The sequence below is a fragment of the Nannobrachium achirus genome (genome assembly GCF_963921795.1).
Source record: "Nannobrachium achirus genome assembly, chromosome: 18".
In the NCBI taxonomy this organism is placed as follows: Eukaryota; Metazoa; Chordata; class Actinopteri; order Myctophiformes; family Myctophidae; genus Nannobrachium; species Nannobrachium achirus.
In genome coordinates, this window is record NC_137825.1 from 51,066,658 (window position 1) to 51,193,370 (window position 126,713).

At 41.3% G+C, this 126,713-nt stretch overlaps 1 protein-coding gene across 1 annotated transcript; it reads left to right on the forward strand.

The window, feature by feature from the left end:
- Positions 1-44,639: 44,639 nt before the first annotated feature.
- Positions 44,640-106,009, forward strand: LOC308303176 (uncharacterized protein; the record flags this gene model as incomplete). The annotated part of the gene is made up of 7 exons (XM_080747500.1): positions 44,640-44,746; positions 46,063-46,129; positions 46,301-46,366; positions 46,618-46,734; positions 47,022-47,136; positions 47,229-47,359; positions 105,869-106,009. The coding sequence occupies 7 exons, from the start codon at positions 44,640-44,642 to the stop codon at positions 106,007-106,009; spliced, it is 744 nt and encodes a 247-aa protein (XP_080603626.1).
- Positions 106,010-126,713: the final 20,704 nt, after the last annotated feature.

Genomic DNA, 126,713 nt, shown 5'->3' on the forward strand with positions numbered 1-126,713 from the left:
ACAAGTGGGGATTTAGGATTTCCTCCTCTAAAACCCAATTCATGGTGTTTGGATTTAAGAGGAAAATTCCGGCCTCAAACCTGATTATGAATGGACAACCCTTAGAGATGGTAAAGGTCTTTAAGTTTCTGGGAATGTGGATGGACGAAAAACTGACTTGGAAATCTCATATAGAGAAAGTACAGTGCAAGTGTGAGAAAATCAATAACATCCTCCGTAGTCTAGCTGGAAGTGATTGGGGGGCTGAAAGAGAGACCTTGCACATGATCTATCAAGCCATGATAAGATCCACTTTAGATTATGGTAGTATAGTGTTTGGGGCAGCTGCAAAGTCACATCTTTGCAAACTAGACCTAGTGCAGTCAAAAGCACTGAGAGTCTGCAGTGGAGCTTTTAAAACTACCCCCATTCCGGCCTTGCTGGTTGAAATGGGGGAGGCACCGTTAAGCAACAGAAGAAACAAACTGGGACTACATTACTGGGCCAAGCTAAGCGGCTTTCAGTACAGCTCTGCAGCTAAATGTATTTTGGAGGAGAGTTGGGAGTTTGTGGGGAAGAAGGAAAACGTTCCTTTTTTCCACCACATTAAGCAGCTTGCCACTATAGTATTGGGCTAAGGCAACATAATATTATATGGTCTGTGTTTTCTCCTGTTCCTTTTTGGTTCCTCCCTCAGCTCGAAGTAGATCTGTCCTTGTTGGACCGGGAAGAGCTTACAAGCGACTATGTGCATAATTACCTAGATAAATTTAAAGATGAATATGTGCGAATATTCACTGACGGGTCTAAGGACCCAGTCTCTGGGAAGACAGGGTTTGGGATGTATGTTGAGGGGCATCAGATCCAGCAGAGCATCCGCATAACCGACAATATGTCTGTGTTTTCAGCTGAATTACTAGCAATCCTTTGGGCCATGTGGTGGATAGAGGAGGTCAAACCTGTTAATAGCATTATATGTTCAGATTCAGTGGCTGCTCTGGGTTGCTTTGAAAGGTGGGGAGTCAAAGGCCCGCTCTGACCTAATCTGGGAAATAGTGTGCTGCATGTACAGGATGGAGAAAACTGGTTGCCAGGTTGACCTTGTGTGGGTACCTGGGCACTCCGGGGTCAAAGGGAATGAAATAGCGGATGGTGTGGCCAAAGAAGCTTTAAAAAGAGAAAGTATTGATCTGAAGGTCCGGCTTGGGAAGTTTGAATGCTTCAGCATTTGTAAAGAACAGTTAGAGGCTCAGTGGCAAAAGGAGTGGGCAGAAGAGGAAAGGGGAAGGCTATATTTCACTGTGAAGCCGTCTGTTAAAAAAAGGGGGTGGACTATGCATTCGGAGAGGAGGGATAACGTCGTCATGTCCAGGCTGAGACTTGGGCACTGTGGTCTAGCCAGCTGCCTATATGTCATAGGCAAGCATCCAGATGGGCTCTGTGAGTGTGGACAGCAGGAGACTGTGGGACATGTCTTGTTCTCATGTGAGAAGTATGCAAGTGAGAGACAGCAGCTGTTTGAGGAATTGTCAGACCAGGGTCTCAACGTCTTTTCCTATACTTTGATGGTTTTCTCAACCAAATGGTAGATCACATTTTAAGTCCATATTTCTCGTTGAAAACAATGGTGAAATGAACTCAACCTCATTCAGCCATCTCTACCATTTGGTTGAGGTGCTTGATGGCCAATAATATCCACCTGAGGGTGCAGTGACTTCACACACCATGCTTTCCAAGTCATGTGACACAGAGGAAATCTGACACAAGAAAAACACTCCTGACAGATGAGCTCTCTCCTGCAGGAATTTCAAAGCTAGGATGATTCTTTTTACATATTATCATCTCAGATATGTTACTGAACATGCATATGTAACAAAGTGCAAAAAGAATAAATGTAATAATGGTCAAATAATTTTTTGAAAACATGCTTTACCAAACGGTAGATGTGTCCGTTGATGGTAAAGGTAGTGCAAGTAAAACTAAAGTATTAAAAACATACTATTTACTATGAATAATTACAACTTCTACTAATTCATTGTTGTTATTATGTTCTTTCATTATAATATATCCTGAAATAGTTCTATAAGTAAGATTTTATTCTTGTTTAAAAAATATGCTCTACCAAACAGTTGAGATGTCTGTTAGTGGTAAAAGAGTAGTGTCCAATCAACCTACACAGTACACCTGTTCACCTATTCAACCCTAATTATCAAAGTTCAACATATTATCTAAAGTTCATCATCTGATATTTGTTTTGTCACTAATATGTCAAGAAAATGAAACAATATTTTTGAATTTGCCATTATCCAATCTTCAGATATATGCCCCCAAAATACATGAAAATTAGGCATTTTTGCGCATATAATGCATAATTTGCATATTTAAAAATAAAGTTTCAGAAAACTTGTAATACATTTTTTGTTTGTTTTAATTAAGTAATCAACTGGAGAAGTTTCATTGTTCTAGCTATCAGTTAAAGTTTTTTCTATCAAATGCACCCTTAACTCTTCCCACGCTTTGAACGTTCACGTTCGCCCGATTGCGCAAGACCTTACCGCCAATACGGCGCTCGTTCGGTTCGTTCGTCTGATGACTGTAAGCTGATGAGGGGTCGCGCGGCCGTCTACTGTAAACACATTTTCCGCGGTGATGGTGTAAAAAATCCATTATGCGTTAGATCAACGGAGAACAATTCACTTCCTTGTTGATTTCCTCTGGCTGTAAGGCTCTGGGGCCAGTGACTGGTCTTCTTCTTCTTCAACACATAACAGGCAAATTCACATTCATTCTCGCATGACGCCGCCCTCTGCTGCCTGGCAGACCAAAGTGCACTATTGCACAACCAAAAAAAATAAAAAAAAATAAATAAATGTCTGTCTGTCTATCTACTATAACGTCGCAAAGGTAAGCCGCTTTTTGATGGCGCCAGACCCAATAAATAAATAAATGATCTGGCAGTAGGAGAGTTAACATTAACGTACATCTCTACCGTTTGGTAGAGGCTTATATTTTAAAAACTGGTGGGTGGATTGTAAAAAAAACAATTGATTGTGGTTATTAATGCCTAAAGGGAATAGAAAATGCAAAGAAATAATTTTTTGACTGCTTCTTTCTTGGTGCGAACTTCAAAGGGTTAAATCTGTTTTTAATCCAAATGTGAAATCTCAGAAAATTGAGAGAGCAGTGTAGCGGACCCAGCTGGCCATAAAAAGAGGTGAAGCTCGACTGATGAGTTGACCATTTTATTTCTGTACTCAACGTGAAAACTGGAGACAAAACAAATACAATCAATAATCCATAAAGACATTACACTGCATCAATAGTTTAAATACAATCCCATGGCTACATAACTTAATATCATGCATAAACCACATTAGAAGACATGAAAACCTCAAACAATAAAGCCAACAATAAGATGAAAAATAAACCGTGAACAATACAACAAGTTTGACAAACAATAAAATAAGTCACCTTGTTCCCCTTCCAGCTGGGCGCTGAATTCCTTTAACATGACATGTCCATTTGTTCCAACTGAAAGAATACAAAACCTATTAAAACCATATTCCATCAAACCAACACTGCATTGTAGATGGCGTCTAAATGATCAACAAAACTCACAAAGTCCGTCCTTCGTTTACACCGTCCGGTCCGTGGTCCCTTCTTTAACCCTCCGGCCGGTCCGTGCCCATGTCAAACATTGTCTGTTCCGTCCTTCTTCGCTCCTCTACCACTGAGCCCATTTTATAGCTTTTGTCAAATGTCACCAGGTGAGCGTGATCCCACTAATCAGTACACAATGAGGCTGGTGAGTTCCTGTAGACAGGAAGCCCTTCAAAATAAGCCTCAGGAGGCCTGACATTTTGACAGGAAATTCTTCAAATTAAAAGTCTGTAAAAATACCACTACGGGTCCGTTACAAGCAGTCATTAGATTTCTCCACTCCACTGACGTGTATTCAAAAGTGTAGGACAAAAAAGTAAAACCTCGCCTGTGGAGGACAGCATTAAGCCCGTATCAGAGTGTACGGTGGAGAGCTCTCCACCGCAAATTTTAGGTGGAAAGCGTTCCACCGCAAGTCAGAAAATAAGTGCAGGACATCATAGTCACGGGGCCCACGGTGAAGTCCTCCCCCGCCTCCCTCTGGTTCAGACGCAAACTCCGTTCAGGTCGACCAATCAGTGAACGGGGTGTAGAGCCTGTCTGTCTGATAGTAAAAACAGAGAGATGTGTTGGGACTCGCGGTGTAAAGCTCTCCACCGCGAGGAATGACGTAACGTTGTAGTTTCATGACTCAAAAAGACTCGAAAAGACTACACCGCGGTGTAAAGCCTTCCACCGCCCAGGCGACTATGATGTCGGCTTTACACATACTAGTGTACAGCCTGACGGAAATAAAAAGAAGATGAAGAAGAAGAAGAAGAGATGACGTCACAAACAAGTATGGACGCCGTAAACATCCGCAGATAAATAGCTTTATCTCGGTATTTATCTCCAGATCGCGGCGATCATTGAGAAACGCTTTTTTTCACCGGGCCCTATGCGATCGAGGGACGTTCGCGGTAGCCTAACAATTATGTTTCTTTTCTGAGGACGAGGACGTGAGAAAGTGTGTGATCTTTCACAACATGGACACGCGTGGCTTCCGTTGGTCTTCAAAATAAGGTGAAAAAAATAATAAAACCCTGGCGGTAAATGTGTTGTTTAATGCTTGCACATAGCCTAGATATCAGTTGCTCGATCTGTGCTCATGTTTAACCCTGTAAAAGCCACATACGGTATATGGATGAAAAAAGCTGACATTAGGCCTATGACATGTATCACCTTTTAGATGTTTTTGCAGAAGGCTTAGTATTTTCCAGTAGAAACAATTTGAATACAAATAAATTCCAATCCTTCCACACCATTCACCCAATACTGTTGTGGGCTGTTTACTTATCATACTAAAAGGAATACTATGCAAGTTGTTATACTAACCCAATCAGGAGACTGAACTCATTACAGGATAAACAATCACAATGGAAGTGATGAAACAGTGAGGGAAATGAACAGAAAACATTGGTAACTGGGACAATTCATCAAATTGATGGTATTTGTTTCTATTGCCTGATTTAATTAAATTGTGTACCCACCTGGAAAGGCTGGAACTATAGTTTATGTTTATTTAAGAGTTGGGGTGATGGGGAGACTCCTGGCCAATTGTGGCCATGTTACTGAACAAGCAATATAGCAATGGTTACTATTAGAATACAGGAGTTTAACCTTTTAACAAAAGTTAAGATTGTTTATAGACCTTATATTAAACATAATTTAAAATGGTTTCAAGACAGCATAAAAGGCATGTTATTAAATCACCAGACTGTGTTCTGAAATGTGTCCAAATAGTTGATCTATTATGTTAATGTTCATGTCAGCTCAGGGCTATTGGAATAATCTTGGCTTCCCCCCACTTTCTTTGCTCTGAGTCTGCTCTGATTGAAGGAATTCAAAGTGCATCAAACCCCTCCTCGGGTATAAGTACCAGATAATGTTGTTTGTGCTTTCAGCAATTTTTTCAGCAAAAGACAGTGAATAATTTCCAAGGACTTGACTTGAGGAACAACTGAACAAGAAGGTACTGGAATATACCTGCTTATTGACACCGCAGCCATCTTGGATCACATGACCACATGGGGTGGCAGCCTGCATTACAAACCATTGTAAACAATAGAGCGATGGTCCCAAAATATGAGTTCTGTACAACCAATTAGCCAGTAGCTATGCCCCTCCCAAAAAGCTTTTGTCCAATGCTAGCTTAGAATAACTTCCTGCTTGCCAAGCCTTGGCAACAGCCTTGGCAAGCTGCCGGTTGCTAAGCTAGCATTGGACAAAAGCTTTTAGGGGAGGGGCATAGCTACTGGCTAATTTCTTTTGACCAAATTGACAACTGGGCAGATTAGAATAACTTCAACATCCCTAAAAAGATGAAATAGAAGGGCTACAGTATTGGATTGATTACATCCACGGTATTGATATTCAAGTTGGGTTGCAACCTTAATGTGTATACAGACTTGCTATCTGTGCAGTGCTTGCTCCGCCATCGTATTAACTATTTGTTGTTAGATTGTTCCTGATGAATATGCAAAAATCACGATACAGTAATATGATGTCAGAGCAAGCACTAGTCTTCACAGATACTGTAACAAGTCTTTGTACAGAGTAACATTGCAACCTAACTGCCATGAATATTGCGAATGTACCCTTCTATATAATCCTTTTGGGGATGTTGATGTTGTCTGTCATCTGCCCATTTTGTCGATTTGGTCAAAATAAATTATTGAACAGAACTCATATTTCTGGACTTTCGCTCCATTGTTTACAATGGTTTGTAATGCAGGCTGCCACCCCATGTGATCATGTGATTTAAGATGTGATGTGAATAAGGTCTATTGCAGCGGTCTTCAACAGGGGGTCCGGGACCCCTAGGGGGTCCTCAGAGTTACTACAGGGGGTCCTCCAAATCTTTGTCTGATAGAAACCTTTTTTCCTCCTTTTTTATATTAACCACTTGAACCCTAGCGTCCATATTTGGAGAACTTGAGCCGAAAATAGCAGATCTACAAGCTCACCACGCCGTTGTGAGCTTGTAGATCGGCTATTTCGGCAAAGAGCTATGGTGTAGTGTGGAAAAAGAGCAGATAAGTACAGAGTGAAAGGTCAAGTTTATCAAGTATTGACGGTTCAATTGGTTAAATATCTGAAATCACAAATCAACACAAATCCAAAATACACTGACGATTGTGCTGTCAAACGATGAAACTATATGGAATCTATGAACAGGTTGTGGGGGGGGGGGGTCCCTGCTTCATCTCTCTCCCAACTAAGGGGTCCTTGGCCTGAAAACGATGAAGACCCCTGGTCTATTGTGTGATTGAGACTTTACCACAGTAATGGTCAATGAATTATATTGTTTACTATAGCTCCTTTCGGAACCTCTCCCTCCGCTATACAGATCAGAGATGACGTTCCTGCCCATTACAAGCCCACGTGAGTATTTTCCGGCGTTGGTTCGGCAGGTTTTTGGGTGTTAATCCAAGCGATGTGTTGAAACAATACTTTTAAATTACTCGTTTTGTCAGCCAGTTCCATGTTTTTCCCAGTGAAATGTCACGGAAGCAGTAATGCACACGTGACTCGCCATTAATCTGTGTTGAAGCCACCAAGCAGTCGGGGAGAGAAACTGTCCACAGGCTGACAAAAACATGGACTGGCTGACAAAACAATCGATTTAAAAGTATTGTTTAAACACATAGCTTGGATCAACCCCCCCATTACTAAAGTAGACATGTGAGAGACGGGTATAGGACCTTTACTTTTTGGATACGATGTTTGGTGAAGGCAAGAATGGTCAGAGGGAGAGGTTCCGAAAGGAGCTACATACAGTTTGTTTGATAGAAACTACTAACCTTGAGGAAGACTGTCTTTATTAGAGATTAGATTTGCACAGCCTCTAATGTGTCCGCCTTGTGTTTAATACCAAGCCATTACAGATGAACCAACAGGGGGAAGTTGAGCAGTCCTGTAGAGAACCCAAAAGGAGGAAGATTGAGCACCAGGTTTGTTGTGTTGGTGTTATTGCATTTTATAATTATTTATTAGTGTAAGATTGCCAGAGCGGCCAAGGCTCCAAAAAACAGTCAAGATGGTCTGTGAGGGTTTTTATTTCTCCACAACTCCCTTCAGTGCCGGTTTACAGGTATTCAGGTAGCCAAAATGATACTGATCAACATACAAAAATATAGTAATACAATACTTAGGCCAACTAACTAACAAAACCCAACTGGGATAAAGCTCTCTTCCAGATACACCTTGATCGCTGCAAGGCCTGGTAGCTTCCCCTCAGGGATGTTCTCTTGTTGTTGCCCACTTCCAACTAACTCCTGTCTGTTCCTGTGGCCTCCATTAAATAAGAGTGGACTGTACCACAGGACACAGCACCAATTAGGATTAGCCATACTTCCATATACTTCCATTTACATCCTTCCAACATAACCCATTGCATAAAAGTAACCTATACATACTTAACGATGTGTTACAATTAAACAAATATAATTCGGGTAGAAACTGATTGACAATTTAAACAAACACTACTCTGAAACCCCAGAAACACCCCTCTCCACCAAAGCACTTGGCACGTTCCTATTAGTGAAGGAACAGCCCCCAGCAGTGCAGGAGAGACACAGGAGAATGGCCACACCCCTTATTACCACCACCCCAATCATTCAATAACAGGCAAACATTGAAATGCATTGGATTGCAGTTAAGTGTGTGTACATTGTCCTCACTCATTGTGTGTATACTGTATAGGGCACGGGCTGCCCGTGACAATAAGCATTTGTAATCTATTATCTTTGTCTTTGGTTTTTGTTGAGTTTTTGGTCACAAATAGTTTTTACATTTAATGTAGTAGCCAAGTGTTTGAGGGGTTCTATTAAAATATAACAATTAAACCATCATCTTTTGTGTTAACTACCTTTTATTTTTCCAAAATTCACGTATTCATGCATTGTCTTTTCTGCATGTCATTTTACAGGAGAACATAACAGCGGTAGTGTTGAAGGCCTGTTTTGTCCCTCTGTCACGTCACGTGTAAGGTTTAACAGTGGACTGTTGGACGTAAAGGATGAAATGGTTCCATTGGATATTTCTAAAAAGGTAATTTGATTATAAATTATATCTGTTTGTTGAGGCCCACATTGAACCCTAGCAAAACAACACAGTGTCGATGCATTTTCATGTGTCCAGAGCTTGTAGATCAATTGTTTCTGGTCAATATATTTGAGGTATTGGTAATAAAAGGAGAGGGACGATAATAGTTGGATTAAATCAGTGAAGGAATATTTTGTTGCCTATAATGATGTTTGAAGATTAACAGAAATCTGCTACCTCCAAGAAGACTGTACCACATGTATTTATGGATTTATTTATTTTTTTGTAGGTGGAGTTAAAATCAAGTGTTGTGGCAGTGTCCTCAAAGCCATCACCTGACAGAGATGTGAAACCACTCATAAAGAGAGTCTTTGTATGCCATGCACAATATACACTAAAGGTGAGAGCGAATGATGATCCAAATGTTTGCTTGCGCTCAGAAGAATAGTGTCCTGACTGAATTATCATTTATTGTCCTCCTCCTAGACTGTGTCTGAAGCGGCACCTGAGCATTCATACAGGGGAAAAGCCCTATAGCTGTGAAATCTGTGGCAAGAGCTTTAGTTTTAACAGTACTCTGAAGATGCACATGCGGATTCATACAGGGTGCAGTGCCCAGGTCCAATACCTGGAGCACGGATGCCGATGGCCAGGGTTGATGTAAAAGGCACGTGCAATAAACTGATGTCCATATGATGTTGAGTTAAATAAAGTATATTTATTCTGTAACTTCAGACACCTATACTTCAGTATACAGAAAAGTAAATAAATAAACTTTACACAGTATGGCAATAAGATCAGACCAGCTCTAGAGACACGGTTGAAAACAGTATGCCTCTGCCATCAGCAACATGTACAGTGTACATTTATCTGTACACTGTAGTAACAGCTTGAGTCGAGAGGGTAATTTGAAGCAACACGTATGCTAATTCATACAGGGGAAAACCCTTTAGCTGAACAGTTTGTGACAGCAGCTTTAATTGTATTGGTTACTTTGAAGAAGCACATGAGGATTCAGACAGGGGGGGAAACCTTTAGCTGTGCACATTGTGGCAGCAGCTTTAGTCACAATTGTAATCAGTAGCGGCACATGAGGATCCATACAGGGGAAAAAAACATTTGTCTGTACACTTTGTAGTGACCACTTTAGTCAAGAGGGTAAACTGAAGCGCCACATGAGGATTCATACATAGGGGAATAGCCCTTTAGCTGTACTATGTGTGGCAGCAGCTTTAGTTATTTTACTACTTTGAAGAACAACATGCATGAGAATTAATATACAGGAAAGCAAAAAGATCTGAAGATACACATGCAGATTCAAACGGGGAAACCTGTCTAAATAAAACTTTGAAGCAGCACATGAGGTTCAGTTTAGGGGTGAAGCCTTACAGTAAGCAGAAGTTTAATTGTCTTTTTCTGAACTGAAGTCTGGAAATTTGCATTCCACAAGCAGAACTTTTGGTTCCTTTGATTTTATGCATGAATATCTTTTTTTTAGCCACTGTGAAGGAACCCAGGCAGCACTTCCTTTCTTATGTTTTAAACTGACAAGATAACAATGTCAATGTTTTCCACTTTTTATGATGTAAAAAGTTTTCTTTTTTGCATTATTTTGAAAATAAAAGTTTGGAATCAGGATACTATATCCATTAATGTCTAACCTTTCAGGTCAGCACCTTGAAAGGCTGTATAATTCCTCACGTCACATTGTGTTGTGATAAAAACATGGTCTAACATTGTGACTGGGTGGGAACGGCAATATTTGTTCAATCGGGATATAGGCATTGGAGGTGGTGAACTTAATGAAGAGATTTTCTTTTCCCGTTTTTCTAAAACATCTAGGAGGGTTACAAATGTGGGACATTGTTAGGCTATTTGACCCTTATGTGAGACTTGTATACAATCAGTACTCTGTGCTTGTGTTTAAGCCTGTAAAAAACAAATAGGCTATATGGATGAAAAAACTGCATAGCAGCCTTTCAGATGTTTTTGCAGAAGGCTAAGTATTTTCCAGTTAATTCCAATCCTACCACACCATTCACACAATGCAAAAGAGTCGTCCATCCATTCAGCAATAGGGTTAACAGAAAGGTCGCCCCTTTCAAAGTCATCCCTTTTTTTTAATTGGAAATGTCACCCCAGGGCACGGAATAGTCACCCTAGGGCTGGGAGAAGTCACCCCAGGACCACAGAAAACCCACCCAGGAAAACTCACCCCAGGACCGCGGAAAACTCACCTAGGACTGCAGTTATGCACGTATACTCTCTCTCCCTCTCTGGCTCTCTCATTATGGTTCATGCTCTCTCTCCCCTTCTCTCTCCCCCTCTCTGTCTGCGCTGGGGGGGGGGGGGGGGGGTGTATGTTACTGTTATTATAGCCTATGTCAGGGGTCGGCAGTAGGCGGCCAGCGGGCCAAAACTGTCCCCTTGGAAATGATTTCTGGCCCTTCAGATTATTTTGAGAATTGTTTTTATTTTTCTATTTTTTATTTTTTTAACAATATTGGACTGACAGTCCCAAATATACGCTATCCTATCGTAGCTATAATGTCCAAACAGAGAACGCATTCCCACCTCAGATGCTTATTTAACGTAATCATGCAGAGAGAGAGAGTTGCTGCTGCTGCAGCTATGAGCTTTTACCTGTGGTCAAAGTGCGTGGAAACTAACCTTGGAGGTGCCTAAATGTATTTCCTTTCAAGCAGCCAAAAATGTCACGGCAAACCTGTTGTGGTTCTAAAGGGGCTTTGCATTGATGACAATGATAAGTCCAGGTATATTCCTCTATAAACGCACCATTCGTTTGGATAGTGTTCCTGTGTCATTTCTCTTGCCAAATTGAAGCAGATAAGGTTGATGTTTAGTGTTTTCTAGCTGTCCGCCTGTCTTTCTGCACAAGTAGCCTCGAGCAGCTGCGATCACTTCTCTAAAGACCTATTTGTCGACGTGCAGGGGTGTTGCGCAAAATGCGCACAGTATTCAATCTACCAACTCACAAGGCGTCGTGCTGCACAGCATTGTGAGATGTGCAAAGTGATGTATTATGAATCATTCATGCTTATATCTATATGTATAATGTATGTGATGTGATGTTGTTGCCTACTGGCAGCAGAGAAGATCTATAGATCATATCTATTTTTTTATTTTATTTTTTATCATAGATGCCTATGTCTTGTATAAGGCAGTCTGTCTTTGAGTTCCAGTAACATTGTTTAACTATGAATTTCTCAAATTAGCCTTTAATTATGTTCTGGCCTGCCGGATCATGGCTAAGATCATGTCAAGGACCCCCAAATTGATATGTATGAAATAATCAAAAGTATTCAAAAATATGGTTAAAGAAATAAGTTTGTTTGTTCATTTTGGGGAGCCATGAACTTTAGTTCAAAATGTGGAATTATGAACTATGAATATAGTGAAAATGATAGAAAAATAAAAACAATTCTCAAAATAATCTGAAGGGCCAGAAATAATTTCCAAGGGGCCAGTTTTGGCCCGCGGGCCGCCTATTGCCGATCCCCTAGCCTATGTCATAGGCGCGTTATTTGGAATTGCACACGCGTTCTGGGCGGAGGCGTTGATTATTGTCCACGACACTGCAAGCGGCGCGAAGGCCAGCGGACCTTGGTCCTGCTCTTCGCCCCCGAGCGCCGTGGTGAATGCAATCGTTCTATTTATGCGCACGATAAACGCACCGCGCACCTCTGTGCGGTCCAAGCGGACAAAAAGGAGCGCTCCCTAGCGCCAGTTCAGCCAATCAAAAGCTTCCATGGGCGGGGTTTGCCCAGAACGCGTGTGCAATTCCAAATAACGCGTCATAGGCTATAATGACAGTAACATACCCCCCGCCCCCCCCCCCCCCAGTGCGGACAGAGAGGGGGAGAGAGACACAGCTGCTGTGTGCTGGGAGAGAGAAGCCGCGCCGCGTTCTCTGTTTGAAAGAAAAAATATTATAACCGGTAAGGTCGGGATTTCCTATACTGGGGGATGAGATTTTCCAATTTTTCTTGATTTTCTTGAGGTCGGGGATTCCCTATAGGCCTACTGGGGGTGACACTTCCAATGTTTTAGGTCGTGATTTCTTAGACTGGGGGTCGACACTTCCCGAGTGACTTTTCTGCGATTGAGGGCGACTTGAAAAGAGGGCGACTTATCTGGCTACCGTTAAGAATGAGCCTATTGTAATTAAAGAGGGCAAGCCTTTATTTGACCATAATGAAAGAATTACATTATGTTCTTTCAAATTAACCCAGCTAAGGCCAGCGGGTCATCCCCTTGAAAGGTTGTTCAATTTCTGAAGTCACATTGTCTTTTGATAATAAAATGGTATAGGCCTACCTAGTACCTACGTTGTCATGTTGTGTGACGTGGAGGGGACAGCTGTAGGCCTACACGGAGATATGCAACTTCAATTCCCATGATACTTTGGGAGATGACGTCATAAACAAGTATGGACGCCGCCATTGCTGTAAACATTCGCAGATAAATAGCTTTGTCTCGGAATTTATTCTCCAGATCGCGGCGATCGTCGAGAAACGCTTTTTTTCCACCGGGCCCTATATGTGAAGGATGTTGGCGGTAACACATTTTCTTCTCTGGGTGAAGAAGTAATGACGTGAGAAAGTGCGTGAACTTTTTGGCGGTGAGTACAACCTGAATTAAAAAAGGAAACTGACGGTAAATGTGTTGTTTAATGTTGCTTGTATACAGTTACAGTCTTCCGCAATAGGGTTAAAACACCCTAACCAATTCTGAGCTGTCCTTGGCTTTAACAATGGGATAAGCATCCTTTCATAAACCTGTGTCTTCTAACTGATTAGATACATCGATTTTCAAAACCTGATACCAGAAATGTTTGAAATTGTGTAAACTGAAACTTATGTGTGTGTGTGAGGGATATGTCTTGCTAAAACAGCTCTGTATTACAATAATCAATTACATAGTGTTTGTTCGTTAACTGGGATCAGCTCTGTATCAAACATACTAACCCGGTCAGGAGACTGAACTCATGCAGGATACAGGATAAACAAGCACAATGGAAGTGAGGAAACAGGGAAATTTACAGAAAACATTGGTAACTGGGACAATTGATCAAATTGATGGAGATTCCGTCTCTTTTCTCCGCATTGTGTTAATACCTAGCTATTCCTCTTTACAGATGTACCAACAGGGGGAAGTTGAGCAGTCCTGTAGGGAATCCAAAAGGAGAAAGATTGAGCATCAGGTTTGTTATGTTTGTTTTATTGCAGTTTATTGTTATCTATTATCTGTTCCTTGACCTAGTGGCAGGGCTCCAGACTAACTTTTTCACAGGTACGTGCCACCTACGTTTTCATTAGGTTGCACCACCAGAAATTAGGTAGCACCATATTTTTCTTTGTATAGCGTATTAGCGTGGTATTAACTCATTTGCTGCGATGGCCGTGAATCCCGTAAAAATCCCGCTGTCCGTCCCTGCCACGCCCGTGAATCCCGCCAATGTGCTTTTAAATTATGTAATGCTAAATTAGACTCTCCCACAGCTCCTCAAAAAGTTTTAGCCTTCTATCTTATAAGGAAACCAAAATATCACACATCAAAGTGAGTGTGTTTGAAAACAAGAGTGTAATAAATGTATAAATCTCAATAAAATCAACAGAGAAGGAACAGTGCTGGCAACCGCTGCAGCCTCCAGCACACAGAATGCGTCTTTTTTTTTCCAGGCTCTTTTTTTTTTTTTTTTTTTTTTTTTTTCCCTCACTCCAACATGCATCCATTCACACACACCCCCATTCCAACACCAATGCCCTTGCCCTACAATGGAAGTGTTGCCAGAAGTCAATCTGAATGGCACCATGTAGGAAGCCCCCCAAGCGGAGGCTAGCCAGCCTAGCCTATAGCAACAACTAAACAGTTCAGCTCGATGAGACCGTTCTTCATAAATCAAACAAAATCCCGTGACATTTTCACTTCAAAAGCCATAATCTGCTAATGGCCTCCACAACCCACAGCTTCATAACCCCACACACCACACTATTGTCCAGATTTGCAGCCAACTAGAGAGAGTTGGAAGCATCTCTGCCTCATGACTGCCTGAACCAAAATAAACCATCACAACAAATAGATAACACATCTGCACCTCACCTCACGTCAGCGGGGGTCCCCTCGACTACATCCCGATCACAAGGCACTGCTCGCGGCAGAGTATATGTCCCCCCGTGTCCTGGACTCCTGGTCAAGCAACCATGTCGTGTCCGGAGGCTGATTTGACCACAAACAACATCTCTATTCGCGTCGGTAAAACTTATAAGACATCCTCGTCGAGCGTTAGCCTTGTCTTCTCCGTGTCTGCACGCTAACAGATGGATCCCACCGGGAACAGTGGAGTAAGCAATCGCGACGATTCATTGAAAGTAAGTTGCTTTGTTTTCATCCAAAGTTTCTGTGCTTCCCGTGTCGGTGTCCCGTTCCCTGCACGCAACGTGCAGACTGAAAAGAAAGTGAATATCGATCCATCGTGGCGATCAGCTGCAGCATGTGTATCGCACACAGCATTGTAATGTTGTAATGCGTTCTTCTTGATGTGATCAATAACTCTATGCTTGTGATCCGTTCTAATATCCGGTTATTTACACAATCACATACATAAACGTTTCCGCATCCGGTATAGAAACGGACCTGATCAGCAACTACATATGGCAACTGTACAGGGGCGTCAATTGGGTATGGCAGGGGTATGCAGCTGCCATGCCTTGGCTACAGGGGGAAATAATAAAATGTACTTTTCATTGTGCCTGTTGCTAAGGTATGGCAACATGTCATGTTGCCATACCTTACCTTTTTCTGAACTGACGCCACTGCAACTGCACACTAACGGATCCCAACAGATTCAATTCGGTGGAGCTTTATTGACATGAGAAAACGCAAGTGGTTTGTACTCGCCAAAGCAAGTGTCACAAATAAAATAAAAACATTTGAAAATGGGTAACATAATACAGTTGGAGGGGGTACCATTCCCACCTGCTTAGCAATATATATTTATATATATATATATAGATCTGCTATTATGTACATGTATGTGTATAGCCTACAGTATAGTTAGTGTGAGTGTGTGTGTGTGTGTGTGTGTGTGTGTGTGTGTGTGTGTGTGTGTGTGTGTGTGTGTGTGTGTGTGTGTGTGCGCGTGTGCGTGTGCGTGTGTGTGCATGTGTGTGTGAGGAGGTACTGCAGACCATCGTGGGCCAGTCCAATATAAAAAGCGTATTTCTCTTTGTGTGAAGTAAGACGCCCTAAGGGCAAGATGTGGCCTATTACAGCACTATTACACAATTCCAGTTATACACAATTACACTTATTACACTAGTACACTCATCTGATAAGTGCCTGAAGCCATAAAGACAGATATCAAGTGAGTTATTTCCTTGAAAAGAGAACATTCACAAAAACTTAAATAACTCCTTTTCATTTGATTTTCAAGCTCGGAAAATCAAAAAACAAGGTTTTTGAAATGGCTATAACTATAGAATGGTACATCGTAAATGCAAGATTATATTTTTTTCGTGAAACTACAGCTTGTCCTCTTCCATTTCCAGTAATGTATGACATGGTCGTGCAAACACAGAATTTAGGAAAAATCTAAATATAAAAAAAAATATTCATTATACAAAATGGCAGTAAAGCCATACAGTGCAATGTTAAAATGGCAGCAAATGAGTTAATAGGAAGCCTTATTATGCTGATGACAGTTGTGTTCATTTCCATACCATAAGTTTGCCTTAAAAAGTTGTAGCCTAGTTTTTATGTATTTTTGCTTCAAGTTAATATTTGCAAACTAAAGACATTAATTCAAGAAAGATTTACGAATATCTAGGCTAACAAAGGCAATATAGAACTATGACTTTCAACTTGCACAACGTAGACTAAATGCAATAGGCCTGCTTTCATGCAAGGATGGACAAATAAAATTGTCCTTATGGTTTTGGAGTGAGATACTGGGAAGTAAGCTGAACACACGCTACAACAAAGACAGAAAAGTTTACAGCTGCCGTCCATTTGAGCTAATTGGCTATGAAGGGAGAAGCGCATTTTGGGCACTGAGGAACTTAAAGTTATACTATGTAACTTTTTTTATAAAACAAATCTTAAAATTGGCCTAACTGTTAAATCGCTAAAGTTTTAGAACCCCCACTCTGTTATTTTCAGCTTCTGAAGCCTTCTCTTTATATGTTTTCTATGAGTTGTGAGGGGGGGAGAATTTCCCGGCAAAATGATGTCATCTCCCACATGATACACTACCGGCCAATCACAGCGCCGATCATACACCACCGGCCAATCACAGCGAGTCTTGCTGTCTCTTCAGAAAATAGCTTCCCTTAGCAACTGTGTTTACATTGGTGAAGGAATCTTGCATGCTACTCCCTCAATTCTGGTCTAAAAATGACGGGAGACGGCTCTATGGATTCGTATCCCCGTTCCGGTGGTCCGCGGCGAAAAACGGCCGAAAAAAGCAATACCGCTACTGACCACTAGTTGAGCAGCTTCCACAGTACAGCTTTAACGAGTCACAGCTGTTTCCGCACGTAACAGTAGGTTAATGTAACCAACGGTGGAAACATCCACGAGCGATTGTTAATCAATAGCTAATCTAATAGCAAACAAACAACCTGTGGATTATAGATTGTCCAGTTCGAGATGACAACAGAAAAAGCATGGTTATACAAAGAAAGGTTAGTATTATCTGATATCTATCCAATGTGAGCGAGAGAGAGAGAGAGAGAGAATCTGTGTGTGTGTGACCCACCACCGACTGTGTGTGTAGTGTGTACTGTACTGTGTGTGTATGTGAGTGAAAGAGAGGGAGGGGCGGAGCATAGGCTCTGCAGGCAGGCAGCCAGGGAGAGAGAGAGACAGGGCGAGAGAGAGAGAGAGAGAGGCGTCAAGTGATCCTCGATTGAGGATTTTCTTTTCCCCCCCCCTTTTTTTTCAAGTCGCACTTGAAAAAGTGCGACTTTGCGCTTCTGTAGGTCGACAAGCTTTAAGGAAATTATGATTTCCTTTAGCCAGAAGCACTTGGCACCTGCCCACAGAGCCAAAACTACAGTAACTGGTGTAGTGACCATGGTATTACTAGCCTTAACTGACCAACAAACTGGCCTGACCTGAAACCCACAGAGAATCTGTGTTGTGTTGTCAAGAGGAAGATGACAGACACCAGACTCAACCACACAGATGAGCTTATGGCCTCTATAAAAGCAAACCTGGGCTTCCATAACACCTCAGCAGTACCTCAGGCTGACCACCTTCATGCCACGCCCCACTGATGAAGGAATTTGTTCAAAAGTATTCCATACAAAGTACGTGCATAAACTAACATAACCTTTCAGAACTTTTACATTTCTGTATTATAAATCCTTCTTTTGTGTGGCTGTGTGGAATATTCTAATATTTTGAGATATGGATTTTTGATTTTCATGAGCTGTATGCCATAAACATAAAAATTAAAACAAAAAAAGCTTTTGAATATTTCACTGCATGCACAACGAATCTAAAATATATCAAAGTTAAAAAAAATCTATTATGTTACAGAAGAAAATGAACTTTTAAACAATATTCTACTTTTTTGAGAAGGATCTGTGTGTGTATATATATTTATATATATATATATATATATATATATACACACTTGACTGAAGAGCAAACCGTTGAAGGGAGAACAGAATGTAAAATCAAGGTGGAGCAGAGATATTTATTTTACGAAAATTAGATGTTTGCGCCAGTGTTTGTTTCTTTTAACAAACTGGGATAACCTTCGTATGCTTATGCTTGTGTCGCAACGTGAATATCGATCTGAAAACAAGGTGTTGCGCGTCTGCGAGTCCGCAGCTGGGTGCTATTGGCTCGTGGCTCACTCCTATACCGAGTAATGCGTGTGGCTCGCAGCTGGCTTTGCTGCATGGCTCGCTCTGCATATCCATGGAGAAAGAGAGAGGCAGCCATGTGGCACCTCGCGACAAACTCTCTGGAGAGAAGATTATAATCCTCATCCTGCAAACGTATTCACGTTGATGTTGTGCTTGTGCGCGAATTAAATCCACTGATTTATAACTAGTTTACAGGATGCTGTTAACCGCTGCTTCTGCCTGCTTCGAAAAGCTTCCGCAGTCTGTGAAATGAACGGAGGTGGTAACAACATCAGCACGTCGTTGTCATAGAGATGACAACCCATAATACTCTATGGCCCGGCATCAGCCAATCAGCGTGCCGTTCTCTCTCTCTCGCACTCAGACTTCAGAGCGCATGTAATGAAGTGAATGAATACAGCGAGAAGTGGGAACAAAACAGGGAGATATTTTTCCATGTTTTTTTTTTTTTTTATATTATTCGTCCTGGGTCCGGTCGGCGGTGCCTCGCGGTCTGGACGTGGACAGCGGTCCGCCTATTGAGGACCCCTGGTTTAGGGCTTTACCTTTTAACAAAAGTTGTGATTGTTTTTAGAGATAAAACACAATTTAAAATAGTTTCATGCAAGGATGTAAGGCATGTTATTAAATCACTAGACTGTTTGTACTGAAATGTTTCCAGATAGTTGATGTGCTATGTCAGCCCACGGCTATTGGAAGTATCTTAGCTCCCCCCACTTCCTTTGCTCTGCTCTGATTGGTTGAATTCAAAGTGTGAAAGACCCTCCTAAGGTATAAGTACCATGTGACGTTGTTGTAGTTTATGTTGTTTGTGCTTTCAGCACATTCAGAGACAAGAGAGCGAACCATTTTTCCAAGGATTTGACTTTGAGGAATAACTGAACAAAAATGTAAGAGGTTGCACACTGTAATTGTGTGTTTTTACTGTAGTAATGGGCAACGAGTTGTATTGTTTGATTCGTGCTTCTACCCTTGGAGAAGACTGTCTTATTAGAGATTTGTTTGATTTGTTCTTCTACCCTTGGAGAAGACTGTCTCATTAGAGATTAGATTTGCAGAGCCACTATTTTCTACGCCTTGTGTTTAATACCAAGCAATTTATCATTACAGATGAACCAACAGGGGGAAGTTGAGCAGTCCTGTAGGGAACCCAAAAGGAGGAAGATTGAGCACCAGGTTTGTTATGTTTGTTTTATTAACTAATATACCATGTATTATTTTTTAGTCACACATAATTTTACATTTAATGTAGTAGCCTATGTGTTGATGGCGTATTCCATTCCTCCCCATTTTTAATTGATAACTATTAAAATATAACTATTAAACCATGTTGATGATCATCTTTTGGTGTTTTTTGCCTCTTATGTTTCCACAATTCATATATTGTCTTTTCTGCATGTCATTTTACAGGTGAACGCAACAGTGGTAGTGTTGAAGGCCTGTTTTGTCCCTCTATCACGTGTAAGGTTTAACAGTGGACTGTTGGACGTGAAGGATGTGGAAGGACAAAGACCGCTTATCCACGGTGTGAAATCACCAAAACATTGTCCGTCCACGAAGACTCATAGAGGGGTAAATCCCTTTGTATGTACATTTTGCAGCACAAGCTTTAGTCAAAAATGTCTTCTGAAGCAGCACATGAGGATTCATACGGGGGAAAAGCCCTTTACCTGTACAGTTTGTGGCAACTGCTTTAGTCGAAAGGGTAGTCTGAAACAACACATGCTAATTCATACAGGGGGAAAACCCTATAGCTGTGTAGATTGTGGCAGCAGCTTTAATACAAATTGTGATCTGAAGCGGCACATGAGGATTCATACAGGGGAAAGGCCATTTAGCTGTGCAGATTGTGGCAGCAGCTTTAGTGAAAATAGATATCTGAAGGATACATGAGGATTCATACAGGAGAAAAGCCCTTTAGCTGTACAGTTTGTGGCAACTGCTTTAGTCAAGAGGATAATCTGAAGCGGCACATGCGGATTCATACAGGGGAAAGGCCCTATAGCTGTACACTTTGTGGTAACAGCTTTAGACAAAATAATGATCTGAAAGGGCACATGAGGATTCATACGGGGGAAAAACCCTTCGGCTGTGCACTTTGTGGTAACAGCTTTAGTCAAGAGGGTAATCTGAAGCAACACATGCTCATTCATACAGGGGAGAGACACTTTAGGTGCACAGTTTGTGACAGCAGCTTTAGTGAAAATAGTAATCTGAAGCTGCACATGAGGATTCATACAGGGGAAAAGCCATTTAACTGTACAGTTTGTGGCAACTGCTTTAGTCAAGAGGTTAATATGACGCAGCACGCAAGGATTCATACGGGGGAAAAGCCATTTAGCTGTACTATGTGTGGTAACAGCTTTAGTCACGAAGGTCAACTGAAGCTGCACATGAGGATTCATACAGGGGGGAAGCCCTATAGCTGTACAGTTTGTGGCAACTGCTTTAGTCGAAAGGGTAGTCTGAAACATCACATGCTAATTCATACAGGGGGAAAACCCTATAGCTGTGCAGATTGCGGGAGCAGCTTTAGTGAAAAAGGTAAACTGAAGCGGCACATGAGGATACATACAGGGGAAAAACCTTTCGGCTGTACACTTTGTGGTAACAGCTTTAGTCATGAGGGTAATCTGAAGCAACACGTGAGGAGTCATACAGGGGAAAAGCCCTATAGCTGTACACTATGTGGGAACTGCTTTAGTCAAGAGGGTAGTCTGAAGCGGCACATGCATATTCATACAGGAGAAAAACCCTATAGCTGTTTAGATTGTGGCAGCAGCTTTAGTCAAAATATAGATCTGAAGCGGCACATGAGGATACATACAGGGGAAAAGCCCTTTAGCTGTACAGTTTGTGGCAACAGCTTTCGTACAGAGAGTAGTCTGAAGCGGCACATGAAGATTCATTCAGGGGAATAGCCGTTTAGCTGTACTATGTGTGGCAGCAGCTTTAGTCATTTTACTACTTTGAAGAACCACACACTAAAGGTGGTTGCACACTGCTGCGTTTATCAACCTCACGTTATGTCAGTCACGTTTGCACACTGCCGCCCGTTTCGCGCCCCACTCGGTCCCTTGCTCTCTCTATCTCTCTCTCTCTCCTTGCCCTGAAAAACGCATTTCGCAACGAAAAACGCAGCAGTGTGCAACCACCTTAATTCATACACAGGAAATCTGTACAGAGATTGTGGCAACAGCTTTAAGCAAAAAAGTCTCCTGAAGATGTACATGCAGATTCAAACAGGGGGAAACCCTAGTTGTACACCTTGTTGAAGCTTTCATCTAAATACAATTTAGCAGCACATGAGGGGTCAGTTGCGGGGAAGCCTTACAGTAAGCAGAAGCTTTGTATTTTTCTAAAGTTTGGAAATTTGCAAGAGGAACATTCATTCTAATTACAGTATGACAAGCCACAGATGCCACCGTCTGCCTCACCACAAGCAGAACATTTGGTTCCTTTGCTTCTATGCATAGTTATACCTATTGCTTAGGTATAGGCATGAGGGTTTTGAGCCACTGTGAATGAACCCAGGCAGCACTTCCTTTCTTATGTTTTAAACGGACAAGATAACAATGTCAATGTTTTCCACTTTTAATGAAATTTTTACAAGTTTGCAATATTTATAATGCGTATTAAGTGGAAGTGAGGAAAGTTTTCTTTTGTGCGTTATTTTGAAAATAAAACTTTGGAATCAGGATGTAGTAGCCTATGTGTTGATGTAGTAGCCTATGTGTTGATGCCGTGTTCCATTCCTCCCCTTTTTTAATTGATAACTATTAAAAATATAACTATTAAACCATGTTGATGATCATCTTTTGGTGTTTTTTGCCTTTCATTTTTCCGCAATTCATATATTGTCTTTTCTGCATGTCATTTTACAGGTGAACGCAAAAGCGGTCGTGTTGAAGGCCTGCTTTGTCCCTCTATCACGTGTAAGGTTTAACAGTGGACTGTTGGACGTGAAGGATGTGGAAGGACAAAGACAGACTATGAGCAATAAGCTTTTCCTAGGTGTGAAATCACAAAAACATTGTCCGTCCACAAATACTCAGAGGGGTAAATCCCTTTGTATGTACATTTTGCAGCTCCAGCTTTAGTCAAAAATGTCTTCTGAAGCAACAAATGAGGGTTCATACGGGGGAAAAGCCCTTTAGCTGTACAGTTTGTGGCAACTGCTTTAGTCAAAAGCGTAATCTGAAACGACACATGCTAATTCATACAAGGGGAAAACCCTATAGCTGTGTAGATTGTGGCAGCAGCTTTAATACAAATTGTGATCTGAAGCGGCACACAAGGATTCATACAGGGGAAAGGCCATTTAGCTGTGCAGATTGTGGCAGCACCTTTAGTGAAAATAGTACACTGAAGGTGCACATGAGGATTCATACAGAGGAAGAGCCATTTAGCTGTACAGTTTGTGGCAACAGCTTTAGCCAAGAGGGTAATCTGAAGCAACACATGAGGATTCATACAGGGGAAAAGCCCTATAGCTGTACAGTTTGTGGTAACAGCTTTAAACAAAATAATGATCTGAAAAGGCACATGAGGATTCATACGGGGGAAAAACCCTTTGGCTGTGCACTTTGTGGGAACAGCTTTAGCCAATAGGCTAATCTGAAGCAGCACATGAGGATTCATACAGGGGAAAAGCCTTATAGCTGTGAAATTTGTGGCAACAGCTTTAGTCAAGTGGGTAATCTGAAGCGGCACATGAGGTTTCATACAGGGGAAAAACCCTTCAGCTGTACACATTGTGGTAACAGCTTTAGTGAAGAGGGTAATCTGAAGCGGCACATGAGGATTCATACAGGGGAAAAACCCTTCAGCTGTACACATTGTGTACACAACAGCTTTAGTCAAGAGGGTAATCTGAAACAACACATGCTAATTCATACGGGGGAAACTCCCTTTAGCTGCAAAGTTTGTGACAGCAGCTTTAATTGTAACAGTGATTTGAAGCGGCACATGAGGATTCATACAGGGGAAAAACCCTACAGCTGTACAGTTTGTGGCAACAGCTTTAGTCACACGGGTAGTCTGAAGCAGCATATGAAGATTCATACAGGGGAATAGCCCTTAGTCATTTTACTACGTTGAAGAACCACATGAGAATTCATACACAGGAAATCTGAACAGATTGTGGCAACAGCTTTAAGCAAAAAAGTGTCCTGAAGATGCACATGCAGATTCAAACAGGGGGAAACCCTAGTTGTACACTTTGTTGAATCCTTTGTCTAAATACAATTTAGCAGCACAGTAAGCAGAACATTTGGTTCCTTTACTTCTATGCATAATTATACCTATTGCATATAAGCATGAGGGATTTGAGCCACTGTGAATGAACCCAGGCATCACTTCCTTTCTTATGTGACAAGATAACAATGTCAATGTTTTCCACGTGACGTAACGTTTTCGCTGTCCTCGGTGTCAAACATGTATAAATAAAAAATATATTTGTCAAAAACCTTCTGAATATTGTGCAGGACATTAAGCTTTATGTGAACTTACTCAAGATTAAAACATTTCATTCCTCATTTCTTCAGAATTTTCAACCAAACATGGCAAAACTCATATGGTGTGACTGTCCTGACCTTGTTTCTCAAAGTGGGAACTTGAATAAAACTAAGAAAAATAATTTCTAAAAATCATTTGAAAATGAATTTAGGCAAAAAAAAAATCTATTTGTGAGCCTATATCTTTTCAAAGTCAAAGCATAATGTTTTCAGTCATTTCTGATCAAAAACATTTTGTCCCCCAAACCAAAATCATTTGGTGTGACACTAGTTTGGACAAATTAAACAGGCAATTATTTGGACACCTATTGGCTAGAGAGGTCCTTCTTCTGTAAGGCTATTCAGCACTCCCAGCACAACTGCAAGACAGGTGTCTGAGGTGAGTTATGATTTTAACATTTTCATGAAATGCCATCTTGTTGAAACTTTGACAAACTCACCACTTTGGATGTCTGTTGGTGTGACACCTTTTCATTAAAAAAAGCTTAAGTTATTTGAAGTTTTGGTCATATTTCCATGTAGATCTAGGTTGCTTTGTTATAGCTAGCATGCTGTTAGCATGCTAATGTGTACATAGTAGCCTCAAGGTAAACCTAAATGCAGAAAACGTAATATGGTGTGACACTTAATCATAATGGTGTGACATGTCTGCTTGTCACGCCATATGACTTGATTGTCACACCATATGATTTATACTGTATTTAACTACAGATATAACAATAAATAACAAAGTTCCATGTTTCTTTTGTACATTTAAACATTTGTTTTAAACATTTTTACATAAAATGTAATTTAGCTTCATTCAGTGATACTTCAAATTCATCAGACAGAGCAGAAACCCCTTCACAGAAACCTTAACATATTGTTTCAATCTAAACAATATTTTTTCTTTGTCTTAAACTATACATTCCATTTTCTTTTGTCAGCTGGAAAATGACAAGTGCTGAGAGAACGAGAAAGTACAGGGAGAAACTAAACAATGACCCAGCAAGGAGAGAGGAGCCAAAGGGGCGAGACTGCATTTTCTACGAAGAGCAGGAGGTTGTCTGTGGCATAGCAGAACCGCAACAAGGCAGCCGGTTTGCTACCCTCACCAAATACGACTGGCTGATGTACAATACAGTCTAAATGTATAATCTAATCTGATCTAATACTTTTGTACTTTCACTCACTGGACTGGACAGTGGACAGTGTTAAGGTAGGACCCGAGACAAAACTAGCGAAAATAGCTGATCTACAAGCTCTCAACACGTTGTGCTGCGAGAGCTTGTAGATCAGCTATTTTCGGAGTTGCGCAACCCAGCACTCTTTAGCTAGTGGAGATGTGGTGTAATGTCATGATTCCTAATTACATTTGTTCAACACAAAATGCTGTGTTCAAGTTCAGGAGACTTCGGAAAAAAGCAATTTACCTGAATGCTGAGTTCTGTTTCCACTAATTGGTGTTAATAAAATGTTGCCTTGGCTCCAAGTGTGGCTATGCGCCTTATTGTCTCTTTAGGATCCTTCTGCCGTGGGCCGGCAGAAGACTTAGGTGTGCGTAGCATTCCTGTGCACATCCTCATCATCCATCTACTACTACAATTCTTTCTTATCCCATGTTAAAGCCCTACAATAATATCCTGTTCAGAAATATTAAGGCCATGTTATCCTGGGTAATTGTTTAATCAATCAGTAAAGTTCAGTACTCACTAATAGGTAGGTTAAAACACAGTTTGCTTTGACACATGAAGATATGATCATACGGTGTGACACTAAATCATTTGGTGTGACATTCCAAATAGTGAAAAATCATACCTTTATTAATGATTAAACCAAAAAAATGTTTATGGATTACATAGAGAATATTATCAGGAAGAGTCACAAATATTTGTGTAATTTTAGAGAAAGTTTTGACAGAATACATTTAAAATATGTTGTAAGATCATGAACATGGGCCTCACACAGAGTGTCGATTATGAAAAAAAATATACAGATATAATTAATTTTCAAAAAACTATAGTGGATCACTGGTTAGTTATGATAAAGGACTTTGATAAAGTGAGTAACTTAAGAAATATGTACTCCATTTTCATTTTATGAACAATTATTTTCATGTCACACCATATGACGATTTTAGGCACAAGTACAACAAACTGCTGAATAAAGTCTGATTCCAATAAAATATCTAAAAACAAAATGTATTTCCATGAGGTTGAGAGTGAGTAGAACAAAAGTAAATAACTTTTATGCCTGCAATTTAAAGTTTTTTTAAAAACAATTTTTTTGGGGCGTCACGTCACTGACCCATATGGCATGCTGCATGTCTTTTTTTTTCAACAACTCACTAAATCTATCTGACTGACTGTGGATACATTGTCATACATTTATGTATGGTACATTTTGTTATTATGATGTCTGTAAAAAGACTGGAACACTGTCTGCCACACACTTTATATGTAATTTTGGTTTTTGATATTTATCTAAACAGATGCAGAACACTATGGCCTAGAGTGTTCTGCATATAGAGTCATACACACAGAAAAACACTGGGTTAAAAACAACCCAATTTGGGTTGTTTCCCAACCCAACACTGGTTAAATATTGGACCGACCCATCGCTGGGTTAATTTAACCTAACATGTTGGGTTATTCATATTACCCAATGTGTTGGGTTATTTAAAATGTATTATATTTCCTCATTATTATATATTACTATTATGTTGGTGGTTCCTTTTTTAAATTGAAATTTCATCGGTACAACTGATAGTTGTCAATTTAATTAAATAATCACATTATCACAAAGCATGGGCGAAGCGATTCAGCCTATGCAAATCTTCCCTGTTAAGTTAGAACATGAACTAATTTATTGGCATTGCCAAAATGAGACACTACTTGGAAGAATAGCATGGTCCCAGAGGCTAAACCTTCAAGAGCACTCAAAGGTTCTGCATCTAATTTCAACTTTAGGGGGAGGGAGCTCAACCCTAACCTAGCACCCTAGCACTTTAGCATTATGGTTGAAGCTCAAATACTGACAAATCAAATTCTGACATAATGTCAGTCAGCTTGCCTTGGCAGACACTTAATGGACACATTTAGCATTTTTTGCTCCTGAAAGCTTAAAATGACACTGGAAATGCTTTACCCAGCATGCTTTGCATTGCTATGCAAATGCTTTGCATTGTTATGCAAAGCAATGGTGACCAACGTATTTACCCAACGTGTTGGGTAGTCCAAAATAACTCAACAAATTCTATGGAAATTACAACCCAACAGCTAATAACACCATACCCAACAGAAATAACTCAGCGAATTGGGTTATCAGAATACCCATTTGCATGAAAACAACCCAATTAAATAACCCAATAGGCTTAACCCAGCCAAAACAACCCATCATTTTTTAGTGTGTAGGCTTTGAAAAAGCTACATTTGTGAGCTTGTAGATCGGATTTTTGTAGTGGAGTAGAAGTCCCCCAAATATGCACTGCAAGCTGCATGCATGCTTGCAAGAGTCACATGATAATACCTAACATAACAACTACGATTTAAAAAAAATTATTGACAACAATTAAAATATGTTAGTCCAAGGTCGCAAGACCAACAGTCAGCACCACCAAGCAGTGGTTTGTTGGACTGCAAGGCATTTAAATGCTCCCACTGATTCCCAATGAGGAAGTGACTGTGCAGCTGTCCTAAGGTGGCCTCTAAGGCTCATCTCTGACTGGCTACACTATATTAACTCGTTTAGCTTGGGACCCTGTGGAACCCTGCTGGGGGTCCCTGGTATATATGTACCTGTGCATATATGTGTGGTTCAGGGAGATTATTCAACAAGACGTTTTACCTGTAGAAAGAATTTGAATACAAATGATTTCCAATGCTACCACACCATTCACACAATACTGTTGGGGGCTGTATACTCACTACTTATCATACCAAAAGGAATACATGAAAATGAGTCGTCCATCCATTAGCAATAGGGTTACACACCCTTACCAATTCTCACCTGTCCTTTAGTTATTGTAATTCAAGAGGCCAAGCCTTTTTCGTTGTCAGGGGATGGCCAGCGCTGAAATACTAACCCCCCCACCCACCTACTAATATCCACTGGAATATGAGTAGTGGTGGGCGGGTCCCATGAGTGAGTGGCGGCTGACCTGGACCACTGGGTGTGGAGTGGTCTTGGCCGTCTGTAGTTATAGTTAATCATAGACATGTCATTATGAAACCACATCAATTAATATTTAACAGACATACACTGTTATACATCTACACCTTATGTATCTAATTTGAATTACATTCAATTATTACAGTACATCAGGTTTACCAAGATACCCCATGAGAGGGAAAGAAGCCCAAACTTTACTACAGTACACCAGAAACACTGTATTATACAGCCATTATAGGAAATATCACAAACTCAGATAGGGAAGGGATATGAGCCCAAACTCAAGTAGGTTTTACCAATGTACATCTGAGAGGAACGAAACCTACAAACAGATCACAACCGCACTCTCAAGGTTCAGGTTCAGGTTCAGGTTTATTAGTCACATGCATATCCATACAGGTACAGACACCAGAACGACACCAGAAGAGCTTCCCATAATTCCTGTGAGCTTAGCTTTCTCAGTTACCATCAATAAAGTGAAGGCCGCCAAAGGGGAGGCGAACCTCTAGTCTACTGTTGAGGCTGCTCACTACTTATCATACTCAAAAGTATAAATGCAAATGATTTGGTCCATCCATTCAGCAACAGGGTTACACACCGGAACCCATTCTCACCTGTCCATTAAGAAAGGGAAAAGCATCCTCTAGTCTAAATAAATCATTCCACAACATTCACAACCTGTGTCTTCTAACAGATTAGATAAATACAGAGTTTCAAACCCTGTATATGACAGCATTCAACAGCATTGTGAGCTTGGAGATCAGCTATTTTCAAAGAGCCATTCTAAGATTAAACTGGTTACATTCATGTTGATGCTATATTAACTCATTTAGCTTGGGACCCTGTGGAACCCTGCTGGGGGTCCCTGGTATGTGTATGCATATGTGTGGTTCAGGGAGATTATTCAACAAGACGTTTTACCTGTAGAAACAATTTGAATACAAATGATTTCCAATCCTACAACAATATTCACACAATACTGTTGGGGTTGGGCTGTATACTCACTACTTATCATACTAAAAGGAATACATGCAAATTATTCTTCCATCCATTCAGCAATAGGGTTACACACAATTACCAATTCTCACCTGTCCTTTATTATTGTAATTCAAGGGGCCAAGCCTTTTTCGTTGTCAGGGGATGACCAGCGCTGAAATACTAACCCCCCCACCCACCTACTCATATCCACTGGGATACGAGTAGTGGTGGGCTGGGCGGGTCCCATGAGTGAGTGGCGGCTGACCTGGACCACTGGGTGTGGAGTGGTCTTGGTCGTCTGTAGTTATAGTTAGTCATAGAAATGTAATTATGAAACCACATCAATTAATTTTTAACAGACATACACTGTTATACATCAAGATTTATGTATCTAATTTTAATTACATGCAATTATTACAGACTAGTACATCAGGTTTACCAAGATACCCCTTCTCACCTGTCCATTAACAAAGGGAAAAGCATCCTCTAGTCTAAAAAATCATTCCACAACATTCACAACCTGTGTCTTCTAACAGATTAGATAACTATAGAGTTTCAAACCCTGTATATGACAGCATTCAACAGCATTGTGAGCTTGGAGATCGGCTATTTTCGAAGAGCCATTATAAGATTAAACTGGTTACATTCATGTTGATGCTATATTAACGCATTTAGCTTGGGACCATGTGGAACCCTGCCGGGGGTCCCCGATATGTGTATGTGTGCATGCATGGGTGGTTCAGGCCAGGGAGATAAGTCAACAAGACATTTTACCATTTCAACCAGACCTAACTAACCCCAGCTCTGTATCAAACATACTAACCTAATCAGGAAGCAGAACTCATGCAGGATGGATGAACAGATACAATGTAAGTGATGAAACAGGGAAATTAACAGAAAACATTGGTAACTGGGACAACTGATCAAATTGATGGTGATTAATGGGTTCTATTGCCTGATTTAATTCAAGTATGTACCCTCCTGAAACTATGTAGTTGGAGAGATGATGAGACTCCTGGCTCCCTGTAAAAGTGTTGTAGCAATGTTTAGGGCTGTAACCTTTTAACAAAATGTATGATTGTTTTTAGAGATATAACACAATTTAATGCAAGGATGTAAGTGTAGAGGGTTCAGAAAATGCCTCTATTTATAGTTTTCATTAAAACAGTCACCCCCCATTTTTTAAGTTATCTGAACTATTCTCAACATTATCTGACACTTTACTATGGGATTTCCCATCTTATTAGACTTCCCAGTCAGTAGATGGCGCTCCCGCGCTGCTGTGAATGACCTGAGGAAACAGTATAGTCTTGGCCCCACGCATGCGCAGACAGTAATAAAACGCTGCTGGCCGTGCAAAGCAACACGTTATAACTGCGTCTGTTCCTCGTCATTTACAGGTATTAATTTAACCTTTATAAACATTCCTAAAGATGTTTAAAACTACTGTGAACTGTCAGTGACATGTTTGGTGACGTTTTGAGTGTACACAAAGTGAGTTTGGACCAGTAGTTTTATTGTTTTGTGATTTGTTTGATAATGGCTGCTGCCAGATAGAGTTCTCCACTCTGCTGCCATACAGAGAGCACACGTGGGTCACGTGCACGTGCCAGGGGCGTACCCAGGAATGAGGGTCAGGATAGGCGAAATGCCAGCCAAAATGCCAACGAGGTGCCCCCCCCTATTCCCCCCCCCATCGAGAAGCCCACCCCCCAGGGGAGGGGGGGGGGCGCCCATAAAAAACACATTTTACATTTTAAATACGTTAAAGCGAATAAATAAATAAAAACACTATTCAAGTATATTCAATGTATGGATTTTTATTCTAAAAAAGCACAGCATTACAAACAAGGCAAACAATATGCCCAAATAGTGACACGTTTCAATTTGCAGGGCACACATCCAAAACCTTAAGCAGTGTGTTACATTTGGCTCCCTTGCTTTCTTTGATATCAAGGTGAGTCATAAATAAAGCAAGCTCATGTTCTTTAACTGCAGCAACACCCAAAACACTGCCAGAGACATTGAGAGTTTCTACCATTTCAGTTACATCAGCATCAGCAGCACGGGGAGTTGCTAAGAATACACTAGCAGACGTCATGAAACCATAAGAGCGATCTGGTTTAAAATGATGCGTAAATCCTTTTCACATTGGACTCTTGATTGTTTTCCCAGGGTAGTGGTAATGATACTATTTTTGAATTTAGAGGGAACAAAGCATTTTCGAGCTGTACTAACTGCATATCTATCCCACTTTACAATAGCATGTTCGGCACATAAAGCATTTGTTTCGGTCAGGATGCTTTTATATCCTTTCAAGCTATTTTCATCACACCTAATCGCTGACAGCTGTCTTTTGAGACCATCAATTAAATCTATAGCGTCTGTAGTCTTTTTAGACTGCAGGCCATTGGTTGCTGCATCAGAAATAGAAAACAGGTTTTTAAAGAGAACGAGAAGGAAAACAAACTTCCTTGTTTGTATCCTAGTTAACAATGCATTTGCTTCTTCACATGATGGACCTAGATTCGTGACATAATTACTCAAAAGGTCTAGTATAACGTCATAAAGTTCGTGCACTTTAGTAACAGCATTAGCTCTTGAACTCCACCTTGTGTCACAACCACGTTCAAGTTCAAGGGGTCTCTTGTGTGGATATTTCTCTTTCTGAAGGTCAATAAAAGTAGCATGTCGGCTGCAGCCTGTCATAAAAGCATGCAGTGTATTCCCCGCTGCTGTCGGTGAGTTGCTGCCGCTTGCGCCTGGTTCTGTGTCCGGGAAGCAGGCTGCCTCGGCCCCTGCTGTCGGTGAGTTGCGTGCGGCGGCAGGCAGGTCTTCGGAAGGCGGCGAAGGCGGCTCCAAAGCGGCGGCAGGGAGGTCTTCAGAAGGCGGCTTGCTTTTGCTGGCGGCGGTGAACTGGAGCGTCTTTTCTGGGTGAACTTCTTCTTAGCTGGTGGTCTCATGTTGGAGTTCAGTCAGTAATGAATCAAGGCTAGTCTGAGAGCAACATACAGTAGCCCACCTTTCAGCCAGGTAGAGGTGATAATGGCCCAAAATCCCCTCCCCTGCCCTGTAACACCATTATAACAAAAGACGCGCAGGAACAAAAGGCGAGGAAAAGGCGAACAGAATTCAATTTACATCCCAATGAACTGGCTGGCTGCCTTCCCCAACGAGTGGGCATGGGGGGTTGAGAAACATTCTTTAAATTAGCAGGGCTTTTTGGGTGCTTGGGGGTGCTTTGGGGGCTATATTTATCATTTTCTACAGAATAAATGTAAGGCGACCGCCTTTTCGCCTTAATGAGCGGTCCGCGCCTGGCACGTGCGCGTGTCGATAAGAACGTCGTGTTCTATTTGTTTACACTGTGAATTTGAGCTAATGATATGAATGTAATGAAAGAGTATAGATTTGGGAACTGTATTATTGTTTTGTTTATGGAAGCTGATGACTGTAACTTCAGTATTAAGTTTGTTTATGGGAGGAAGGATTCTCTCTCTCACTCACACACACACACACACACACACACACACACACACACACACACACACACACACACACACACACACACACACACACACACACACACAACCAGCCCAGGTTTATTGTTTTGCACTTTATTTTCGTTTTATGAAGAGAATCTGTATAAGGTTTGGGTTACTGTAATGTTGAGTTATGGTAAACTTAAAGGAGTACTACTTTTTTTGCAAGTGTTGTGTTTTCTGACCAAATGTGAACTAAAAGAGTCTGTTGGACTGTTACACTGTATTTTGATATATGGAAAACCTGAAGTGACATGTTATGGTGATATTGCAGTACAGTATATTGTGATATTGAGAAGATATTGTGATATTGAACTGATGCTGAGATGTTATGATGATATTGTGATTATGGTGATATTATTGAGATTTTGAAATGATTATTGAATATTTTGATACCTGTTTAGTGAGTAATAAAACGCTGCTGGCCGTGCAAAGCAACACGTTATAACTGCGTCTGTTCCTCGTCATTTACAGATACACAGTGCATCTTGCCTGTGCATCGCTTGTACCGTCCCAGATTCCCCTAGGTCTGAGGCCGGTAACAATTGGGGGCTCGTCCGGGATACAGCGCCACCTAGCTGGGAGAGTGAACCGCCACGTAGAGAACCTGTGCCAAAAACTTCAGGGAAGGCTGCAGTGCTGTGCGTCATCCAGAGAGTAGAGGTCACCGGTGCGAAAGATGGCTACCACAACCCCACGAAGGACGCTGATCCACAAGATCCAGAAGAAACTGTTTTCTTTGAGTACCAGCCAACTACAGACTGTCGCCAGCGCGATGGATCAAGGCTCAGAGTTAGACACCGAAGACTTTGCAGCCCTGAGTGAACCAGAACTGGTTGACTTGGTTATCGATTATCTGAGAAGTGAGAAGCTGAAAGCGATGGATGATGAAGGCATGTCTCAACTCCTTCACCTCAACGACATGCTTGATCAGCTGTTACAAGCCCCGGATGGTGAAGCTGTGAAAGGAGCCGACCGTGGAGTTGCCGACGTGGGAGGAGTGGTCAAGGCTGCACCCCTCCAGATGGAAGACTCCGCGACTCGTCATCGGACCAGCTCAACGACGGCACCCATGGACAGTCACCTACTGTCCCCACCAAAGGGAGGAGACATTCCCACACCTCAACCGACCACGGACAGAGACAATGATGCAACAACACCCAGTAACCTCGCCACTACATCGCCAGCCAGACCCAACATCAACAGGGCAGGCCGTGCCAGTCTGTCATCCGGTATTGGTGAGTATTGTGATCTCAAACCTTTTCTCACAGACTTGCAGGTTAATGATGATCTTCTCCTAGAACAGATCGCCAAGTCCACTAGTGAGGAGACAGACAGGTTGAGACGCCTTGGTACAGTGACTAAAGCCCGAACAGTGACTGTGAATGCAGCTCAGACTGACCACACCGACCAGACTAAAGCTCAGACTGAACAGGCTGACCAGACCAGACAGACCAAAGTTGACTCTGAGTTACAGGCTAACCGTGCTGCTATTCTAGAGCTGACTGCACAAGTGACCTCACTGACCAAACACTTTGCCCAGGTTGTCAAGCCCCTAGAACCTGTGACTTCTGTAAGCCCTTGTCCACCCCCCACCCAACCTTCCACTCGACCCCAGACTTCAACAGAGAACAGGGGTAGATGTCATGATTGTGTGGAAAAAAACATAAGGAGCTGCCCTCACTGTTTCGCTTGTGGCCAGGAAGGACATAGAGCAGTTGGCTGTCTGAAAAGAAAGGCATCGGGAAACGAGAGGAGGTCACTGGAATGAGGCTGCCAGTGACCGATGCCAGTAACAAGCCTCCAGTCCAGGTTAACTCACTTGAAGCAGTAAACCCTGTAAAACCAACTAGTCAGTGCCAACCAACACCCAGAAAACGTGTAGCACAGCTAATTGGCAAACGATGTATGGTCTCATGTGCAATCAATGGGGTCCCCCTAGAAATGCTGCTTGACTCAGGGGCACAGGTCACCATGGTGGGGAGGGCGTGGGTAGAGGAAGCGTTGCCCAGTGTCCAAATTCAGCCACTCTCATCCCTATTCCCAGATCAACCCCTCGAAATATCTGCAGCAAATGGCTCGGCGGTTCCCTTTGATGGATGGGCTTATGTTGACTTACAGATATGCAGTGAGAGCCATGGACACGCTGACATACAAGTGCCCATATTGATCAGTCAGAGTTGTGTTAACTGTCCCATTTTAGGTAGCAACGTCATTGCAGAAATGATCAAAGAGAACAAAGAACAGGTGGATATGACTGCCATACTGAAGGAAGCCATGAGTGTCAGTGAAAACACAGTGGAAACCCTGATTTCTGTCCTCCAGATATTGACCCCTGATGAAACCCCTCCCCCGTACACTGTGCGAGTCGGAAAGAAAGGACTGACTATCCCCGCTGGTCAGATCTGTGAGGTGAGGTGTAGAGTCAGAGCATGGCCTCGGGGTGGAACAATGATATTTGAGCCCAGCCCAGAGAACCACTGTCCTGAGGGTTTAGACCCCTTTCCCACTTTAGTAGATGTCCCCACTGGCTCATCAAAAATGGCCAAAATCCCTATTCAGAACTTCACTAAACATGACATTTACCTGTCCCAGAGAACCATATTGGGCACACTCGAAGAAATCACTGAGGCCAAACCCCTTAACCATTCCCCCAACACTCCAAAGCCCCTAAACCGTCCCACTGCTCAAACTTGCTCCGCTCTGACTAGAGAAAAATGGCATCCACCTGTCGAATTGTCACACCTCGAAGAGGATGAACAAAGCATAGCCCGAGACATGTTATATGATGAGTCAGATGTCTTTGCCCGAGATGATGCTGACATAGGGTGCATCCCAAACCTGCAACTCAAAATTCAGCTAAATGATGAGACACCAGTCCAAAAGCGCTACAATGCCATCCCAAAACCCCTGTACCGAGAGGTAAAAGAGTATGTACAGAACCTGCTTGACCATGGCTGGATCAGAAAGTCTACATCACCGTACTCATCTCCTGTGGTCTGTGTCAGGAAAAAAGATAAGAGCTTGCGTCTATGCGTTGACTTCAGGGAGCTAAACCGCAAAACTGTCCCAGACCGCCATCCGCTCCCACGCATTCAAGACCTGCTGGATAACCTGGGGGGCTACTCCTGGTTCTCAATACTCGACCAGGGCTCTGCTTACCATCAGGGCTTTGTCGATGAGAGTTCCAGGCACCTGACCGCATTTAGTACCCCTTGGGGTTTGTATGAATGGCTCCGCCTCCCCTTTGGCCTTACCAACGCACCAGCGGCCTTTCAAAGATGTATGGAGGGTGTCTTTGATGGCATGAGGGACGAATGCTGCTCTCCTTATCTAGATGACGTGCTCTGCTTTTCAAAATCATTCCATGACCACGTGGAGGACGTGAGGCGGGTGCTCCGTCGCCTGCGGCAGCATGGCATCAAGTTACGAGCAAAGAAATGTGAGCTGTTCAGACGGCAAGTGAGGTACATAGGGCGCCTAGTGACAAGTGAAGGTGTCCAGATAGACCCCAAAGACCTGGAAGCGGTGTTGCTGCTAAAGGAGAGAGAGCCAAAGAATGTGGGGGAAGTCAGAGGTCTATTAGGCTTCTTAGGCTATTATAGATCCTTTATACAGGACTTCTCAAGGATTGCACGACCCCTGTTTAAGCTTGCAGAGGGTCCCAGTCTGCCCAACCAAGGAGCAGTTAAAGATAACAACGCTGCAGCCAAACGAAAAGTCACAAAGTCTGGCCAGCTCCCCTCTAGTACACCTGTCCAGTGGACCCCCGAACACAGTGCTGTTGTCTCTCGCCTTGTAGACGTGCTGACCAATCCACCCATTTTAGCCTACCCAGACTTTAATTTGCCCTTTGTGTTAAATACTGACGCATCCAACGAAGGTCTGGGGGCTGTGCTCTATCAACAGCAGGGAGGTAAACTCCGCGTCATAGCTTATGGATCCAGAACACTCACGCCCGCCGAAAAGAATTACCATCTCCATTCTGGCAAGCTCGAGTTTCTGGCATTGAAGTGGGCAATCTGCGATAAGTTCAGGGATTATCTCTACTATGCACCCACATTCACTGTGTACACAGACAATAACCCCCTTACTTATGTTTTAAGCACAGCCAAACTCAACGCCGTCGGACATCGCTGGGTGGGTGAGCTGGCGGATTTCCACTTCACGATAAAATACAGGCCAGGAAAGGCGAATGCTGACGCCGACACACTGTCCCGTTACCCAGTACAGCTGCAGGGTCACGTAGGGGAGTACACTGAAACTCTGCCCCCAGATGTAGTTTCCACCATATGGCAGGGGAACAAAGCTGTGGCTGAGAAGGATGTGCCATGGATGGCTGCACTACAACTCACCTCTGGTGGTGACGATGATCCCCCTGTAACAGTCCCCACCATCACCACAGAGGACATCAGAGCTGCTCAAAAGGAGGACGCATCAATCAATGAGGTGATGACATTGAAGAGGAGGGGATGGAACCCCAATGACAAAGACAAAAGACAAATGGGACAAGAAACAAGGAGACTAGTACATGAATGGAACAGACTCAAACTGGACAAAGGAATTCTGTACAGACAGACAGGAAAATGGAAACAGCTTGTTCTCCCCAGTAAGCTGAAGTCAACTGTGCTCAAACACCTGCATGATGACATGGGTCATGTCGGAGCTGACAAAGTAATCCACTTGGCGAGGCAGAGGTTCTATTGGCCATTCATGCAGCGTGAAATAGAAGACTATGTCATTCGCCAGTGCTCTTGTATCAAGCAGAAAAGACCCACGATCCCAGAAAAAGCGCCCATGGGTTCAATCACAACCAGTGCCCCATTTGAGCTTATTTCTATTGATTATCTCCACCTCGAGCCAAGTAAAGGAGGTTTTGAGTATATCTTAGTCTTGGTAGATCACTTTACACGCTTCGCACAAGCCTACCCAACTAAGAATAAGTCAGGCAAAACCGCAGCTGAGAAAATCTTCAATGATTTTATTCCCCGTTTCTCCTACCCTCAGAAATTACACCATGACCAGGGGCGGGAATTTGAGAATAATCTATTCCAGCGACTCCAGCAGCTGTCTGGCATCTCCCATTCTCGAACTACCCCGTACCACCCCCAGGGGAACCCGGTGGAACGCCTGAATCGAACCCTGTTACAAATGCTCCGCACTCTCCAAGAGGAAAGAAAAGCTGAGTGGAAAGACCATTTGCCCCAAATAGTCCACGCGTACAATTGTACGAGACACGAAGCAACGGGCTATTCGCCATTCTTTCTCCTCTATGGTAGAGCCCCACGTTTGCCCATTGACTTAGTCTTTGGCCTGAAAACTGATGAAGAGGTGTCGAGTCGACAGGAATTTGCACAAAAGTGGGCTTCTCGGATGCAAGAGGCTTACAGGATCGCCTCAGAGAATAGCCAAAAGTGCTCAGCAAAAGGGAAGAAATACTACGACCGTGGTGTTAAAGGCATTGCACTTGAGCCAGGAGATCGCGTGCTTGTCAGGAACCTGTCCGAGAGAGGTGGTCCTGGCAAACTCCGTGCTTACTGGGAGGAGAAAGTTCACAGAGTCATTGAAAGGATTGGAGACGGGCCAGTGTACAAAGTTCAAACTGAAAAGGGAGACCGAACTATCCGTGTGCTGCACCGTAACCTCTTACTCTCTGTAAATGACTTGCCATTCGAAGAAGATGAACAGTCCTGTCATGCACAAAAGAAACAGAAGAAACAGAGAGAAAGACAGGCTGACAGCAGAGAAGCAGCTGAGCAGGATTCTGGTGATTCAGCTGAAGAGGAGGAATATTCGTACAGTCTCAGACGGTTACCTGTGTATACAAGGAGGACAGTCAGGCATCAGGAGCCTCAACCTGAACCACACAGTACTCTCAGAGCTGTAGCACAAGAATTCCAACCTCTAAGACAAGCCCCAGAACCGGGTGACGAGCCTCAGCAAGAGGAAGCTGTTCCTGTTGTCATACCAGCAGCAGCACAAGCACCAAGACCAGCTGATAGACTGCCAGCTGAGAATGTTCAGGAGCAACCTGTAAGGGATGATGATGAGGGTGAAACAGGCCCAGGAGTGCCAGAGGAGATGGTTGAACCTGACGCAGAGCCACAAGATGGAGACGGACTACCTGCAAGGAGGTCCACCAGGACTGTGAGACCCAGAGAAAGATTCACTTATGAACATTTCGGTCAGCCATCATACCAGCCCTGGAGACCTGGAGCAAACGCCATGTTCACGTGTGTGCCTTACCCCATGAACCCTTACCAAGTCCTACCTGAAACCTGCTACTACCCTACCCCGACTGTATGGACTTATTAGATATAGGACAGTAGACTTGCACTTTGGATTTGACAGATACTGACTGACTTGATCAACATTGACTAACCCCTGACCCCGACACAACTTACCAGACACTACACAGACCAGACTGATGACTTTTCCCAGACTATTACCTGACTAGACTGCTTGTTGGGTTTAGTTCTAGATGTCCGGAGACATCTCTTAAAGCAGGGGAGAGTGTAGAGGGTTCAGAAAATGCCTCTATTTATAGTTTTCATTAAAACAGTCACCCCCCATTTTTTAAGTTATCTGAATTATTCTCAACATTATCTGACACTTTACTATGGGATTTCCCATCTTATTAGACTTCCCAGTCAGTAGATGGCGCTCCCGCGCTGCTGTGAATGACCTGAGGAAACAGTATAGTCTTGGCCCCACGCATGCGCAGACAGTAATAAAACGCTGCTGGCCGTGCAAAGCAACACGTTATAACTGCGTCTGTTCCTCGTCATTTACAGATACACAGTGCATCTTGCCTGTGCATCGCTTGTACCGTCCCAGATTCCCCTAGGTCTGAGGCCGGTAACAATTGCTTATAAAGGTTAAATTAATACCTGTAAATGACGAGGAACAGATGCAGTTATAACGTGTTGCTTTGCACGGCCAGCAGCGTTTTATTACTGTCTGCGCATGCGTGGGGCCAAGACTATACTGTTTCCTCAGGTCATTCACAGCAGCGCGGGAGCGCCATCTACTGACTGGGAAGTCTAATAAGATGGGAAATCCCATAGTAAAGTGTCAGATAATGTTGAGAATAGTTCAGATAACTTAAAAAATGGGGGGTGACTGTTTTAATGAAAACTATAAATAGAGGCATTTTCTGAACCCTCTACACTTGTCATTTACAGATACACAGTGCATCTTGCCTGTGCATCGCTTGTACCGTCCCAGATTCCCCTAGGTCTGAGGCCGGTAACATAAGGCATGTTATTAAATAACTAGACTGTTTGTACTGAAATGTTTCCAGATATTTGATGTGCTATGTCAGCCCAGGGCTATTGGAAGTAGCTTAGCTCCCCCCACTTCCTTTGCTCTGATCTGATTGATTGAATTAAAAGTGTGAAAGACCCTCCTCATGTATAAGTACCATGTGCCGTTGTTGTAGTTTATGTTGTTTGTGCTTTCAGCACCTTCAGAGACAAGAGAGAGAACCATTTCCAAGGATTTGACTTTGAGGAACAACTGAACAAGAAGGTAAGAGGATGCACATTGTAATTGTGTGGTTTTACTGTAGTAATGGGAAACGAGTTGTATTGTTTGATACGTTCTTCTACCCTTGGAGAGGACTGTCTTATTAGAGATTAGATTTGAAGAGCCACTATTTTCTACGCCTTGTTTTTAATACCAAGCAATTTATCATTACAGATGAACCAACAGGGGGAAGTTGAGCAGTCCTGCTGGGAACCCAAAAGGAGGAAGATTGAGCACCAGGTTTGTTATGTTTGTTTTATTGCATCTTATAACTAATATACCATTTATTATCTTTGTTGTGTTTGTTGAGTTTTTGATCAGAAATTTAATACATTTAATGTAGTAACCTATGTGTTGATGGCATGTTCCATTCTTCCCCATTCTTAATTGATAACTATAAATTAAACCATGTTGATGATCATCTTTTGTATTTTTTTGCCTTTTATGTTTCCACAATTCATATATTGTCTTTTCTGCATGTAATTTTACAGGTGAACGCAACAGTGGTAGTGTTGAAGGCCTGCTTTGTCCCTCTATCACGTGTAAGGTTTAACAGTGGACTGTTGGATGTAAAGGATGAAATGGTTCCATTGGATATTTATAAAAGGGTAATTTGATTATAAATTATATCAGTTGGTTGAGGACCACATTGAACCCTAGCAAAACAACACAGTGTCGATGCATTTTCATGTGTACAGAGCTTGTAGCTCAATTGTTTTTGGTCAAGAGATTTGAGGTATTTGTGATAAAGGGAGAGGGACAATAATAGTTGGATCAAATCAGTGAAGGAAATACATATTTTGTTGCCTATAATGATGTTTGAAGATTAACAGAAATCTGCTACCTCCAAGAAGACTGTACCACATGTATTTATGGATTTATTTATTTTTTGTAGGTGGAGTTAAAATCAGATGTTGTGCCAGTGTCCTCAAAGCCATCACCTGACAGAGATGTGAAACCACTCATAAAGGAAGAGAGTCTTTGTATGCCGTGCACAAGATACACTAAAGGTGAGAGCGATGATGATCCTAATGCTTGCTTAATGCTTGCGCTCAGAAGAATTGTGTCCTGACTGAATTACCATTTATTTTCCTCCTCCTAGACTGTGTCCCTCTTTGTAAAGAGGAGTCTTCACCAGAACAGAAGGAGTGGGGGTCCAGACTGATCCAGAAGGAACCAGAACCTCCACAGATTAAAGAGGAACAGGAGGAGCTACAATGCCATCCCAAAACCCCTGTACCGAGAGGTAAAAGAGTATGTACAGAACCTGCTTGACCATGGCTGGATCAGAAAGTCTACATCACCGTACTCATCTCCTGTGGTCTGTGTCAGGAAAAAAGATAAGAGCTTGCGTCTATGCGTTGACTTCAGGGAGCTAAACCGCAAAACTGTCCCAGACCGCCATCCGCTCCCACGCATTCAAGACCTGCTGGATAACCTGGGGGGCTACTCCTGGTTCTCAATACTCGACCAGGGCTCTGCTTACCATCAGGGCTTTGTCGATGAGAGTTCCAGGCACCTGACCGCATTTAGTACCCCTTGGGGTTTGTATGAATGGCTCCGCCTCCCCTTTGGCCTTACCAACGCACCAGCGGCCTTTCAAAGATGTATGGAGGGTGTCTTTGATGGCATGAGGGACGAATGCTGCTCTCCTTATCTAGATGACGTGCTCTGCTTTTCAAAATCATTCCATGACCACGTGGAGGACGTGAGGCGGGTGCTCCGTCGCCTGCGGCAGCATGGCATCAAGTTACGAGCAAAGAAATGTGAGCTGTTCAGACGGCAAGTGAGGTACATAGGGCGCCTAGTGACAAGTGAAGGTGTCCAGATAGACCCCAAAGACCTGGAAGCGGTGTTGCTGCTAAAGGAGAGAGAGCCAAAGAATGTGGGGGAAGTCAGAGGTCTATTAGGCTTCTTAGGCTATTATAGATCCTTTATACAGGACTTCTCAAGGATTGCACGACCCCTGTTTAAGCTTGCAGAGGGTCCCAGTCTGCCCAACCAAGGAGCAGTTAAAGATAACAACGCTGCAGCCAAACGAAAAGTCACAAAGTCTGGCCAGCTCCCCTCTAGTACACCTGTCCAGTGGACCCCCGAACACAGTGCTGTTGTCTCTCGCCTTGTAGACGTGCTGACCAATCCACCCATTTTAGCCTACCCAGACTTTAATTTGCCCTTTGTGTTAAATACTGACGCATCCAACGAAGGTCTGGGGGCTGTGCTCTATCAACAGCAGGGAGGTAAACTCCGCGTCATAGCTTATGGATCCAGAACACTCACGCCCGCCGAAAAGAATTACCATCTCCATTCTGGCAAGCTCGAGTTTCTGGCATTGAAGTGGGCAATCTGCGATAAGTTCAGGGATTATCTCTACTATGCACCCACATTCACTGTGTACACAGACAATAACCCCCTTACTTATGTTTTAAGCACAGCCAAACTCAACGCCGTCGGACATCGCTGGGTGGGTGAGCTGGCGGATTTCCACTTCACGATAAAATACAGGCCAGGAAAGGCGAATGCTGACGCCGACACACTGTCCCGTTACCCAGTACAGCTGCAGGGTCACGTAGGGGAGTACACTGAAACTCTGCCCCCAGATGTAGTTTCCACCATATGGCAGGGGAACAAAGCTGTGGCTGAGAAGGATGTGCCATGGATGGCTGCACTACAACTCACCTCTGGTGGTGACGATGATCCCCCTGTAACAGTCCCCACCATCACCACAGAGGACATCAGAGCTGCTCAAAAGGAGGACGCATCAATCAATGAGGTGATGACATTGAAGAGGAGGGGATGGAACCCCAATGACAAAGACAAAAGACAAATGGGACAAGAAACAAGGAGACTAGTACATGAATGGAACAGACTCAAACTGGACAAAGGAATTCTGTACAGACAGACAGGAAAATGGAAACAGCTTGTTCTCCCCAGTAAGCTGAAGTCAACTGTGCTCAAACACCTGCATGATGACATGGGTCATGTCGGAGCTGACAAAGTAATCCACTTGGCGAGGCAGAGGTTCTATTGGCCATTCATGCAGCGTGAAATAGAAGACTATGTCATTCGCCAGTGCTCTTGTATCAAGCAGAAAAGACCCACGATCCCAGAAAAAGCGCCCATGGGTTCAATCACAACCAGTGCCCCATTTGAGCTTATTTCTATTGATTATCTCCACCTCGAGCCAAGTAAAGGAGGTTTTGAGTATATCTTAGTCTTGGTAGATCACTTTACACGCTTCGCACAAGCCTACCCAACTAAGAATAAGTCAGGCAAAACCGCAGCTGAGAAAATCTTCAATGATTTTATTCCCCGTTTCTCCTACCCTCAGAAATTACACCATGACCAGGGGCGGGAATTTGAGAATAATCTATTCCAGCGACTCCAGCAGCTGTCTGGCATCTCCCATTCTCGAACTACCCCGTACCACCCCCAGGGGAACCCGGTGGAACGCCTGAATCGAACCCTGTTACAAATGCTCCGCACTCTCCAAGAGGAAAGAAAAGCTGAGTGGAAAGACCATTTGCCCCAAATAGTCCACGCGTACAATTGTACGAGACACGAAGCAACGGGCTATTCGCCATTCTTTCTCCTCTATGGTAGAGCCCCACGTTTGCCCATTGACTTAGTCTTTGGCCTGAAAACTGATGAAGAGGTGTCGAGTCGACAGGAATTTGCACAAAAGTGGGCTTCTCGGATGCAAGAGGCTTACAGGATCGCCTCAGAGAATAGCCAAAAGTGCTCAGCAAAAGGGAAGAAATACTACGACCGTGGTGTTAAAGGCATTGCACTTGAGCCAGGAGATCGCGTGCTTGTCAGGAACCTGTCCGAGAGAGGTGGTCCTGGCAAACTCCGTGCTTACTGGGAGGAGAAAGTTCACAGAGTCATTGAAAGGATTGGAGACGGGCCAGTGTACAAAGTTCAAACTGAAAAGGGAGACCGAACTATCCGTGTGCTGCACCGTAACCTCTTACTCTCTGTAAATGACTTGCCATTCGAAGAAGATGAACAGTCCTGTCATGCACAAAAGAAACAGAAGAAACAGAGAGAAAGACAGGCTGACAGCAGAGAAGCAGCTGAGCAGGATTCTGGTGATTCAGCTGAAGAGGAGGAATATTCGTACAGTCTCAGACGGTTACCTGTGTATACAAGGAGGACAGTCAGGCATCAGGAGCCTCAACCTGAACCACACAGTACTCTCAGAGCTGTAGCACAAGAATTCCAACCTCTAAGACAAGCCCCAGAACCGGGTGACGAGCCTCAGCAAGAGGAAGCTGTTCCTGTTGTCATACCAGCAGCAGCACAAGCACCAAGACCAGCTGATAGACTGCCAGCTGAGAATGTTCAGGAGCAACCTGTAAGGGATGATGATGAGGGTGAAACAGGCCCAGGAGTGCCAGAGGAGATGGTTGAACCTGACGCAGAGCCACAAGATGGAGACGGACTACCTGCAAGGAGGTCCACCAGGACTGTGAGACCCAGAGAAAGATTCACTTATGAACATTTCGGTCAGCCATCATACCAGCCCTGGAGACCTGGAGCAAACGCCATGTTCACGTGTGTGCCTTACCCCATGAACCCTTACCAAGTCCTACCTGAAACCTGCTACTACCCTACCCCGACTGTATGGACTTATTAGATATAGGACAGTAGACTTGCACTTTGGATTTGACAGATACTGACTGACTTGATCAACATTGACTAACCCCTGACCCCGACACAACTTACCAGACACTACACAGACCAGACTGATGACTTTTCCCAGACTATTACCTGACTAGACTGCTTGTTGGGTTTAGTTCTAGATGTCCGGAGACATCTCTTAAAGCAGGGGAGAGTGTAGAGGGTTCAGAAAATGCCTCTATTTATAGTTTTCATTAAAACAGTCACCCCCCATTTTTTAAGTTATCTGAATTATTCTCAACATTATCTGACACTTTACTATGGGATTTCCCATCTTATTAGACTTCCCAGTCAGTAGATGGCGCTCCCGCGCTGCTGTGAATGACCTGAGGAAACAGTATAGTCTTGGCCCCACGCATGCGCAGACAGTAATAAAACGCTGCTGGCCGTGCAAAGCAACACGTTATAACTGCGTCTGTTCCTCGTCATTTACAGATACACAGTGCATCTTGCCTGTGCATCGCTTGTACCGTCCCAGATTCCCCTAGGTCTGAGGCCGGTAACAATTGCTTATAAAGGTTAAATTAATACCTGTAAATGACGAGGAACAGATGCAGTTATAACGTGTTGCTTTGCACGGCCAGCAGCGTTTTATTACTGTCTGCGCATGCGTGGGGCCAAGACTATACTGTTTCCTCAGGTCATTCACAGCAGCGCGGGAGCGCCATCTACTGACTGGGAAGTCTAATAAGATGGGAAATCCCATAGTAAAGTGTCAGATAATGTTGAGAATAGTTCAGATAACTTAAAAAATGGGGGGTGACTGTTTTAATGAAAACTATAAATAGAGGCATTTTCTGAACCCTCTACACTTGTCATTTACAGATACACAGTGCATCTTGCCTGTGCATCGCTTGTACCGTCCCAGATTCCCCTAGGTCTGAGGCCGGTAACATAAGGCATGTTATTAAATAACTAGACTGTTTGTACTGAAATGTTTCCAGATATTTGATGTGCTATGTCAGCCCAGGGCTATTGGAAGTAGCTTAGCTCCCCCCACTTCCTTTGCTCTGATCTGATTGATTGAATTAAAAGTGTGAAAGACCCTCCTCATGTATAAGTACCATGTGCCGTTGTTGTAGTTTATGTTGTTTGTGCTTTCAGCACCTTCAGAGACAAGAGAGAGAACCATTTCCAAGGATTTGACTTTGAGGAACAACTGAACAAGAAGGTAAGAGGATGCACATTGTAATTGTGTGGTTTTACTGTAGTAATGGGAAACGAGTTGTATTGTTTGATACGTTCTTCTACCCTTGGAGAGGACTGTCTTATTAGAGATTAGATTTGAAGAGCCACTATTTTCTACGCCTTGTTTTTAATACCAAGCAATTTATCATTACAGATGAACCAACAGGGGGAAGTTGAGCAGTCCTGCTGGGAACCCAAAAGGAGGAAGATTGAGCACCAGGTTTGTTATGTTTGTTTTATTGCATCTTATAACTAATATACCATTTATTATCTTTGTTGTGTTTGTTGAGTTTTTGATCAGAAATTTAATACATTTAATGTAGTAACCTATGTGTTGATGGCATGTTCCATTCTTCCCCATTCTTAATTGATAACTATAAATTAAACCATGTTGATGATCATCTTTTGTATTTTTTTGCCTTTTATGTTTCCACAATTCATATATTGTCTTTTCTGCATGTAATTTTACAGGTGAACGCAACAGTGGTAGTGTTGAAGGCCTGCTTTGTCCCTCTATCACGTGTAAGGTTTAACAGTGGACTGTTGGATGTAAAGGATGAAATGGTTCCATTGGATATTTATAAAAGGGTAATTTGATTATAAATTATATCAGTTGGTTGAGGACCACATTGAACCCTAGCAAAACAACACAGTGTCGATGCATTTTCATGTGTACAGAGCTTGTAGCTCAATTGTTTTTGGTCAAGAGATTTGAGGTATTTGTGATAAAGGGAGAGGGACAATAATAGTTGGATCAAATCAGTGAAGGAAATACATATTTTGTTGCCTATAATGATGTTTGAAGATTAACAGAAATCTGCTACCTCCAAGAAGACTGTACCACATGTATTTATGGATTTATTTATTTTTTGTAGGTGGAGTTAAAATCAGATGTTGTGCCAGTGTCCTCAAAGCCATCACCTGACAGAGATGTGAAACCACTCATAAAGGAAGAGAGTCTTTGTATGCCGTGCACAAGATACACTAAAGGTGAGAGCGATGATGATCCTAATGCTTGCTTAATGCTTGCGCTCAGAAGAATTGTGTCCTGACTGAATTACCATTTATTTTCCTCCTCCTAGACTGTGTCCCTCTTTGTAAAGAGGAGTCTTCACCAGAACAGAAGGAGTGGGGGTCCAGACTGATCCAGAAGGAACCAGAACCTCCACAGATTAAAGAGGAACAGGAGGAGCTATTCCAAACACAAGAGGATGTCCCATTAGAAGCTGATGGGACAATGTTGACATTACTAACAGTGAAAAGTGCAACTGATGAAAACAGAGAAACAGACCCTCCAGCCAGTACCTCCCACACACACAAACAAATGAAAGCTGGTGCAGATGACTGTGAAACATCAACATTAAACAACAACATTAACAGTGGACTGTTGGACGTGAAGGATGTGGACGGACAAAGACAGACTGTGTGCACTAAGCTTTTCCACAATGTGAAATCACCAAAACATTGTCCGACCACGAAGACTCATAGAGGGGTAAATCCCTTTGTATGTACATTTTGCAGCACCAGCTTTAGTCAAGAATGTCTCATATCCACTGGGATACGAGTTATGATTGTTTTTAGAGATAAAACACAATTTAAAATAGTTTCATGCAAGGATGTAAGGTATGTTATTAAATCACTAGACTGTACTGAAATGTTTCCAGATAGTTGATGTGCTATGTCAGCCCAGGGCTATTGGAAGTAGCTTAGCTCCCCCCACTACCTTTGCTCTGCTCTGATTGGTTGAATTAAAAGTGTGAAAGACCCTCCTCATGTATAAGTACCATGTGATGTTGTTGTAGTTCATGTTGTTTGTGCTTTCAGCACATTCAGAGACAAGAGAGAGAACCATTTCCAAGGATTTGACTTTGAGGAACAACTGAACAAGAAGGTAAGAGGATGCACACTGTAATTGTGTGATTTTACTGTAGTAATGGGCAACAAGTTGTATTGTTTGATACGTTCTTCTACCCTTGGAGAAGACTGTCTTATTAGAGAGATAGTGGCTCTTTGCAGAGCCACTATTTTCTACGCCTTGTGTTTAATACCAAGCAATTTATCATTACAGATGAACCAACGGGGGGAAGTTGAGCAGTCCTGTAGGGAACCCAAAAGTAGGAAGATTGAGCACCAGGTTTGTTATGTTTGTGTTATAGCATTTTATAACTAATATACCATGTATTATCTTTGTTGTGTTTGTTGAGTTTTTGGTCACACATAATTTTACATTTTATGTAGTAGCCTATGTGTTGATGGTGTGTTCCATTCCTCCACATTTTTAATTGATAACTATTAAAATATAACTGTTAAACCATGTTGATGATCATCTTTTGGTGTTTTTTGCCTCTTATGTTTCCACAATTCATATATTGTCTTTTCTGCATGTCATTTTACAGGTGAACGCAACAGCGGTAGTGTTGAAGACCTGTTTTGTCCCTCTATCACGTGTAAGGTTTAACAGTGGACTGTTGGACGTGAAGGATGTGGAAGGACAAAGACAGACTATGAGCAATAAGCTTTTCCACGGTGTGAAATCACCAAAACATTGTCCGTCCATAAAGACTCATAGAGGGGTAAATCCCTTTATATGTACAATTTGCAGCACCAGCTTTAGTCAAAAATGTCTTCTGAAGCAGCACATGAGGGTTCATACAGGGGAAAAAAACTTTGCCTGTACAGTTTGTGGCAACTGCTTTAGTCGAAAGGGTAATCTGAAACAACACATGCTAATTCATACAGGGGGAAAACCCTATAGCTGTGCAGATTGCGGGAGCAGCTTTAGTGTAAATAGTAAACTGAAGCGGCACATGAGGATTCATACAGGGGAAAAACCCTTCGGCTGTACACTTTGTGGTAACAGCTTTAGTCAAGAGAGTCATCTGAAGCAACACATGAGGGTTCATACAGGGGAAAAGCCCTATAGCTGTGAAATTTGTGGCAACAGCTTTAGTCAAGAGGGTAATCTGAAGCAGCACATGAGGGTTCATACAGGGGAAGAACCCTTTAGCTGCACAGTTTGTGATAGCAGTTTTAGTGAAAATAGTAGACTGAAGCGGCACATGAGGACTCATACAGGGGAAAAGCCCTATAGCTGTACACTTTGTCTTAACCGCTTTAGTCAAGAGGGTAGTCTGAAGCAACACATGCTAATTCATACAGGAGAAAAGCCCTATAGCTGTGCAGATTGTGGTAACAGCTTTAATAAAAACAGTCATCTGAAGCAGCACATGAGGATTCATACAGGGGAAAAGCCCTATAGCTGTACACTGTGTGGTAACTGCTTTAGTCAAGAGGGTAGTCTGAAGAAACACTTGCTAATTCATACTGGAGAAAAGCCCTATAGCTGTGCAGATTGCGGGAGCAGCTTTAGTGAAAATAGTAAACTGAAGCAGCACATGAGGATTCATACAGGGGAAAAGCCCTATAGCTGTGCAGATTGTGGCAGCAGCTTTAGTGAAAATAGTAAACTGAAGCGGCACATGAGGATACATAGAGGGGAAAAGCCCTTTAGCTGTACAGTTTGTGGTAACAGATTTAGTCAAGAGGGTCATCTGAAGCAGCACATGCTAATTCATACAGGAGAAAAGCCCTTTAGCTGCACAATTTGTGGTAACAGCTTTAATAAAAACAGTCGTCTGAAGCAGCACATGAGGATTCATACAGGGGAATAGCCCTTTAGCTGTACTATGTGTGGCAGCAGCTTTTAGCAAAAAGGTCTCTGGAAGACACATATGGAGATTCATGCAGGATGAAAGCCCTCGCTCTATCTGTACGCTTTGTTTAGGCTTTCGTCTAAATTAAACTTTGAAGCAGCACATGAGGGTTCAGTTAGGGGGAAGCCTTACAGTTGTACATTATTTAGCAGAAGCTTTGTCTTTTTCTGATGTCTGGAAATTAGCACGAGGAACATTCATTCCAATCACAGTACTACAAGCCACAGACGCTACAGTCTGGCTCACCACAAGCAGAACTTGTTGAACTGGTTTCTTTGATTCAACACATATACCTATTTTATATTAGTTATGGGGTTTGAGCCACTGTATGAATGAACACAGGCAATGCTTCCTTTCTTATGTTTTAAACTGACAAGATAACAATGCCAATGTTATCCACCTTTTATGATGTAACAAATCAAAGAAATGTGTATACTTTGTCGTGTTTATAGTACTTGGCAAGTGAAAGTAAGGAAAGTATTCATCTGTGCATAATTTTGAAAATAAAAGTTTGGAATCAGTATAACATGATTGGTTGTATTGTTTTTTATTTTTTATTTTGAAGTAATCTCATTTTTAGTATATGTATTTAGTATTGTCATCAAGCATAACTTACACCAGAGAACTTGGGTGGGTGGGTGTGTGTGTGTGTGTGTGTGTGTGTGTGTGTGTGTGTGTGTGTGTGTGTGTGTGTGTGACTCTGGCTTTTGACTTCTGCTTAATAAAAATAAAAATAATATATAAAAATAAAGATAAGTCACATTTACAATTTAGGGTTTAGGCCTTTACCAGACGCTCTTAATCCAGAGCGACATTGTCTTGTGAAAATAAAATGGCCTATGATACACTCTTGACTTTTAGGCCATTATACTACTGGGGTGAAAAGTGAGAACAGCATGATCTTCTCAATGAGGATAATATAGGCTATTTTATCAAAGGTTGTCATTGCATTATGTTGGTACACATGAAGTTTAACCCTGCATAGGCCAATGCAGGGATGCAAAATAAATATATTGATTTCTAACATCTCAGGTCATCACCTGAGGTTGTACAATTCCTTAAGTCACACTGTGTTGTGATGAATACATGGCCTAACATTATTGTGTGACTGGGTGGGGACAGCAAATCTGTTTTTCAATCAGGATATAGGCATCGGAGGTCAGGTGGTGAGCTTAATGAAGAGATTATTTAGTTAAATAAGTTTTTTCTTAAACATAATGATGTAGTCCATTCATTTAGGAAGGTGAGAATGTGTGACATTGCTATATGTCCATTATGTGAGAATGACTTAATGCTTGTAAACATTGCAACCTGTATGGTGGTCATTGGTGGATGCTCTGTGCTCATATACATGTTTAACACTGTAAAAGCCACATATATTGATGGGAAACAGCTGACATTATGTGTTACATTTCAGATGTTTTTGCAGGAGGCTGAGTATTTTCCAGTAAACAATTTGAATACAAATGATTTCCAATCCTACCACACCATTCACACAATACTGTTGGGGCTGTATACTCACTACTTATCATACTAAAAGGAATACATGAAAATGAGTCGTCCGTCCATTCAGCAATAGGGTTACACACCCTTACCTTACAGGTGAGAACCTGTCCTTTAGTTATTGTAATTCAAGAGGCCAAGCCGCCTTTTTCGTTGTCAGGGGATGGCCATCACTGAAATACTAACCCCCCACCCACCTACTCATATCCACTGGGATACGAGTAGTGGTGGGCGGGTCCCATGAGTGAGTGGCGGCTGACCTGGACCACTGGGTGTGGAGTGGTCTTGTGTGAACTTGTTATTTGACCATTATGTGAGAATTCCTTGTATAATGTCTACATCTATACAGTGCTCTGCTCATGTTTAACCCTGTAAAAGCCAAATGTATGGATGAAAAAGCAGACATTAGGTGTCACCTTTCAGATGTATTTGCAGAAGAAGTCACCTGTCCATTAACGGGAAAAGCAACCTCTAAATAAATCATTCCACAACATTCACAACCTGTGTCTTTTAACAGATTAGATTAATATAGAGGTTCAACCCCTGTATATGACAGCATTAGAGAGCTTAGAGATCAGCTATTTTCAAATAGCCATTATAAGATTAAACTGGTTACATTTATGTTGATGTTACATTAACTCATTTAGCTTGGGACCATGTGGAACCCTGCTCGGGGTCCCTGGTATGTGTATGTGTGCATATATGTGTGGTTCAGGGAGATTATTCTGATCAACAAGACGTTTTACCTGTAGAAACAATTTGAATACAAATGATTTCCAATCCTACCACACCATTCACACAATAGCCTACTGTTGGGGGCTGTATACTCACTACTTATCATACTAAAGGAATACATGCAAATTGGTCGTCCATCCATTCAGTAATAGGGTTAGACACCCTTGTCAATTCTCACCTGTCCTTTAGTTATTGTAATTCAAGAGGCCAAGCCTTTTTCATTGTCAGGGGATGGCCAGCACTGAAATACTAACCCCCCCACCCACCTACTCATATCCACTGGGATACGAGTAGTGGTGGGCGGGTCCCATGAGTGAGTGGCGGCTGACCTGGACCACCCGGTTCGGAGTGGTCTTGGCCGTCTGTAGTTATAGTTAATCAACTGATTTGGTCCATTCAGCAACAGGGTTACACACCGGAACCATTCTCACCTGTCCATTAACAAAGGGAAAAGCGTCCTTTAGTCTAAATAAATCATTCCACAACATTCACAACCTGTGTCTTCTAACAGATTAGATAAATATAGAGTTTCAAACCCTGTATATGACAGCATTCAACAGCATTGTGTGCTTGGAGATCAGCTATTTTCGAAGAGCCATTATAAGATTAAACTGGTTACATTCCTGTTGATGCTATATTAACGCATTTAGCTTGGGACCATGTGGAACCCTGCCGGGGGTCCCCGATATGTGTATGTGTGCATGGTGTAGGGTGGTTCAGGCCAGGGAGATAAGTCAACAAGACATTTTACCATTTCAACCAAGCCTAACTAACCCCAGCTCTGTATCAAACATACTAACCTAATCAGGAAGCAGAACTCATGCAGGATGGATGAACAGATATAATGGAAGTGATGAAACAGGGAAATTATCAGAAAAACATTGGTAACTGGGACAACTGATCAAATTGATGGTGATTAATGGGTTCTATTGCCTGATTTAATTCAAGTATGTACCCTCCTGAAACTATGTAGTTGGAGAGATGATGAGACTCCTGGCTCCCTGTAAAAGTGTTGTAGCAATGTTTAGGGCTGTAACCTTTTAACAAAATGTATGATTGTTTTTAGAGATATAACACAATTTAATGCAAGGATGTAAGGCATGTTATTAAATAACTAGACTGTTTGTACTGAAATGTTTCCAGATATTTGATGTGCTATGTCAGCCCAGGGCTATTGGAAGTAGCTTAGCTCCCCCCACTTCCTTTGCTCTGATCTGATTGGTTGAATTAAAAGTGTGAAAGACCCTCCTCATGTATAAGTACCATGTGCCGTTGTTGTAGTTTATGTTGTTTGTGCTTTCAGCACCTTCAGAGACAAGAGAGAGAACCATTTCCAAGGATTTGACTTTGAGGAACAACTGAACAAGAAGGTAAGAGGATGCACATTGTAATTGTGTGGTTTTACTGTAGTAATGGGAAACGAGTTGTATTGTTTGATACGTTCTTCTACCCTTGGAGAGGACTGTCTTATTAGAGATTAGATTTGAAGAGCCACTATTTTCTACGCCTTGTTTTTAATACCAAGCAATTTATCATTACAGATGAACCAACAGGGGGAAGTTGAGCAGTCCTGTAGGGAACCCAAAAGGAGGAAGATTGAGCACCAGGTGTGTTATGTTTGTTTTATTGCATCTTATAACTAATATACCATTTATTATCTTTGTTGTGTTTGGTGTTTGTTGAGTTTTTGATCACAAATGTAATACATTTAATGTAGTAACCTATGTGTTGATGGCATGTTCCATTCTTCCCCATTCTTAATTGATAACTATAAATATTACTATTAAACCATGTTGTTGATCATCTTTTGTAGTTTTTTGCCTTTTATGTTTCCACAATTCATATATTGTATTTTCTGCATGTAATTTTACAGGTGAACGCAACAGTGGTAGTGTTGAAGGCCTGCTTTGTCCCTCTATCACGTGTAAGGTTTAACAGTGGACTGTTGGATGTAAAGGATGAAATGGTTCCATTGGATATTTATAAAAAGGTAATTTGATTATAAATGATATCAGTTGGTTGAGGACCACATTGAACCCTAGCAAAACAACACAGTGTCGATGCATTTTCATGTGTACAGAGCTTGTAGATCAATTGTTTTTGGTCAAGAGATTTGAGGTATTGGTGATAAAGGGAGAGGGACAATAATAGTTGGATCAAATCAGTGAAGGAAATACATATTGTGTTGCCTATAATGATGTTTGAAGATTAACAGAAATCTGCTACCTCCAAGAAGACTGTACCACATGTATTTATGGATTTATTTATTTTTTGTAGGTGGAGTTAAAATCAGATGTTGTGCCAGTGTCCTCAAAGCCATCACCTGACAGAGATGTGAAACCACTCATAAAGGAAGAGAGTCTTTGTATGCCGTGCACAAGATACACTAAAGGTGAGAGCGATGATGATCCTAATGCTTGCTTAATGCTTGCGCTCAGAAGAATTGTGTCCTGACTGAATTATCATTTATTTTCCTCCTCCTAGACTGTGTCCCTCTTTGTAAAGAGGAGTCTTCACCAGAACAGAAGGAGTGGGGGTCCAGACTGATCCAGAAGGAACCAGAACCTCCACAGATTAAAGAGGAACAGGAGGAGCTATTCCAAACACAAGAGGATGTCCCATTAGAAGCTGATGGAACAATGTTGACATTGCTAACAGTGAAAAGTGCAACTGATGAAAACAGAGAAACAGACCCTCCAGCCAGGACCTCCTACGCGCAAGCTGGTGCAGATGACTGGGAAACATCAACATTAAACAACAACATTAACAGTGGACTGTTGGACGTGAAGGATGTGGACGGACAAAGACAGACTGTGTGCACTAAGCTTTTCCACAATGTGAAATCACCAAAACATTGTCCGACCACGAAGACTCATAGAGGGGTAAATCCCTTTGTATGTACATTTTGCAGCACCAGCTTTAGTCAAGAATGTCTTCTGAAGCAGCACATGAGGGTTCATACGGGGGAAAAGCCCTTTACCTGTACAGTTTGTGGCAACTGCTTTAGTCGAAAGGGTGGTCTGAAACAACACATGCTAATTCATACAGGGGGGAAACCCTATAGCTGTGCAGATTGCCGGAGCAGCTTCAGTGAAAATAGTAAACTGAAGCGGCACATGAGGATTCATACAGGGGAAAAACCCTTCGGCTGTACACTTTGTGGTAACAGCTTTAGTCATGAGGGTAATCTGAAGCGACACATGAGGATTCATACAGGGGAAAAGCCCTATAGCTGTGAAATTTGTGGCAACAGCTTTAGTCAAGAGGCTAATCTGAAGCAACACATGGTGATTCATACAGGGGAAACCCCCTTTAGCTGCACAACTTGTGGTAACAGCTTTAATACAAACAGTCATCTGAAGCAGCACATGAGGATTCATACAGGGGAAAAACCCTATAGCTGTGCAGATTGTGGCAGCAGCTTTAGTGAAAATAGTAATCTGAAGCGGCACATGAGGATTCATAGGGGGGAAAGGCCCTTTAGCTGTACAGTTTGTGACAACAGCTTTAGTGACAATGGTAATCTGAAGCGGCACATGAGGATTCATAGAGGGGAAAAGCCCTTTAGCTGTACAGTTTGTGACAACAGCTTTAGTCACACAGGTAGTCTGAAGCGGCACATGAGGACTCATACAGGGGAAAAACCCTTCAGCTGTACACTTTGTGGTAACAGTTTTAGTCGAAAGGATAGTCTGAAACTACACATGAGGATTCATACAGAGGAAAAGCCATATAGCTGTACAGTTTGTGGCAACTGCTTTAGTGCAGAGGGTAATCTGAAGCAGCACATGAGGGTTCATATGGGGGAAAAGCCCTTTACCTGTACAGTTTGTGGCAACTGCTTTAGTCGAAAGGGTAGTCTGAAACAACACATACTAATTCATACAGGGGGGAAACCCTATAGCTGTGCAGATTGCGGGAGCAGTTTTAGTGAAATTAGTAAACTGAAGCGGCACATGAGGATTCATACAGGGGAAAGACCTTATAGCTGTGCAGATTGTGGCAACCTCTTTAGGCAAGAGGGTCATCTGAGGAAGCACATGCTAATTCATACAGGGGAAAAACCCTATAGCTGTGCAGATTGTGGCAGCAGCTTTAGTCACACAGGTAGTCTGAAGAAGCACATGAGGATTCATACAGGGGAAAAGCCCTTTAGCTGTACAGTTTGTGGTAACAGCTTTAGTACAGAGGGTAGTTTGAAGCGGCACATGAGGATTCATACAGGGGAAAAGCCCTTTAGCTGTACACTTTGTGGTAACAGCTTTAGTACAGAGGGTAGTCTGAAGCGGCACATGAGGATTCATACAGGGGAATAGCCCTACTATGTGTGGCAGCAGCTTTTAGCAAAAAGGTCTCTGAAAGAGGCATATGGAGATTCATGCAGGATGAAAGCCCTCGCTCTACCTGTACACTGTTTAGGCTTTTGTCTAAATTAAACTTTGAAGCAGCACATGAGGGTGCACTTAGGGGGAAGCCTACAGTTGTACGTTATTTAGCAGAAGTTTTGTATTTTTCTGATGTCTGGAAATTAGCATGAGGAACATTCATTTCAATCACAGCACTACAAGCCACAGATGCTACAGTCTGCCTCACCACAAGCAGAACTTGTTGAACTGGTTTCTTTGATTCAATGCATATATACCTATTGCATACCAGTAAGACTCCCTAATCGGGAGATAAGCGACCGTAGGTCACTTATCTCCACAAATAGGGCAAAAATGTGTTTTGCCAAAATCTTCCTGATCCATGTTGATGACATGAGTGTAGACATACTGTGTAGTGATTTTCGTGATTTTAGGGCAAAATCTGTAGGAGCAGTGTCCAAAAATGTGTTTTTAAAAATCGGCCTGGAGGTGGCGCTATATGGGAGAGATTCATGTTGATGGGATGAGTGTAGACATACTGTGTACCGATTTGCGTGATTTTAGGGCAAAAATTGTAGGAGCAGTGTCCAAAAATGTGTTTTGCAAGAATCGGCCTCATGGTGGCGCTAGAAGAGGGCCTTGTGAGAAATGAGGGGTGGGGTCTCCGCGCCGGCAAGGCGGACGAATAGGTACCGGCCCCGGCTGTCCCGGTCGCTCCTAGCCGGAGTTACGGCATTTTATGTGAGCTGCAGTGTAGGGGGTCCTCCACTGGGGGCGCCACCACTTTTGCATCCGTTCTGGAGCACCAGGAGTCGGTGGTCCCCGGGAATTCCCCGTGAGCAGCCCCGTTGGGGTGGTCATTTGGTCAGTTTAGCACATTTGGTCATTTTTTACATCTGGGGGTCCCCCAGAGTTCCGGCAGGTAAGGAGTGTGTGTGCAAAATTTGGCATGGATCGGGGCAACGGTTGCGGAGATATGAGCAGGGCAAGAGTGTGACGTGTGAGGTGTCAGGTGTGACAGACAGACTGACTGACGGACTGACACTTTGTGCAGGGTTTGATAGTAGTTATGGTGTTTGTGCCACTATATGAATGAACAGAGGCAATGCTTTCTTTCTTGTGTTTTAAACTGACAAGATAACAATGTCAATGTTATCCATGTTTTATGATGTAACAAATCAAAGACATTTGTATACTGTTACAATGTTTATACTGCTTGGTAAGTGAAAGTAAGGAAAGTATTCACTTTTGGATTATTTTGAAAATAAAAGTTTGGAATCACTATAACATTTTTGATTGTACTTTATTTTTTATTTTGAAGGAATCTCATTTTTAGAAAATAATTTACATTTTAGTTCTTTCCACCACTGTGTGTGTGTGTGTGTGTGTGTGTGTGTGTGTGTGTGTGTGTGTGTGTGTGTGTGTGTGTGTGTGTGTGTGTTTGTGTGTGTGTGCAACATTTTCTTGTGATTTGTGCCTATTCAAATAGTCAAAGTCCCATTTACAATTTAGGAATTTAGTAGACGCTCTTAATCCAGAGTGACATTTTCTTCTTTTCAAATAAAATGACCTATAGGCCATTATAGGCCTACTACTGGGTTGAGAAGTGAGAACAGCTTGATCAATAAAGATATTTAAACTTGCTGTTGGACCATGAAGACAGAATTGCATTATGTTTCGTACACATTGATGTCTGCAATTTAGTTGTACACTTTGTGGTAAAAGCTTTAGTCAAGAGGCTAATCTGAAGCAACACATGGTGAAGTCTGGAAATTTGCATGAGGAACATTCATTCTAATCACAGTATGACAAGCCACAGTTGCCATCGTCTGCCTCACCACAAGCAGAACATGTGCTTCCTTTGCTTCTATGCATAATTATACATATTGTGATACACTGTGAATGAACCCAAGCAGCACTTCATTTCTTATGTTTTAAACTGACAAGATAACAATGTCCTTGTTTTCCACTTTTAATGAAATGTGTACACTTTTGCAATGTTTATAAATGGAGGTGAGGAACGTTTTCTTTTGTGCATTATTTTGAAAATAAAGGTTTGGAATCAGATACTACTGCATATCCATTAATTTCTAACCTTTCAGGTCATCACCTTGAAAGGTTGTACAATTCTTTAAGTCACATTGTGTTGTGATGAATACATGGCCTAACATTATTGTGTGACTGGGTGGGGACAGCAAATCTGTTTTTCAATCAGGATATAGGCATCGGAGGTCAGGTGGTGAGCTTAATGAAGAGATTATTTAGTTAAAGAAGTTTTTCTTAAACATAATGATGTAGTCCATTCATTTAGGAAGGTGAGAATGTGTGACATTGCTATATGTCCATTATGTGAGAATGACTTAATGCTTGTAAACATTGCAACCTGTATGGTGGTCATTGGTGGATGCTCTGTGCTCATATACATGTTTAACACTGTAAAAGCCACATATATTGATGGGAAACAGCTGACATTATGTGTTACATTTCAGATGTTTTTGCAGGAGGCTGAGTATTTTCCAGTAAACAATTTGAATACAAATGATTTCCAATCCTACCACACCATTCACACAATACTGTTGGGGGCTGTATACTCACTACTTATCATACTAAAAGGAATACATGAAAATGAGTCGTCCGTCCATTCAGCAATAGGGCTACACACCCTTACCAATTCTCACCTGTCCTTTAGTTATTGTAATTCAAGAGGCCAAGCCGCCTTTTTCGTTGTCAGGGGATGGCCATCACTGAAATACTAACCCCCCCACCCACCTACTCATATCCACTGGGATACGAGTAGTGGTGGGCGGGTCCCATGAGTGAGTGGCGGCTGACCTGGACCACTGGGTGTGGAGTGGTCTTGTGTGAACTTGTTATTTGACCATTATGTGAGAATTCCTTGTATAATGTCTACATCTATACAGTGCTCTGCTCATGTTTAACCCTGTAAAGCCAGTGTATGGATTAAAAAGCAGACATCAGATGTATTTGCAGAAGAAGTCATCTGTCCATTAACAGGAAAAGCAACCTCTAAATAAATCATTCCACAACATTCACAACCTGTGTCTTTTAACAGATTAGATTAATATAGAGGTTCAACCCCTGTATATGACAGCATTAGAGAGCTTAGATATCAGCTATTTTCAAATAGCCATTATAAGATTAAACTGGTTACATTTATGTTGATGTTACATTAACTCATTTAGCTTGGGACCATGTGGAACCCTGCTGGGGGTCCCTGGTATGTGTATGTGTGCATATATGTGTGGTTCAGGTAGATTATTCTGATCAACAAGACGTTTTACCTGTAGAAACAATTTGAATACAAATGATTTCCAATCCTACCACACCATTCACACAATAGCCTACTGTTGGGGGCTGTATACTCACTACTTATCATACTAAAGGAATACATGCAAATTGGTCGTCCATCCATTCAGTAATAGGGTTAGACACCCTTGTCAATTCTCACCTGTCCTTTAGTTATTGTAATTCAAGAGGCCAAGCCTTTTTCATTGTCAGGGGATGGCCAGCACTGAAATACTAACACGCCCCAACCACCTACTCATATCCACTGGGATACGAGTAGTGGTGGGCGGGTCCCATGAGTGAGTGGCGGCCGACCTGGACCACCCGGTTCGGAGTGGTCTTGGCCGTCTGTAGTTATAGTTAATCAACTGATTTGGTCCATTCAGCAACAGGGTTACACACCGGAACCATTCTCACCTGTCCATTAACAAAGGGAAAAGCGTCCTTTAGTCTAAATAAATCATTCCACAACATTCACAACCTGTGTCTTCTAACAGATTAGATAAATATAGAGTTTCAAACCCTGTATATGACAGCATTCAACAGCATTGTGTGCTTGGAGATCAGCTATTTTCAAAGAGCCATTCTAAGATTAAACTGTTTACATTCATGTTGATGCTATATTAACTCATTTAGCTTGGGGCCCTGTGGAACCCTGCCGGGGGTCCCCGGTATGTGTATGTGTGCATGCATGGGTGGTTCAGGCCAGGGAGATTAGTCAACAAGACATTTTACCATTTCAGCCAGGCCTATAACTAATCCCAGCTCTGTAACCTAACCTAATCAGGAGGCAGAACTCATGCAGGATGGGTAAACAGGTACAATGGAAGTGATGAAACAGGGAAATTAACAGAAAACATTGGTAACTGGGACAACTGATCAAATTGTTGGTGATTAATGGGTTCTATTGCCTGATTTAATTCAAGTATGTACCCTCCTGGAACTATGTAGTTGGGTAGATGATGAGACTCCTGGCTCCCTGCACAAGCGTTGTAGCAATGTTTAGGGCTTTAACCTTTTAACACAAGTTATGATTGTTTTTAGAGATAAAACAAATGATGTAAGGTATTTTATTAAATCACTAGACTGTTTGTACTGAAATGTTTCCAGATAGTTGATGTGCTATGTCAGCCCAGGGCTATTGGAAGTATCTTAGCTCCCCCCACTTCCTTTGCTCTGCTCTGATTGGTTGAATTAAAAGTGTGAAAGACCCTCCTCGGGTATAAGTACCATGTGACGTTGTTGTAGATTATGTTGTTTGCTTTCAGCACATTCAGAGACAAGAGAGAGAACCATTTCCAAGGATTTGACTTTGAGGAATAACTGAAAAAGAAGGTAAGAGGATGCCCACTGTAATCGTGTGGTTTTACTGTAGTAAACGAGTTGTATTGTTTGATACGTTCTTCTACCCTTGGAGAAGACTGTCTTATTAGAGATTAGATTTGCAGAGCCACTATTTTCTACACCTTGTGTTTAATACCAAGCAATGTATCATTACAGATGAACCAACAGGGGGAAGTTGAGCAGTCCTGTAGGGAACCCACAAGGAGGAAGATTGAGCACCAGGTTTGTTATGTTTGTTTTATAGCATTTTATAACTAATATACCTTGTATTATTTTGTTGTGTTTGGTGTTTGTTGAGTTTTTTGCTCACACATAATTTTACATTTAATGTAGTAGCCTTGTTTCCACAATTCATATATTCTTTTCTGCATGTCATTTTACAGGTGAACGCAACAGTGGTAGTGTTGAAGTCCTGCTTTGTCCCTCTATCACACGTACGGTTTATCATTTGTCATCTGAAGCAGCACATGAGGGTTCATACAGGGGAAAAGCCCTTTACCTGTACAGTTTGTGGCAACTGCTTTAGTCGAAAGGGTAGTCTGAAACAACACATGCTAATTCATACAGGGGGGAAACCCTATAGCTGTGCAGATTGCGGGAGCAGCTTTAGTGTAAATAGTAGACTGAAGCGGCACATGAGGATTCATACAGGGGAAAAACCCTTCGGCTGTACACTTTGTGGTAACAGCTTTAGTCAAGAGGGTAATCTGAAGCAACACATGAGGGTTCATACAGGGGAAAAGCCCTATAGCTGTGAAATTTGTGGCAACAGCTTTAGTCAAGAGGGTAATCTGAAGCAGCACATGAGGGTTCATACAGGGGAAGAACCCTTTAGCTGCACAGTTTGTGAGAGCAGCTTTAGTGAAAATAGAGATCTGAAGCGGCACATGAGGATACATACAGGAGAAAAGCCCTTTAGCTTTACAGTTTGTGGTAACAGATTTAGTCGAGAGGGTAGTCTGAAGCAACACATACTAATTCATACGGGGGAAAAACCCTTTAGCTGCACAGTTTGTGGTAACAGCTTTAATAGAAACATTCATCTGAAGCAGCACATGAGGATTCATACAGGAGAAAAGCCCTTTATCTGTGCAGATTGTGGCCGCAGCTTTAGTGAAAATAGTAAACTGAAGCGGCACATGAAGATCCATACAGGGGAATAGCACTTTAGCTGTACTATGTGTGGCAGCAGCTTTTAGCAAAAAGGTCAAAGACACATTTGCAGATTCATGCAGGATGAAAGCCCTCGCTCTATCTGTACGCTTTCGTCTAAATTAAACTTTGAAGCAGCACTATGAGGGTTCAGTTAGGGGGAAGCCTTACAGTTGTACATTATTTAGCAGAAGCTTTGTCTTTTTCTGATGTCTGGAAATTAGCACAGTACTACAAGCCACAGATGCTACAGTCTGCCTCACCACAAGCAGAACTTGTTGAACTGGTTTCTTTGATTCAACACATAGGTCTATTTTATATTAGTTATGGGGATTGAGCCACTGTGAATGAACACAGGCAATGCTTCCTTTCTTATGTTTTAAACTGACAAGATAACAATGTCAATATTTGCCACTTTTTATGATGTAACAAATCAAAGAAATGTGTATACTTTTTCGTGTTTATAGTGCTTGGCAAGTGAACGTAAGGAAAGTATTCATCTGTGCATCATTTTGAAAATAAAAGTTTGGAATCAGTACAACATGATTGATTGTATTGTTTTTATTTTTATTTTGAAGTAATCTCATTTTTAGTAAATGTATTTAGTATTGTCATCAAGCATAAATTACATTTTAGATCTTTACACCACTGGTTGTGTGTGTGTGTGTGTGTGTGTGTGTGTGTGTGTGTGTGTGTGTGTGTGTGTGTGTGTGTGTGTGTGTGTGTGTGTGTGTGTGTTGTGCACTTGCTTGCATGTTTTTGTGTGTGAGTTTGAGGGCTTCAACCTTTTCAGCCAGGCCTAACTAAACTAAAATAGTTCAATTCATTTGTAAATGTTTTAAAATCAACATTGTCTTTTTATTTGTGCTTAATAAAAATAATATATAGAAAATGAGGCATTTAGTCCAGAGCAACATTGTCTTGTTAAAATGAAATGGCCTATGATACACTCTTGACTTTGGCCATTATTCTACAGGGGTGAGAAGAGAACAGCATCTTCTCCATAGGCTATTTAGGATATAGGCTATTTTACCAGAGGTTGTCATTGTATTATGCGTTGCATTAAATGTTCGTACACATTGATGTCTGCAATCTGTATATCTGTATACTCACTACTTATCATACTAAAAGGAATACATGCAAATGAGTTGTCTATCCATTCAGCAATAGGGTTACACATCCTAACCAATTCTCACCTGTCCTTTAGTTATTGAAAATGAGTGAGTGACGGCTGACCTCGACCACTGGGTGTGTGGAGTGCTTGACCCGTCTCTAGTTATAACTAGAGACGGCCAACATTTTAGAAAATGTTGGCATTATGACACCACATCAATTAATAGGCATTCTCTTTATACGTCAACATTTATGTATCCCATTTTAATTACTTGCAATTATTACAGTGCATGTTTTACCAAGATGCCCCATGAGAGGGAAAGAAGCACAAATTCAAATAGGTTTTACTACAGTACATCAGAAACACTGTATTATACAGTCATTATAGGAATGATCCCAAACTCAGATAGGGAAGGGACAAGAGACCAAACTCAAGTAGGTTTGACCAATGTACATCTGAGAGGAAAACCCCTGTCATGTTGCTTAGAAACCTACAAAAAGATCACTACCGCACTCTCAAGAACAATATCAGAAGAGCTCATTTACAATTTATGCCTTTGCCAGACGCTCTAATCCAGAGCGACATTGTCTTGTGGAAATAAAATGGCCTATGATACACTCTTGACCTTTAGGCCATTATAATTCTGGGGTGAAAAGTGAGAACAGCATGATCTTCTCAATGAGGATAATATAGGCTATCTTATCAGAGATTGTCATTGCATTATGTTCGTACACACAAAGTTTAACCCTGCAAAGGCCAATGTAGGGATGCAAAATAAATCCATTAATTTCTAACCTCTCAGGTCATCACCTGAGGTTGTACAATTCCTTAAGTCACACTGTGTTGTGATGAATACATGGCCTAACATTATTGTGTGACTGGGTGGGGACAGCAATATATCTGTTTTTCAATCAGGATATAGGCATCGGAGGTCAGGTGGTGAGCTTAATGAAGAGATTATTTAGTTAAAGAAGTTTTTCTTAAACATAATGATGTAGTCCATTCATTTAGGAAGGTGAGAATGTGTGACATTGCTATATGTCCATTATGTGAGAATGACTTAATGCTTGTAAACATTGCAACCTGTATGGTGGTCATTGGTGGATGCTCTGTGCTCATATACATGTTTAACACTGTAAAAGCCACTTATATTGATGGGAAACAGCTGACATTATGTGTTACATTTCAGATGTTTTTGCAGGAGGCTGAGTATTTTCCAGTAAACAATTTGAATACAAATGATTTCCAATCCTACCACACCATTCACACAATACTGTTGGGGGCTGTATACTCACTACTTATCATACTAAAAGGAATACATGAAAATGAGTCGTCCGTCCATTCAGCAATAGGGCTACACACCCTTACCAATTCTCACCTGTCCTTTAGTTATTGTAATTCAAGAGGCCAAGCCGCCTTTTTCGTTGTCAGGGGATGGCCATCACTGAAATACTAACCCCCCACCCACCTACTCATATCCACTGGGATACGAGTAGTGGTGGGCGGGTCCCATGAGTGAGTGGCGGCTGACCTGGACCACCTTTCAGATGTATTTGCAGAAGAAGTCACCTGTCCATTAACGGGAAAAGCAACCTCTAAATAAATCATTCCACAACATTCACAACCTGTGTCTTTTAACAGATTAGATTAATATAGAGGTTCAACCCCTGTATATGACAGCATTAGAGAGTTTAGAGATCAGCTATTTTCAAATAGCCATTCTAAGATTAAACTGGTTACATTTATGTTGATGTTACATTAACTCATTTAGCTTGGGACCATGTGGAACCCTGCTGGGGGTCCCTGGTATGTGTATGTGTGCATATATGTGTGGTTCAGGGAGATTATTCTGATCAACAAGACGTTTTACCTGTAGAAACAATTTGAATACAAATGATTTCCAATCCTACCACACCATTCACACAATAGCCTACTGTTGGGGGCTGTATACTCACTACTTATCATACTAAAGGAATACATGCAAATTGGTCGTCCATCCATTCAGTAATAGGGTTAGACACCCTTGTCAATTCTCACCTGTCCTTTAGTTATTGTAATTCAAGAGGCCAAGCCTTTTTCATTGTCAGGGGATGGCCAGCACTGAAATACTAACACGCCCCAACCACCTACTCATATCCACTGGGATACGAGTAGTGGTGGGCGGGTCCCATGAGTGAGTGGCGGCTGACCTGGACCACCCGGTTCGGAGTGGCCTTGGCCGTCTGTAGTTATAGTTAATCAACTGATTTGGTCCATTCAGCAACAGGGTTACACACCGGAACCATTCTCACCTGTCCATTAACAAAGGGAAACGCGTCCTTTAGTCTAAATAAATCATTCCACAACATTCACAACCCGTGTCTTCTAACAGATTAGATAAATATAGAGTTTCAAACCCTGTATATGACAGCATTCAACAGCATTGTGTGCTTGGAGATCAGCTATTTTCAAAGAGCCATTCTAAGATTAAACTGTTTACATTCATGTTGATGCTATATTAACTCATTTAGCTTGGGACCCTGTGGAACCCTGCCGGGGGTCCCCGATATGTGTATGTGTGCATGCATGGGTGGTTCAGGCCAGGGAGATTAGTCAACAAGACATTTTACCATTTCAGCCAGGCCTATAACTAATCCCAGCTCTGTAACCTAACCTAATCAGGAGGCAGAACTCATGCCGGATGGATGAACAGGTACAATGGAAGTGATGAAACAGGGAAATTAACAGAAAACATTGGTAACTGGGACAACTGATCAAATTGTTGGTGATTAATGGGTTCTATTGCCTGATTTAATTCAAGTATGTACCCTCTTGGAACTATGTAGTTGGGTAGATGATGAGACTCCTGGCTCCCTGCACAAGCGGTGTAGCAATGTTTAGGGCTTTAACCTTTTAACACAAGTTATGATTGTTTTTAGAGATAAAACAAATGATGTAAGGTATTTTATTAAATCACTAGACTGTTTGTACTGAAATGTTTCCAGATAGTTGATGTGCTATGTCAGCCCAGGGCTATTGGAAGTAGCTTAGCTCCCCCCACTTCCTTTGCTCTGATCTGATTGGTTGAATTAAAAGTGTGAAAGACCCTCCTCATGTATAAGTACCATGTGCCGGTGTTGTAGTTTATGTTGTTTGTGCTTTCAGCACCTTCAGAGACAAGAGAGAGAACCATTTCCAAGGATTTGACTTTGAGGAACAACTGAACAAGAAGGTAAGAGGATGCACATTGTAATTGTGTGGTTTTACTGTAGTAATGGGAAACGAGTTTTATTGTTTGATACGTTCTTCTACCCTTGGAGAGGACTGTCTTATTAGAGATTAGATTTGAAGAGCCAGTATTTTCTACGCCTTGTTTTTAATACCAAGCAATTTATCATTACAGATGAACCAACAGGGGGAAGTTGAGCAGTCCTGTAGGGAACCCAAAAGGAGGAAGATTGAGCACCAGGTTTGTTATGTTTGTTTTATTGCATCTTATAACTAATATACCATTTATTATCTTTGTTGTGTTTGGTGTTTGTTGAGTTTTTGATCACAAATTTAATACATTTAATGTAGTAACCTATGTGTTGATGGCATGTTCCATTCTTCCCCATTCTTAATTGATAACTATAAATATTACTATTAAACCATGTTGATGATCATCTTTTGTAGTTTTTGCCTTTTATGTTTCCACAATTCATATATTGTCTTTTCTGCATGTAATTTTACAGGTGAACGCAACAGTGGTAGTGTCTATCACGTGTAAGGTTTAACAGTGGACTGTTGGATGTAAAGGATGAAATGGTTCCATTGGATATTTATAAAAAGGTAATTTGATTATAAATTATATCAGTTGGTTGAGGACCACATTGAACCCTAGCAAAACAACACAGTGTCGATGCATTTTCATGTGTACAGAGCTTGTAGATCAATTGTTTTTGGTCAAGAGATTTGAGGTATTGGTGATAAAGGGAGAGGGACAATAATAGTTGGATCAAATCAGTGAAGGAAATACATATTTTGTTGCCTATAATGTATTTATGGATTTATTTATTTGTTTGTAGGTGGAGTTAAAATCAGATGTTGTGCCAGTGTCCTCAAAGCCATCACCTGACAGAGATGTGAAACCACTCATAAAGGAAGAGAGTCTTTGTATGCCGTGCACAAGATACACTAAAGGTGATAGCGATGATGATCCTAATGCTTGCTTAATGCTTGCGCTCAGAAGAATTGTGTCCTGACTGAATTATCATTTATTTTCCTCCTCCTAGACTGTGTCCCTCTTTGTAAAGAGGAGTCTTCACCAGAACAGAAGGAGTGGGGGTCCAGACTGATCCAGAAGGAACCAGAACCTCCACAGATTAAAGAGGAACAGGAGGAGCTATTCCAAACACAAGAGGATGTCCCATTAGAAGCTGATGGGACAATGTTGACATTACTAACAGTGAAAAGTGCAACTGATGAAAACAGAGAAACAGACCCTCCAGCCAGTACCTCCCACACACACAAACAAATGCAAGCTGGTGCAGATGACTGTGAAACATCAACATTAAACAACAACATTAACAGTGGACTGTTGGACGTGAAGGATGTGGACGGACAAAGACATACTGTGTGCACTAAGCTTTTCCACAATGTGAAATCACCAAAACATTGTCCGACCACGAAGACTCATAGAGGGGTAAATCCCTTTGTATGTACATTTTGCAGCACCAGCTTTAGTCAAGAATGTCTTCTGAAGCAGCACATGAGGGTTCATATGGGGGAAAAGCCCTTTACCTGTACAGTTTGTGGCAACCGCTTTAGTCGAAAGGGTGGTCTGAAACAACACATGCTAATTCATACAGGGGGGAAACCCTATAGCTGTGCAGATTGCGGGAGCAGTTTTAGTGAAAATAGTAAACTGAAGCGGCACATGAGGATTCATACAGGGGAAAAACCCTTCAGCTGTACACTTTGTGGTAACAGCTTTAGTCAAGAGGGTGACCTGAAGCGGCACATGCTAATTCATACAGGGGAAAGACCTTATAGCTGTGCAGATTGTGGCAACCTCTTTAGGCAAGAGGGTAATCTGAGGAAGCACATGCTAATCCATACAGGGGAAAAACCCTATAGCTGTGCAGATTGTGGCAACCTCTTTAGGCAAGAGGGTCATCTGAGGAAGCACATGCTAATTCATACAGGGGAAAAACCCTATAGCTGTGCAGATTGTGGCAGCAGCTTTAGTCACACAGGTAGTCTGAAGAAGCACATGAGGATTCATACAGGGGAAAAGCCCTTTAGCTGTACAGTTTGTGGTAACAGCTTTAGTACAGAGGGTAGTCTGAAGCAGCACATGAGGATTCATACAGGGGAAAAGCCCTTTAGCTGTACAGTTTGTGGTAACAGCTTTAGTACAGAGGGTAGTCTGAAGCAGCACATGAGGATTCATACAGGGGAAAAGCCGTCTAGCTGTACACTTTGTGGTAACAGCTTTAGTACAGAGGGTAGTCTGAAGCGGCACACGAGGATTCATACAGGGGAAAAGCCCTATAGCTGTACAGTTTGTGGTAACAGCTTTAGTACAGAGGGTAATCTGAAGCGGCACATGAAGATTCATACAAGGGAATAGCCTTTTAGCTGTACTATGTGTGGCAGCAGCCATAGTCATTTTACTACTTTGAAGAACCACATGAGAATTCATACACAGGAAATCTGTACAGAGATTGTGGCAACAGCTTTAAGCAAAAAAAAGTATCTGAAGATGTACCGTACATGTAGATTCAAACAGGGGGAAACCCTAGTTGTACACTGTGTTGATGCTTTCGCCTAAATACGGAAAGTATGGAAATTTGAACATTTGGTTCCTTTGCTTCTATATGCACAATTTTACCTATTGCATATAGGTATAGACATGAGGGTTTTGAGCTACTGTGAATGAACCCAGGCAGCACTTCCTTTCTTATGTTTTAAACTGACAAGATAACAATGTCAGTGTTTTCCACTTTTAATTAAATGTGTACACTTTTTGCAATGTTTATACTGCATATATGTGAAAGTGAAGAAAGTTTATTTAAAGACCCAATGAAATGACTATTTTGGGTATTTTATTTTGAAGTTTCAGTTTGAAAAGGAAGCCTGTGTGTTTCTGAACCAATCTGAGGGGACCAGCCCTTCAGGCGATGGGATTTAAAATATGAGTAATGGGAGCCAGCAATGGGAAACAAACAGGTGAATGTAATCAAAGGTTCATTTATATGCAAGCAGACCTGTCTATGTCATCACTTTTTGAATTTCTGTTCACAGGAAGTAATTAAGAATGGCCCTTTGGGACCTTTGATATAAATGTACACAAAAATTGTTTATTTTCTATTTTTTTGGCATCTAGTGTAGGAATGGCCATAGTATCACTACAGATATGCTCTAAAGTGTGAAAAACGTGTGTGAAAAACGTGTCTTTAAATTTATTTGTTGCATTATTTGGAAAATAAAACTTTTGAATCAGGATACATTATGCCTATACATTAATTTCCATGCTTTCAGGTCATCACCTTGAAAGGTTGTACAATTCCTTAAGTCACATTGTGTTGTGATAAAAACATGGTCTAACATTGTAACTGGGTGTGGACAAAAACATTTTTTCAATCAGGATATAGGCATCGGAGGTGGTGAGCTTAATGATGAGATTGTTTTTTTTTGGTTCAAAAGGGTAGTTTTTCTAAAACATTATGTTGTAGGCCATTCCTCTAGGAGGGTTACAATGAGTGAACTTGTTATTTGACCATTATGTGAGAATTCCTTGTATACAGTCAATATCCATACAGTGGTCTGTGCTGTTTAACCCTGTAAAAGCTAAATATTTGAATAAAAAAGGTGGACATTAGGTGTCACCTTTCAGATGTTTTTGCAGAAGGAGTTTTAGCTCACACAATACTGTTTGTTGAGGCTGTTCACTACTTATCATAGCCTACTAAAATGAATACATGCAAATGAGTTGGTCCATCCATTCAGGTTACACACCAGAAACCAATATCACCTGTCCATTAAAGGGAAAAGCACCCTCTAAATAAATCATTCCACAACATTCACAACCTGTGTCTTTTAACAGATTAGAACAGTAAGACTCCCTAATCGGGAGATAAGCGACCGTCAGGTCACATGGCCTCATGGTGGCGCTAGAAGAGGGCTTTTAACAGATTAGATTAATATAGAGGTTCAAACCCTATGACAGCATTCAACATCACTGTGATCTTAGAGATCAGCTATTTTCAAATAGACATTATAAGATTAAACTGGTTCAGTTTATGTTGGTGCTATATTAACTAATTTAGCTTGGGACCATGTGGAACCCTGCTGGGTCCCTGGTATGTGTATGTGTGCATTTATGTGTGGTTCAGAGAGAATATTCAACAAGACGTTTTACCTGTAGAAACAATTTGAATACAAATGATTTCCAATCCTACCACACCATTCACACAATACTGTTGGGGGCTAACCTGACTACCGCCAGCTGCCACCTATCTGGCGGTAGTCAGGTTAGTTGGGGGCTGTATACTCACTACTTATCATACTAAAAGGAATACATGCAAATGAGTCGTCCATCCATTCAGCAATAGGGCTACACACCCTTACCAATTCTCACCTGTCCTTTAGTTATTGTAATTCAAGGGGCCAAGCCTTTTTCGTTGTCAGGGGATGGCCAGCGCTGAAATACTAACCCCCCCACCCACCTACTCATATCCACTGGGATACGAGTAGTGCTGGGCGGGTCCCATGAGTGAGTGGCGGCTGACCTGGACCACTGGGTGTGGAGTGGTCTTGGCCGTCTGTAGTTATAGTTAATCATAGAAATGTCATTATGAAACCACATCAATTAATATTTAACAGACATACACTGTTATACATCAAGATGTATGTATCTAATTTGAATTACATTCAATTATTACAGTACATCAGGTTTAACAAGATACCCCATGAGAAAGAAGCCCAAACTTTACTACAGTAGGCTACACCAGAAACATTATAGGAAATATCACAAACTCAGATAGGGAAGGGATAAGAGCCCAAACTCAAGTTGGTTTTACCAATGTACATCTAAGAGGAACGAAACCTACAAACAGATCACAACCGCACTCTCAAGAACGACACCAGAAGAGCTTCCCAGAATTCCTGTGAGCTAATAGCTTTCTCAGTTACCATCAATAAAGTGAAGGCCCCCAAAGGGGGCGCAAACCTCTAGTCTAGCACACACAATACTGTTAAGGCTGCTCACTACTTATCATACTAAAGAGAATACATGCAAATGATTTGGTCCATTCTCACCTGTCCATTAACAAAGGGAAAATCATCCTCTAGTCTAAATAAATCATTCCACAACATTCACAACCTGTGTCTTCTAACAGATTAGATAAATATAGAGTTTCAAACCCTGTATATGACAGCATTCAACAGCATTGTGAGCTTGGAGATCAGCTATTTTCAAAGAGCCATTCTAAGATTAAACTGGTTACATTCATGTTGATGCTATATTAACTCATTTAGCTTGGGACCCTGTGGAACCCTGCCGGGGGTCCCCGGTATGTGTATTTGTGCATGCGTGTGTGGTTCAGGTCAGGGAGATTAGTCAACAAGACATTTTACCATTTCAACCAGGCCTAACTAACCCAGCTCTGTATCAAACATACTAAACTAATCAGGAGGCAGAACTCATGCAGGATGGGTAAACAGGTACAATGTAAGTGATGAAACAGGGAAATGAACAGAAAACATTGGTAACTGGGACAACTGATCAAATTGATGGTGATTAATGGGTTCTATTGCCTGATTTAATTCAAGTATGTTAGTACCCTCCTGGAACTATGTAGTTGGGTGGATGATGAGACTCCTGGCTCCCTGTAAAAGTGTTGTAGCAATGTTTAGGGCTTTAACCTTTTAACAAAAGTTATGATTGTTTTTAGAGATAAAACACAATTTAAAATAGTTTCATGCAAGGATGTAAGGTATGTTATTAAATCACTAGACTGTACTGAAATGTTTCCAGATAGTTGATGTGCTATGTCAGCCCAGGGCTATTGGAAGTAGCTTAGCTCCCCCCACTACCTTTGCTCTGCTCTGATTGGTTGAATTAAAAGTGTGAAAGACCCTCCTCATGTATAAGTACCATGTGATGTTGTTGTAGTTCATGTTGTTTGTGCTTTCAGCACATTCAGAGACAAGAGAGAGAACCATTTCCAAGGATTTGACTTTGAGGAACAACTGAACAAGAAGGTAAGAGGATGCACACTGTAATTGTGTGGTTTTACTGTAGTAATGGGCAACAAGTTGTATTGTTTGATACGTTCTTCTACCCTTGGAGAAGACTGTCTTATTAGAGAGATAGTGGCTCTTTGCAGAGCCACTATTTTCTACGCCTTGTGTTTAATACCAAGCAATTTATCATTACAGATGAACCAACGGGGGGAAGTTGAGCAGTCCTGTAGGGAACCCAAAAGGAGGAAGATTGAGCACCAGGTTTGTTATGTTTGTTTTATAGCATTTTATAACTAATATACCATGTATTATCTTTGTTGTGTTTGTTGAGTTTTTGGTCACACATAATTTTACATTTTATGTAGTAGCCTATGTGTTGATGGTGTGTTCCATTCCTCCACATTTTTAATTGATAACTATTAAAATATAACCATGTTGATGATCATCTTTTGGTGTTTTTTGCCTCTTATGTTTCCACAATTCATATATTGTCTTTTCTGCATGTCATTTTACAGGTGAACGCAACAGCGGTAGTGTTGAAGACCTGTTTTGTCCCTCTATCACGTGTAAGGTTTAACAGTGGACTGTTGGACGTGAAGGATGTGGAAGGACAAAGACAGACTATGAGCAATAAGCTTTTCCACGGTGTGAAATCACCAAAACATTGTCCGTCCATAAAGACTCATAGAGGGGTAAATCCCTTTATATGTACAATTTGCAGCACCAGCTTTAGTCAAAAATGTCTTCTGAAGCAGCACATGAGGGTTCATACAGGGGAAAAAAACTTTGCCTGTACAGTTTGTGGCAACTGCTTTAGTCGAAAGGGTAATCTGAAACAACACATGCTAATTCATACAGGGGGAAAACCCTATAGCTGTGCAGATTGCGGGAGCAGCTTTAGTGTAAATAGTAAACTGAAGCGGCACATGAGGATTCATACAGGGGAAAAACCCTTCGGCTGTACACTTTGTGGTAACAGCTTTAGTACAGAGAGTCATCTGAAGCAACACATGAGGGTTCATACAGGGGAAAAACCCTTCGGATGTACACTTTGTGGTAACAGCTTTAGTCAAGAGAGTCATCTGAAGCAACACATGAGGATTCATACAGGGGAAAAACCCTTCGGCTGTACACTTTGTGGTAACAGCTTTAGTCAAGAGGGTCATCTGAAGCAACACATGAGGGTTCATACAGGGGAAAAGCCCTATAGCTGTGAAATTTGTGGCAACAGCTTTAGTCAAGAGGGTAATCTGAAGCAGCACATGAGGGTTCATACAGGGGAAGAACCCTTTAGCTGCACAGTTTGTGATAGCAGTTTTAGTGAAAATAGTAGACTGAAGCGGCACATGAGGACTCATACAGGGGAAAAGCCCTATAGCTGTACACTTTGTCTTAACCGCTTTAGTCAAGAGGGTAGTCTGAAGCAACACATGCTAATTCATACAGGAGAAAAGCCCTATAGCTGTGCAGATTGTGGTAACAGCTTTAATAAAAACAGTCATCTGAAGCAGCACATGAGGATTCATACAGGGGAAAAGCCCTATAGCTGTACACTGTGTGGTAACTGCTTTAGTCAAGAGGGTAGTCTGAAGAAACACTTGCTAATTCATACTGGAGAAAAGCCCTATAGCTGTGCAGATTGCGGGAGCAGCTTTAGTGAAAATAGTAAACTGAAGCAGCACATGAGGATTCATACAGGGGAAAAGCCCTATAGCTGTGCAGATTGTGGCAGCAGCTTTAGTGAAAATAGTAAACTGAAGCGGCACATGAGGATACATAGAGGGGAAAAGCCCTTTAGCTGTACAGTTTGTGGTAACAGATTTAGTCAAGAGGGTCATCTGAAGCAGCACATGCTAATTCATACAGGAGAAAAGCCCTTTAGCTGCACAATTTGTGGTAACAGCTTTAATAAAAACAGTCGTCTGAAGCAGCACATGAGGATTCATACAGGGGAATAGCCCTTTAGCTGTACTATGTGTGGCAGCAGCTTTTAGCAAAAAGGTCTCTGGAAGACACATATGGAGATTCATGCAGGATGAAAGCCCTCGCTCTATCTGTACGCTTTGTTTAGGCTTTCGTCTAAATTAAACTTTGAAGCAGCACATGAGGGTTCAGTTAGGGGGAAGCCTTACAGTTGTACATTATTTAGCAGAAGCTTTGTCTTTTTCTGATGTCTGGAAATTAGCACGAGGAACATTCATTCCAATCACAGTACTACAAGCCACAGATGCTACAGTCTGGCTCACCACAAGCAGAACTTGTTGAACTGGTTTCTTTGATTCAACACATATACCTATTTTATATTAGTTATGGGTTTTGAGCCACTGTATGAATGAACACAGGCAATGCTTCCTTTCTTATGTTTTAAACTGACAAGATAACAATGCCAATGTTATCCACCTTTTATGATGTAACAAATCAAAGAAATGTGTATACTTTGTCGTGTTTATAGTACTTGGCAAGTGAAAGTAAGGAAAGTATTCATCTGTGCATAATTTTGAAAATAAAAGTTTGGAATCAGTATAACATGATTGGTTGTATTGTTTTTTATTTTTTATTTTGAAGTAATCTCATTTTTAGTATATGTATTTAGTATTGTCATCAAGCATAACTTACACCAGAGAACTTGGGTGGGTGGGTGTGTGTGTGTGTGTGTGTGTGTGTGTGTGTGTGTGTGTGTGTGTGTGTGTGTGTGTGTGTGTGTGTGTGTGTGTGTGTGACTCTGGCTTTTGACTTCTGCTTAATAAAAATAAAAATAATATATAAAAATAAAGATAAGTCACATTTACAATTTAGGGTTTAGGCCTTTACCAGACGCTCTTAATCCAGAGCGACATTGTCTTGTGAAAATAAAATGGCCTATGATACACTCTTGACTTTTAGGCCATACTACTGGGGTGAAAAGTGAGAACAGCATGATCTTCTCAATGAGGATAATATAGGCTATTTTATCAAAGGTTGTCATTGCATTATGTTGGTACACATGAAGTTTAACCCTGCATAGGCCAATGCAGGGATGCAAAATAAATATATTGATTTCTAACATCTCAGGTCATCACCTGAGGTTGTACAATTCCTTAAGTCACACTGTGTTGTGATGAATACATGGCCTAACATTATTGTGTGACTGGGTGGGGACAGCAAATCTGTTTTTCAATCAGGATATAGGCATCGGAGGTCAGGTGGTGAGCTTAATGAAGAGATTATTTAGTTAAATAAGTTTTTTCTTAAACATAATGATGTAGTCCATTCATTTAGGAAGGTGAGAATGTGTGACATTGCTATATGTCCATTATGTGAGAATGACTTAATGCTTGTAAACATTGCAACCTGTATGGTGGTCATTGGTGGATGCTCTGTGCTCATATACATGTTTAACACTGTAAAAGCCACATATATTGATGGGAAACAGCTGACATTATGTGTTACATTTCAGATGTTTTTGCAGGAGGCTGAGTATTTTCCAGTAAACAATTTGAATACAAATGATTTCCAATCCTACCACACCATTCACACAATACTGTTGGGGGCTGTATACTCACTACTTATCATACTAAAAGGAATACATGAAAATGAGTCGTCCGTCCATTCAGCAATAGGGTTACACACCCTTACCTTACAGGTGAGAACCTGTCCTTTAGTTATTGTAATTCAAGAGGCCAAGCCGCCTTTTTCGTTGTCAGGGGATGGCCATCACTGAAATACTAACCCCCCCACCCACCTACTCATATCCACTGGGATACGAGTTATGATTGTTTTTAGAGATAAAACACAATTTAAAATAGTTTCATGCAAGGATGTAAGGTATGTTATTAAATCACTAGACTGTACTGAAATGTTTCCAGATAGTTGATGTGCTATGTCAGCCCAGGGCTATTGGAAGTAGCTTAGCTCCCCCCACTACCTTTGCTCTGCTCTGATTGGTTGAATTAAAAGTGTGAAAGACCCTCCTCATGTATAAGTACCATGTGATGTTGTTGTAGTTCATGTTGTTTGTGCTTTCAGCACATTCAGAGACAAGAGAGAGAACCATTTCCAAGGATTTGACTTTGAGGAACAACTGAACAAGAAGGTAAGAGGATGCACACTGTAATTGTGTGGTTTTACTGTAGTAATGGGCAACAAGTTGTATTGTTTGATACGTTCTTCTACCCTTGGAGAAGACTGTCTTATTAGAGAGATAGTGGCTCTTTGCAGAGCCACTATTTTCTACGCCTTGTGTTTAATACCAAGCAATTTATCATTACAGATGAACCAACGGGGGGAAGTTGAGCAGTCCTGTAGGGAACCCAAAAGGAGGAAGATTGAGCACCAGGTTTGTTATGTTTGTTTTATAGCATTTTATAACTAATATACCATGTATTATCTTTGTTGTGTTTGTTGAGTTTTTGGTCACACATAATTTTACATTTTATGTAGTAGCCTATGTGTTGATGGTGTGTTCCATTCCTCCACATTTTTAATTGATAACTATTAAAATATAACTGTTAAACCATGTTGATGATCATCTTTTGGTGTTTTTTGCCTCTTATGTTTCCACAATTCATATATTGTCTTTTCTGCATGTCATTTTACAGGTGAACGCAACAGCGGTAGTGTTGAAGACCTGTTTTGTCCCTCTATCACGTGTAAGGTTTAACAGTGGACTGTTGGACGTGAAGGATGTGGAAGGACAAAGACAGACTATGAGCAATAAGCTTTTCCACGGTGTGAAATCACCAAAACATTGTCCGTCCATAAAGACTCATAGAGGGGTAAATCCCTTTATATGTACAATTTGCAGCACCAGCTTTAGTCAAAAATGTCTTCTGAAGCAGCACATGAGGGTTCATACAGGGGAAAAAAACTTTGCCTGTACAGTTTGTGGCAACTGCTTTAGTCGAAAGGGTAATCTGAAACAACACATGCTAATTCATACAGGGGGAAAACCCTATAGCTGTGCAGATTGCGGGAGCAGCTTTAGTGTAAATAGTAAACTGAAGCGGCACATGAGGATTCATACAGGGGAAAAACCCTTCGGCTGTACACTTTGTGGTAACAGCTTTAGTACAGAGAGTCATCTGAAGCAACACATGAGGGTTCATACAGGGGAAAAACCCTTCGGCTGTACACTTTGTGGTAACAGCTTTAGTCAAGAGAGTCATCTGAAGCAACACATGAGGATTCATACAGGGGAAAAACCCTTCGGCTGTACACTTTGTGGTAACAGCTTTAGTCAAGAGGGTCATCTGAAGCAACACATGAGGGTTCATACAGGGGAAAAGCCCTATAGCTGTGAAATTTGTGGCAACAGCTTTAGTCAAGAGGGTAATCTGAAGCAGCACATGAGGGTTCATACAGGGGAAGAACCCTTTAGCTGCACAGTTTGTGATAGCAGTTTTAGTGAAAATAGTAGACTGAAGCGGCACATGAGGACTCATACAGGGGAAAAGCCCTATAGCTGTACACTTTGTCTTAACCGCTTTAGTCAAGAGGGTAGTCTGAAGCAACACATGCTAATTCATACAGGAGAAAAGCCCTATAGCTGTGCAGATTGTGGTAACAGCTTTAATAAAAACAGTCATCTGAAGCAGCACATGAGGATTCATACAGGGGAAAAGCCCTATAGCTGTACACTGTGTGGTAACTGCTTTAGTCAAGAGGGTAGTCTGAAGAAACACTTGCTAATTCATACTGGAGAAAAGCCCTATAGCTGTGCAGATTGCGGGAGCAGCTTTAGTGAAAATAGTAAACTGAAGCAGCACATGAGGATTCATACAGGGGAAAAGCCCTATAGCTGTGCAGATTGTGGCAGCAGCTTTAGTGAAAATAGTAAACTGAAGCGGCACATGAGGATACATAGAGGGGAAAAGCCCTTTAGCTGTACAGTTTGTGGTAACAGATTTAGTCAAGAGGGTCATCTGAAGCAGCACATGCTAATTCATACAGGAGAAAAGCCCTTTAGCTGCACAATTTGTGGTAACAGCTTTAATAAAAACAGTCGTCTGAAGCAGCACATGAGGATTCATACAGGGGAATAGCCCTTTAGCTGTACTATGTGTGGCAGCAGCTTTTAGCAAAAAGGTCTCTGGAAGACACATATGGAGATTCATGCAGGATGAAAGCCCTCGCTCTATCTGTACGCTTTGTTTAGGCTTTCGTCTAAATTAAACTTTGAAGCAGCACATGAGGGTTCAGTTAGGGGGAAGCCTTACAGTTGTACATTATTTAGCAGAAGCTTTGTCTTTTTCTGATGTCTGGAAATTAGCACGAGGAACATTCATTCCAATCACAGTACTACAAGCCACAGACGCTACAGTCTGGCTCACCACAAGCAGAACTTGTTGAACTGGTTTCTTTGATTCAACACATATACCTATTTTATATTAGTTATGGGGTTTGAGCCACTGTATGAATGAACACAGGCAATGCTTCCTTTCTTATGTTTTAAACTGACAAGATAACAATGCCAATGTTATCCACCTTTTATGATGTAACAAATCAAAGAAATGTGTATACTTTGTCGTGTTTATAGTACTTGGCAAGTGAAAGTAAGGAAAGTATTCATCTGTGCATAATTTTGAAAATAAAAGTTTGGAATCAGTATAACATGATTGGTTGTATTGTTTTTTATTTTTTATTTTGAAGTAATCTCATTTTTAGTATATGTATTTAGTATTGTCATCAAGCATAACTTACACCAGAGAACTTGGGTGGGTGGGTGTGTGTGTGTGTGTGTGTGTGTAATGATGTAGTCCATTCATTTAGGAAGGTGAGAATGTGTGACATTGCTATATGTCCATTATGTGAGAATGACTTAATGCTTGTAAACATTGCAACCTGTATGGTGGTCATTGGTGGATGCTCTGTGCTCATATACATGTTTAACACTGTAAAAGCCACATATATTGATGGGAAACAGCTGACATTATGTGTTACATTTCAGATGTTTTTGCAGGAGGCTGAGTATTTTCCAGTAAACAATTTGAATACAAATGATTTCCAATCCTACCACACCATTCACACAATACTGTTGGGGGCTGTATACTCACTACTTATCATACTAAAAGGAATACATGAAAATGAGTCGTCCGTCCATTCAGCAATAGGGTTACACACCCTTACCAATTCTCACCTGTCCTTTAGTTATTGTAATTCAAGAGGCCAAGCCTTTTTCGTTGTCAGGGGATGGCCATCACTGAAATACTAACCCCCCCCACCCACCTACTCATATCCACTGGGATACGAGAAGTGGTGGGCGGGTCCCATGAGTGAGTGGCGGCTGACCTGGACCACTGGGTGTGGAGTGGTCTTGTGTGAACTTGTTATTTGACCATTATGTGAGAATTCCTTGTATAATGTCTACATCTATACAGTGCTCTGCTCATGTTTAACCCTGTAAAGCCAAATGTATGGATGAAAAAGCAGACATTAGGTGTCACCTTTCAGATGTATTTGCAGAAGAAGTCACCTGTCCATTAACGGGAAAAGCAACCTCTAAATAAATCATTCCACAACATTCACAACCTGTGTCTTTTAACAGATTAGATTAATATAGAGGTTCAACCCCTGTATATGACAGCATTAGAGATCTTAGATATCAGCTATTTTCAAATAGCCATTATAAGATTAAACTGGTTACATTTAGGTTGATGTTACATTAACTCATTTAGCTTGGGACCATGTGGAACCCTGCTGGGGGTCCCTGGTATGTGTATGTGTGCATATATGTGTGGTTCAGGGAGATTATTCTGATCAACAAGACGTTTTACCTGTAGAAACAATTTGAATACAAATGATTTCCAATCCTACCACACCATTCACACAATAGCCTACTGTTGGGGGCTGTATACTCACTACTTATCATACTAAAGGAATACATGCAAATTGGTCGTCCATCCATTGTCAGGGGATGGCCAGCACTGAAATACTAACCCCCCCACCCACCTACTCATATCCACTGGGATACGAGTAGTGGTGGGCGGGTCCCATGAGTGAGTGGCGGCTGACCTGGACCACCCGGTTCGGAGTGGTCTTGGCCGTCTGTAGTTATAGTTAATCAACTGATTTGGTCCATTCAGCAACAGGGTTACACACCGGAACCATTCTCACCTGTCCATTAACAAAGGGAAACAACACATGCTAATTCATACAGGGGGAAAACCCTATAGCTGTGCAGATTGCGGGAGCAGCTTTAGTGTAAATAGTAAACTGAAGCGGCACATGAGGATTCATACAGGGGAAAAACCCTTCGGCTGTACACTTTGTGGTAACAGCTTTAGTACAGAGAGTCATCTGAAGCAACACATGAGGGTTCATACAGGGGAAAAACCCTTCGGCTGTACACTTTGTGGTAACAGCTTTAGTCAAGAGAGTCATCTGAAGCAACACATGAGGATTCATACAGGGGAAAAACCCTTCGGCTGTACACTTTGTGGTAACAGCTTTAGTCAAGAGGGTCATCTGAAGCAACACATGAGGGTTCATACAGGGGAAAAGCCCTATAGCTGTGAAATTTGTGGCAACAGCTTTAGTCAAGAGGGTAATCTGAAGCAGCACATGAGGGTTCATACAGGGGAAGAACCCTTTAGCTGCACAGTTTGTGATAGCAGTTTTAGTGAAAATAGTAGACTGAAGCGGCACATGAGGACTCATACAGGGGAAAAGCCCTATAGCTGTACACTTTGTCTTAACCGCTTTAGTCAAGAGGGTAGTCTGAAGCAACACATGCTAATTCATACAGGAGAAAAGCCCTATAGCTGTGCAGATTGTGGTAACAGCTTTAATAAAAACAGTCATCTGAAGCAGCACATGAGGATTCATACAGGGGAAAAGCCCTATAGCTGTACACTGTGTGGTAACTGCTTTAGTCAAGAGGGTAGTCTGAAGAAACACTTGCTAATTCATACTGGAGAAAAGCCCTATAGCTGTGCAGATTGCGGGAGCAGCTTTAGTGAAAATAGTAAACTGAAGCAGCACATGAGGATTCATACAGGGGAAAAGCCCTATAGCTGTGCAGATTGTGGCAGCAGCTTTAGTGAAAATAGTAAACTGAAGCGGCACATGAGGATACATAGAGGGGAAAAGCCCTTTAGCTGTACAGTTTGTGGTAACAGATTTAGTCAAGAGGGTCATCTGAAGCAGCACATGCTAATTCATACAGGAGAAAAGCCCTTTAGCTGCACAATTTGTGGTAACAGCTTTAATAAAAACAGTCGTCTGAAGCAGCACATGAGGATTCATACAGGGGAATAGCCCTTTAGCTGTACTATGTGTGGCAGCAGCTTTTAGCAAAAAGGTCTCTGGAAGACACATATGGAGATTCATGCAGGATGAAAGCCCTCGCTCTATCTGTACGCTTTGTTTAGGCTTTCGTCTAAATTAAACTTTGAAGCAGCACATGAGGGTTCAGTTAGGGGGAAGCCTTACAGTTGTACATTATTTAGCAGAAGCTTTGTCTTTTTCTGATGTCTGGAAATTAGCACGAGGAACATTCATTCCAATCACAGTACTACAAGCCACAGATGCTACAGTCTGGCTCACCACAAGCAGAACTTGTTGAACTGGTTTCTTTGATTCAACACATATACCTATTTTATATTAGTTATGGGGTTTGAGCCACTGTATGAATGAACACAGGCAATGCTTCCTTTCTTATGTTTTAAACTGACAAGATAACAATGCCAATGTTATCCACCTTTTATGATGTAACAAATCAAAGAAATGTGTATACTTTGTCGTGTTTATAGTACTTGGCAAGTGAAAGTAAGGAAAGTATTCATCTGTGCATAATTTTGAAAATAAAAGTTTGGAATCAGTATAACATGATTGGTTGTATTGTTTTTTATTTTTTATTTTGAAGTAATCTCATTTTTAGTATATGTATTTAGTATTGTCATCAAGCATAACTTACACCAGAGAACTTGGGTGGGTGGGTGTGTGTGTGTGTGTGTGTGTGTGTGTGTGTGTGTGTAATGATGTAGTCCATTCATTTAGGAAGGTGAGAATGTGTGACATTGCTATATGTCCATTATGTGAGAATGACTTAATGCTTGTAAACATTGCAACCTGTATGGTGGTCATTGGTGGATGCTCTGTGCTCATATACATGTTTAACACTGTAAAAGCCACATATATTGATGGGAAACAGCTGACATTATGTGTTACATTTCAGATGTTTTTGCAGGAGGCTGAGTATTTTCCAGTAAACAATTTGAATACAAATGATTTCCAATCCTACCACACCATTCACACAATACTGTTGGGGGCTGTATACTCACTACTTATCATACTAAAAGGAATACATGAAAATGAGTCGTCCGTCCATTCAGCAATAGGGTTACACACCCTTACCAATTCTCACCTGTCCTTTAGTTATTGTAATTCAAGAGGCCAAGCCTTTTTCGTTGTCAGGGGATGGCCAGCGCTGAAATACTAACCCCCCCCACCCACCTACTCATATCCACTGGGATACGAGAAGTGGTGGGCGGGTCCCATGAGTGAGTGGCGGCTGACCTGGACCACTGGGTGTGGAGTGGTCTTGTGTGAACTTGTTATTTGACCATTATGTGAGAATTCCTTGTATAATGTCTACATCTATACAGTGCTCTGCTCATGTTTAACCCTGTAAAGCCAAATGTATGGATGAAAAAGCAGACATTAGGTGTCACCTTTCAGATGTATTTGCAGAAGAAGTCACCTGTCCATTAACGGGAAAAGCAACCTCTAAATAAATCATTCCACAACATTCACAACCTGTGTCTTTTAACAGATTAGATTAATATAGAGGTTCAACCCCTGTATATGACAGCATTAGAGATCTTAGATATCAGCTATTTTCAAATAGCCATTATAAGATTAAACTGGTTACATTTAGGTTGATGTTACATTAACTCATTTAGCTTGGGACCATGTGGAACCCTGCTGGGGGTCCCTGGTATGTGTATGTGTGCATATATGTGTGGTTCAGGGAGATTATTCTGATCAACAAGACGTTTTACCTGTAGAAACAATTTGAATACAAATGATTTCCAATCCTACCACACCATTCACACAATAGCCTACTGTTGGGGGCTGTATACTCACTACTTATCATACTAAAGGAATACATGCAAATTGGTCGTCCATCCATTCAGTAATAGGGTTAGACACCCTTGTCAATTCTCACCTGTCCTTTAGTTATTGTAATTCAAGAGGCCAAGCCTTTTTCATTGTCAGGGGATGGCCAGCACTGAAATACTAACACGCCCACCCACCTACTAATATCCACTGGGATACGAGTAGTGGTGGGCGGGTCCCATGAGTGAGTGGCGGCTGACCTGGACCACCCGGTTCGGAGTGGTCTTGGCCGTCTGTAGTTATAGTTAATCAACTGATTTGGTCCATTCAGCAACAGGGTTACACACCGGAACCATTCTCACCTGTCCATTAACAAAGGGAAACAACACATGCTAATTCATACAGGGGGAAAACCCTATAGCTGTGCAGATTGCGGGAGCAGCTTTAGTGTAAATAGTAAACTGAAGCGGCACATGAGGATTCATACAGGGGAAAAACCCTTCGGCTGTACACTTTGTGGTAACAGCTTTAGTACAGAGAGTCATCTGAAGCAACACATGAGGGTTCATACAGGGGAAAAACCCTTCGGCTGTACACTTTGTGGTAACAGCTTTAGTCAAGAGGGTCATCTGAAGCAACACATGAGGGTTCATACAGGGGAAAAGCCCTATAGCTGTGAAATTTGTGGCAACAGCTTTAGTCAAGAGGGTAATCTGAAGCAGCACATGAGGGTTCATACAGGGGAAGAACCCTTTAGCTGCACAGTTTGTGATAGCAGTTTTAGTGAAAATAGTAGACTGAAGCGGCACATGAGGACTCATACAGGGGAAAAGCCCTATAGCTGTACACTTTGTCTTAACCGCTTTAGTCAAGAGGGTAGTCTGAAGCAACACATGCTAATTCATACAGGAGAAAAGCCCTATAGCTGTGCAGATTGTGGTAACAGCTTTAATAAAAACAGTCATCTGAAGCAGCACATGAGGATTCATACAGGGGAAAAGCCCTATAGCTGTACACTGTGTGGTAACTGCTTTAGTCAAGAGGGTAGTCTGAAGAAACACTTGCTAATTCATACTGGAGAAAAGCCCTATAGCTGTGCAGATTGCGGGAGCAGCTTTAGTGAAAATAGTAAACTGAAGCAGCACATGAGGATTCATACAGGGGAAAAGCCCTATAGCTGTGCAGATTGTGGCAGCAGCTTTAGTGAAAATAGTAAACTGAAGCGGCACATGAGGATACATAGAGGGGAAAAGCCCTTTAGCTGTACAGTTTGTGGTAACAGATTTAGTCAAGAGGGTCATCTGAAGCAGCACATGCTAATTCATACAGGAGAAAAGCCCTTTAGCTGCACAATTTGTGGTAACAGCTTTAATAAAAACAGTCGTCTGAAGCAGCACATGAGGATTCATACAGGGGAATAGCCCTTTAGCTGTACTATGTGTGGCAGCAGCTTTTAGCAAAAAGGTCTCTGGAAGACACATATGGAGATTCATGCAGGATGAAAGCCCTCGCTCTATCTGTACGCTTTGTTTAGGCTTTCGTCTAAATTAAACTTTGAAGCAGCACATGAGGGTTCAGTTAGGGGGAAGCCTTACAGTTGTACATTATTTAGCAGAAGCTTTGTCTTTTTCTGATGTCTGGAAATTAGCACGAGGAACATTCATTCCAATCACAGTACTACAAGCCACAGATGCTACAGTCTGGCTCACCACAAGCAGAACTTGTTGAACTGGTTTCTTTGATTCAACACATATACCTATTTTATATTAGTTATGGGGTTTGAGCCACTGTATGAATGAACACAGGCAATGCTTCCTTTCTTATGTTTTAAACTGACAAGATAACAATGCCAATGTTATCCACCTTTTATGATGTAACAAATCAAAGAAATGTGTATACTTTGTCGTGTTTATAGTACTTGGCAAGTGAAAGTAAGGAAAGTATTCATCTGTGCATAATTTTGAAAATAAAAGTTTGGAATCAGTATAACATGATTGGTTGTATTGTTTTTTATTTTTTATTTTGAAGTAATCTCATTTTTAGTATATGTATTTAGTATTGTCATCAAGCATAACTTACACCAGAGAACTTGGGTGGGTGGGTGTGTGTGTGTGTGTGTGTGTGTGTGTGTGTGTGTGTGTGTGTGTGTGTGTGTGTGTGTGTGTGTGTGTGTGTGTGTGTGACTCTGGCTTTTGACTTCTGCTTAATAAAAATAAAAATAATATATAAAAATAAAGATAAGTCACATTTACAATTTAGGGTTTAGGCCTTTACCAGACGCTCTTAATCCAGAGCGACATTGTCTTGTGAAAATAAAATGGCCTATGATACACTCTTGACTTTTAGGCCATACTACTGGGGTGAAAAGTGAGAACAGCATGATCTTCTCAATGAGGATAATATAGGCTATTTTATCAAAGGTTGTCATTGCATTATGTTGGTACACATGAAGTTTAACCCTGCATAGGCCAATGCAGGGATGCAAAATAAATATATTGATTTCTAACATCTCAGGTCATCACCTGAGGTTGTACAATTCCTTAAGTCACACTGTGTTGTGATGAATACATGGCCTAACATTATTGTGTGACTGGGTGGGGACAGCAAATCTGTTTTTCAATCAGGATATAGGCATCGGAGGTCAGGTGGTGAGCTTAATGAAGAGATTATTTAGTTAAATAAGTTTTTTCTTAAACATAATGATGTAGTCCATTCATTTAGGAAGGTGAGAATGTGTGACATTGCTATATGTCCATTATGTGAGAATGACTTAATGCTTGTAAACATTGCAACCTGTATGGTGGTCATTGGTGGATGCTCTGTGCTCATATACATGTTTAACACTGTAAAAGCCACATATATTGATGGGAAACAGCTGACATTATGTGTTACATTTCAGATGTTTTTGCAGGAGGCTGAGTATTTTCCAGTAAACAATTTGAATACAAATGATTTCCAATCCTACCACACCATTCACACAATACTGTTGGGGGCTGTATACTCACTACTTATCATACTAAAAGGAATACATGAAAATGAGTCGTCCGTCCATTCAGCAATAGGGTTACACACCCTTACCTTACAGGTGAGAACCTGTCCTTTAGTTATTGTAATTCAAGAGGCCAAGCCGCCTTTTTCGTTGTCAGGGGATGGCCATCACTGAAATACTAACCCCCCCACCCACCTACTCATATCCACTGGGATACGAGTTATGATTGTTTTTAGAGATAAAACACAATTTAAAATAGTTTCATGCAAGGATGTAAGGTATGTTATTAAATCACTAGACTGTACTGAAATGTTTCCAGATAGTTGATGTGCTATGTCAGCCCAGGGCTATTGGAAGTAGCTTAGCTCCCCCCACTACCTTTGCTCTGCTCTGATTGGTTGAATTAAAAGTGTGAAAGACCCTCCTCATGTATAAGTACCATGTGATGTTGTTGTAGTTCATGTTGTTTGTGCTTTCAGCACATTCAGAGACAAGAGAGAGAACCATTTCCAAGGATTTGACTTTGAGGAACAACTGAACAAGAAGGTAAGAGGATGCACACTGTAATTGTGTGGTTTTACTGTAGTAATGGGCAACAAGTTGTATTGTTTGATACGTTCTTCTACCCTTGGAGAAGACTGTCTTATTAGAGAGATAGTGGCTCTTTGCAGAGCCACTATTTTCTACGCCTTGTGTTTAATACCAAGCAATTTATCATTACAGATGAACCAACGGGGGGAAGTTGAGCAGTCCTGTAGGGAACCCAAAAGGAGGAAGATTGAGCACCAGGTTTGTTATGTTTGTTTTATAGCATTTTATAACTAATATACCATGTATTATCTTTGTTGTGTTTGTTGAGTTTTTGGTCACACATAATTTTACATTTTATGTAGTAGCATATGTGTTGATGGTGTGTTCCATTCCTCCACATTTTTAATTGATAACTATTAAAATATAACTGTTAAACCATGTTGATGATCATCTTTTGGTGTTTTTTGCCTCTTATGTTTCCACAATTCATATATTGTCTTTTCTGCATGTCATTTTACAGGTGAACGCAACAGCGGTAGTGTTGAAGACCTGTTTTGTCCCTCTATCACGTGTAAGGTTTAACAGTGGACTGTTGGACGTGAAGGATGTGGAAGGACAAAGACAGACTATGAGCAATAAGCTTTTCCACGGTGTGAAATCACCAAAACATTGTCCGTCCATAAAGACTCATAGAGGGGTAAATCCCTTTATATGTACAATTTGCAGCACCAGCTTTAGTCAAAAATGTCTTCTGAAGCAGCACATGAGGGTTCATACAGGGGAAAAAAACTTTGCCTGTACAGTTTGTGGCAACTGCTTTAGTCGAAAGGGTAATCTGAAACAACACATGCTAATTCATACAGGGGGAAAACCCTATAGCTGTGCAGATTGCGGGAGCAGCTTTAGTGTAAATAGTAAACTGAAGCGGCACATGAGGATTCATACAGGGGAAAAACCCTTCGGCTGTACACTTTGTGGTAACAGCTTTAGTACAGAGAGTCATCTGAAGCAACACATGAGGGTTCATACAGGGGAAAAACCCTTCGGCTGTACACTTTGTGGTAACAGCTTTAGTCAAGAGAGTCATCTGAAGCAACACATGAGGATTCATACAGGGGAAAAACCCTTCGGCTGTACACTTTGTGGTAACAGCTTTAGTCAAGAGGGTCATCTGAAGCAACACATGAGGGTTCATACAGGGGAAAAGCCCTATAGCTGTGAAATTTGTGGCAACAGCTTTAGTCAAGAGGGTAATCTGAAGCAGCACATGAGGGTTCATACAGGGGAAGAACCCTTTAGCTGCACAGTTTGTGATAGCAGTTTTAGTGAAAATAGTAGACTGAAGCGGCACATGAGGACTCATACAGGGGAAAAGCCCTATAGCTGTACACTTTGTCTTAACCGCTTTAGTCAAGAGGGTAGTCTGAAGCAACACATGCTAATTCATACAGGAGAAAAGCCCTATAGCTGTGCAGATTGTGGTAACAGCTTTAATAAAAACAGTCATCTGAAGCAGCACATGAGGATTCATACAGGGGAAAAGCCCTATAGCTGTACACTGTGTGGTAACTGCTTTAGTCAAGAGGGTAGTCTGAAGAAACACTTGCTAATTCATACTGGAGAAAAGCCCTATAGCTGTGCAGATTGCGGGAGCAGCTTTAGTGAAAATAGTAAACTGAAGCAGCACATGAGGATTCATACAGGGGAAAAGCCCTATAGCTGTGCAGATTGTGGCAGCAGCTTTAGTGAAAATAGTAAACTGAAGCGGCACATGAGGATACATAGAGGGGAAAAGCCCTTTAGCTGTACAGTTTGTGGTAACAGATTTAGTCAAGAGGGTCATCTGAAGCAGCACATGCTAATTCATACAGGAGAAAAGCCCTTTAGCTGCACAATTTGTGGTAACAGCTTTAATAAAAACAGTCGTCTGAAGCAGCACATGAGGATTCATACAGGGGAATAGCCCTTTAGCTGTACTATGTGTGGCAGCAGCTTTTAGCAAAAAGGTCTCTGGAAGACACATATGGAGATTCATGCAGGATGAAAGCCCTCGCTCTATCTGTACGCTTTGTTTAGGCTTTCGTCTAAATTAAACTTTGAAGCAGCACATGAGGGTTCAGTTAGGGGGAAGCCTTACAGTTGTACATTATTTAGCAGAAGCTTTGTCTTTTTCTGATGTCTGGAAATTAGCACGAGGAACATTCATTCCAATCACAGTACTACAAGCCACAGACGCTACAGTCTGGCTCACCACAAGCAGAACTTGTTGAACTGGTTTCTTTGATTCAACACATATACCTATTTTATATTAGTTATGGGGTTTGAGCCACTGTATGAATGAACACAGGCAATGCTTCCTTTCTTATGTTTTAAACTGACAAGATAACAATGCCAATGTTATCCACCTTTTATGATGTAACAAATCAAAGAAATGTGTATACTTTGTCGTGTTTATAGTACTTGGCAAGTGAAAGTAAGGAAAGTATTCATCTGTGCATAATTTTGAAAATAAAAGTTTGGAATCAGTATAACATGATTGGTTGTATTGTTTTTTATTTTTTATTTTGAAGTAATCTCATTTTTAGTATATGTATTTAGTATTGTCATCAAGCATAACTTACACCAGAGAACTTGGGTGGGTGGGTGTGTGTGTGTGTGTGTGTGTGTGTGTGTGTGTGTGTGTGTGTGTGTGTGTGTGTGTGTGTGTGTGTGTGTGTGACTCTGGCTTTTGACTTCTGCTTAATAAAAATAAAAATAATATATAAAAATAAAGATAAGTCACATTTACAATTTAGGGTTTAGGCCTTTACCAGACGCTCTTAATCCAGAGCGACATTGTCTTGTGAAAATAAAATGGCCTATGATACACTCTTGACTTTTAGGCCATACTACTGGGGTGAAAAGTGAGAACAGCATGATCTTCTCAATGAGGATAATATAGGCTATTTTATCAAAGGTTGTCATTGCATTATGTTGGTACACATGAAGTTTAACCCTGCATAGGCCAATGCAGGGATGCAAAATAAATATATTGATTTCTAACATCTCAGGTCATCACCTGAGGTTGTACAATTCCTTAAGTCACACTGTGTTGTGATGAATACATGGCCTAACATTATTGTGTGACTGGGTGGGGACAGCAAATCTGTTTTTCAATCAGGATATAGGCATCGGAGGTCAGGTGGTGAGCTTAATGAAGAGATTATTTAGTTAAATAAGTTTTTTCTTAAACATAATGATGTAGTCCATTCATTTAGGAAGGTGAGAATGTGTGACATTGCTATATGTCCATTATGTGAGAATGACTTAATGCTTGTAAACATTGCAACCTGTATGGTGGTCATTGGTGGATGCTCTGTGCTCATATACATGTTTAACACTGTAAAAGCCACATATATTGATGGGAAACAGCTGACATTATGTGTTACATTTCAGATGTTTTTGCAGGAGGCTGAGTATTTTCCAGTAAACAATTTGAATACAAATGATTTCCAATCCTACCACACCATTCACACAATACTGTTGGGGGCTGTATACTCACTACTTATCATACTAAAAGGAATACATGAAAATGAGTCGTCCGTCCATTCAGCAATAGGGTTACACACCCTTACCTTACAGGTGAGAACCTGTCCTTTAGTTATTGTAATTCAAGAGGCCAAGCCGCCTTTTTCGTTGTCAGGGGATGGCCATCACTGAAATACTAACCCCCCCACCCACCTACTCATATCCACTGGGATACGAGTTATGATTGTTTTTAGAGATAAAACACAATTTAAAATAGTTTCATGCAAGGATGTAAGGTATGTTATTAAATCACTAGACTGTACTGAAATGTTTCCAGATAGTTGATGTGCTATGTCAGCCCAGGGCTATTGGAAGTAGCTTAGCTCCCCCCACTACCTTTGCTCTGCTCTGATTGGTTGAATTAAAAGTGTGAAAGACCCTCCTCATGTATAAGTACCATGTGATGTTGTTGTAGTTCATGTTGTTTGTGCTTTCAGCACATTCAGAGACAAGAGAGAGAACCATTTCCAAGGATTTGACTTTGAGGAACAACTGAACAAGAAGGTAAGAGGATGCACACTGTAATTGTGTGGTTTTACTGTAGTAATGGGCAACAAGTTGTATTGTTTGATACGTTCTTCTACCCTTGGAGAAGACTGTCTTATTAGAGAGATAGTGGCTCTTTGCAGAGCCACTATTTTCTACGCCTTGTGTTTAATACCAAGCAATTTATCATTACAGATGAACCAACGGGGGGAAGTTGAGCAGTCCTGTAGGGAACCCAAAAGGAGGAAGATTGAGCACCAGGTTTGTTATGTTTGTTTTATAGCATTTTATAACTAATATACCATGTATTATCTTTGTTGTGTTTGTTGAGTTTTTGGTCACACATAATTTTACATTTTATGTAGTAGCATATGTGTTGATGGTGTGTTCCATTCCTCCACATTTTTAATTGATAACTATTAAAATATAACTGTTAAACCATGTTGATGATCATCTTTTGGTGTTTTTTGCCTCTTATGTTTCCACAATTCATATATTGTCTTTTCTGCATGTCATTTTACAGGTGAACGCAACAGCGGTAGTGTTGAAGACCTGTTTTGTCCCTCTATCACGTGTAAGGTTTAACAGTGGACTGTTGGACGTGAAGGATGTGGAAGGACAAAGACAGACTATGAGCAATAAGCTTTTCCACGGTGTGAAATCACCAAAACATTGTCCGTCCATAAAGACTCATAGAGGGGTAAATCCCTTTATATGTACAATTTGCAGCACCAGCTTTAGTCAAAAATGTCTTCTGAAGCAGCACATGAGGGTTCATACAGGGGAAAAAAACTTTGCCTGTACAGTTTGTGGCAACTGCTTTAGTCGAAAGGGTAATCTGAAACAACACATGCTAATTCATACAGGGGGAAAACCCTATAGCTGTGCAGATTGCGGGAGCAGCTTTAGTGTAAATAGTAAACTGAAGCGGCACATGAGGATTCATACAGGGGAAAAACCCTTCGGCTGTACACTTTGTGGTAACAGCTTTAGTACAGAGAGTCATCTGAAGCAACACATGAGGGTTCATACAGGGGAAAAACCCTTCGGCTGTACACTTTGTGGTAACAGCTTTAGTCAAGAGAGTCATCTGAAGCAACACATGAGGATTCATACAGGGGAAAAACCCTTCGGCTGTACACTTTGTGGTAACAGCTTTAGTCAAGAGGGTCATCTGAAGCAACACATGAGGGTTCATACAGGGGAAAAGCCCTATAGCTGTGAAATTTGTGGCAACAGCTTTAGTCAAGAGGGTAATCTGAAGCAGCACATGAGGGTTCATACAGGGGAAGAACCCTTTAGCTGCACAGTTTGTGATAGCAGTTTTAGTGAAAATAGTAGACTGAAGCGGCACATGAGGACTCATACAGGGGAAAAGCCCTATAGCTGTACACTTTGTCTTAACCGCTTTAGTCAAGAGGGTAGTCTGAAGCAACACATGCTAATTCATACAGGAGAAAAGCCCTATAGCTGTGCAGATTGTGGTAACAGCTTTAATAAAAACAGTCATCTGAAGCAGCACATGAGGATTCATACAGGGGAAAAGCCCTATAGCTGTACACTGTGTGGTAACTGCTTTAGTCAAGAGGGTAGTCTGAAGAAACACTTGCTAATTCATACTGGAGAAAAGCCCTATAGCTGTGCAGATTGCGGGAGCAGCTTTAGTGAAAATAGTAAACTGAAGCAGCACATGAGGATTCATACAGGGGAAAAGCCCTATAGCTGTGCAGATTGTGGCAGCAGCTTTAGTGAAAATAGTAAACTGAAGCGGCACATGAGGATACATAGAGGGGAAAAGCCCTTTAGCTGTACAGTTTGTGGTAACAGATTTAGTCAAGAGGGTCATCTGAAGCAGCACATGCTAATTCATACAGGAGAAAAGCCCTTTAGCTGCACAATTTGTGGTAACAGCTTTAATAAAAACAGTCGTCTGAAGCAGCACATGAGGATTCATACAGGGGAATAGCCCTTTAGCTGTACTATGTGTGGCAGCAGCTTTTAGCAAAAAGGTCTCTGGAAGACACATATGGAGATTCATGCAGGATGAAAGCCCTCGCTCTATCTGTACGCTTTGTTTAGGCTTTCGTCTAAATTAAACTTTGAAGCAGCACATGAGGGTTCAGTTAGGGGGAAGCCTTACAGTTGTACATTATTTAGCAGAAGCTTTGTCTTTTTCTGATGTCTGGAAATTAGCACGAGGAACATTCATTCCAATCACAGTACTACAAGCCACAGACGCTACAGTCTGGCTCACCACAAGCAGAACTTGTTGAACTGGTTTCTTTGATTCAACACATATACCTATTTTATATTAGTTATGGGGTTTGAGCCACTGTATGAATGAACACAGGCAATGCTTCCTTTCTTATGTTTTAAACTGACAAGATAACAATGCCAATGTTATCCACCTTTTATGATGTAACAAATCAAAGAAATGTGTATACTTTGTCGTGTTTATAGTACTTGGCAAGTGAAAGTAAGGAAAGTATTCATCTGTGCATAATTTTGAAAATAAAAGTTTGGAATCAGTATAACATGATTGGTTGTATTGTTTTTTATTTTTTATTTTGAAGTAATCTCATTTTTAGTATATGTATTTAGTATTGTCATCAAGCATAACTTACACCAGAGAACTTGGGTGGGTGGGTGTGTGTGTGTGTGTGTGTGTGTGTGTGTGTGTGTGTGTGTGTGTGTGTGTGTGACTCTGGCTTTTGACTTCTGCTTAATAAAAATAAAAATAATATATAAAAATAAAGATAAGTCACATTTACAATTTAGGGTTTAGGCCTTTACCAGACGCTCTTAATCCAGAGCGACATTGTCTTGTGAAAATAAAATGGCCTATGATACACTCTTGACTTTTAGGCCATACTACTGGGGTGAAAAGTGAGAACAGCATGATCTTCTCAATGAGGATAATATAGGCTATTTTATCAAAGGTTGTCATTGCATTATGTTGGTACACATGAAGTTTAACCCTGCATAGGCCAATGCAGGGATGCAAAATAAATATATTGATTTCTAACATCTCAGGTCATCACCTGAGGTTGTACAATTCCTTAAGTCACACTGTGTTGTGATGAATACATGGCCTAACATTATTGTGTGACTGGGTGGGGACAGCAAATCTGTTTTTCAATCAGGATATAGGCATCGGAGGTCAGGTGGTGAGCTTAATGAAGAGATTATTTAGTTAAATAAGTTTTTTCTTAAACATAATGATGTAGTCCATTCATTTAGGAAGGTGAGAATGTGTGACATTGCTATATGTCCATTATGTGAGAATGACTTAATGCTTGTAAACATTGCAACCTGTATGGTGGTCATTGGTGGATGCTCTGTGCTCATATACATGTTTAACACTGTAAAAGCCACATATATTGATGGGAAACAGCTGACATTATGTGTTACATTTCAGATGTTTTTGCAGGAGGCTGAGTATTTTCCAGTAAACAATTTGAATACAAATGATTTCCAATCCTACCACACCATTCACACAATACTGTTGGGGGCTGTATACTCACTACTTATCATACTAAAAGGAATACATGAAAATGAGTCGTCCGTCCATTCAGCAATAGGGTTACACACCCTTACCTTACAGGTGAGAACCTGTCCTTTAGTTATTGTAATTCAAGAGGCCAAGCCGCCTTTTTCGTTGTCAGGGGATGGCCATCACTGAAATACTAACCCCCCCACCCACCTACTCATATCCACTGGGATACGAGTTATGATTGTTTTTAGAGATAAAACACAATTTAAAATAGTTTCATGCAAGGATGTAAGGTATGTTATTAAATCACTAGACTGTACTGAAATGTTTCCAGATAGTTGATGTGCTATGTCAGCCCAGGGCTATTGGAAGTAGCTTAGCTCCCCCCACTACCTTTGCTCTGCTCTGATTGGTTGAATTAAAAGTGTGAAAGACCCTCCTCATGTATAAGTACCATGTGATGTTGTTGTAGTTCATGTTGTTTGTGCTTTCAGCACATTCAGAGACAAGAGAGAGAACCATTTCCAAGGATTTGACTTTGAGGAACAACTGAACAAGAAGGTAAGAGGATGCACACTGTAATTGTGTGGTTTTACTGTAGTAATGGGCAACAAGTTGTATTGTTTGATACGTTCTTCTACCCTTGGAGAAGACTGTCTTATTAGAGAGATAGTGGCTCTTTGCAGAGCCACTATTTTCTACGCCTTGTGTTTAATACCAAGCAATTTATCATTACAGATGAACCAACGGGGGGAAGTTGAGCAGTCCTGTAGGGAACCCAAAAGGAGGAAGATTGAGCACCAGGTTTGTTATGTTTGTTTTATAGCATTTTATAACTAATATACCATGTATTATCTTTGTTGTGTTTGTTGAGTTTTTGGTCACACATAATTTTACATTTTATGTAGTAGCATATGTGTTGATGGTGTGTTCCATTCCTCCACATTTTTAATTGATAACTATTAAAATATAACTGTTAAACCATGTTGATGATCATCTTTTGGTGTTTTTTGCCTCTTATGTTTCCACAATTCATATATTGTCTTTTCTGCATGTCATTTTACAGGTGAACGCAACAGCGGTAGTGTTGAAGACCTGTTTTGTCCCTCTATCACGTGTAAGGTTTAACAGTGGACTGTTGGACGTGAAGGATGTGGAAGGACAAAGACAGACTATGAGCAATAAGCTTTTCCACGGTGTGAAATCACCAAAACATTGTCCGTCCATAAAGACTCATAGAGGGGTAAATCCCTTTATATGTACAATTTGCAGCACCAGCTTTAGTCAAAAATGTCTTCTGAAGCAGCACATGAGGGTTCATACAGGGGAAAAAAACTTTGCCTGTACAGTTTGTGGCAACTGCTTTAGTCGAAAGGGTAATCTGAAACAACACATGCTAATTCATACAGGGGGAAAACCCTATAGCTGTGCAGATTGCGGGAGCAGCTTTAGTGTAAATAGTAAACTGAAGCGGCACATGAGGATTCATACAGGGGAAAAACCCTTCGGCTGTACACTTTGTGGTAACAGCTTTAGTACAGAGAGTCATCTGAAGCAACACATGAGGGTTCATACAGGGGAAAAACCCTTCGGCTGTACACTTTGTGGTAACAGCTTTAGTCAAGAGAGTCATCTGAAGCAACACATGAGGATTCATACAGGGGAAAAACCCTTCGGCTGTACACTTTGTGGTAACAGCTTTAGTCAAGAGGGTCATCTGAAGCAACACATGAGGGTTCATACAGGGGAAAAGCCCTATAGCTGTGAAATTTGTGGCAACAGCTTTAGTCAAGAGGGTAATCTGAAGCAGCACATGAGGGTTCATACAGGGGAAGAACCCTTTAGCTGCACAGTTTGTGATAGCAGTTTTAGTGAAAATAGTAGACTGAAGCGGCACATGAGGACTCATACAGGGGAAAAGCCCTATAGCTGTACACTTTGTCTTAACCGCTTTAGTCAAGAGGGTAGTCTGAAGCAACACATGCTAATTCATACAGGAGAAAAGCCCTATAGCTGTGCAGATTGTGGTAACAGCTTTAATAAAAACAGTCATCTGAAGCAGCACATGAGGATTCATACAGGGGAAAAGCCCTATAGCTGTACACTGTGTGGTAACTGCTTTAGTCAAGAGGGTAGTCTGAAGAAACACTTGCTAATTCATACTGGAGAAAAGCCCTATAGCTGTGCAGATTGCGGGAGCAGCTTTAGTGAAAATAGTAAACTGAAGCAGCACATGAGGATTCATACAGGGGAAAAGCCCTATAGCTGTGCAGATTGTGGCAGCAGCTTTAGTGAAAATAGTAAACTGAAGCGGCACATGAGGATACATAGAGGGGAAAAGCCCTTTAGCTGTACAGTTTGTGGTAACAGATTTAGTCAAGAGGGTCATCTGAAGCAGCACATGCTAATTCATACAGGAGAAAAGCCCTTTAGCTGCACAATTTGTGGTAACAGCTTTAATAAAAACAGTCGTCTGAAGCAGCACATGAGGATTCATACAGGGGAATAGCCCTTTAGCTGTACTATGTGTGGCAGCAGCTTTTAGCAAAAAGGTCTCTGGAAGACACATATGGAGATTCATGCAGGATGAAAGCCCTCGCTCTATCTGTACGCTTTGTTTAGGCTTTCGTCTAAATTAAACTTTGAAGCAGCACATGAGGGTTCAGTTAGGGGGAAGCCTTACAGTTGTACATTATTTAGCAGAAGCTTTGTCTTTTTCTGATGTCTGGAAATTAGCACGAGGAACATTCATTCCAATCACAGTACTACAAGCCACAGACGCTACAGTCTGGCTCACCACAAGCAGAACTTGTTGAACTGGTTTCTTTGATTCAACACATATACCTATTTTATATTAGTTATGGGGTTTGAGCCACTGTATGAATGAACACAGGCAATGCTTCCTTTCTTATGTTTTAAACTGACAAGATAACAATGCCAATGTTATCCACCTTTTATGATGTAACAAATCAAAGAAATGTGTATACTTTGTCGTGTTTATAGTACTTGGCAAGTGAAAGTAAGGAAAGTATTCATCTGTGCATAATTTTGAAAATAAAAGTTTGGAATCAGTATAACATGATTGGTTGTATTGTTTTTTATTTTTTATTTTGAAGTAATCTCATTTTTAGTATATGTATTTAGTATTGTCATCAAGCATAACTTACACCAGAGAACTTGGGTGGGTGGGTGTGTGTGTGTGTGTGTGTGTGTGTGTGTGTGTGTGTGTGTGTGACTCTGGCTTTTGACTTCTGCTTAATAAAAATAAAAATAATATATAAAAATAAAGATAAGTCACATTTACAATTTAGGGTTTAGGCCTCTACCAGACGCTCTTAATCCAGAGCGACATTGTCTTGTGAAAATAAAATGGCCTATGATACACTCTTGACTTTTAGGCCATTATACTACTGGGGTGAAAAGTGAGAACAGCATGATCTTCTCAATGAGGATAATATAGGCTATTTTATCAAAGGTTGTCATTGCATTATGTTGGTACACATGAAGTTTAACCCTGCATAGGCCAATGCAGGGATGCAAAATAAATATATTGATTTCTAACATCTCAGGTCATCACCTGAGGTTGTACAATTCCTTAAGTCACACTGTGTTGTGATGAATACATGGCCTAACATTATTGTGTGACTGGGTGGGGACAGCAAATCTGTTTTTCAATCAGGATATAGGCATCGGAGGTCAGGTGGTGAGCTTAATGAAGAGATTATTTAGTTAAATAAGTTTTTTCTTAAACATAATGATGTAGTCCATTCATTTAGGAAGGTGAGAATGTGTGACATTGCTATATGTCCATTATGTGAGAATGACTTAATGCTTGTAAACATTGCAACCTGTATGGTGGTCATTGGTGGATGCTCTGTGCTCATATACATGTTTAACACTGTAAAAGCCACATATATTGATGGGAAACAGCTGACATTATGTGTTACATTTCAGATGTTTTTGCAGGAGGCTGAGTATTTTCCAGTAAACAATTTGAATACAAATGATTTCCAATCCTACCACACCATTCACACAATACTGTTGGGGGCTGTATACTCACTACTTATCATACTAAAAGGAATACATGAAAATGAGTCGTCCGTCCATTCAGCAATAGGGTTACACACCCTTACCTTACAGGTGAGAACCTGTCCTTTAGTTATTGTAATTCAAGAGGCCAAGCCGCCTTTTTCGTTGTCAGGGGATGGCCATCACTGAAATACTAACCCCCCCACCCACCTACTCATATCCACTGGGATACGAGTTATGATTGTTTTTAGAGATAAAACACAATTTAAAATAGTTTCATGCAAGGATGTAAGGTATGTTATTAAATCACTAGACTGTACTGAAATGTTTCCAGATAGTTGATGTGCTATGTCAGCCCAGGGCTATTGGAAGTAGCTTAGCTCCCCCCACTACCTTTGCTCTGCTCTGATTGGTTGAATTAAAAGTGTGAAAGACCCTCCTCATGTATAAGTACCATGTGATGTTGTTGTAGTTCATGTTGTTTGTGCTTTCAGCACATTCAGAGACAAGAGAGAGAACCATTTCCAAGGATTTGACTTTGAGGAACAACTGAACAAGAAGGTAAGAGGATGCACACTGTAATTGTGTGGTTTTACTGTAGTAATGGGCAACAAGTTGTATTGTTTGATACGTTCTTCTACCCTTGGAGAAGACTGTCTTATTAGAGAGATAGTGGCTCTTTGCAGAGCCACTATTTTCTACGCCTTGTGTTTAATACCAAGCAATTTATCATTACAGATGAACCAACGGGGGGAAGTTGAGCAGTCCTGTAGGGAACCCAAAAGGAGGAAGATTGAGCACCAGGTTTGTTATGTTTGTTTTATAGCATTTTATAACTAATATACCATGTATTATCTTTGTTGTGTTTGTTGAGTTTTTGGTCACACATCATTTTACATTTTATGTAGTAGCCTATGTGTTGATGGTGTGTTCCATTCCTCCACATTTTTAATTGATAACTATTAAAATATAACTGTTAAACCATGTTGATGATCATCTTTTGGTGTTTTTTGCCTCTTATGTTTCCACAATTCATATATTGTCTTTTCTGCATGTCATTTTACAGGTGAACGCAACAGCGGTAGTGTTGAAGACCTGTTTTGTCCCTCTATCACGTGTAAGGTTTAACAGTGGACTGTTGGACGTGAAGGATGTGGAAGGACAAAGACAGACTATGAGCAATAAGCTTTTCCACGGTGTGAAATCACCAAAACATTGTCCGTCCATAAAGACTCATAGAGGGGTAAATCCCTTTATATGTACAATTTGCAGCACCAGCTTTAGTCAAAAATGTCTTCTGAAGCAGCACATGAGGGTTCATACAGGGGAAAAAAACTTTGCCTGTACAGTTTGTGGCAACTGCTTTAGTCGAAAGGGTAATCTGAAACAACACATGCTAATTCATACAGGGGGAAAACCCTATAGCTGTGCAGATTGCGGGAGCAGCTTTAGTGTAAATAGTAAACTGAAGCGGCACATGAGGATTCATACAGGGGAAAAACCCTTCGGCTGTACACTTTGTGGTAACAGCTTTAGTACAGAGAGTCATCTGAAGCAACACATGAGGGTTCATACAGGGGAAAAACCCTTCGGCTGTACACTTTGTGGTAACAGCTTTAGTCAAGAGAGTCATCTGAAGCAACACATGAGGATTCATACAGGGGAAAAACCCTTCGGCTGTACACTTTGTGGTAACAGCTTTAGTCAAGAGGGTCATCTGAAGCAACACATGAGGGTTCATACAGGGGAAAAGCCCTATAGCTGTGAAATTTGTGGCAACAGCTTTAGTCAAGAGGGTAATCTGAAGCAGCACATGAGGGTTCATACAGGGGAAGAACCCTTTAGCTGCACAGTTTGTGATAGCAGTTTTAGTGAAAATAGTAGACTGAAGCGGCACATGAGGACTCATACAGGGGAAAAGCCCTATAGCTGTACACTTTGTCTTAACCGCTTTAGTCAAGAGGGTAGTCTGAAGCAACACATGCTAATTCATACAGGAGAAAAGCCCTATAGCTGTGCAGATTGTGGTAACAGCTTTAATAAAAACAGTCATCTGAAGCAGCACATGAGGATTCATACAGGGGAAAAGCCCTATAGCTGTACACTGTGTGGTAACTGCTTTAGTCAAGAGGGTAGTCTGAAGAAACACTTGCTAATTCATACTGGAGAAAAGCCCTATAGCTGTGCAGATTGCGGGAGCAGCTTTAGTGAAAATAGTAAACTGAAGCAGCACATGAGGATTCATACAGGGGAAAAGCCCTATAGCTGTGCAGATTGTGGCAGCAGCTTTAGTGAAAATAGTAAACTGAAGCGGCACATGAGGATACATAGAGGGGAAAAGCCCTTTAGCTGTACAGTTTGTGGTAACAGATTTAGTCAAGAGGGTCATCTGAAGCAGCACATGCTAATTCATACAGGAGAAAAGCCCTTTAGCTGCACAATTTGTGGTAACAGCTTTAATAAAAACAGTCGTCTGAAGCAGCACATGAGGATTCATACAGGGGAATAGCCCTTTAGCTGTACTATGTGTGGCAGCAGCTTTTAGCAAAAAGGTCTCTGGAAGACACATATGGAGATTCATGCAGGATGAAAGCCCTCGCTCTATCTGTAGGCTTTGTTTAGGCTTTCGTCTAAATTAAACTTTGAAGCAGCACATGAGGGTTCAGTTAGGGGGAAGCCTTACAGTTGTACATTATTTAGCAGAAGCTTTGTCTTTTTCTGATGTCTGGAAATTAGCACGAGGAACATTCATTCCAATCACAGTACTACAAGCCACAGACGCTACAGTCTGGCTCACCACAAGCAGAACTTGTTGAACTGGTTTCTTTGATTCAACACATATACCTATTTTATATTAGTTATGGGGTTTGAGCCACTGTATGAATGAACACAGGCAATGCTTCCTTTCTTATGTTTTAAACTGACAAGATAACAATGCCAATGTTATCCACCTTTTATGATGTAACAAATCAAAGAAATGTGTATACTTTGTCGTGTTTATAGTACTTGGCAAGTGAAAGTAAGGAAAGTATTCATCTGTGCATAATTTTGAAAATAAAAGTTTGGAATCAGTATAACATGATTGGTTGTATTGTTTTTTATTTTTTATTTTGAAGTAATCTCATTTTTAGTATATGTATTTAGTATTGTCATCAAGCATAACTTACACCAGAGAACTTGGGTGGGTGGGTGTGTGTGTGTGTGTGTGTGTGTGTGTGTGTGTGTGTGTGTGTGTGTGTGTGTGTGACTCTGGCTTTTGACTTCTGCTTAATAAAAATAAAAATAATATATAAAAATAAAGATAAGTCACATTTACAATTTAGGGTTTAGGCCTCTACCAGACGCTCTTAATCCAGAGCGACATTGTCTTGTGAAAATAAAATGGCCTATGATACACTCTTGACTTTTAGGCCATTATACTACTGGGGTGAAAAGTGAGAACAGCATGATCTTCTCAATGAGGATAATATAGGCTATTTTATCAAAGGTTGTCATTGCATTATGTTGGTACACATGAAGTTTAACCCTGCATAGGCCAATGCAGGGATGCAAAATAAATATATTGATTTCTAACATCTCAGGTCATCACCTGAGGTTGTACAATTCCTTAAGTCACACTGTGTTGTGATGAATACATGGCCTAACATTATTGTGTGACTGGGTGGGGACAGCAAATCTGTTTTTCAATCAGGATATAGGCATCGGAGGTCAGGTGGTGAGCTTACTGAAGAGATTATTTAGTTAAATAAGTTTTTTCTTAAACATAATGATGTAGTCCATTCATTTAGGAAGGTGAGAATGTGTGACATTGCTATATGTCCATTATGTGAGAATGACTTAATGCTTGTAAACATTGCAACCTGTATGGTGGTCATTGGTGGATGCTCTGTGCTCATATACATGTTTAACACTGTAAAAGCCACATATATTGATGGGAAACAGCTGACATTATGTGTTACATTTCAGATGTTTTTGCAGGAGGCTGAGTATTTTCCAGTAAACAATTTGAATACAAATGATTTCCAATCCTACCACACCATTCACACAATACTGTTGGGGGCTGTATACTCACTACTTATCATACTAAAAGGAATACATGAAAATGAGTCGTCCGTCCATTCAGCAATAGGGTTACACACCCTTACCAATTCTCACCTGTCCTTTAGTTATTGTAATTCAAGGGGCCAAGCCTTTTTCGTTGTCAGGGGATGGCCATCACTGAAATACTAACCCCCCCCACCCACCTACTCATATCCACTGGGATACGAGAAGTGGTGGGCGGGTCCCATGAGTGAGTGGCGGCTGACCTGGACCACTGGGTGTGGAGTGGTCTTGTGTGAACTTGTTATTTGACCATTATGTGAGAATTCCTTGTATAATGTCTACATCTATACAGTGCTCTGCTCATGTTTAACCCTGTAAAGCCAAATGTATGGATGAAAAAGCAGACATTAGGTGTCACCTTTCAGATGTATTTGCAGAAGAAGTCACCTGTCCATTAACGGGAAAAGCAACCTCTAAATAAATCATTCCACAACATTCACAACCTGTGTCTTTTAACAGATTAGATTAATATAGAGGTTCAACCCCTGTATATGACAGCATTAGAGATCTTAGATATCAGCTATTTTCAAATAGCCATTATAAGATTAAACTGGTTACATTTAGGTTGATGTTACATTAACTCATTTAGCTTGGGACCATGTGGAACCCTGCTGGGGGTCCCTGGTATGTGTATGTGTGCATATATGTGTGGTTCAGGGAGATTATTCTGATCAACAAGACGTTTTACCTGTAGAAACAATTTGAATACAAATGATTTCCAATCCTACCACACCATTCACACAATAGCCTACTGTTGGGGGCTGTATACTCACTACTTATCATACTAAAGGAATACATGCAAATTGGTCGTCCATCCATTCAGTAATAGGGTTAGACACCCTTGTCAATTCTCACCTGTCCTTTAGTTATTGTAATTCAAGAGGCCAAGCCTTTTTCATTGTCAGGGGATGGCCAGCACTGAAATACTAACACGCCCCAACCACCTACTCATATCCACTGGGATACGAGTAGTGGTGGGCGGGTCCCATGAGTGAGTGGCGGCTGACCTGGACCACCCGGTTCGGAGTGGTCTTGGCCGTCTGTAGTTATAGTTAATCAACTGATTTGGTCCATTCAGCAACAGGGTTACACACCGGAACCATTCTCACCTGTCCATTAACAAAGGGAAAAGCGTCCTTTAGTCTAAATAAATCATTCCACAACATTCACAACCTGTGTCTTCTAACAGATTAGATAAATATAGAGTTTCAAACCCTGTATATGACAGCATTCAACAGCATTGTGTGCTTGGAGATCAGCTATTTTCAAAGAGCCATTCTAAGATTAAACTGTTTACATTCATGTTGATGCTATATTAACTCATTTAGCTTGGGACCCTGTGGAACCCTGCCGGGGGTCCCTGATATGTGTATGTGTGCATGCATGGGTGGTTCAGGCCAGGGAGATTAGTCAACAAGACATTTTACCATTTCAGCCAGGCCTATAACTAATCCCAGCTCTGAGCTCTGTAACCTAACCTAATCAGGAGGCAGAACTCATGCAGGATGGGTAAACAGGTACAATGGAAGTGATGAAACAGGGAAATTAACAGAAAACATTGGTAACTTAATTCAAGTATGTACCCTCCTGGAACTATGTAGTTGGGTAGATGATGAGACTCCTGGCTCCCTGCACAAGCGTTGTAGCAATGTTTAGGGCTTTAACCTTTTAACACAAGGTATGATTGTTTTTAGAGATAAAACAAATGATGTAAGGTATTTTATTAAATCACTAGACTGTTTGTACTGAAATGTTTCCAGATAGTTGATGTGCTATGTCAGCCCAGGGCTATTGGAAGTATCTTAGCTCCCCCCACTTCCTTTGCTCTGCTCTGATTGGTTGAATTAAAAGTGTGAAAGACCCTCCTCAGGTATAAGTACCATGTGACGTTGTTGTAGTTTATGTTGTTTGTGCTTTCAGCACATTCAGAGACAAGAGAGAACCATTTCCAAGGATTTGACTTTGAGGAACAATGGGCAACGAGTTGTATTGTTTGATACGTTCTTCTACCCTTGGAGAAGACTGTCTTATTAGAGATTAGATTTGCAGAGACACTATTTTCTAGGCCTTGTTTAATACCAAGCAATTTATCATTACAGATGAACCAACAGGGGGAAGTTGAGCAGTCCTGTAGGGAACCCAAAAGGAGGAAGATTGAGCACCAGGTTTGTTATGTTTGTTTTATTGCATTTTATAACTAATATGCCATGTATTATCTTTGTTGTGTTTGGTGTTTGTTGAGTTTTTGGTCACACATCATTTTACATTTAATGCAGTAGCCTATGTGTTGATGCCGTGTTCCATTCCTCCCCATTTTTAATTGATAACTATTAAAATATAACTATTAAACCATGTTGATGACCATCTTTTGGTGTTTTTTGCCTCTTAAGTTTCCACAATTCATATATTGTCTTTTCTGCATGTCATTTTACAGGTGAACGCAACAGTGGTAATGTTGAAGGCCTGCTTTGTCCGTTTATCACGTGTAAGGTTTAACAGTGGACTGTTGGATGTAAAGGATGAAATGGTTCCATTGGATATTTCTAAAAAGGTAATTTGATTATAAAGTATATCGGTTGGTTGAGGCCTTATTAGACCACATTGAACCCCAGCAAAATAACACAGTGTCTATGCATTTTCATGTGTCCAGAGCTTGTAGGTCAATTGTTTTTGGTCAAGAGATTTGAGGTATTGGTGATAAAAGGAGAGGGACGATAATAGTTGGATTAAATCAGTGAAGGAATATTTTGTTGCCTATAATGATGTTTGAAGATTAACAGAAATCTGCTACCTCCAAGAAGAGACTGTACCACATGTATTTATGGATTTCTTTCTTTTTTTGTAGGTGGAGTTAAAATCAGGTGTTGTGGCAGTGTCCTCAAAGCCATCACCCAACAGAGATGTGAAACCAATCATAAAGGAAGAGAGTCTTTGTATGCCATGCACAAGATACACTAAAGGTGAGAGCGATGATGATCCTAATGCTTGCTTGCGCTCAGAAGAAGAGCGTCCTGACTGAATTATCATTTATTTTCCTCCTCCTAGACTGTGTCCCTCTTTGTAAAGAGGAGTCTTCACCAGAACAGAAGGAGTGGGGGTCCAGACTGGTCCAGAAGGAACCAGAACTTCCACAGATTAAAGAGGAACAGGAGCAGCTATTCCAAACACAAGAGAATGTCCCCTTAGAAGCTGATGGGACAATGTTGACATTACTAACAGTGAAAAGTGCAACTGATGAAAACAGAGAAACAGACCCTCCAGCCAACGCATCCTACACACACAAACAAATGCAAGCTGGTGCAGATGACTGTGAAACATCAACATTAAACAACAACATTAACAGTGGACTGTTGGACGTGAAGGATGTTGACGGACAAAGACAGACTGTGTGCACTAAGCTTTTCCACAATGTGAAATCATCAAAACATTGTCCGTCCACGAAGACTCATAGAGGGGTAAATCCCTTTGTATGTACATTTTGCAGCACCAGCTTTAGTCAAGAATGTCTTCTGAAGCAGCACATGAGGGTTCATACGGGGGAAAAGCCCTTTACCTGTACAGTTTGTGGCAACTGCTTTAGTCGAAAGGGTAGTCTGAAACAACACATGCTAATTCATACAGGGGGGAAACCCTATAGCTGTGCAGATTGCGGGAGCAGTTTTAGTGAAAATAGTAAACTGAAGCGGCACATGAGGATTCATACAGGGGAAAAACCCTTCAGCTGTACACTTTGTGGTAACAGCTTTAGTCAAGAGGGTGACCTGAAGCGGCACATGCTAATTCATACAGGGGAAAGACCTTATAGCTGTGCAGATTGTGGCAACCTCTTTAGGCAAGAGGGTAATCTGAGGAAGCACATGCTAATTCATACAGGGGAAAAACCCTATAGCTGTGCAGATTGTGGCAACCTCTTTAGGCAAGAGGGTCATCTGAGGAAGCACATGCTAATTCATACAGGGGAAAAACCCTATAGCTGTGCAGATTGTGGCAACCTCTTTAGGCAAGAGGGTCATCTGAGGAAGCACATGCTAATTCATACAGGGGAAAAACCCTATAGCTGTGCAGATTGTGGCAGCAGCTTTAGTCACACAGGTAGTCTGAAGAAGCACATGAGGATTCATACAGGGGAAAAGCCCTTTAGCTGTACAGTTTGTGGTAACAGCTTTAGTACAGAGGGTAGTCTGAAGCAGCACATGAGGATTCATACAGGGGAAAAGCCGTCTAGCTGTACACTTTGTGGTAACAGCTTTAGTACAGAGGGTAGTCTGAAGCGGCACACGAGGATTCATACAGGGGAAAAGCCCTATAGCTGTACAGTTTGTGGTAACAGCTTTAGTACAGAGGGTAATCTGAAGCGGCACATGAAGATTCATACAAGGGAATAGCCTTTTAGCTGTACTATGTGTGGCAGCAGCCATAGTCATTTTACTACTTTGAAGAACCACATGAGAATTCATACACAGGAAGTCTGTACAGAGATTGTGGCAACAGCTTTAAGCAAAAAAAGTCTCTGAAGATGTACCGTACATGTAGATTCAAACAGGGGGAAACCCTAGTTGTACACTGTGTTGATGCTTTCGCCTAAATACGGAAAGTATGGAAATTTGAACATTTGGTTCCTTTGCTTCTATATGCACAATTTTTCCTATTGCATATAGGTATAGACATGAGGGTTTTGAGCTACTGTGAATGAACCCAGGCAGCACTTCCTTTCTTATGTTTTAAACTGACAAGATAACAATGTCAGTGTTTTCCACTTTTAATTAAATGTGTACACTTTTTGCAATGTTTATACTGCATATATGTGAAAGTGAAGAAAGTTTATTTAAAGACCCAATGAAATGACTATTTTGGGTATTTTATTTTGAAGTTTCAGTTTGAAAAGGAAGCCTGTGTGTTTCTGAACCAATCTGAGGGGACCAGCCCTTCAGGCGATGGGATTTAAAATATGAGTAATGGGAGCCAGCAATGGGAAACAAACAGGTGAATGTAATCAAAGGTTCATTTATATGCAAGCGGACCTGTCTATGTCATCACTTTTTGAATTTCTGTTCACAGGAAGTAATTAAGAATGGCCCTTTGGGACCTTTGATATAAATGTACACAAAAATTGTTTATTTTCTATTTTTTTGGCATCTAGTGTAGGAATGGCCATAGTATCACTACAGATATGCTCTAAAGTGTGAAAAAACGTTTGTGAAAAACGTGTCTTTAAATTTATTTGTTGCATTATTTGGAAAATAAAAGTTTTGAATCAGGATACATTATGCCTATACATTACAGGTCATCACCTTGAAAGGTTGTACAATTCCTTAAGTCACATTGTGTTGTGATAAAAACATGGTTTTTTCAATCAGGATATAGGCATCGGAGGTGGTGAGCTTAATGATGAGATTGTTTTTTTTGGTTCAAAAGGGTAGTTTTTCTAAAACATTATGTTGTAGGCCATTCCTCTAGGAGGGTTACAATGAGTGAACTTGTTATTTGACCATTATGTGAGAATTCCTTGTATATAGTCAATATCCATACAGTGGTCTGTGCTGTTTAACCCTGTAAAAGCTAAATATTTGAATAAAAAAGGTGGACATTAGGTGTCACCTTTCAGATGTTTTTGAGAGTTTTAGCTCACACAATACTGTTTGTTGAGGCTGTTCACTACTTATCATAGCCTACTAAAATGAATACATGCAAATGAGTTGGTCCATCCATTCAGGTTACACACCAGAAACCAATACCACCTGTCCATTAAAGGGAAAAGCACCCTCTAAATAAATCATTCCACAACATTCACAACCTGTGTCTTTTAACAGATTAGAACAGTAAGACTCCCTAATCGGGAGATAAGCGACCGTCAGGTCACATGGCCTCATGGTGGCGCTAGAAGAGGGCTTTTAACAGATTAGATTAATATAGAGGTTCAAACCCTATGACAGCATTCAACATCACTGTGATCTTAGAGATCAGCTATTTTCAAATAGACATTATAAGATTAAACTGGTTCAGTTTATGTTGGTGCTATATTAACTAATTTAGCTTGGGACCCTGTGGAACCCTGCTGGGTCCCTGGTATGTGTATGTGTGCATATATGTGTGGTTCAGAGAGAATATTCAACAAGACGTTTTACCTGTAGAAACAATTTGAATACAAATGATTTCCAATCCTACCACACCATTCACACAATACTGTTGGGGGCTAACCTGACTACCGCGGCCACCTATCTGGCGGTAGTCAGGTTAGTTGGGGGCTGTATACTCACTACTTATCATACTAAAAGGAATACATGCAAATGAGTCGTCCATCCATTCAGCAATAGGGCTACACACCCTTACCAATTCTCACCTGTCCTTTAGTTATTGTAATTCAAGGGGCCAAGCCTTTTTCGTTGTCAGGGGATGGCCAGCGCGGAAATACTAACCCCCCCACCCACCTACTCATATCCACTGGGATACGAGAAGTGGTGGGCGGGTCCCATGAGTGAGTGGCGGCTGACCTGGACCACTGGGTGTGGAGTGGTCTTGGCCGTCTGTAGATATAGTTAATCATAGAAATGTCATTATGAAACCACATCAATTAATATTTAACAGACATACACTGTTATACATCAAGATCTATGTATCTAATTTTAATTACATTCAATTATTACAGTACATCAGGTTTGCCAAGATACCCCATGAGAAAGAAGCCAACACTTTACTACAGTAGGCTATACAAGAAACATTATAGGAAATATTGTAAACTCAGATAGGGAAGGGATAAGAGCCCAAACTCAAGTTGGTTTTACCAATGTACATCTAAGAGGAACGAAACCTACACACAGATCACAACCGCACTCTCAAGAACGACACCAGAAGAGCTTCCCAGAATTCCTGTGAGCGTAGCTTTCTCAGTTACCATCAATAAAGTGAAGGGCCCGATCCTCTAGTCTAGCTCACACAATACTGTTGAGGCTGCTCACTACTTATCATACTAAAAAGAATACATGCAAATGATTTGGTCCATCCATTCAGCAACAGGGTTACACACCGGAACCCATTCTCACCTGTCCATTAAGAAAGGGAAAAGCATCCTCTAGTCTAAATAAATCATTCCACAACATTCACAACCTGTGTCTTTGTTAGGGGTCCCGCCTGTGACCCCAGGTGTATGGCACCCTGTCTTTTGGAACCCTGTGCACTGTGTCTGCTGAGTGGAGAGAGAGAGGCATCCAGCTCCAAGATGGCCTTGGACTGGAGATGACTCATCAAATGCAGCTGGCCACGCTAACGAGCTGTTATCTTTTCTCTGTCTGGGAACACAAATCTTGGACTGAGGTGCCAGCCCGTGCTGGGAGATTCCCTAGCATTTGGTCCGTGTTGTTATCTCCTATCCGTCAACATGAGATAAGACATCCTGGGAAGAGCGTGTTTCCCAGAAGACTTCTGATGCAAGAGCGGACACTCCCCAGTCTCGCATGAATAGGGGAGTCCTAGCCTGACCTTGACTGTCTGATTTTGCAAAGATGTGCGTGTTAGGGCATGTACGTGCACAGGCGCGTGACAACGTGTGTGTGCTAAAATATGTTCTGTGTGTAAATCACGTCACTGTGACTGCAACGGACTACTGTATAAAGGAGGCTGCTTCGTGTCTCCTGTGAGTTGTTCTTGTGTGTTTTTAAAGAGTGTGTTGAGTTGTTGCAGCTATCCCCGGCCCGAAGGGGCCGGGGATGGACCTTTTTGTACTTAGTGCAATTTCTGCACCACTTGTTCCTGTACTTAGAGAGACTTTGACTCTGTTAGATTCTCTGTTTTTAGTCAAGTACTTATATTGTACTTCTTCATTATTTCATTGCCAATTACTGTATTGGTGGTTTTATATTTTGTAACTGTTTTTACCAGTAAAGCTTTTTATTATTCACTTTTATCTGGTGTCTGTCTGAACTCATTTTTTAAGAGTTTACAACTTTTTAAGGTCTGACTTTCTCTCCTTCCCTACGGGGAAGGCTGCACTCATGGGAGGAAGGTTTTGAACACCTTCAGGCATTCGAATCATCTCCTGGCTGTGGGACTGAGTGAGGCTTTTGGTAAGAATCAACAAGAGTGTTTTCTTAGGTAAAAGTCTTTTCACCTTCTCAGAAGCCAACTCAGCGCGTGCTGAGTTGGTGGGCGAGCTTGGCAGAATATAAGTACAAATCTCCAAACCCCTTAAACCAGATGAACTGATGTTCACACTGGACGGTTTGTACTAATAAGTCAAGCGGCGTCGCTCCCGAGCCCCTGGTGAGAGCTAGGTGTCAGACTCATACTTTACATGGTCTTTGTGGTTTGCATTCTCCATTCAGACCTAAGGTCTACATTTCTAAAGTAAGGTGCATATCCTGGTCTCTAAAATAAATAGTCGCTGTAGAAAGTAATAATATTCACCAGTTAAAGAGGGTCTCATTGATAGCTCAGCTTTCATTCAGAGAAGTGTATATATGTTAGTGTTAAATAAGTATATGTAATGTAAATATGTAAATATGTATATGTATATGTGTAATAGTAGGTTTATGCAAATGAGAAAGGTTATAACACCTGTTTGTGTTAACTTAAAGGTATAGTGTAGTGTTAGTGATAGTGTTTTGTTAAAAAAGATCTGGTAACTTCTTGGGCTTAGGACCTGAGGAGGGTTCCGGACGGCGTCGGGGGGTCCCCTAATAGGTGAAGGGGTATCTAGTAACTCGGAGCTCATTACATGGCGTCCCTGGGTGGGCTCGATTGATTATTGATTATTGATTAGTAATTAATTTATTATAGGCATAGTATTATTGATTAGTAATTGATTAATTATAGGCATAATATTATTGATTAGTAATTGATTAATTATAGGCATAATATTATTGATTAGTAATTGATTAATTATAGGCATAATATTATTGATTAGTAATAAATTAATTATAGGCATAATTGATTGATTAAATTCGTGTCCACTGCCACATAAAGAATAGCCGAGAGACCCTTGGAGTATAGTTATTTACTACAGAAGTAAAGGATAGTTAATATTATCAAGGCTTAAGTGTTTTTTATTCACAAAACTCCCCAGAGCGTCGGAGATTTTGAACATAGTGAAGTGGAGGTCGGTGTGTACAGCCGACGGCCAGTTCGGTAAAAACATCTCCATCAGGAACTAGATAAAATAGCAGTTGAGAACATCTAATAATATTTTAACGACTTTGCGACCAACCTAAGTTATATGGGCGTGGACTCGCCAATCCCACCGCCGCAAATAACTACCTCAATAACTACCTCTTAGATAATGCTACCTCAGGGAGCGGTCGGCAGGGCGAGCCCACATTGGCTCAGCTTAGGTTGGAGAACTCGGTAATAGTAGGATATTGACCAAGTTCGCAAGACCAGGTGAGCACTGAGAAATGGCCGAAGCTTCGGGTTGTACACCCCTAGTTAGGCATGGAGAGGTTGCGCCAAGGCATGGGACAGGTAACTGTTGTTCTCGTAAGGAGATGCCCTTTGCCTTGGAGTGTGCCAGACATGAAGTGTTGATCTGTGTAGCGCCAGGACGGTCCCCGCCACCTGGGGACAGTGGAGTTGGAAAGAGTGCCAGCGCCGGTTAGGCGTATCCGATGGTGTGGTGAAGTTGGCCAGGGAAGGCTTCACGCAAGCCTCTCCTTCGCCCTGGTGGCGAGGCCTTTACCTTTGGGCCCAAGGAGGGGCCCAGGGGATGTTGAGCATTGGTTTGCCCGCGGTGCTACGTCCTGTATGGACTGTGCATCGTCCTGGCAGCCTATCCTGTTATGACCGCTGAAGCTGTGGTCAGATGTTCTTGCTCATGGTTGGGCATTGCCCTGGCCGAATGCAAATGCCAGAGGGGGTGTTAGGGGTCCTGACTGTGACCCCAAGAATATGGCCCCCTGTCCTTTGAAACCATATGCACTATATGTACTGCATAGAAGGAGAAACACGACCAGATCATTCGCCGGTGGGACATGGAAGATGACGTCCTCTTCGGTACGGACCCTGTGGAGCCTGGCTTGCTCACTGAGGACCCGCCGGAGGAGAACCGGAGTGGCTCTGTCACTCCGGCACCTATGGATGAGCCTGTTGAGCTTCCTGGACCCTCTGATGGGGTCTGGGAGTGCAATCATGCCTGCATTAGAGTCTCTGTCTGACGATGAGGACTCTAATATGCCAAGACTGCAGTTTTATGGCACCAATGGCCATAAACTCAGAGATGATGATCTTAAGTTCCCCCAGAATTGGGAGGAGATCGTGGGTATCCGGAGAGGACACCTGCCCCGGAGGGAGCCGTTCATGATGCCCCCCTGGGATGACTACTGGGTGATGAAAGCCGCTTCCATCAAGAGATCTGTGATCCTCACACGCCTGGTCGGAGACAACTGGCACTCCATCAACCCCGCCTGTGTGTCCATCTTTAAAGTCACGGAGGAACAGGTGCGTTCCCAGCACGGCATGGTGTGGGCTACCGTCGAGACACAGGCGGCTGGCCAGAACCGTTTCGGCTGTCTGGGGGCTGTCTTAGGACCCCGGATGATCTGAGGGAAGTTGGCTGAGCCCCAACTTGGGATTCGGAAGATCGTCCGAGACACTTCACTCTACCCACCTGACTCCGTGGTGGCTGCGGATGAGAGGATCCAGGGTGCCAGAGGGGGTGTTAGGGGTCCCGCCTGTGACCCCAGGTGTATGGCACCCTGTCTTTTGGAACCCTGTGCACTGTGTCTGCTGAGTGGAGAGAGAGAGGCATCCAGCTCCAAGATGGCCTTGGACTGGAGATGACTCATCAAATGCAGCTGGCCACGCTAACGAGCTGTTATCTTTTCTCTGTCTGGGAACACAAATCTTGGACTGAGGTGCCAGCCCGTGCTGGGAGATTCCCTAGCATTTGGTCCGTGTTGTTATCTCCTATCCGTCAACATGAGATAAGACATCCTGGGAAGAGCGTGTTTCCCAGAAGACTTCTGATGCAAGAGCGGACACTCCCCAGTCTCGCATGAATAGGGGAGTCCTAGCCTGACCTTGACTGTCTGATTTTGCAAAGATGTGCGTGTTAGGGCATGTACGTGCACAGGCGCGTGACAACGTGTGTGTGCTAAAATATGTTCTGTGTGTAAATCACGTCACTGTGACTGCAACGGACTACTGTATAAAGGAGGCTGCTTCGTGTCTCCTGTGAGTTGTTCTTGTGTGTTTTTAGAGAGTGTGTTGAGTTGTTGCAGCTATCCCCGGCCCGAAGGGGCCGGGGATGGACCTTTTTGTACTTAGTGCAATTTCTGCACCACTTGTTCCTGTACTTAGAGAGACTTTGACTCTGTTAGATTCTCTGTTTTTAGTCAAGTACTTATATTGTACTTCTTCATCATTTCATTGCCAATTACTGTATTGGTGGTTTTATATTTTGTAACTGTTTTTACCAGTAAAGCTTTTTATTATTCACTTTTATCTGGTTTCTGTCTGAACTCATTTTTTAAGAGTTTACAACTTTTTAAGGTCTGACTTTCTCTCCTTCCCTACGGGGAAGGCTGCACTCATGGGAGGAAGGTTTTGAACACCTTCAGGCATTCGAATCATCTCCTGGCTGTGGGACTGAGTGAGGCTTTTGGTAAGAATCAACAAGAGTGTTTTCTTAGGTAAAAGTCTTTTCACCTTCTCAGAAGCCAACTCAGCGCGTGCTGAGTTGGTGGGCGAGCTTGGCAGAATATAAGTACAAATCTCCAAACCCCTTAAACCGGATGAACTGATGTTCACACTGGACGGTTTGTACTAATAAGTCAATCGGCGTCGCTCCCGAGCCCCTGGTGAGAGCTAGGTGTCAGACTCATACTTTACATGGTCTTTGTGGTTTGCATTCTCCATTCAGACCTAAGGTCTACATTTCTAAAGTAAGGTGCATATCCTGGTCTCTAAAATAAATAGTCGCTGTAGAAAGTAATAATATTCACCAGTTAAAGAGGGTCTCATTGATAGCTCAGCTTTCATTCAGAGAAGTGTATATATGTTAGTGTTAAATAAGTATATGTAATGTAAATATGTAAATATGTATATGTATATGTGTAATAGTAGGTTTATGCAAATGAGAAAGGTTATAACACCTGTTTGTGTTAACTTAAAGGTATAGTGTAGTGTTAGTGATAGTGTTTTGTTAAAAAAGATCTGGTAACTTCTTGGGCTTAGGACCTGAGGAGGGTTCCGGACGGCGTCGGGGGGTCCCCTAATAGGTGAAGGGGTATCTAGTAACTCGGAGCTCATTACAGTCTTCTAACAGATTAGATAAATACAGAGTTTCAAACCCTGTATATGACAGCATTCAACAGCATTGTGAGCTTGGAGATCGGCTATTTTCAAAGAGCCATTCTAAGATTAAACTGGTTACATTCATGTTGATGCTATATTAACTCATTTAGCTTGGGACCCTGTGGAACCCTGCCGGGGGTCACCTGTATGTGTATGTGTGCATGTGTGTGTGGTTCAGTCAAGGGAGATTAGTCAACAATACATTTTACCATTTCAACCAGGCATAACTAACCCCAGCTCTGTATCAAACATACTAACTTAATCAGGAGGCAGAACTCATGCCGGATGGATAAACAGGTACAATGGAAGTGATGAAATAGGGAAATTAACAGAAAACATTGGTAACTGCGACAACTGATCAAATTGTTGGTGATTAATGGGTTCTATTGCCTGATTTAATTCAATTATGTACCCTCCTGTAACTATGTAGTTGGGGGAGAGACTCCTGGCTCCCTGCACAAGCGTTGTAGCAATGTTTAGGGCTTTAACCTTTTAACAAAAGTTATGGTTGTTTTTAGAGATAAAACACAATTTAAAATAGTTTAATGTAAGGATGTAAGGCATGTTATTAAATCACTAGACTGTTTGTACTAAAATGTTTCCAGATAGTTGATGTGCTATGTCAGCCCAGGGCTATTGGAAGTATCTTAGCTCCCCCCACTTCCTTTGCTCTGCTCTGATTGGTTGAATTAAAAGTGTGAAAGACCCTCCTCGGGTATAAGTACCATGTGACGTTGTTGTAGATTATGTTGTTTGTGCTTTCAGCACATTTAGAGACAAGAGAGAGAACCACTTCCAAGGATTTGACTTTGAGGAACAACTGAAAAAGAAGGTAAGAGGATGCCCACTGTAATCGTTTGGTTTTACTGTAGTAATGATTAACGAGTTGTATTGTTTGATACGTTCTTCTACCCTTGGATAAGACTGTCTTATTAGAGATTAGATTTGCAGAGCCACTATTTTCTACACCTTGTGTTTAATACCAAGCAATTTATCATTACAGATGAACCAACAGGGGGAAGTTCAGCAGTCCTGTAGGGAACCCACAAGGAGGAAGATTGAGCACCAGGTTTGTTATGTTTGTTTTATAGCATTTTATAACTAATATACCATGTATTATTTTTTGTTGTGTTTGGTGTTTGTTGAGTTTTTTGCTCACACATAATTTTACATTTAATGTAGTAGCCTTGTTTCCACAATTCATATATTGTCTTTTCTGCATGTCATTTTACAGGTGAACGAAACAGTGGTAGTGTTGAAGTCCTGCTTTGTCCCTCTATCACACGTACGGTTTAACAGTGGACTGTTGGACGTGAAGGGTGTGGAAGGACAAAGATCGACTATGAGCAATAAGCTTTTCCACGGTGTGAAATCACAAAAACATTGTCCGTCCACGAAGACTCATAGAGGGGTAAATCCCTTTGTATGTACATTTTGCAGCACAAGCTTTAGTCAAAAATGTCATCTGAAGCAGCACATGAGGGTTCATACAGGGGAAAAGCCCTTTACCTGTACAGTTTGTGGCAACTGCTTTAGTCGAAAGGGTAATCTGAAACAACACATGATAATTCATACAGGGGGGAAACCCTATAGCTGTGTAGATTGTGGCAGCAGCTTTAATACAAATTGTGATCTGAAGCGGCACACAAGGATTCATACAGGGGAAACACCTTTTAGCTGTACACTTTGTGGTAACAGCTTTAAACAAAATAATGATCTGAAAAGGCACATGAGGATTCATACAGGGGAAAAACCCTTCGGCTGTACACTTTGTGGTAACAGCTTTAGTCTCATGTGTAATCTGAAACAACACATGCTCATTCATACAGGGCAAAAACCCTTTAGCTGCACAGTTTGTGCTAGCAGCTTTACTTGTAACAGTACTTTGAAGAAGCACATGAAGATTCATACAGGGGAAAGACCCTTTAGCTGTACACATTGTGGTAACAGCTTTAGTCAAGAGGGTAATCTGAAGCAACACATGAGGATTCATACAGGGGAAAAGCCCTATAGCTGTACACATTGTGGTAACAGCTTTAGTACAGAGGGTAATCTGAAGCGGCACATGAGGATTCATACAGGGGAAAACCCCTTTAGCTGCAACGTTTGTGACAGCAGCTTTAATTGTAACAGTGATTTGAAGCGGCACATGAGGATTCATACAGGGGAAAAACCCTACAGCTGTACAGTGTGTGGCAACAGCTTTAGTCACATGGGTAGTCTGAAGCAGCATATGAAGATTCATACAGGGAAATAGCCCTTAGACATTTTACTACGCTGAAGAACAACATGAGAATTCATACACAGGAAATCTGAACAGATTGTGGCAACAGCTTTAAGCAAAAAAGTCTCCTGAAGATGCACATGCAGATTCAAACAGGGGGAAACCCTAGTTGTACACTCTGTTCTCCTCCTTTGTCTAAATACAATTTAGCAGCACAGTAAGTAGAACATTTGGTTCCTTTACTTCTATGCATAATTATACCTATTGCATATAGCATGAGGGATTTGAGCCACTGTGAATGAACCCAGGCATCACTTCCTTTCTTATGTGACAAGATAACAATGTCAATGTTTTCCACTTTTAATGAAATGTGTACACTTTTGCAATGTTTATAAATGTGTATTAAGTGGAAGTGAGGAAAGTTTTATTGTGTGCATTATTTTGAAAATAAAAGTTTGGAATCAGGATACTACTGCATATCCATTAATTTCTAACATTTCAGGTCATCACCTTGAAAGGTTGTACAATTCCTAAAGTCACATTGTGTTGTGATAGAAACATGGTCTAACATTGTGACTGGGTGGGGACAAAAACATTTTTTTTCAATCAGGATATAGGCATCGGAGGTGGTGAGCTTCATGATGAGATTATTATTATTTTTAGTTCAAGGGGATATTTTTTCTAAAACATGATGTAGGCCATTCCTCTAGGAGGGCTACAATGTGTGAAATTGTTATTTGACCATTATGTGAGAATTCCTTGTATACAGTCTATATTATCTACAGTGCTCTGTGCTCATGTTTAACCCTGTAAAAGCCAAATGTATGGATGAAAAAGCGGACATTAGGTGTCACCTTTCAGATGTTCTTGCAGAAGAAGTTTTACCTCACACAATACTGTTTGTCGAGGCTGTTCACTACTTCAATGCGTATACCTATTGCACATTAGTTATGAGGTTTGAGCCACTGTGAATGAACACAGGCAATGCTTCCTTTCTTATGTTTTAAACTGACAAGATGATGTAACAAATCAAAGAAATGTGTATACTTTTTCGTATGTATAGTGCTTGGCAAGTGAAAGTAAGGAAAGTATTCATCTGTGCATAATTTTGAAAATAAAAGTTTGGAATCAGTGCAACATGATTGATTGTATTGTTTTTATTTTTATTTTGAAGTAATCTAATTTTTAGTAAATGTATTTAGTATTGTCATCAAGCATGAATTACATTTTAGATCTTTACACCACTGGTTGTGAATGTGTGTGTGTGTGTGTGTGTGTGTGTGTGTGTGTGTGTGTGTGTGTGTGTGTGTGTGTGTGTGTGTATCAGAAGAGCTCATTTACAATTTAGGCCTTTGCCAGACGCTCTTAATCCAGAGCGACATTGTCTTGTGAAAATGCCTATGATACACTCTTGACCTTTAGGCCATTATAATTCTGGGGTGAAAAGTGAGAACAGCATGATCTTCTCAATGAGGATAATATAGGCTATTTTATCAGAGATTGTCATTGCATTGTGTTCGTACACACAAAGTTTAACCCTGCAAAGGCCAATGTAGGGATGCAAAATAAATCCATTAATTTCTAACCTCTCAGGTCATCACCTGACGTTGTACAATTCCTTAAGTCACACTGTGATGAAAACATGGTCTAACATTGTTGTGTGACTGGGTGGGGACAGCAATATTTTTTTCAATCAGGATAGGCATCGGAGGTCAGGTGGTGAGATTTAGGAGGGTGAGAATGTGTGACATTGCTATGTGTCCATTATGTGAGAATTACTTAATGCTTGTAAACATTGCAACCTGTATGGTGGATGCTCTGTGCTCATATGTTTAACCCTGTAAACGCTCAAATATATAGATGAAAAAAAGCAGACATTATGTGTTACCTTTCAGGTGTTTTTGCATGAGGCTAAGTATTTTCCAGGAAAACATTTGAATACAAATGAATTCCAATCCTACCACACCATTCACACAATACTGTTGGGGGCTGTATACTCACTACTTATCATACTAAAAGGAATACATGCAAATGAGTCGTCCATCCATTCAGCAATAGGGTTACACACCCTTGCCAATTCTCACCTGTCCTTTAGTTATTGTAATTCCACCAGAAGAGCTTCCCAGAATTTCTGTCAGCTTATAGCTTTCTCAGTTACCATCAAAAAAGTGAAGGCCGCCAAAGGGGAGGCGAACCTCTAGTCTAGCTCACAAAATACTGTTGAGGCTGCTCACTACTAATCATACTAAAAAGAATGTATGCAAATGATTTGGTCCATCCATTCAGCAACAGGGTTGCACACCGGAACCTATTCTCACCTGTCCATTAACAAAGGGAAAAGCATCCTCTAGTCTAAATAAATCATTCCACAACATTCACAACCTGTGTCTTCTGACAGATTAGATAAATATAGAGTTTCAAACCCTGTATATGACAGCATTCAACAGCATTGTGAGCTTGGAGATCATTTTCAAAGAGCCATTCTAAGATTAAACTGGTTACATTCATGTTGATGCTATATTAACTCATTTAGCTTGGGACCCTTTGGAACCCTGCCAGGGGTCCCCGGTATGTGTATGTGTGCATGTGTGTGTGGTTCAGGCCAGGGAGATTAGTCAACAAGACATTTTACCATTTCAACCAGGCATAACTAACCCCAGCTCTGTATCAAACATACTAACCTAATCAGGAGGCAGAACTCATGCAGGATGGATAAACAGGTAAGATGGAAGTGATGAAACAGGGAAATTAACAGAAAACATCGGTAACTGGGACAACTGATCAAATTGATGGTGATTAATGGGTTCTATTGCCTGATTTAATTCAAGTATGTACCCTCCTGGAACTATGTAGTTGGAGAGATGATGAGACTCCTGGCTCCCTGCACAAGCGTTGTAGCAATGTTTAGGGCTTTAACCTTTTAGAGATAAAACACAATTTAAAATAGTTTCATGCAAGGATGTAAGGCATGTTATTAAATCACTAGACTGTTCGTACTGAAATGTTTCCAGATCGTTGATGTGCTATGTCAGCCCAGGGCTATTGGAAGTAGCTTAGCTCCCCCCCACTTCCTTTGCTCTGCTCTGATTGGTTGAATTTAAAGTGTGAAAGACCCTCCTCAGGTATAAGTATCATGTGACGTTGTTGTAGTTTATGTTGTTTGTGGTTTCAGCACATTCAGAGACAACTTAAAGAGAGAGAACCATTTCCAAGGATTTGACTTTGAGGAACAACTGAACAAGAAGGTAAGAGGATGCACACTGTAATTGTGTGGTTTTACTGTAGTAATGGGCAACAAGTTGTAATGTATGATACATTCTTCTACCCTGGGAGAAGACTGTCTTATTAGAGATTAGATTTGCAGAGCCACTATTTTCTACGCCTTGTGTTTAATACCAAGCAATTTATCATTACACATGAACCAACAGGGGGAAGTTGAGCAGTCCTGTAGGGAAACCAAAAGGAGGAAGATTGAGCACCAGGTTTGTTATGTTTGTTTTATTGCATTTTATAACTAATATACCATGTATTATCTTTGTTGTGTTTGGTGTTTGTTGAGTTGTTTTGGTCACACATCATTTTACATTTAATGTAGTAGGCTATGTGTTGATGGCGTGTTCCATTCCTCCCCATTTTTAATTGATAACTATTAAAATATAACTATTAAACCATGTTGATGACCATCTTTTGGTGTTTTTTGCCTCTTAAGTTTCCACAATTCATATATTGTCTTTTCTGCATGTCATTTTACAGGTGAATGCAACAGTGGTAATGTTGAAGGCCTGCTTTGTCCGTCTATCACGTGTAAGGTTTAACAGTGGACTGTTGGATGTAAAGGATGAAATGGTTCCATTGGATATTTCTAAAAAGGTAATTTGATTATAAAGTATATCGGTTGGTTGAGGCCTTATTAGACCACATTGAACCCCAGCAAAATAACACAGTGTCTATGCATTTTCATGTGTCCAGAGCTTGTAGGTCAATTGTTTTTGGTCAAGAGATTTGAGGTATTGGTGATAAAAGGAGAGGGACGATAATAGTTGGATTAAATCAGTGAAGGAATATTTTGTTGCCTATAATGATGTTTGAAGATTAACAGAAATCTGCTACCTCCAAGAAGAGACTGTACCACATGTATTTATGGATTTCTTTCTTTTTTTGTAGGTGGAGTTAAAATCAGGTGTTGTGGCAGTGTCCTCAAAGCCATCACCCAACAGAGATGTGAAACCAATCATAAAGGAAGAGAGTCTTTGTATGCCATGCACAAGATACACTAAAGGTGAGAGCGATGATGATCCTAATGCTTGCTTGCGCTCAGAAGAAGAGCGTCCTGACTGAATTATCATTTATTTTCCTCCTCCTAGACTGTGTCCCTCTTTGTAAAGAGGAGTCTTCACCAGAACAGAAGGAGTGGGGGTCCAGACTGGTCCAGAAGGAACCAGAACTTCCACAGATTAAAGAGGAACAGGAGCAGCTATTCCAAACACAAGAGAATGTCCCCTTAGAAGCTGATGGGACAATGTTGACATTACTAACAGTGAAAAGTGCAACTGATGAAAACAGAGAAACAGACCCTCCAGCCAACGCATCCTACACACACAAACAAATGCAAGCTGGTGCAGATGACTGTGAAACATCAACATTAAACAACAACATTAACAGTGGACTGTTGGACGTGAAGGATGTGGACGGACAAAGACAGACTGTGTGCACTAAGCTTTTCCACAGTGTGAAATCATCAAAACATTGTCCGTCCACGAAGACTCATAGAGGGGTAAATCCCTTTGTATGTACATTTTGCAGCACCAGCTTTAGTCAAGAATGTCTTCTGAAGCAGCACATGAGGGTTCATACAGGGGAAAAGCCCTTTACCTGTACAGTTTGTGGCAACTGCTTTAGTCGAAAGGGTGGTCTGAAACAACACATGCTAATTCATACAGGGGGGAAACCCTATAGCTGTGCAGATTGCGGGAGCAGCTTCAGTGAAAATAATAAACTGAAGCGGCACATGAGGATTCATACAGGGGAAAAACCCTTCGGCTGTACACTTTGTGGTAACAGCTTTAGTCATGAGGGTAATCTGAAGCGACACATGAGGATTCATACAGGGGAAAAGCCCTATAGCTGTGAAATTTGTGGCAACAGCTTTAGTCAAGAGGCTAATCTGAAGCAACACATGGTGATTCATACAGGGGAAACCCCCTTTAGCTGCACAACTTGTGGTAACAGCTTTAATACAAACAGTCATCTGAAGCAGCACATGAGGATTCATACAGGGGAAAAACCCTATAGCTGTGCAGATTGTGGCAGCAGCTTTAGTGAAAATAGTAATCTGAAGCGGCACATGAGGATTCATAGGGGGGGAAGGCCCTTTAGCTGTACAGTTTGTGACAACAGCTTTAGTGACAATGGTAATCTGAAGCGGCACATGAGGATTCATAGAGGGGAAAAGCCCTTTAGCTGTACAGTTTGTGACAACAGCTTTAGTCACACAGGTAGTCTGAAGCGGCACATGAGGACTCATACAGGGGAAAAGCCCTTTAGCTGTACAGTTTGTGGTAACAGCTTTAGTACAGAGGGTAGTTTGAAGCAGCACATGAGGATTCATACAGGGGAAAAGCCGTTTAGCTGTACACTTTGTGGTAAAAGCTTTAGTCAAGAGGGTAGTCTGAAGCGGCACATGAAGATTCATACAAGGGAATAGCCTTTTAGCTGTACTATGTGTGGCAGCAGCCTTAGTCATTTTATTACTTTGAAGAACAACATGAAAATTCATACACAGGAAATCTGTACAGAGATTGTGGCAACAGCGTTAAGCAAAAAAGTCTCCTGAAGATGTACATGTAGATTAAAACAGGGGGAAACCCTAGTTGTATACCTTGTTGAAGCTTTCATCTAAATACAATTTAGCAGCACATGAGGGGTCAGTTGCGGGGAAGCCTTACAGTAAGCAGAAGCTTTGTATTTTTCTAAAGTTTGGAAATTTGCAAGAGGAACATTCATTCTAATCACAGTATGACAAGCCACAGATGCCACCGTCTGCCTCACCACAAGCAGAACATTTGGTTCCTTTGCTTCTATGCATAGTTATACCTATTGCATATAGGTATAGGCATGAGGGTTTTGAGCCACTGTGAATGAACCCAGGCAGCACTTCCTTTCTTATGTTTTAAACTGACAAGATAACAATGTCAATGTTTTCCACTTTTAATGACATTTTTACAAGTTTGCAATATTTATAATGCGTATTAAGTGGAAGTGATGAAAGTTTTCTTTTGTGCATTATTTTGAAAATAAAAGTTTGGAATCAGGATACTACTGCATATCCATTAATTTCTAACATTTCAGGTCATCACCTTGAAAGGTTGTACGTTTCCTTAAGTCATATTGTGTTGTGTTAAAAACATGGTCTAACATTGTGACTGGGTGGGGAGAAAAACATTTTTTCAATCAGGATATAGGCATCGTAGGTGGTGAGCTTCATGAAGAGATTATTATTTGTTAGTTCAAAAAGGTAGTTTTTTCTAAAATATGATGATGTAGGCCATTCCTCTGCTACAATGTGTGAAATTGTTATTGGACCATTATGTGAGAATTCCTTGTATAATGTCTATATCTATACAGTGCTCTGTGCTCATGTTTAACCCTGTAAAAGCATAAATGTATGGATGAAAAAGCAGACATTAGGTGTCACCTTTCAGATGTTTTTGCAGAAGAAGTTTTAGCTCACACAATACTGTTTGTTGAGGCTGCTCACTACTTATCATACTAAAAGGAATACATGCAAATGAGTTGGTCCATCCATTCAGCAATATGGTTACACACCCTTACCAATTCTCACCTGTCCTTTAGTTATTGTAATTCAAGAGGTCAAGCCTTTTTCGTTGTCAGGGGATGGCCAGCACTGAAATACTAACCCCCCCACCCATCCACCTACTCATATCCACTGGAATATGAGTAGTGGTGGGCGGGTCCCATGAGTGGCGGCTGACCTGGACCACTGGGTGTGGAGTGGTCTTGGCCGTCTGTAGTTATAGTTAATCATAGAAATTTCATCATGAAACCACATCAATTAATATTTAACAGGCATACACTGTTATACATCAAGATGTATGTTCTAATTAATTACATTCAGTTATTACAGTACACCAGGTTAACCAAGATACACCTGAGGCTTCTCACTACTTATCATAATAAAATTAATGCTTGCAAATGATTTGGTCCATCCATTCAGCAACAGGGTTACACACTGGAACCCATTTCACCTGTCCATTAACAAAGGGAAAAGCATCCTCTAGTCTAAATAAATCATTCACAACATTCACATCCTGTGTCTTCTAACAGATTAGAGATATAGAGTTTCAAACCCTGTATATGACAGCATTGTGAGCTTGGAAATCGGCTATTTTCAAAGAGCCATTATAAGATTAAACTGGTTACATTCATGTTGATGCTATACTCATTTAGCTTGGGACCCTGTGGAACCCTGCCGGGGGTCCCCGGTATGTGTATGTGTGCATGCGTGTGTGGTTCAGGCCAGGGAGATTAGTCAACAAGACATTTTACCATTTCAACCAGGCATAACTAACCCCAGCTCTGTATCAAACATACCCTAACCTAATTAGGAGGCAGAACTCTAGTCTAAATAAATCTCTAGTCTAAATAAATCATTCCACAACATTCACATCCTGTGTCTTCTAACAGATTAGAAATATAGAGTTTCAAACCCTGTATATGACAGCATTCAACAGCATTGTGAGCTTGGAAATCGGCTATTTTCAAAGAGCCATTATAAGATTAAACTGGTTACATTCATGTTGATGCTATTTTAACTCATTTAGCTTGGGACCCTGTGGAACCCTGCCGGGGGTCCCTGGTATGAGTATGTGTGTGTGGTTCCGGCCAGGGAGATTAGTCAACAAGACATTTTACCATTTCAACCAGGCATAACAAACCCCAGCACTGTATCAAACATACTAACCTAATCAGGAGGCAGAACTCGTGCAGGATGGATAAACAGGTACAATGGAAGTGATGAAACAGGGAAATTAACAGAAAACATTGGTAACTGGGACAACTGATAAAATTGATGGTGATTAATGGGTTCTATTGCCTGATTTAATTCAATGATGTACCCTCCTGGAACTATGTAGTTGGGGAGATGATGAGACTCCTGGCTCCCTGCACAAGCATTGTAGCATTTTTTTTAGGGCTTTAACCTTTTAACAAAAGTTATGATTGTTTTTAGAGATGAAACACAATTTAAAATAGTTTCATGCAAGGATGTAAGGCATGTAATTAAATCACTAGACTGTTTGTACTGAAATGTTTCCAGATAGTTGATGTGCTATGTCAGCCCTGGGCTATTGGAAGTATCTTAGCTCCCCCCACTTCCTTTGCTCTGCTCTGATTGGTTGAATTAAAAGTGTGAAAGACCCTCCTCAGGTATAAGTACTGTAGTGAACCTGCAGATGGGAGATGACGTAAGCAATGACAAGTGTCACTCACAGACTGATGGCACACACCGGACTTGAATGAGAGACGGAGCGCTGATCAGTCACGGCCACGGGTGGACATGATTGCGTGGGGTGAAGGGACAATACAAAATGGTTTGTTCAGTACGACAGAGTCGTGTCTGGAGAGCGGAGCTCAGTCCACGTTAAAGAGGCTGCTAGCCTGCTGAGCTATATCAAGTGAACTTGCACTCACTACTGGGGGGTGGGTGCCGTTCGCACGCTGTTTAGGGCTGCCGGCGGTGAAGATAGTCAGTGGGTTTAGGGCCAGGTTCCTGCGTTAGGCAAGGCAAGAAGTTTGTAGCGGGGCTAATATAGGAGTGCTTTAAATCCGCTCTCCAGTTGGCGCGAGTGGTTTCCTATTGTTGACGGAGACTGCTCATACGGCGTTGGATGGCACTGACGCTGACTCCCACAACAATTGTCTAAAGCGGCCGTCCCACGCCAAGCTCAGACCCTGTGGGGGGTCTCCGACCATGGGAAAGTTAAGTACTGAATGTCAATGACTGAATAGGCTTATGAATTATGCGGCTGATGATGAATTGTAATGTTGATGAATTAATGGGGTTGAATTAATGCTGATGAAATGTGTTTAGGTTTTATGAATTAGACCGTGATATGGTTATGAATTCATGCTTTTAGAATATAGGACTATCTGCTGGCAGCTCTGGTATTAGGGGTGGGAATTAATTAACTGGGTTATGAAATTAATTGTGTGCATTGCGCTTTGTACCTTTTTGTAGTTTTATTGTTGTACCACTTTACTCTCTGGCTTGTGTTTAATAAAGTATCCTGGACGGGTAATTGTGACAATCTAAGTTCTGCCTCCTCATTAATATTTACAGTAGAAATATTCTGTGAATGGGCTCTT